Raw genomic sequence first — 144,179 nt, forward strand, 5'->3', positions numbered from 1 at the left:
TAAATATAGATATATTATTGGAAGATTTACGTGAAATTAATATACCATCGGATATCATAGGCATTATAGATCATCTACTAAATAACAAAGAAATGTATATTCAATGCACAAGGGAGAACAGAATTATGGGTCCTTATTTCAATAGTAAAGGAATATTGCAAGGGTCTAAACTAAGCACGTTTCTTTTCAACCTATATGTAAAAAATGTAATAAAATGTAAAGTTAAAGGGGTCGAAATAGGTCAATATGCAGATGATAAGTATATAATTTGTACCGGATCAGATATAGGCGATATTTATGAAAAGATCACTAAAACTCTGGATAACATTGATTCTTTCCTCTCATCAAGAAATTTAATAATCTCAGTTGAAAAAACGTACGCGATGTTGTTTGCACGGAAAAAAACACCAAATATACTTCCATGTTTAACAATTGGTAATCAAAATATTATGTGGAAAAATCAAGTAAAATATTTGGGGGTTATCCTCGATTCAAAATTGGAATGGTCATTGCAAATTGAGCAGGCAAATTGTAAAGCGAAAAGGGGAATTGATATAGTAAAGTGCTTGTGTAAGACTTGGTGGGGTGCCCAACCACAAAGTTTACTAAATTTATACAAAGCGATATCCAGAGTACATTTGGATTACTGCTCTATGATATACGGTGGATCTAAAACAACTATCAACAAAATGAACTCGATACATTATCAAGGAATTAGAACAGCAATGGGATACATGAGATCAACCCCAATTAACATTATTTTAGCGGAAAGCGGAGAAACAACACTTGAAAAAAGAAGAGAATTATTAGCCTCAAAATATATTTTAAAAAATTTACAAGTTAAAAATAATATTATAATAGATCAAATTAATAAATTAAATTCACATCAACATTTCTGGAATAAAAAATACAAACCAGCATATTTAACAGCCCTTCAAAACGTTAGAGAATTTAAAAACAACATTTACAAAGCAGAACAAATTCCGTTTTATTCCTTGGATTATATACAACATTCGGCCCAATGTGATATAGATATTCCAGATTTTGGAAAAAAAGAACCTGATACAAAGATTAATTTTAAAAATTATTGCGAGAATAAATTTGAAAATTTTCAGAGTTTTTATACTGATGCCTCATTAAAAAATATTAACGGTAACATAAGTGTAGGAATAGGAATATACTCACCGTCTCTACCTTTAGAATATAGCAGAAAACTACCTTCATACTGGTCAATTTATTCAGCGGAATTATTAGCAATTGGAAAAGCGTTAGAAATAATTCAAAATCAAAATATTACCAAAGCAGTCATTTTCTCGGATTCATTAAGTGCATTATTAACTTTAAAAAATTGGAAGTTAGACTCATCAATAGATACCATCACAGCAACGGTTAAGCAGATATGGGCAGATTTAAGTAATGATAACAAGATCATAAAGGGAGTTTGGTTACCGAGTCATTCAGAAATAATAGGAAACGATAAAGCAGATCATCTTGCAAATAAAGGTAGATACGGTGAATTATTAAACTACAAGGGAGGTCCACAATTTATGTACAATAATATCAAGGATAAAATAAGGGAAAATTGGATCAGAACACTACAAAAGTGGGGTAGAAATAAGGGAAGAATATACACTCACATGCGTAATCGGGATAAAAAATGTACAATTGATAAGCCATATAAACTATTAAAAAATAATTTGATAAGAAAACACATTACAACTATGATGAGATTACGATCAGGACATTGTTTGACACCAGAACATTTATATAAGATCAAAATCAATTCCTCACCCAATTGTGAATGCGGTAAAGTTGGATCGTTGGTGCATGTATTTTTTGAATGTAACCTGAATGTACACAATATTAATACACTATACACAAAACTCGAAAAGTTTGAGATTCAAAGGCCCATTAATATTTATGAAGTAATCTTTACAGATAGCATTGATATAGTTCAAATATTGAATGAATTTTTGGAATGTTCAGATATTAAAATATAAGCAATATTTGTAAAATAGGTAAAATAGAAATTTAAAATGGATTCAACAGATTAATGAAAGATATAAAAGAATCTTGTTTATACAGTAGATACCTACTAACATTGGATGTTTGATTCCTCATATGAAAATAACCCAACCTTATCCTTTATTCTCTCTGGATTTTTGAGGGTGGGAAAGTCAGAGAAAATAAGAAATCAATCAAACACAGAGTAAGCTACCAATCTGGGTACATGCTAAATGCGAACCCATTAAATCACCAATAAGTGATTTGAGAAGAAGAAGAAGAAGAAGCCCATCAGAAAAAAAAATTCAATTTTTATGCGGGTAACTTTGAATGTTGCATTGGAAACAGGAATTCTAAAAAGCTTTTATTAAGTTTTGAGTTCCTTAGCTTAATTTTACATTTTGCGAATAATCCGCTCCGAGAAATCATTTGCATTTTGTAATGATTTATTTTATATCCAGCCGTAAACACGATAGCTCTAGAACGGAAAACCTGGAAATTTGAAATTTTAAGGATAGGTGCAGTTCTCAAATTCTGTTGTTAGTTGAGAAATTTCCTCAGTTTAATCCTATGGAAATCTCCAGAAATTATGGAAGTTACTTACTATTAATTAGTATGACTACATTTGACAGCAGCTTTTCATAATTCTCTGAACAAATCATAAAGTGAAGAGTCTAAACAATAATTCATTTTTATTGACTCTAGGAAGAAAAGTAAGGAAACAAAAAGTGTATATTGAATTTTTCTCCTTAGTTAATTTTATATTTGGAAAAATCTTCATATGAAAACCAAATGTTTGATGTCAGCTGTGATTTTTTTAATGAACCGACAGAATAGTTATTTATAATACAAGTGCAGAAGGTATTGATATTCTTCCACGAGTTCAAAATATAATTTAGTAATTTTTGCATTGAAAAATGTTGTTTGGCAGAACTGATTTCTTTAAGGCAAATTGATGAATTGACAGATAAAGCCGTAGCGGAAAGTTCGGAGTGCCAACATAGAATAATAAAATATAACCATGAAAACTGTGCGTTTCTGATATATTCTCGCACGATTTTGTTCTACAAGATGTGGAAGAATGAACGGAATAACCACAGAATTAGAGAAAAACATTTTCGTTTTCAGTTCAGTCAACAAGAAATCTGAAAAAAAAATCGAATATCGTACATATTTGGTTGCGCTAGTAGTTGATTCGAAAACCGAAAAATCTCCAAAACGGCTCATTTGCGCTCATTGCATTTTTTACTTATTTTGAGGTCTATAATCAGCTCCCAAAATATTGACACTTTGTTTTTAACACCCGGTATATGTTTATTATTCTGAGCACTGATCTAATCACATATTTGAAAGATTATAAGTTTTTCAATATAATTCTGTGGTGATATCTGTCATTCGGGAATGGCGTCCAAAGTTGGTTGTGTTATTGTCAAAACAAAAACAGTAAATTGATGTAATAAACATTAAGTGACAAGAATGTGTAAAATGCCCTATTAATTCGCATTGTCGGTTGACTACTCAAAATGGCAACAGCTTTAGAGTCGCCTATGGGTGATAATGCCTGGATCGATTTTTGCGAACGACATGCTAGTGCAGCGGCCCAGGATTTCTCAAAAAGCTGTTCTCATTTTATAACACATAACTTGAGTGAACATAACAGGAATCTATTGACCCATAAAGACTTTTTACGCAAATTCATCGAGAGTTTCAGTGAACAATTCGAAGTAGATTATAACAGGAGGAAATTGCAGAATAGTAAGTCTATGAATGGTAGTTTGAAACACGACGAAAACTCGGAAAATGAAGAAGGTTCCCCAAAAATGCAACATAAACCATTTTTTAGAAGGTAGTTATGTGAATACCCCTAATTGTCTCAATATTTTTCAATCATTGCAAATATTTTATTGTTATAGACTTAGTTTCAAAATGTTACGAAGGGGATTCCATAAGCAACATTCAGATGAGATGGATCTTACCCACAATAAAACTAAACTTGCCAAAATAGTTGTAGAATGTAGAAAAGAAGGAATTGTTAATTATTCTACCCCAGAGAGCTTGGATCAAACAGGTAGCCCACAGAGATGGGAAAAATGTCGTTTAGCTCTAGTTAAAGCGGTTGGGGGATACATGCTAGAATTTTACTGTCCACCAAAAAGTTCAAAGGTATATTATGCAGTCTAAGAAGTTTTTCCATAAGATAAAAATTCTTCTTGTAGCCAAGAAGTGGTGTTTTTTGCGCTCTTATTGTTGAAGTAAGAGAAACTACAGCACTGGAAATGCCAGACCATGAGAACACTTTTGTCTTAAAGGCTGTCAACAATTTGGAATTTGTTATAGAGGCTCAGGATACAGATGATATGAGGTTAAGCTTTGTCAGTCCTTATTATTTTCTTGGAATCTACCAATTCTTTTTTGCAGGTCATGGTTGGCTACCATCAAATACTGTATGAGGGCCACGTCTGGAACTGATGGTTTAAGTGGAGATGGTATGACTAGGGATTACCAAGGTCATGCTCCCGAACTACCTCCAAGACATATCTTGGGTAGAGGAGGTGATAGGCTTTCATCCAGCAGCAACTTTGAAATATGCACCAATGATGTAGCTCAAAGTAAGGATTTTGAAGTCACTTATTGCTTTTAGTTATTAAAAAATTCAATGAATTCGTAGCAATGATGGAGACTGATATTGGTCAAACATTGAAGAAGGAATATTGGTTTCATGGTACTTTAGGCAGGTCTGAAGCCACACAACTTGTACTGCATGGAGGCACACAAAGTCATGGTTTGTTTTTAGTTAGGCAAAGTGAGACCAGGACTGGGGAGTTTGTCCTCACCTTCAATTTCCAGGTTAATATGAAACTAATAACAATTTACATTATTATTGTTACTACAAGAGTTGGTTATAAACTGATTGAGACATCCACAAAACATTTATTGTGGTGATCCTCATGATCACCTTATTTTTTTGTTATGATTTATTGTTTTGGCAATTGGCCATTGGCTACAACTTTAAATAAAAATTCATTATTATTATTGAGCTGAGCCTATAAACCTTATAGCCAATAATGAAATATTTTAAACTAATTAAGAGAAATGCACTCATAAAAAGACTGATGTGAAGTCAGGAGCTTTTGAGCACTAGTTCATTAATGCGCCAATTGCACCCTTGGAAACCACAGTGCTTGTGATTAATTCTAAATATTAGAGGTGATTCATGAATCACATCTCATATATATTTACCAATATAAATTTATATGGTCTCCAAGAGTGAAATTGGAGAGTAAATAAACTGAGCTGAAAAGCTTCTGACATCATGTCAGGTCTAACATATCCTGGAAATTTCAAGTTTTTTTAGCTCTTTTTGTTTGTGTTTGGAGAACATGTGCTCAAAAACAATTGTCAATAAAGATTTCGTGAAACTTAATTTAAATTTCTCTTCATCATTTTTGACATTTCCTGTTTGTAATATAACAGCCATGTTATATTCTAAATCAAAACTTTTATAATTCAGGGGCGTGCCAAACATTTGAGAATGACCATCAACGATCAGGGTCAGTGCAGGGTTCAACATTTCTGGTTCCAGTCCATCTATGAGATGTTGGAGCATTTCCGCAACCAGCCCATACCTCTAGAAAGTGGAGGCAACTCAGATGTAACACTGACAGATTACGTGATCAACCAAAATGCCATGGGACCTCTACAATCTTCAATGGAACGTAGGAATCAAATGGCGCATCAAACAGCTGCTAATGGAGAAAGAAGGGCTCCTCCAATACCTGAAGTTAGACAAGTGAGATGAAATAGATATTATTGTTGTTAAAATCTTCATGGTTTTTGATGTCTCTGCCACGTTTACCACCCCTGTGTGTGTAATATTTCTGAATCTTCAGTGGTCATATGGGAATTTATGTTGCATGTTAGTTGAGTAGTGGTACCAGGGAAATTACAAAATAAACTGTTCTGTATCTTCGAAAACTCAATTGGAACACATGCTGTTCCTTTCAGTAATTGAAGATTAGATGTATTGTCCAGTAAATGTCATATGTCAAATTATGTGTGCTATTTAAGGAATTGTGCAATCTATGTTGCGGAGGTTGGCTGTGCTAAAAGAGCTTGCAATACTTCTCATGCTTTATAGTTCTGCTGGTACCACAAACGTAAGAAATGAAATCAAATGCCTTTTTTCAGTAATATTATTAAGTCATTCTGTGTTCATGTCAAAGCTCTTACTACCTCGAATTCTTATCTTTATTCAAGATTTATTTAAATTCTGAAGATCTCCTGAATTATACTATTGTTTAATTTAAAATTAATGTTTTCTTTTTTGTTGTTCTTCAGATACTTGTAGATATGTTACCTCTCAATCTTAATTTATTCAATAATCTTGTAAATATTTGGTGTGGCTCCAAACTCACATGAAAGCTGATGCTATTGCTGCCCTAGAAAATTTTTTTCACTTGTCAAGTGTTTTAAGAATTTTCTGTGAGTTTGACCTTCTTTTCGAAATGACAAATTAGATAAGTATATTTTTGGTTATGTATGCATTTCTTGAGATTCAAATAAGTTATTGTACATATTTTGATTTAATGGTATCTAATAATTTTTCCAATAACATAATTTTTTCAAGTTATTGTAGACATAGAGAACCTTCTGAAACATCCTATATATAATTTAACAATTGTATTTTGTTATATATTCTTGTTGATTTTATTTTATTTATTCTTGTAGATTCTCCACATACCTCCTTATTTACTTCCTATTTGAAAACATCCATTATTTTTAAGTACAAACATGTAAATATAACTTCTTGATTGCTAACTTTTCTTTCAATTCATTAATTTCCTTCTTTAGTGATGAGAATGACGAAAATATGAAAAAGGCATTTTTTTTGGCAGAGAGCTTTGCTGCTTTCAGAATTGCCTGCTTCCGCTTAGAGAGATGAGACCAGATAAACTGAAGCAACAGAATTTGGAATACAATTCAGTAATTAAAATCTCTTTAATTAGAGTAATGATAGAATTAAAATGTTGGAGTTATACCTTGTTCTCCACAGAGGCCAAATTAAAATGAATGGCATGGTTCAAACATATTATCTTCCACTATTATAAAGCTTTTTGTAAAAATGCTGTAAATTTCACCATAAGAACATTTATTATTATTTCCCAGTAAACATTTGAAATTTCTATAATATATTAAAATGTAGGACTTCGGATTCTTGCATATAATTTTGAACATGCTAGAATTTTCAATAGATAACACATGATTTTGACATCAAATATTTTGCATTAACTCTTGTAGTTTCCAAGAAAAACTATGGATGGGTTTTAATATTAGTTACTATCCAAATATAACTAAAATTTCAATATAATTTCTGATCATCCCAAAATTTTATCAATGGAAATAGTAAAGCATGGCATGCATGATGTACATCAGAAACTTCATTTCTATTAATTATACGTAAACTAGAATCCAAAATTTTTAGGTACAAACCGGAAATGGAAGTGTGCGAACTCAAGAACCGGATGGTAGCAACGAAACCCCTGGAAGAGCTATAGACAACCAATACAGTTTTGTTTAAGAACTTGCTAATTAGAAACATTGAAAAAATAATGTGTACGTAAACAGGCACGTAATAAGTGAAAAAGAGTCATAATTCTAATTTTGAAAATTTTTTTATGTGGTCAAGTTAATTATCTCGAATCTTCTATTTTAAATTGGAATTGAATTAATGACCCTTTAATTCACCAATTTTATGTTTTGAGTTCCTAAATTGATTAAAAAAAGTACATATACTGTAACTATTGAAAAGATTATACTGTCAATAATTATATGATATTTAAGGAGTTATTTATGAAATGGTGTCTGGATAATCAAGAAGAAAAATATTGTTATGAACCGATTACAATTTATGTGAATCCATAATAAAACATCGAAGTATTTGTAGCTCTTTTATGTTTATGCTATCTACATTAGGATATGTTGTCCTCGGATAGTAAGTCTCCATTGAGCGCCGCATTTCTAGGACTTTATCTAACCAATCGCGTATAGCTGGGTGGGGTTAAGCGATAACTAGAATTGCCATTGGTGAGATGAAGTCGTCTAAACGCGACGATCGACGGATACTGTCCGAGGAAACCGTATCTTTAGGCATGCCTCGTTCTCGAACGAATATATACCTCCCTGGATTGGCTGTTTGGTGAGTCTTTCTCTCGCCAAGTTACGAGGTGCGTCCTCTCCTAGGGGTTTGGTGTCTCGTTCCGAGATCGTTAGTGGACTCATCAGTTGACCTATCCAGCGATTCCTGCCTAGGACACACCATCGTGGAGAGGTGACCCTGTTGCGTTGCAACGACCCCTTTAAATCTGTGAGCAGAGAAATAAAAGAAATATAAAATTAATTATCCGAAACAGGTTTCGAAGAAATAATTATTGGTAAGAATAGAAAACTGGGCTCTGAAATTGAATCTTCTCGGATGATTCCAAGGGCGTAGAAATGGGGGGTACTGGGAGTAATTACACCGCCCAAGATTTCCAAAATATAAAATTTCAGAATTCTCTCAAAGGCGAAGAACGAAAATTTTTCCATAAAATGAACCGATACTCTTTTAATTTTCTTTTGAAATCGACACAAAAGCAAAAAATCGGACCCTTTTACGATTTATTTGTGAAGACATCAGTTTTTAATTGACTATATCTACAGGGTGTTTCTAAATTGGAGGTACAAATGAAAATGACAGATTTCTCGGATCATTTCAAGAAAAAAGTCCTATAACAAAGTCCCTGTTATATGTGAATTTTATTAAATGCAAATCTACAGGGTGAATCTTTTTTGGAAGGGTGCCCGCTTCATTCCTCCAGAATTATTTTTTTGTGAACCACTGGTAGTTTAGAAAAATAAAAAAAAAATCTGGTTCAATACTACACTTTTTGGTTTGTTTTAATTTTTTCGTATCTGCAATCATTTCGAGAAAGTAGTCATTCTCAGAAAAATCTAAATTATTATAACGATTCAGTTTGCCAGCTGTAATAAATAAATTAATTATAAGTTTTAGTACTTATTTACCAACTCTGTAGCGAAGATTAATAAAGATTCGATAAACTGGCTGAGCATCACAAAAAAGTAGGACTACAAGAAACACTCAGTATCTCGAAAACAAAGCGTTTGCGAGCTAATGTTATGGGTCCTTTTATTTTTAAAATTATCCAAGTAATCTCTCATTTTCCTTCGTAACTCCAATTCAGGAACACCCAGTATGAGATAAGAACAATCGAATTGGTAATTAAAAAAATTATTTTGAATAATTTCGTTCAAACTTCGTTATCAAACCTGTTTTTCTCACATTACATATATGAGCAAACGTAGTCGTTAGCAACAATTTTTTCGATTACCCCCCAAGAAAAAAAGATCTACGCCCTTGCATCTATCCGTTTTGTCGGCGTCCCCTTTGTTTTGTCATCTGTGATTTTTCATTCGTCAGCGCTATAGCTACTGTTATCCGTTGTTTTTTGTATCATTATTCTCACAAAATTTTAATATTGCGCGCAGTTGTCAAAGGACCGAACTGAGTTATTCGCATCAAAAAATTGTCTGTGCTGTATTTTACAATTTAATGTGTTTCATTCAAATTGCAATTTATTTGTAAGAACATCAGTTATTTCAATTGACTATACAGAGTGTTCCTAAATTTGAGGTACAAATGAAAATGACAGATTCCTCGGTTCATTTTAAGAAATAAAGTCCTATATCATGGGTCCGGAAACGATTTGTTTTCGAGATACAATTGTTAAAGTTCAAGTTTTTTTTCTCATAGCACCTTAGTTGCTCTATGAGAAAAAATCGTAGGAAAAAATCTTGAATGTAACACTTTTGCGCGACAAATATTGCTTAGCCATAAGGTAATAATTTTAGACATATGAAAAATTTAGAAAACTTAATTGGTAACAATTTTTCTATTAGGCTGCTGCCTGGTCTTTTGGCATAGATGTTCAAACTTAGAGTTAACATTGCGTGATATGCTAATTTTGAATGCAAATCTACAGGGATTTTCTGGAAGAGTGCCCGCTTCTTTCCACCAGAACTTTTTTTTGGTGAACCACTGGTAGCTTAGAAAAATGTAAAAAGAAATTGTGGTCCAGTTCTACACTGTATGGTTTCTTGTCGGTTCTTGTCGAACAATTCTTCAGTAATTCTCAGGAAAATTCAAATTATTATAAGATCCAGTGAGCTGAGACCACTAAATAATTAATTATGAGTTTTGGTACTTATTTACCCAATCTGTAGAGAAGATCAATACAGATTCGATAAACTGTTATATGTATCACAAAAAAGTAGGACTACAAGAAACAACCTGTATCTCGAAAACAAAGCATTTGCGGGCCCTTGTATAGGACATTCTATTCAATTATTCAAGGAATTTTCATTTCTCTTCGTACCTCCAGTTTAGGAACATTCGAATAAAAAAAAATGCTATTATTTCAAGTAATTTTTGGTTTAACCTTCGTTATCAAACCTTTTTTTCTCATATTACATATATGAGTAAAGTGTAAAGTAAACGTATCTATTTATCAGTGGTGGAAGCCATATAATAGATAAAAGAAGTAAATTTATCTATGGTTAATATTCTGTTTTGCCAAATCCTAAAAATCACAGACTACTAAAAATAATTTGACATTGACAGAGGTTAGGTCTTTCAATACAGTTTTTTTGTGTCGATTTCACAAGTTTTGCGAAGTTAACCCTGAAGTGAGTGAAATATTTGATGTTCCTAGGAATATCCGTATAATTTGATGTTAATCATAATGTTCAATGAAGAATTTAAACCAAATGGCTGAATCTTCATTCTTTAATTTCCCCACGCTAAAAGTAAGTATACAACTTTCTTGAATTCTCCATTTTGTTGATCTATATTCCACTAATATAATTAATTTGTGTGAAACATATAATATTTATGAAGTATATCAAAATTGTTCGACTTTTGAACTCGTATAAATAAGAGGCCATTCCATTTTCGTTTTCCAACCTAACTCTAATGCGCAATATTTTGTAAGTGAAGTTCTCATTTATTTATAATTTCATATTCACATATGGGAGTGACTTTGTTGAAAATGCCATCAATATTTATTCTATAGAAACTATTTTTGTAAAGTCAAAAATATGTAAATAAATATTAATTGACGTCTCTGTTGTTTTAATGCCTAATGCCTGTATCTCTAAAAGATCTATTTTTTAGGATAGTGAACAGATTTCTCTACCAGAAGACGATAGTTGTTTAGACAATGAAGATGAATATGATGCTCTCAATGATGAAACCTTTGGAGATATTGAATGTGACTCTACTGTCGATGACTGGGAACAACAACACGAAAAATTCGCGCAATTCGCAAAGCATTCAAGTAAAGAAGACGAAATAGGTGCGTACATTGTTTGCTACTAATGATTATCTTACTACTGAAAATACTAGTTACCAAATAGTTCTTGAATATTGAATCTCACCTGTGCTTAAGACAAAGATGAGTAGTTTTGTTCATTAATTGAGGTTTTTTTGGAATATTTCTTTTGATTTTTGAAATTCATGGTTATAAGTTGACTAGACTCTTATGTTCTCATCAAATGGAAACAAACCTCAATGATAACATAATAGAAGCTTATTACCCTATAAGGCTTTTGAAAATGAGGTACACCTGATAAATTCTCTTACAGATACCCTTTATTACATTTTGCCTGTTATAAATCTATTTTGATGGATGTTTTCATGTCTACTTCTGGTCTAAATTTCGCACAGATATCTCACACTATTAAACTATACTTTTTGATATTTGTTTCATTGCTGATTTTTGAACTGGTAACCCTTGAAGCAATTTTTGAGGTTATGATTATGGTTTGTTCAAGAATATTTGAGAGGTTAATATTACATTTTCTGTATTCATACAGCTATAAACATAAATGGAATTAATAAAAAGCATTGCTTATAACTGTTGTACATTGTCCTTTTCAATTTGAGTTATATTATGTACAACAAATGAATACTTGTTGATATACCTGACATTTCGGGATATCTCAATAAAGTTTTTATTTTTGTGCCGCTACCTTGTCAAAGATAAGTATTTTTTTAACATAACATTTTTTTGTTTTCAGTTGACAGTTTAAAGGATCTAGTTTTGAGTTCCTCCCCCCTAAACCTGACTGGGAATTCTGTCTGGGCTTATACACCTACTCCAAGAAATGGAGAGTCTCCAACTATCCAAAACCTTCTACCCACAGCGCTCCAACGGTCTAAGGTGGAACGCCGGACAGGCATTGACGAAGTTGATACCCCCAAGACTATTCAGGTCACGTCTCCATTTCAGCATAACATACCCAAGTCTACACCCAAGATATGTACTGTGGAGGAGCTGGAGAAGAGCCTCATCAAGACGACCAATGTCCCTCCCCCCACTCTGCCTGTTCCCGTGAAACCTCCGCCACCCCCGGGTTACCGTTTTGTCACTCCGCCAGGCATTTTCTTACCACGAGGGTATCCAATTCAAGGATACCCTCCCCAATACCCGGTGGGCCCCAATAGGTTCCCTCCAGGTTTTCCTCCTGCTAACATGGGGACGCCTATGAGACACGTTATATATCCTCCTAGATTCAGACCTATGCCACCGCACTCATTTCTAAAGGGCAACAACATCCTTCAAAGACCGCCTCCGGGACTGCCTTATCCAAATCATGTAAGTACTTCTTAGAACTTGTTTTTACTGTGGGAAAAATAGGTCTTGGTAATGTTTACACTTTCTTGTGAGGAAGTTATAGCTGAATTAATTTCTAAAGAAATTTTTCTGAAATTTTAGAGAACATAAGTTGATCTAAATGTTGGGCGGTTGTTATGTTTTTTGGGACGACGATTTTGTGAATAATGCCAAATGTGTAGATTAGTTTATGGTTTTTTGATATAAGCCTTCTTATGATCTCTTGTTCTACAAATAGAGCGCTCTATCATTCCGTTTAGGATGTCTGTAATTCTAAATCTGAGCTCAAATTAATTTCTTTCAAGTCGTAAACTGGATAACTCTGGAACAAAAAGTCCTGAAAACTTTAGATATTCAGGGTGGGTTTGGATCTCACATGGACCAGTTAAGTTTGTCAATGGGAACATTTCCTTATTCGTAATTTTGTTTTCCTCATGAGATGAAATTTTGCACTTAGATGTTCAATAAGAGTTTCAAGCTTTCTGGAAAATATTATGTTGGCCCTATAATTATAACCCCAAAAAATTCAAGAATATCAACAACAAAAAATCCAATATTTATGTGACGACAAAATTGAATGAGATTTCAAGTTGATCATCAGAACCATAGAAAACTCCAGAAGAATATTGGAAAAGATATACCCAATATTTCCATCACAAAAGATCTTATCAAGTTCAGATTTAGGGTGTATGTATAGAACAGCAATTTCTAGCTTTATGAAAAATATTGATTCTGCAGGCTGAAGGACCTTAGGTCTATGGCCATTTGTTTGTTTATGAACAATAAAGTACTGTTACTACAACTACTACTTGATTCTGTAAAAACAAATCGGACATATTTAAATTTAGTTTGTGTATGTCAAATAAGTATTAGAATTGGGGGCTCATTGTCTTCCTTGTGAAATAACTAAGAACTAACAATGACATCATAATAAATCACATCTCATGTAATCCTATAAACAGTTCTGTGGTCTCCAAGGGTTCCATACATGCATCAATGAATGATTGCTTTTTAATTTTTAGGACGACTTCTACGTCGGTAGTAGACTATTTTATGACAATCATTTGACCATTTTCAATGGTTATGAACTAATTGGAGATCTTTGTGGACTCGGCACTAAACTTGAAAACTGTTATAACAAACATTCATTAAAATTCGTGATTAAGAGTGCTGTGGAGAAATTATAGTATTACAGTGGACTCTCGTTAACTCGAACCTCGTTAACTTGAAATCCTCGATAACTCGAATTATTTTTAATCCCCTTGGAAAACCTGTCTAAGCCGAAAAAATTTCCTTGCATAACTGGAAACGATTTTACGGAAATATTTCACCATTTTTACCTCTATAAGTCGAAAACACAAAAATTACCTCTATAATTCGAAGTCGGTAGTTAATTCCAAACACCGCATTATGAGATTTTATAGAGTTTTGCTTTGTTTTTTGTTTAGTTATGTGAAGGCTGTAGGAAATACATTTTTTGTTCAATGTTTTTTATCCCGACTCCCCTAAGCTCCTAAGAGGCCTCTCAGAAGATTGGAATTTTTACGAAAAACTCATTTATAGTTTTCACTATCAATTTCTGAAACAAGCTTAAAAAATTTGAATGAAATGCTCCTGCGCATAATAAGTCAGGTTGAAAAAAATTTTGCCAAAAAAGAAACAAACAATAACACTTTATACTCACTCTTTTGACGTTTTGGAGTCTCAATCAGACTCCTTCATCAGATAAACTCTTAAAATATTCAGAATTTGATCTATTTCATTGTGAAATTTTTTATTGTCATTTCATTTTTCAGTAAATTCATTAAATATGAATGAATATCACTATTCTTCACCTCTATAATTCGAATAACTATTTGGTTTACCTCTGTAAGTCGAATTTAATCAAGGATGACCTGTATAACTCGAATTACACTTATGTTGAACATAACGTAACTCGACGAAAAATCTTGGTCCCGTGGTTGAAGTGGTTACCGCGATCCTCTAAATACCGGAGTTTATTTTAGAGTATTGTTAGGCAATAAATTCATTGGTCCCGAAGGAATTTCTGGAAACTTGGATAACCCTCCTATAATTGAAATATTCTGGCTCCCTCCAAGTGACTTTAGATTTACTATACCAGAACGCTCTTGTTCACGAAAAATTTTAATTAACATTCACTACAATAACTTCAGTTACAATAACTAAGTTGTCATCATTAGAAACTGCAGGTGGATTAATGGTTTACATTTTATATTGATTGCTATTTCCAATAATAGACCTTTGAAATTGTTCGAGGGAAAAGAAATTCAAATGATTAAAAAAGAAAAAACCCTCCTGAAATTTTCAATGTTTACGTTTTGGAATGTGTATAATCCAACAATCGAATGAAAAAAATTCGTCCGAGCTTTTCTTGGTAACTAAAAATCTATGCTCATTAAACTTGCTGCTAAAATCGGTAGTTAAACCTCATTGATCCTCTTGTCTTGAGAACATGATCCATTGATTTTGAAGGGAAAAAGTTAACAAATTTTCAAAAATTGTTATCTACGCAACTTAACCCAATTCAGTCATAAAATTGAAAACACTTATTGTTAGGGTGATTCCATTAATGTAATATTTCCCAACTCAAAGTTTTAGCTCTTATCATTTCTGTGTTATGCATTCTTGAAATTTCGACTTGAATTTCTGAACAGATTACTACGGCACGGATATTCGCTGAAATATTTTCGTCGATATTTTCATATTTTTTCTTCACAGGTTGAGAATTTTGAGAAAGAGAGAATAATAAGCAGTAGTGCAGAATTTGCGGTGTTTTTTTTTATTTAAAGAAGAGTGCACCATGTCCACCATAAATGCAAATAGCTTCTTAATTATTTGAATCGTTTTTATTCATGTCTTCATAAAACTTTTAAATTAAAAAATTACCCTCATCAGCATCCGTGATTTAAAAAAAAATCATTTGATAATCAGTTTTGACATTGAACATATTTTATGTTTACTGTTGTTATTTTAGTGAGTCTAGCTTAGATAATTTGAAAAAAGCGAAACATAAGGTCATATGTTGTCACTTGTTGACATATCTTTATTGACCACAAAAAAAAATGAAATGAAGAAGATCTCTTCTGTGGTTTTGTGTTTGTTAAATCGGCATCGTCTTCATTTGACAGAAAAACATTCGTAAAAATGTGCGAAGTTGATATCATGAGAACGGAATTTTTTTCTTTGAAAATTCAAAAACGACTCTCCTTTCAGCTGAATCATCAGGGCCCGTCGCATTTGCATAGGGGCGGCATGCCCTTAATGCCGGCTCACGTGCAGAATGTGCACCCAATGCACCAATACCAACAGCAGCAACAACACAATCAACAGCAGTATCACTACCAACAGCGCCAGGAAGGCTCTCGTGATAAGAACGTAGTCATAGACGAGTACGAGGGGTTGATGACTCCCAGGGAGAAGCAGTGGCTTTTGAATATTCAAATGTTGCAATTGAATACAGGCACACCTTATTTTGACGATTACTATTACACAGTAAGTATTTAAAAATTTGTAATAAAAAATTATATGATTACCAGGATTGTTTTCGGTAGTAACTCTATAAACATAAAAGTTACAAGTGAGCTAGATTAGTCAACTATAAATTTGCTGTTTTAAGTACCAATAGTAATTATGCGATTGATTTACACTTTCCTCTATCAGATATACAAGGAACGGAAGGCCAGAAGCAACAAAGAGAACCAGCAGCAGTTATTGAGACTTCAGACCGGGCGGCAACGTAGGAACAGTGATCGACAGGAGAGTCCCCTGACTCCCAAGGTTTACACCCCCCTGCAATTTGAGAACTCCCTTGGTAAGCTGCAGTGTGGATCGGTCATGGCCCCAAGAAAGATCATAGACATGGATGTGGTGAACTGCGACAAGGACTCAGAAAACACCTCCATGTCTTCCAGGGACAGCAAGAAAACCAAGCAATTGCTCCTGGAATTGGAGGCCCTCTATACAATGTTCCTTAAAGCAGAAGACCTAACCAATGCCATGGCCATCAATAATCTGAAGACATTAAAAGATATTAAGCTGAAGCAGCGTATCAGAGAACTGGAGAATGCCACAACTGTTGAGCAGAAACATGAGATCCTTGAGCTGGTGAAAAAGGAGAATGAAGATGTGGTGGAGAATCCCCTCGATTACATGCAGAAAATTGTGAATACCCTATTGCAAGAGGAAAAGTTCACAAGTTTTATGAATATCAGGAAGGGAAAGGTAGGAATTATTATCTGTTATAAACTGTCTCTCAAAGAGAGCTTATTTAACACTTTTCATCTGTCATATTAAAGTTCAAGTCAGTTAGGTTATGTTTCTGTCAGATCGATTTGAATAAAGTATTGTCAATTGGAAATAAGCTCTACCCTTACTAAATTGATAGACTGCTATGTCACCTAGTGGTGAACTAAAAAAGTTTGAATTTGAAGGATCTTATGCTTGTTCCACTTTTCTACTACATATTTAGTTAGAAAATATTTTCGCCCATTCCATCTGCAGCGTTCAGCTGAAAGTTTATAATTATGTCTCCATAGGTTCGTGTTGCTATTCATATGAAAAATTCCTATGTTCCATTTGTTCAAAATTGATCCTAATATGAGAAAAATAAAACTAATCATTCATTTCAGATATTGTTACTGAGACTTCTTCCTGCTATTCATTCAGAACACTTCTTCCCCCAGATCGTAGAGATTTGGGGAAAATTGTTGTTGAGTATACCCATAATTGGTAGAAGAGATACAGCAGGGGACAAAATTTTACCCAAGTTATATCCCCTATTCAAAAGGTGAGTTATTATTTTCAATTCATTTAATTTCAAATAAAGATTTTCATTCAAATAATAATGAACTTCATACTTGATTCACAAATATACGATTGTATTATTTTCCAATAGGTATACCCAGACAGTGAAAATGGCAAATATTCTGGACAATATTCAAGGGCTGACAGAGGTAACCAGATTGGAAAATAGCCGTAGCACTCCGTTAGGTCACCAGTCTAAAGCACCTCTCTATTTTGTTTTGATGAATCAGGTAATTGAGATTTTTAGCCAACTTTGGCTTCTTGCAGTAGCTATTTTAGGATCACTGGAAGACTGATTCATTTATTGATTTTTAATACAAGCCTTTTTTGAAAGCTCATTTCCCAAACATCAGTGAATCATTTTCCATGTTGTCTGTAATTTTCTAGTTTTGAATCGGGGATGGTCTTGAATGATAAGGTTTGGCTCATTGATGGCAAATCGGTCCATAAATGAAATTCTGTATGTCCGTTGAATAAAAAAAAAGGGGGAAATCCTAAAAACTTGAAATTTGTGGATACCCTAAGGATATTGATGGACAAAATAGGATATGGCTCTTTGAAATTTGTATTTCCTTATATTCATATTCATCTAGATAAATTAATCGACAAAAATGAAATTTTTGTATTATGTAAAGTCAAAAATTCTTCAATAATAATAATTCTTATTAATATTCATCATTTCAGTTTGGCTTATCGGCAATGACAGCCTTTTTGGTGAGGAGTGAATTCCTGATGTCAACTAATGAAGTGATCGAAACTCAACAAACGGCTCTGTTTAACTTCATTATTACTGTGACTGACCTGCTTAGCCAAATATCGAAAATTCCTTTCCCTCTAGAGGGAATGTCACAACTAACGTTGAACAAGCTTTGTCAGCGCATACCTAACCTCAATGCAGACAGAACCATGATACTAAGGAAACACTTTGTTGAGGAGAAGGATTGAGTTCTTCATTCAGATGAACATTGAATTACAATGTGTGAAAATCACTGGATAATGTTGAGCTCATTTTTTTTTTGTGAATCCATAAGTAAGGGACAAAGATGCCTTGGTTATATATTAACTCCTTTTGAGGTTAACCAGACAAAATTAATGGGGCATTTTTTTAAGCATTTTTCTTATAGTTGTTTTTTTTTTGTGGGTTCAGCTGTTTCTTAATGTCTCGAACTTATTGGGTAATTTATAATAATTTATTCATGAAATTAAGGATCATTGTTGAGGACTAATTGTTTATTGATTCAGCAAGACAATTGTTATAATTTTTAGATATTACCGTATTTGTATATTTTTATTATTGATTCATCTTTCAGATTCGATTTCTTGTTAGTGATGATATATTTTTTATCTTGTCTTCAGATTAATTGTGAATTATGGAATTTTAAGCATTTGTATCATTTTTAACTACAATTTAAATGCAAAATATTTGTTTTAAAATTGCATTGATGAATGTAATTGTGGAAGAGATGTAAATTGATAAAAAGTTATATTTGATAATTATGAGGTTAGAGATCCACCCATTTTTTAATTTTATTTGAAGATATCGAAATATGTTCGACAGATATCTTTGTTATTAAGACCTTACTTCCTATTTAGACGCTTACTTTGATTAGGTCAATGTCAAACTAATATATTTTAATCAATGTTTGACTACCATTGCAAATAAATTTCATCCTTATCAAAATCAGTTTTTTATTATTAATCATCATATACTTTGAAATTTATATTAGTAGAACGAAGGAGCTTGGCACTAGTCAGGCTTTCTTATTTTGAAATTTGTTTTAATGAAATGACAGTTCAAGTTTTTTTCCAACTTTAAAAAATCTCATAAAGAGGAGGAGAAAACAACTTATTTCTATTCTATTTGAAAGACTATTGCAACATTTCTTGATTGTTGGTATGGTTGAAATACCAGTAAAATTTGAGATTGAGAAATACTTCTTCATCAATTTTAAATAAGTTAAGGTAAGTCTATCCTGCATTTATTTTAATCTCCAAAGATATAGTAATGATTGGGTAGAAAGAAAACAAAGTCGCTTATTTGTGTACTTTTCAATGTAAACCATCAAAAACTGAACAGATACTTACATAAGATGGTATCATAAAATATTTAAAAAATAAAAACATCTACGTAATACATAAAAATCACAATAACTTGCACTACGTATCTACAAGTGAACTGAATGAAATCACATAAATCTGTTAGGGACTTGACTTAGTCTCACTAAGAAGTCCAACCCAAAATCTGTCTGATGTGTAATGTCATCCTTTCTGTGCCCCCCTTGTGATGCGTTATTTGTTTTCTTTGGAGGCAAATGATCCGATATATTTTTGGTGATGTTCTAGTTATCATCTTCTCCAAGAAGCCTGTTGATTTCGTCCAGTCTCTCCTTTTCATTGGAATGCAACTTTTGGTCCTTGGAAATTTCCAGGAGATTCATCTTTTCTTTCTTGAGGTCTAGCCTGTCATCTGCATTTAAAGTGTTGAAGGTCCAAGCACCAGTCCCATCAAATTGTAAAATGTGGCTATGGAATTTCCTGGAATAAAAAACGTGTAAATGAAAAGTAAAGAAACTTTAACTTTTTTTTTTTGATGAAGTTTATATTTACCATAATGTGGGCCTATGGGTTATAGTCAGAAGTGTAATGCCCATATCGATGGATTGCTGATAAATGTTACTCTCCACATCAATGGAGACAGCTGAAGTGCATTCATCCAAAAGGGCATATTTAGGCTGGTGGTAAAATAGCCTTGCTATTGCCATCCTCTGTTTTTCTCCACCAGACAAAATATCTGTCCAATCTTTGATCTCATGGAAAGTATCTCTGTCTACTATATGTTCAAGGTGAACCATCTGCATTATACGTCTAAGATCATCTTCAGTCACTTGCTTGTTGATCATATCAGCATAAGTATCAGGATATATTATTTGATCCCTGAGATTTCCTGGAACAAGAAACCAGTTATAAAATGGTATTTAGAGATATTCAAGTCTTCTCACTCACCTATTACCATATAGGGTCTCTGGGGTATGTAGAACATAGAATCTTTGGGTGTATGTAACTCTCCACCATAAATAGGCCACAGTCCGCTTAATATCCTAAACAGACTTGATTTGCCACAACCATTTGGTCCGGTGATAAGTAGATGCTGACCAGGTTTTAGCTGGAAGCTGAGACTTGGACAAACAACGTCGCAGTTTGGTGTTACAATGGGAACATTTCCAAGGATTATCTCATCTTTGGATTGAATCCATTTACCTAGAAAATCAAGAATATCAATAAACAATATTCGACTAATTAGAATATATCAAGTAAATTATATAGGTGGTGTAGAAAAAAGCTAATACTATTTGGGATGTTCACCAGTGCAGTAGATGTTTATTTTTGATAGCGAATATGTATCCCAAAAAGTTATGAGTTGTCTGATAACAGAGCCATTGAGTTGGTTTAAGAGACGACGTGTCGACAACTTGTTTCAATTCAGTACATATCCAGCGTTTGAGCGAGGAACCGAGAAATTCAATCGTGCGTTCAGTTTAGAATACCGGCCTGCTCAACTCGAATTTTAAATTTATTAATAATATTTCTTAACTGAAAGTTTGCATTTTTGAATACAATAAATAATAATTCATACATTAAAATATATTGCTCATATACTCTTACACTAAGCACTCAGGTAAGGACACCTATGTGCGCAATATTACTATGAACATAGGTATATTCGTATCAAAGAAAAAATGAGATAGGCTTATATGGCATTACAAAATAAAAACGAAGGCATAATCCACAGCAGTGAGCAGGGCTGCCGCCAGATATTTTAGCGCCCGGTAAAATAAGATTTAGCCGCCTTGCTTTTCCTAATTTATATGAATTTCCTTTAAAGGGGCCTTCTCAGGCATTATTTCAATTTCATATGAAATCGTATTTTTTAACTTAAAATCTTCTTGTCAAATTTATCAAACGACGTTTTGTCGATTTCATCAAAAAAGTTCTGCATTGTTTAAAAGTACGACGCTCTATTTGTAAATCTTTGGTAAAAAAAGAAGTAGTTCTTAAAGGTGCAAAAAGTCTTCTTTTATTAAATGACTTTGCGCCCCTACAATTTGGCGCATCGGCAAAATGTCCGGTATTATGCTGCTCCTGGCGGCGGCCCTGGCAGTGAGTAACAAACCAATCAATCAACCCCCTCAAACAACCGATGGATTTGAACACTATAAAGCTCTACTTAGGTCTTTCCTTCTCCCTCTTTCATTTTCCTTGAACAATTTCAGTTTCTTTATTAAAAATAATGATTTAGAAATTCGTCCACTTCCAGTTTATATAAAGGGGACAAGCAATCAGTGGCATAGAGAAAATTATTTCAGTAATTCCTTATCCTTCATACAAACAGTAAGTAAAATATTTTTCAACGGGCAGAGATATTTAAAGGGAGAGGTATTTTAAAGAACCTTACGACTCAGCAACAACAAGCACATCACAGAACCTTCCGAGAAACCAATACCAAGATAATGAAGGAGAAACCCAGAGATTTAGAGAAAACACAACAAATAGTGACTAAACTGAAAAGCTCTAGGCATTGCCGGTATGGAGGTGATACGTTACGCTAAAAACTACAGATATTTCTCAATAAAATATTTTACACAAAAAGTATACCATCCGAATGGCACAAAGCAATTTGATAAAAAAGGGAAAAAACGATTCTCAAGACTATCGAGGTAACAGCTTGACGAGTGCAACAAAAAAACTCTTCAATAAAATTTTAGTAGAAGAAGTGATCTCATCTGGGATTTTTGACGAGCAGCAGGGATTCAGGGAAAACAGATAGATGCTAAATTTGTAATCCCCAGCATTTTATAGGGTACGATTGAAAGATGGAACAACTCCACTGAAGTAGAGAAAGATTCACTCCAACATAATAAAAGTAATCGCAAATCTGAACACCGATAATTGCACATATAGGGTGTCTCATTTAAAAGTCTCCACCCTCAATAACTCAACAACGAATCAGAATTTGTGAAAACACTTAGACAGGTCGTTTTTTGATGACAGGGGGACACAAGCTGGGATACAAAGTTTGTTATTTCTACTAGTTACCCCCTGGAGAGGGTTGCAACCCCATCAGGAATTTGAATAAGGAAAGTGGGTATGTGGGAACGGAAAATAAATTGAGCAATAGAAAACCTGTTACAGCCGGTATCAGACAAGGATCATCAGCTCGATCTTGTTCGGTAACATATCAAAATGAGTGGAGAATACTGAATGGGAAACAAAGAATTAAAGAAATAACAATTGTTTGTTACGCTGAAAAAGCAGTGATCATCTCAGAAGACCAAGACAACTTACAAAGTTTTATGTATAAGTTTCAAAAAATTGCATAGGCTTTTGAAATGCAAATATTCTTTAAGACAATATCTTTTACAGTAGGTACCAGAGAACAAAGAAGATATATTTTTAGAGTTTAGAACAAATATCTAGGAATAGGAGTGAACATAACAAGTAATAGGAATCTAAAGAACGACGTAAAAGCTCAAACAACAAAGACAGGATCCTTGATACTTTGGCGGAATAAATATATGATTACCAGGACTAAAGTCAGAATAATATATGAGACCTGGATAAGAACAGATACGCGATACAGACCACAGCAGAGAATACCATAACTAAATAGCTTTTAAGAACTACTGGAATGCGAATCTTAAGATCAATAGCAGGACATACATTATTTGATCACAAAGAGAAATGAGGAAATAAGGGAGATTATGTAATATCCAGGAAGTGGTACGATGGGCAAGAAATCGGAAAATATTGCAAAAGAGAAAAACCAAAAACATCCCAACCGACAGGACAACCACCTACCAGATGGTATGAAAGCTGGTTTTCATCATTCCTGCTGCATCTAGGAAATAATTGAGGTAAACACAGAACTAACTCCTAACGTACGATGAAGAAGAAGTAAATCAAACCAAAACTGGAAAATATTGAATCGAAGCTTATAGCGGATGATAAAAAAAATTCTTATACCAACCTTTGGCGATTGGTTGATTTCCTTTGAATTCGATCTGGAATCCTCCAACCTCCTTCCTTTTTTCTACCACAGTTTTCTGGTAGATGCCTTGACTGGCCTCCTCCAGTACCTGGAACATGTTGGCTACTCTGGCTGTATGCCCAGCCAGTTCTACAACGTCTTTGTAGCTTGACATCAGCCTCTCGACGGCGTTAGAACCGGTGATCAGTAGGTTCTTCGCTGTGGTGAAGTAGTGGGTACGTTCCGAAATATTGTCTCTGCCGGAGGCGTCATCGTCGATCTTGCCAGTTTTGATGGCGCCCAAGAGGATTGGAAGGGACACTACGAACATTCCTGGAAAAAGAAGAATTCGAAAATAATTTTTTTACCAGAAATTCGTTATTTTTATGCAAAAATCAAGAATTTTGATGTCAGATTTCTGGTGGTTTTCGACTTATTATGTAGCAGTTTTTTCTGTTGGTTTTGTGCTGTGCCTCATATAAGAGACACTGAAGTGAATCAGGTGCTTTTGGGCGTTCATTCATGCGCTAAATTGCACTCTTAGAAACTACCTCAGAGTAAAAAACATAGAAAGAGGAAGCGTATTTTACCAGTAAGTAAATTTTGTCCCCAACATGAACTATCAAATTTGACATAAAGTGTGCGGAAATGAAAACATATCACTGACACGATATTTTGCTCAATTCGCGAGTTTCTCCACAAAGAACGCACTTCTTATGTCCCATAATGAATCAACGTTTCATATTAACTCAAAATATATCGAAATAAATACCTAAATATATGAGAAATTCAGAAAACAAACTTCAAGCTCGCCAAACGACGTGAAACAACCGATGACAGTAGGAGAGTAAAAATTGCCAAATCTTGGATTTCAGCAGGTAGATACAGAAAATAATGAATATTCTGCTTATTAAGAATTCGACAATTAGGAAAAATATCGGATTCCGAATATTCAAATTTGCTTATTTAATCGGAAATCACTCAAATGACTATATTTCATTCAATATAAATACATTCATAACGATATAGTAAAATTGTGGATTTGAAAATATATCACAATCCGACAACGTAATCTAAACACGTTGGGGACATGTAAAAAATGCTTATACTCCCTTTATCTATGTTTATTACTCTATGGAAACTACACATAACTGTAAATATATTGTACGTTTATGTGGTCACCACTTTTGAAAGTTTCTAAATTCACGTCATTGCCTTCCTCATTTTTTTTTCAATATTTTGCTTGAATTTTCTTTGGTTCTGACGCCGCTATTAACACTAAATTTTACACGAAGCTTGGTTTTGATATTCTGTATCAGCACGCAACATTTCAATCAGATTGGGGCTATGGTCACTGAAATATAAGATTTTTGTTATTCTACATCCAATTTTCGTTTCGATCGAACATGTAGATTTGAAGTTAACAGGAATACAAAATTTCAAAAGGAACCCAGAGTCAGATTTTCCCGTCTGTCCAGAATAGTATGAAATTAATTTTGCTTAATGAAGAAATTTTGAAATCGGCAACCCATATTTTTCATCCCAAAAATGATCACAATGCAACTTCTCTACCTTTGATAGACTTGGAAGTAAAATGGAACAAACCAAATGTCGCAATTCTAGCAATCACGTAGCTCCGTCCAGCAAAAACGTAGCTCCGCCCAGCAAATACGTAGCTCCGCCCAGAAATTGCGTAGCAACGCGATTGCTTGAATTACGATTGGTTTGATGAAGTCGTCGAAACGCGGCGATCGACAGAGACTCGAGGAAACCGTAGCATTAGCGATCCCGTGAAATTTTGCTTTGCGGTGGTTCTTTGCTAGTCCGGGAGATGTCGTCCAAGGCTGCGCAATTCTTGCACCGCTTCCCCAACCGTTCTGAGGCAAAGCCATCAATCTCCACTATGGAAGTGATAAGTGCACATGGCAGTGCCGCTGACTTGTCATAATGATGATTCCATCAGTGGTCTCAGGATGCAGTCTTTTGAGAGAGGGTGCCTTAAAAATTGGATGAGAATACTCCGCCAAAGCATAAACCATTCCAAACCATTAGGAGGATTGGTACTTAATCAGCGCATTCAGACATCAAACGTATCCTATGGATTCAAACCACGCGTTTTTTTCGCAAATAACAAATGAGATTTTTATTTGTATTTAACGAAGTTTCGGCAACGCTGTTCTCATCTTCAGAAACTGAAGGTTACTAAATCAACTATCCCATTACTAGGTAACTACATTCTTAAAATCATGAAAATAGGAATGCGAATCAGCTCCTACAATTCAAACTATTGTAAGTTACCTATACGTTGTACTTAACTACCTGTTACAATTTTGGAATATTAGAGATCTGTCTTTACTTTTTTAATTAGCACTGTCTTTTTTATGATTTTCAGAGTTTTGTTAAGATATAATTACCAACAGTATATTTATCGATATTGTTGTTCCTTAGGTCATCTATATGCTTTTTGTGAGAGGACCAACTGTCCAACACAAATAAGTGCATACAGATAACAGAGAGATAAGTGTGAATATAACCTTGATCAAGAGTGAAAGTTTGAAATTGAATTCACTCATGCCTTCTAGATTTTTCTGGAATGCTTGGATTGCATTCATTCGCAGCTCTTTTCAAACTGATACCTGATCATTATTAATTAAAATTTTTTGTCATATCGAAACTATTCAAGCTACGCCACTGAGCCGTATTCAATGTAGCAACATTTCCATCAGCAATTTAATCAATAATCATTTCAACGATTCCACTTGCGCATTTAGATAACAGGAACCAACAGAACGTTTAACATTTAATATCGTCGAACCGCTTCAATAGCGTGCTTTGATCCTATCAAAGGAATGGAGTCAATGAGCATTATGATTTACGCTCTGTCAAGGGATACCTCGAGGATCATTTTTAGGTCGCCTTGTTTCTTCGATCGTGAAAGTAGTTCATGGTTTTTTTCGCGAGTTCGTTAGAATGCAAGTGCTGTGCAACAATGTGCAGCAGCACTATCAATCATCTCAGATAGCAATCTCGAATTCTTAAAATACGCTAATTGACAAAGAAAGGTAAACACTCGTATATTTTAAAAATAATTGAAAGTAATGGCCCTAGGTGCAAGATAATTCAGTTATCGAGTCAGATGTTAGATTTGAATTGTAACTCATGTAAAGCTTGTGGTCAAGTCTTTTTTGAATTTATAGGAATGCTTAAATTGCGGAGAATTCAGAAGATATCAAGCTTAGTAATTTTTAATTTCGAAAGGGCATTCGTGACCAGCATAATGCAGTGGACTATCTATATCAATTAGTCACAAAGGCATCCACATGGTACAATATAGATGAATCTTCAAGCAACAATGAGAGCTTTGGAATCAAACAATCAGAGCTCTCTGTTGACCTGGAAGCAACTGACTAGAGGCAATACAGTGACTCTCCTTTGGGTGTCAGGGCACTGTGGCCTTGATGGTCTTCTCTCTTGATATAATGTTATATTATTGTATGTTGTGGATAAATAAAGATTATTATTATTATGGTAATGAAGGGGCTCATTAACTCACGAAGAGCTAATCACTGGCAAATCCTATTGGATCTAAACCCTTCTGTGGTATTGGAGAAGATCACATAGGGCAGAAACCCTTCAATGGGAGTTGCAAAATGAAAAACTTTTCTGGAGAAGAACACCAGGACTCAAGTTAACGAAAATTTTCGTAGAATTTTCGTAGGTAAAGTACCTAGTTGTTGTGGACTGAGCTTCGGTGTATTTCAGAATTGATGACGGGATACTCTCGGTACGAATACCAACACCCCAGCTATAAATAATAATAGTAACTTTGAAAAGGGTCGACTTATGTTGTGTTGAATCAAAATTGCTCAGTATCAATTTTAAACACTCCAAAATAATCAAATGTTCTGGAGTAGGAAAATAATTGCTGGCACGAAGTCGCGGAGGGATAGCACCTCTTATCAAACAATCTACAAATTAATTTAAATGAGATATGATTATTTCAAACATAATTCAATATATCCAGAAATGGAAACAGGTGCTCTTTAATAATGAGTACCACTTCTGTATTTTGGGATACTTGATGGTATGACAAGGAGTTATCCATAAAGGTACCCTCCCAAATGCGCTTTTGAGGTAATGCCTAAACGCATGTTACCGGTGAAGCATGAATACCGTAACATGACTCTGATGCATGTTAAATTTGCAATATCCTCTACAAACTTTAGTGGACTTTAGAGGATGAGGAGTATTCGCATGAAATTTGGTACAAAAATCCTTAAATTTTGAAGATAAAGTTTTCTCAGTATTTTTGATACCTACTCTATTTTCGGTTATGTTGTGGTCAATGTCTTCCGAGGTATCTCACTCCATTCTACCACAACTCCATAAGAATATGGAGTTGTGGTAGTACCTCGGAAGACATTGACCACAGCATAACCGAAAATAGAGTAGGTATCAAAAATACTGAGAAAACTTTATCTTCAAAATTTAAGGATTCAACTCCATAAGAATATGGAGTTGTGGTAGAATGGAGTGAGATACCTCGGAAGACATTGACCACAACATAACCGAAAATAGAGTAGGTATCAAAAATACTGAGAAAACTTCATCTTCAAAATTCAAGGATTTTTGTACCAAATTTCATGCGACTACTCCTCATCCTCTCCTAGGATCTACACATCAAAACTCTGAATAATTTTGAGTGGGCTGGAGGACCGTCTCTAGCTAAACTGCCTCGAATGCGCCCTCGCGCAACACTAGTTAATTTGATATAAAAAATAAAGAATATTATAAAATAATGGAATGTGGTATGAAATAATAAAACTTCTTATATTTCTTAAGAAGGATCAGTTGGAAGTGATGAAATGGAATCGTTTTCTTATAATTTTCATTCCATTCTGAGGAATCAACATTCTGATTAGATAATTGAAATGAAAATAATCCAGAACCCCAAGTGGCAATAAAATTCGGCAAAGTAAAGCGAACGCCGACAAGCCTGATGGGTGCATATGTTTTTTTAGGGGCAATAACTCGTAAACAGCACTGTGGGGGGATCACGCCACATCTGGATATTTATGAGTATAATGTATACTTTTGATGGTTTTTGATTAATTTAATTTGTGGGTATTCCTTTTTTTCCATTATTTCAAAGATTTATTTGAGGGAATAATGATCCAGTATTGAACCAGCTTTTCCTATGTTGTCTACTGATGGCCAATTTCTTATCATTTATTGAATGAAAGGCGCAGTACCTATATGTGCACTAAAAACTATTGAAATTGAATAAACATATAATATGTACTTGTCTTTCATCTACTAGATGAAAGAAATTATTATAATTGGATATTGACGATATCAGTGACCTTAGCTATTGATATTGTAATTGGATTATTCCATAACTTCATTATAAAGAAGATTGCATCTTGTTCATTGCGATTTTTTAGATCACACGATAAAGATGCTATCAATTCGATTCAAACATCAAGTCAAAACGTATTGCGAATGACCGGTGTGAATTTGGCAGACCGTTTCCAGCAGACTGTTTGACGGAAACACCCGAAGCCGGTGACCAGTGGCGTGCGGCAAAAAAACGATTTATTATGGAACTATTCTCTAGATCGGATAGATATTTAGAAAGTGGATTCCGTATAGGATTCAGAGTATCCGTTGGAGGAAATATTGATTTTTTATAGATCTCGGGATATTTTAGCAACGTTTTTATTCAAATTATCATCAGTCTAACTTGAAAAATTCATATCTACGGAAGTACGCGTCGGAGCATAACCATATTTGGGATGTAGATTACTATTATCGATGTGAATGAACTGTGTAAAAATGATTGACTTCCCTAGGGATCCAGGGGTAGTTTTTCCAACCCTTATATTTCGAAAATTCGTAACTTCGGAAATACGCGTCGGAGCATAACCATATTTGTAATGTATATTACTATTGGCGATATAATTAAACTGTGAAAAGATGATTGACTTCCCTTGGGATCCAGGGGTAGTTTTTCCAACCCTTATATTTCGAAAATTCGTAACTTCGGAAATACGCGTCGGAGCATAACCATATTTGGAATGTACATTACTATTGGCGATATAATTAAACTGTGAAAAGATGATTGACTTCCCTTGGGATCCAGGGGTAGTTTTTCCAACCCTTAAACTTCGAAAATTCGTATATCCGAAAGTACGCGTCGGAGCATAAATATATTTGAAATGTAGGTTACTTTTAACGATGTGAATAAACTGTGGAAAGATGATTGACTTCCCTTGGGATCCAGGGGTAGTTTTTCCAACCCTTATATTTCGAAAATTCGTAACTTCGGAAATACGCGTCGGAGCATAACCATATTTGGAATGTACATTACTATTGGCGATATAATTAAACTGTGAAAAGATGATTGACTTCCCTTGGGATCCAGGGGTAGTTTTTCCAACCCTTAAACTTCGAAAATTCGTATCTCCGAAAGTACGCGTCGGAGCATAACTATATTTGGAATGTAGGTTACTATTAACGATGTGAATAAACTGTGAAAAGATGATTGACTTCCCTAGGGATCCAGGGGTAGTTTTTCCAACCCTTAAACTTCGAAAATTCGTATCTCCGAAAGTACGCGTCGGAGCATAACTATATTTGGAATGTAGGTTACTATTAACGATGTGAATAAACTGTGAAAAGATGATTGACTTCCCTAGGGATCCAGGGGTAGTTTTTCCAACCCTTAAACTTCGAAAATTCGTATCTCCGAAAGTACGCGTCGGAGCATAACTATATTTGGAATGTAGTTTACTTTTAACGATGTGAATAAACTGTGGAAAGATGATTGACTTCCCTTGGGATCCAGGGGTAGTTTTTCCAACCCTTATATTTCGAAAATTCGTAACTTCGGAAATACGCGTCGGAGCATAACCATATTTGGAATGTACATTACTATTGGCGATATAATTAAACTGTGAAAAGATGATTGACTTCCCTTGGGATCCAGGGGTAGTTTTTCCAACCCTTATATTTCGAAAATTCGTTACTTCGGAAATACGCGTCGGAGCACAACAATATTTGGAATGTAGATTACTTTTAACGATGTGAATAAACTGTGAAAAGATGATTGACTTCCCTAGGGATCCAGGGGTAGTTTTTTCAACCCTTATATTTCGAAAATTCGTAACTTCGGAGAAACGCGTCGGAGCACAACCATATTTGGAATATAGATTACTATTAACGATGTGAATAAACTGTGAAAAAATTATTGACTTCCCTTGGGATCCAGGGGTAATTTTTTTGGACCCTTATATTTCGAAAATTCGTAACTTCGGAAATACGCGTCGGAGCACAACCATATTTGGAATGTAGATTACTATTAACGATGTGAATAAACTGTGAAAAAATTATTGACTTCCCTAGGGATCCAGGGGTAGTTTTTTCAACCCTTATATTTCGAAAATTCGTAACTTCGGAAATACGCGTCGGAGCACAACAATATTTGGAATGTAGATTACTATTAACGATGTGTTGTTTGCAAGTATGAGGGAAAAATGTAAGGTTGAAACTGATAGATGTTATAGAAAATATGTTGAGTCGGTTGAACTGGAAGTTTCCTCTAACCCCGAATATTTCTGGAAATTTATAAATGACAAAAAGACACAGAAAGGATTTCCCAAATCCATGTATTTACGTGATGAAACTGCTAACGATGATGCGGGTATTACCGAGCTTTTTAGGAAATACTTTTCTGAAATATATAGAGGATCAAAACCTGATGAATCCCGAGTAATTCATTACGAGGACACCGTCGATATTCATAATTGTCATTTCTCTGAGACTGAGGTTCTGAATGTTCTCGGCAATCTACCAGATAAGAGCGATACTGGTCCCGATCGGATTTCCGCACTGTTTCTAAAGAAGTGCAGACACGTTTTATTAGGACCTTTGGTTTTCTTATTTAACTTATCTGTAAGTTCAGGTAAATATCCAAGTAAATGGAAATCGAGTTATGTTACTCCGGTATTCAAATCAGGCAATATTAGTGACGTGGGAAATTACAGACCAGTAACGAAAAGTTCCTATATTCCAAAAATTTTGGATACATTAATAACTAATAAAATTACACCCTTACTTAAAAATGTTTTTATCGAGGAGCAACACGGATTTATTGCCGGAAGATCTGTAACAACAAATCTGTTATATTTCACAGACTTGATCCTATCAGCGTTTAGCGAGAGATCACAGGTCGATGCAGTCTATACAGACTTTGCTAAGGCTTTTGATAGGTTGCCTCACTGGCTACTTATTATTAAGCTCAAAGCATTAGGCTTTCGACCACCCTTACTCGAGTGGATTTCAGATCGTTTGATTGGGTTGACACAGTTCATAAAGATTTCTGATACTCTGTCCGGGGGTATTGAAGTTAGTTCAGGAGTCCCACAAGGATCACCCTTGTCTCCAATTTTATTTTTGTGCTTTATCAATGACATAAAAAGTGTCATAAGATTATGTCACTTTCTACTGTTCGCAGATGACATGAAACTCTTTCGTCTTATAAGATCCCTGAATGATTGCTTGTTACTTCAGAGAGATATAGAAGACGTTATTAAATGGTGTGTACATAATCAGTTGGAGATTAATGTGAATAAATGTCATATTATGCGATTTTTTCGGACTAATTCGACGATCTTATTCGATTATTCAGGAGACTCATGTCTATTGAAATCGGTCAACACGGTGAGGGATCTTGGAGTGTTGCTGGATGCTGGTTTGAGTTTCACAGAGCACATAAATCATATTACATCGAGAGCTTTTAGAATGCTTGGCTTCATCAAAAGACATATGCAGGACTTTAGTGTCTCCTCCATAAAAACAATTTATATAGCTTATGTGAGGAGCATCTTAGAATATTCATGTATAGTATGGTCACCTCATTATGCGATACATATACAGGCCGTTGAGAGGGTACAGAACAAATTTTTGAAGTGGATAGGATACAAATGGGGATTAACCTCTGATGCTATCCGTTATGATGAGATTCGAGAAAAATTATCCCTTATATCTCTTGAAGCCAGAAGACATAATTTTGATATTATGCTTGTATACAAAATTTTGCATAATTTCATCGACAGCCCTTTCCTTCTTCAAAGGATAAATTTAAACGTTCCTCAAAGGAATTTCAGGACCTGGGAACAATTCAATATAAAATTTAGTAGAACCAATTACGGAATGAACAATCCTCTCGATAGAGCATTGAGGGCTGCTGATTCGGTGGAGGTTGATCTTTTCAATATATCATTATTTCAACTGAAGAATTATTTCAGATCACTTAATAATTTTCATTAATTTTGTTTTTTCACTTGATTGTGAGTTTTTTTTTCATGGTTCATTTGTTAATATGTAAAATGGCTTGTCCGTATATAAATAAATAAATAAATAAATAAACTGTGAAAAGATGATTGACTTCCCTAGGGATCCAGGGGTAGTTTTTTCAACCCTTATATTTCGAAAATTCGTAACTTCGGAGAAACGCGTCGGAGCACAACCATATTTGGAATGTAGATTACTATTAACGATGTGAATAAACTGTGAAAAAATTATTGACTTCCCTAGGGATCCAGGGGTAGTTTTTCCAACCCTTAAATTTCGAAAATTCGTATCTCCGAAAGTACGCGTCGGAGCATAACTATATTTGGAATGTAGATTACTATTTGCGATGTGAATGAACTTTGAAAAAATGATTGACTTCCCTAGGGATCCAGGGGTAGTTTTTCCAACCCTTATATTTCGAAAATTCGTAACTTCGGAGAAACGCGTCGGAGCACAACCATATTTGGAATGTAGATTACTATTAACGATATAATTAAACTGTGAAAAGATGATTGACTTCCCTTGGGATCCAGGGGTAGTTTTTCCAACCCTTAAATTTCGAAAATTCGTATCTCCGAAAGTACGCGTCGGAGCACAACCATATTTGGAATGTAGATTACTATTAACGATGTGAATAAACTGTGAAAAAATGATTGACTTCCCTAGGGATCCAGGGGTAGTTTTTTCAACCCTTATATTTCGAAAATTCGTAACTTCGGAGAAACGCGTCAGAGCACAACCATATTTGGAATGTAGATTACTATTAACGATATAATTAAACTGTGAAAAGATGATTGACTTCCCTTGGGATCCAGGGGTAGTTTTTCCAACCCTTATATTTCGAAAATTCGTAACTTCGGAGAAACGCGTCGGAGCACAACCATATTTGGAATGTAGATTACTATTAACGATGTGAATAAACTGTGAAAAAATTATTGACTTCCCTAGGGATCCAGGGGTAGTTTTTCCAACCCTTAAATTTCGAAAATTCGTATCTCCGAAAGTACGCGTCGGAGCACAACCATATTTGGAATGTAGATTACTATTAACGATGTGAATAAACTGTGAAAAGATGATTGACTTCCCTAGGGATCCAGGGGTAGTTTTTTCAACCCTTATATTTCGAAAATTCGTAACTTCGGAGAAACGCGTCGGAGCACAACCATATTTGGAATGTAGATTACTATTAACGATATAATTAAACTGTGAAAAGATGATTGACTTCCCTTGGGATCCAGGGGTAGTTTTTCCAACCCTTAAATTTCGAAAATTCGTATCTCCGAAAGTACGCGTCGGAGCATAACTATATTTGGAATGTAGATTACTATTTGCGATGTGAATGAACTTTGAAAAAATGATTGACTTCCCTAGGGATCCAGGGGTAGTTTTTCCAACCCTTATATTTCGAAAATTCGTAACTTCGGAAATACGCGTCGGAGCATAACCATATTTGGAATGTACATTACTATTGGCGATATAATTAAACTGTGAAAAAATGATTTACTTCCCTAGGGATCCAGGGGTAGTTTTTCCAACCCTTATATTTCGAAAATTCGTAACTTCGGAAATACGCGTCGGAGCATGACTATATTTGGAATGTAGTTTACTATTAACGATGTGAATAAACTGTGAAAAGATGATTGACTACATTCCAAATATAGTTATGCTCCGACGCGTATTTCCGAAGTTACGAATTTTCGAAATATAAGGGTTGGAAAAACTACCCCTGGATCCCTAGGGAAGTAAATCATTTTTTCACAGTTTGCTTACATCGTCAATAGTAATCTACATTCCAAATATGGTTGTGCTCCGACGCGTACTTCTGTAGATATGAATTTTTCAAGTTAGTCTGATGATATTTTGAATAAAAACGTTGCTAAAATATCCCGAGATCTATAGAAAATCAATATTTCCTCCAACGGATACTCTGAATACTATACGGAACCCACTTCCTGAATTTCTATCCGATCTAGTGAATAGTTCCATAATAAATCGTCTTTTTGCCGCACGCCACTGGTCACCGCCTTCGGGTGTTTCCGTCAAACAGTCTGCTGGAAACGGTCTGCCAAATTCACACCGGTTTGCGAATGCATATGATTAATCCATACAATTGCTTATTCATTGGTGATGCGTTCGGAATTCAACCTCTCTAATAACGCATTTGACTCCAAAACTTTTTAAATAAACGAAGAGGCAACAGGGGATTAGGATCTCTAGAAATACTGGTCGGACCACTTATTCTTGAAAAAGTTTAAGATAAAACTGGAGAGTTTTGAAGGGGCCAGCATTCTCGGATTTCAAGGAGATTGCCGGTACCTACTTCACTTCATTTCCGCATTGTTTCCTTCAAATTCCACTGTCATGGAAATATAAACATTTTATCATACTGCGCCTCCAATGGAAATAAATGCAAGTTTTTTTCTTGTCGTTTCCATGGAAATTTACCCATTTTATTAAATAGCGCCACCTACCGAGAAGCTGGAATTATCTTGAACACAATCTTATCAGTGGATATATTTTTGAACACGTTAGCAGTGGCCATAGAGTAATAAACATAGATAGAGGGAGTATACATGTCTCCAACATGGTTAGATTACGTTGTCGGATTGTGATATATTTTCAAATCCAAATTTTACTATAACGTTATGAATATACAGGGTGGCCATTTGAAAACGAAACAGACGAGATTACAGACGAAATAAAGTTTTTCGATAGAAATGCTCGGACAGGTCGATTTCTGTTTCGAGGGGGACAACTTAAGATGTAGGTTACGGACGCATAGCGCTTCAACCCTTGCTGCTACAACCCCCACCTCCAATTTTTGAATAGGGAAGATGGGGTGAGTGATACCTCAATTTAAAGGTATTTCTATACTGATTTCAGCACAGTAATTGTTTTTTCATTTTATGCATTAGTTCTCGAAATATTCATGCGTTAGTTAGTTAGGAAGGAAGCCACAGTCATGGTTGTTTTGAAGCTCAAAATGTCGATTTTTCACAAAACACTACAAGTGCCATGAAAACACCACTTCATTTTCAAATACTTAGTTAAGAATATTTCGAGAACTAATGCATAAAATGAAAAAACAATTACTGTGCTGAAATCAGTATAAAAATACCTTTCAAATTAGGTATCACTCACCCCATCTTCCCTATTCAAAATTTGGGGGTGAGGGTTGTAGTAGCAAGGGTTGAAGCGCTATGCGTCCGTAACCTACATCTTAAGTTGTCCCCCTCGAAACAGAAATCGACCTGTCCGAGCATTTCTATCGAAAAACTTTATTTCGCCTGTAATCTCGTCTGTTTCGTTTTCAAATGGCCACCCTGTATATTATATTGAATGAAATATATTTATTTGAGTGATTCCTGATTAAATATGCAAATTTGAATATTTGGAATCCGATATTTTTCCTAATTGTCGAATTTAAAATAAGCAGAATATTTATTATTTTCTGTATCTACCTAATGAAATCCAAGGTTTGCCAACTTTTGCTCTCCTAGTGACATCGGTTGTTTCACGTCGTTTGGCACGCTTGAAGTTTGTTTCCTGAATTTCTGATATATTAAGGCATTGTTTAAGGAGAAGATAGTTAGTTACTTCGGTTCAAATATCATTGGAGGAAATTGGGCAATATCGTTAGAGGGCGCCACTCCGGAAGAGGCCCAACATGATGGGTTGCCTATGTGCAATGTTGAAAATTCAGACGAGTATTAATTTTTGGGTATGGTGAACAACAGATGTCTCTAGTGCGTTTCTTGTTCAATCTTTATTCATCTTTCTGTCGTCGAGCAGGCATCGGAAGAAATTCTCTTGGCCGCAATACATTTTTATTACCCTTGCCGCATGCCGGCTAGCTGCATGAAAAAGGGTAGAGCCTCAGAGTAAGAAGTAAACTGTTTACTTCTTACTCTGAGGGTAGAGCTATTGTTCGAATCGTATTTTTGGTCATAATATTGTTTTAAAAGCTTCGTCGCCCTACCTTCAGACTGAAATAAAAAAAAATTTGGCACGGGAAAAAAATTAGACATTCTATCTCTGTTGACAGGTAACAAAATATAACTTTCTCGAAATTACTTTTTTCCCGGGCAAAAAGGGAGTGTAAAGATTATACATATATCCGGGAAAAAAGTATAGTCACTTTTTTGCCGGATAAATTTCGTGAAAAGTTTTAATAATATTGTTAATTTAACTAATAAAGAATGTTATGCGTTATTTAATGAGCACACACGAAACTATTGTATTTTGTCCACCCTGTACCACTTTTAATGATCTTTTGAAATTGAGAGTAGACGCTAGTGATAAATATAAATACAGAAATAGAAAGAAACGGAATACTGATGTCGCCTACGACAATCATGGACGCCTGGTCGTTTTTCAATAATTTTCATTTTGCCCCCCCTGAGAAAAATTTCTGCGGGCGCCCATGCCTCAGTTACGTCTAAAACCCCTAAATGATACTAGATGGTCAAGTAGAATCGATGCTAAAGTTTCATTTTATTCAAATATGTGATAGCCTTTTAGAAATAACAGAAAATGATACTTTCAACATAAAAACTAGACATAAAGCAAGTTCTCTTTTATTAAATATTCATTCTTTTAAATTTATTTGAAGTATCATAATTTCTTATGACGTTTCATTCCAGATTAATATTGTAAGCAACATGATGCAAAGTGTAGCGATTGACATTAAAGTGTGCCAAAACCATTTGAAGAATTTAGTTGATCATTTCAAAAATTGTAGGGATGATAATGTTCTCGAGGAAAAACTTGCGGGAGCTGGAAAACTAGCGGCTGTTCTTGAGATAGCTCAAGATTTTTCTCCATTATATACTGTAAGACGAAAGTATAAACCAAAATTGTTCGATTATGAACAGACGGAAGATCCAAAAATCGCTTTTAAAATAAATTTCTTTTAGAAAATAATGGATCAAACACTTGGTTCCTTAAATAGTAGATAACGTTAACGTTTTTTGTTTTATTTGTGATATTCTTAAATTAAATGACAAATATCTATTGAAATGCTGTCATGCTCTTCAACAAAAGCTAACTGATGACATGAAAAAAAGAGACTGAAATGAAAGAAAATGATTTATTCAACGAGATAAGAGCCCTAGGATTGTTTTCATTATCTGAAGCGAAAATCCTCTTGAAAATCTACAATATATTTTTGAAAATAATCTAACTTCTTCTCTACCGAATCTTAGTATTGCCTCAAGAATCCTTCTCACTTTACCTGCGTCCTGTGTCTGTTGCTTCTGGTGAGAGATCATTCACTGAATTAAAAATTTTTAAAAACTATTTGAAGTCTACCATGTCTCAAGAAAGATTTTCTGGATTAGCAATCTTAGATATAGAGCAAGAGATACTCGATAAAATTGATTGATTGATAATATAAAAGAATTTGCAGCAGCCAAATCTAGAAAAACATCCATTCAATTTCTGGATTGATCCTAATTAAATGTTTATGCCTTTATGAATAATTTATAGAAGAATACAGCTTAAGTTTTGAAACACATTTGAAATGTATTATGTTACAAATAACACCATAAAGTTCTTAAGACAATGAAGGTTGCTGATAGATTTTCAACCATTCTATACTAAATTCTCAACAAAACTTAAAAAAAAAAATTTCCGATTATACAGTAGTACTTTTCTCCACCTCCCCCTTCGAGGGGCGCCAAAATATGTTCCGCACGCGGGCGTTGATGTCCCTTGCGGGGGCCCTGAGCAATATTATTCAATGCTTAACGCCGATCTGAGAGGGGAAACTTATATGGAATTTTATAATTTTATTTTTCATGAAAAATCTCTTTGCAAACCAAAATTCGATATAATTTGAATCAAATATTCAGCTGAAAAAGTCTTATATGTATATTCATAAATTAAACATTCACGTCCTATCACAGAACAAATGAGATTCTCACAAAAAAGAGAATAGTTTTTTTAAATCAAATTTTCTTTTTCTTTTGGCAGTATTCCAATATTTTAGTTACCTATTTGAGGTAGATAACCTTGACATGAAACTATTCACTGATAACAAATTTACATAATTAATTAATTAAATTTAAAATTCTCTTTTCGAAAAACTAAAAAATAGTCTTATACTTATTTTTCTCCAATCACAGTATTTCTTTTCAAACGCAAATCAGATCATACATTCCCTTCACGATTTTCATTTCAGATAATCCGGGACAGAGATATCGTGATCACCGCAAAATTGTTTTTTTTTGCGGAGCTCTAGGAGATCGGCGATAGCAACATTCGCGAAGATTATTTTGACAAATAAAAAATATGTTAATATATTATAAGGTTATTATAATATGTACACCAATTTTCAAATTAATAAATTGAATAGTCTGCGCGAAAAAAAATCTTGAAAATCCGTCTTTTTGAAGCCTTCTAACTGTATGTAAGAATGAGCGAAATCCGATAACAAAAACAAACCCCGTTACGACCAAAGCAATAAAATCCCAAGCTCAAAACCTGGGTCATAAACATCGAAGTGTTTCTACTTTACTTGGCTCCGATTATTTACTCTTCACGTCAAGTTTTGTACCCAATGTAGAAACCTCTTTACCGACAAATGATTATAGAAATAGCCGCCTAGAGGGCGCATTAGGATGGACCCCAAAAATTCTGAGTTTGCCACATAATTCTAATAGGTACCGCCACATACGCACATCCAATGCCCTTTGCAGGGCGAGTAACCAACTATCTTCTCCTTAAACAATGATTAAGGTATTTATCTCAATATATTTCGAGTTAATATGAAACGTTGATTCACTATGGGACATAAGAAGTGTTTTTTTTCATGGAAAAACCTGCGAATTAAGTGAAATATCGTATTACTGATATGTTTTCATTTCCGCGCCCCTTATGTCAAATTTGATCGTTCATGTTGGGGACAAAATTCGCTCACTGAAAATGATGTAATATATTTATTACTCTGAGGCAGTGACTAACATATCTAGCTATTCAACGCTGATGTCTCGGCTCTGTTTACCTTGAGTATTTGTCTCGTTGAAAACGTTTCGAGTGTTTGCAAACACTCGTCCTCAAGCCTGTATACAACTCTTTTGCTGCCGAAAACACTCAACGTGCATGCAAAAATCACTAACCTGAAAAGTTCGAGAAAGCATGAAACAGATCGAAAAACAAATATCACATGGTTGAAGAGCGTAACGCATAGCGTGCCGTGAAAAAACATTGTTTTAGTACGTGCGTTTAGCCCAGTTTCGGGTTCCGCTCTGATACGGTTGGAAAAACGTGTATTGTAAGGATTAAGGTGCTTGAGAAGATCGATATTTCCGTTATGCAAAACGGACGTTGATTTACTTGAAAACCTTACTGGCACAGCCAGACCATTACCTGGTTGATTTTTTTCATTCCGATGGAGAATTATTATAAGGTGTGTGAATGAGTCTTTCCCGTTTTTTTTCAAATTTTGAGCCTTTATTGTGAAAAAATGGTTACAAATGAATTATTGAAAGTATTGGCCATCGCTAGCTACAACTTTTCCCCATCTTTCTGGCAACATACGAATTCCGTTGCGAAAAAATTCGACCGGTTTGGCCTCTATCCAGTCATCCACCCATTTTTTGGCTTCCTCGTAGGAATGGAAGTGCTGGTCAGCCAGGCCATGCGTCATCGATCTGAAGAGATGGTAATCAGACGGAGCAATGTCTGGACTATACGGCGGGTGGGGTAGGACTTCCCATTTGAGCGTTTCTATGTATGTTTTCACCGGCTGTGCAACATGTGGGCGAGCATTGTCATGTTGCAAAATAACTTTGTCGTGCCTGTCGGAGTATTGTGGCCGTTTTTCTCGCAGTGCGCGGCTCAAACGCATCAATTGTCGTCGATAGACCTCGCCTGTGATCCTTTCATTCGGTTTCAGAAGCTCATAGTAAACCACACCTAGCTGGTCCCACCATATACAGAGCATGAGCTTGGCGCCATGAATATTTGGCTTGGCCGTCGATGATGATGCATGGCCGGGTAGTCCCCATGATTTTCTTCGCTTCTGATTATCGTAACGGATCCACTTTTCATCGCCAGTCACGATACGATGCAGAAAACCCTTTCTTTTATGTCGCTGAAGCAGCTGTTCGCAAGTGAAAAAACGCCGTTCGACGTCTCTCAGCTTCAGTTCGTACGGCACCCAATTTCCTTGCTTTTGGATCATTCCCATGGCTTTCAAACGCTTGGAAATGGTTGTTCGGTCAACTCCCAATGCTTCAGCAAGTTCTTCTTGCGTTTGACACGAATCTTCATCAAGCAAAGTTGCCAATTCTTGATCTTCAAAGATTTGCGGCCGCCCGGAACGCTCCTTGTCTTCCACGTCGAAATCGCCACTTTTGAAGCGTCGAAACCATCCGCGAACACTTGAATCATCGACAAAACCTTCTCCATAAGCTTCCTGAAGCAACCGATGCGCCCCGGCAGCAGATTTCTTCAAATTGAACCAATAAAGTGAAACTTCCCGCAAATGACGTCGACTCGGCTCAAATTTCGACATTTTCACGATTTCAAAAATTTATGATGCGAAAAAATTTCAACTAATGTGTTAGTGTGGAATTGTTGACAGATGAATAAGCTTTGATTATGACATATGTAACCATTAAATACTCGCACAGTATTGGTGGCGCCATCTCTTACAAAAAACGGGAAAGACTTATTCACACACCTGATATATTTATTTTTTTATAAATATTTTACGTTATTCATGCCATACTAGTTTGTTATTTTGATTTCATTGCTTAAGTACCAATATCATTATTGTATAGATTGCGACTTTGGGCATAACTAAATACTTAATTGCCTTGGGGCTTATGTAAACAGAGGCATTATTAATAAAATTATAATAAATAAGGAACACTATCAAAATTTTCTATTAGAATTAATATGAAATTGGCAATTCTAAAAACATTCCGTGAATGTCAGATTGCCTGGTTATCAACTTTCTGTAAAGATAAACCAAAATCGAAAGGTATCCAAGAATTCTTAAAACCTCATTGTTTGAAGATATAGGTACTGTCCTAGTTATTTATATTACAAGTGCAGAAGGCATGGATATTCTTCCACAAGTTCAAAATTCAAAAACCAATCATTAATTGGCGAGTTTCCTAATGAACGAGTGGTAAAAAGAGAAAAAGAGTATCATAGATTATTTTCCCCAATTCACTGAATTTTGATTGAAATTAATGAAGTATTCCCATAAATTTAGTTTAGTGATTTTTGACTTAAAATGTGGATTGGCAGAACTGTTTTTTGTATAAAACAAAATTGACAGATAATAAATAAATTCGTGGCAGGACAGTTCTGAGTACTAATATATAATAATAGAGTATAATTATGAAATCTTTGCGAATCTGAGATATTCTCGCATGATTTTCTTCTACAAGATGTGGCAGAATGAACGAATTGGCCACATAATTGGAAAAAGCCTTTTTTTTTGGAAAATCTCGTAGGCATAAAGACATGTGATCTACTATCAGCTTCGAACTGTTCTTGTCGTCTTCTTTAACAATTGTGAAAACGCGTTTTTATAGTTTTTTTTTTGCTCCTGGTACTTTATCAAAAGAACTGTCTTTTATCATCTTCGGGAGTAACTAGGATATTAACAATTTTTTACAAGTTCAGAATATTGATGCAACTTTGTACATTGTGCCTCGTGAATAAATTCCAAAACATCTTCTCCAACGGAAACTTTGAACTTCTTTTTAAAGTCTTTTTAACCATCAGATATGTGGACCAAAAAGAACTCGGAGAAAATGTTTCAGAGAGATCAGTAAAGTAACCAAGCAGTACAGTTCATCAATACATTCTACACAGTTTCCTGTCATCCACTGCACAAGATTTTGATACCCTTTGTTATCAGTTTCGTGACCTTTTGGGCAATAAATTTTCCACTGTTTTTTGCTTTTTCGAAAATTTTACAATTTTCTTCCAATTCCTCAATGTTTACATTTGAAGTTTGACCGTTTTTCCATAGCAACGATAGTGCATCTCATAGTTTATCAATATACGTTGACATGGGCGCCCGCAGGGGGAGGGCATGCCCCCCCCCTGAGATTTTGATTTCCTCATTTTTCAGCACAACACCCTCAATATGACTTTATCAATCCAAAGAGCAAAGAAAAAAGGAAAGTAATGGATTCACAACAATTTTCCGGTTTTCAATGACAATCAAGGACGCCTTATCGTTTTTCAATAATTTTCATTTTGCCCCCCCTGAGAAAAATTTCTGCGGGCGCCCATGTACGTTGACTATGACTAAATTAAATTGAATTTTCAAATTTGTGGATGTAGTAATTAACTGGTATGACATAAATGTTTGTATGCAACACGGGTATTAAGAGATGTAATATAAATTACTATTATGGCCTACGTTACTTACATCATCGTTCATCAATATAAATTACTCTTAGCAACGTTCGAAGTGTTACACCAAGAAGAAATAATTTCTTCGACTTGATTTTTTGACAAGAGACTTGTATAGATATTTTTAGTTATAATTTTAGCAAAATTTATTTTTACTGGTTTTTATATAGGTACCCTTTGGATAGTTGTTAAATGCACGCTTAAAACTCAGTCAGTTCTTTAACATAAATTTATTAAATATATTTATGGTATTGTTGCAGTTTGTACTATTATTAAACATAGTAATAGTAATAGTAATCTTTATTCATGCTTCACAATTGAAAAACAATGTTTGCACTCGCTATCTTTAACATCATTTTCTTTCTCGATAGCCGCTCTAATTTTAGCCAATTAATTACTTGAATAGTCAAGGAGATCGATGCGTGATAAAACGAGAACAGTAAAGAATAATCTAAAGCATTGTAGTCATATAGAAGTAATTCTGTAGCGGAATCTTGAAATTTTTGTTCTACCTTCAATCTATGTCCTCGCACAGGATTTTATTTGATATCTTCTCATTCTGAAGGCAAATCATTAGTTTCACTGATAAATTTATAAAAAGGAAGGATCGTTCAACCATTTTAACAACATACTTAATATATTCGAATTATCACTTAGCGTTCTTATTCTAATGTCCAGAAGTGAAAGAAAAGTAACAAGTACAGAAGATGCGAAAAAGTATTAATTTGCATATACATATCGACTAACGGGAATTAATCGTACTAACAACATGAAAACTGATATGAAAACAGGCTTGGAAAATAACATGGCATCAGATAATGAGCTCACGAGAAAATTTTTTGAATAAAGGAAACGCTACCACACGCAACTATCATTAAACGGCAATTTGTAATGCACAGTTATCAATGTAAGTAGGCCCCTAGAAATTTCTCATATTTTTCCCTTTCAAATTTATATTCCGGATATCACAATTCAAACCGTAAACTCTATAAGAAGATAATTTTCCATCGAGCCAATAATTTTTCGAATGATATCGAATCCGGTCAACAGAGGTAAAATACGTTCCCCCACCCTCAATGTACAGACAATGTTTCAGCGCATTTGAAAGATCTTCGTCGGGGTCATCCTCTCTATCTTTGTTGATTGCCATCCAATGCACGAATACTGGATAAAAACAAATAATAAGGTTACTGCAATCATATCCTTGATCGTCACCCCGTTTTTAACTCCAAGATCATTTCGAAATAACCTACTATTTCAGACACTTGATTATAGCATAGGTACCTACAGGGGTTGATTAAAAATTTGTTTGTTATAGTACCTGTGAAATATATTCTTTTCTCTATTTCAGTATCGTAATGAGTACATTACAATTCTAAAAACAGTGCTGTAATGAACTCATTACCGCATTGTTTTCAGTTAAATTTATCGTTTTATGGTTGTCTACACAGACTTTCAATCCTGTCAAAATTCAACACACATCAATTGTCAATATGATATAATTTGGATTGAGTGAAATGATTTGCGACATTATTCGCAATTTCCCTGAATGCTGTTGGTGATAAATCGACTTCGGCAGAAAAAATTTACGAATTTTATGCGTAATTATAAATTATTTCAAAATTCAAAACGTACGATTCTAATTAATATTCCGTAATCTGTCAATTTTCGTAACAGTCACACCAACTGCCAAAATACAATACAAATGTCACTAGGAAGTATAATATGAATTTTTCATTGAATTTCGACAATAGGTATTTCACAAAACTTGATTGAAATAGAGAAAATATTGTCTAATACTCGTTGCAGAAGGCAATTCCAATACTCGTGCGTTCCACGAATTCCAACACGAATTTCGCATTCGTGTAGGAGCCCTTTCTGCAACTTGTTTTAGAATATACTATTACGATCCTAATAGGATTGCTAGCAAGGTAAATATAAAGAATATAAGGAGGCATGCTGGGACAGAATCATCAGATTCTGAGGTCTAGAATCTAGAATTCACAGATTGGACATTTTTAAAGAATGACCGTGTCTTCAAATGGTCAAAGGGAGTCCTTACAAATTTCTTGCTGCACACAATCAAAATCTTAAAATTTTCAAGACCATCAAATAACACAAAAAGTTGTGAATCTCTTCAAAATTGGCTATTTTTCACTTTTGAGCAGGTGCCATGCTCTGATAGAGCTGAAATCGGAACTGAATAAATATTTTGTGATCTATTAATTCAAAACAAATGAGATTCTAAGGTGGAAAGTACTGTTACTCTTTATCAAAAATAAATTAACTTAATTTTTTCAAACGAATATCTTTCGATAGTTACAAAAATATTTTCCGCATTTATATGTAATTCCTTATAGATTAAGTTTTGAAAATGTCAGATTCAGTAGCTTCGGAAGTAAGCTGATCGAAATGCTAAACTCCAAATAATTCTTCTGAATATTTCTGAACAGTTCTACAATATAAACCCCGATATTCTCAAAACAATTTCTTTTAGAAATATGTAACATCTCGATTCTAGATATACATATAAACATATACGTAAGATTAAATGATCAAATTGTTTTGAGAATGTCGGGGTTTATATTGTAGAACTGTTCAGAAATATTCAGAAGAATTATTTAAAGTTTAGCATTTCGCCCAGCCAATAATAGAAGGAATAGCACACAAATATTGATCAGAACTAAAGTCACCCTATTCGCCTTAATATAATAGGGAAAAAATACATAACAAGCGAAAATTAGAGAATCACATGCTACATGTTCTAAGATTTATAAATTCATAATGCTTTTGCCATCATTATTCAAAAAAAAATTGTCCGAAATTCTGGTACAGCAAACGCCATTGAATCACAAAGAGAATTTTTATTCAAAATTTAGTCACGGAGCACGAAACTTTCACAATCGCAAAAATATTATGCGTTCGGGGAGTTATAAACATTTGGCAGAAAACCTTAAAAAACGAGGAATTAGTCATAATATCTGCTTTTACAAGCTTTTGCTCAAAAGAAAAATATTGCTTCCATTTTACCAGACGATAAGTCAGAAAATTGGATCATGAATTTCATTAACGTCACAACAGTAGAATGGAGAATATTGAGTTTTTGTGTATTTCATCTTAGCGCATAACCAAAACGCATTTCATATTATGAAGAGACTAAATTCATATGAAATCATTAATTAATCGGATCACCTGATCCGAGTATCCATGACAAATTTCATCAAGTTCAGGATCAGTAACCAGTAGTTATTTATCATCTACTACCCAACCAGAACGCAAACACCAAATCTCATGAAAATCGAATAAAAATTGTAGAAATCAGAACAGTTACAAAGATTTACGATACACACCGGCAGACAGAAATTAAACGAAATTTGTTCAGATTGGCCAAACATGCATTTCGCTATCGGAGACCAAAATAAATAATTACACCTCTATCGTTGGTCGATTAGGAAACAAAATATGTAAGTGAAAACATTAAAAGACTCTTACCTGTACCAGACCAGACGTACTTCATGAGGAACTGCTCCAGCATGACGAACCAAAGCTTGACACCAAACATGTGTTCCATGTGCTGCACCAATATCCTATAAGCGCTCCTCAGATGACTCTGCTCCACCTTATGTCCTCCGTAAAACGCTATCTCTTCAGCGTTAGACACAATTCTTCCGTGAACGTGCCTAAGATAACCCTTTTTCTCAGCCTCCTGAGCCACCAACTGCCCGAACTTTGGCGAAACTACCCTGAGTATCAGGGCTGACAAGAACACAACTCCGCAAATGATCACAGGTCCCGTTATCAAGTTGGCATTCCTGGATTTAACAAGGTTGGCCAACGCGATGGCCATCAGTAATATGTCGAACATAGGCTTAGTTATTTGGCCGTAAAGATGAGAAACGGTAGACGCCACTGTTTCGATGTCGTCTGTCAAACGTTGGGAGCAATTGTCCAAGCGGCCATCCAACACTGTGACTCTATAGTAGCTTTGGTTTTTGAAGTAGAGGTCGTAGGAATGTTCCACCAGTCGCGTGCGAAACCTTAAGGCTATCTTGGACTCCAGATACCTGATCATGCTGTTGATGAAGGTCGCCGGTACAGCAACCGCAAACCACTTGGCCAGTTGAATCATGAAGTTCTTCGGCTCTTTTCTTACCGTGTACTTGACGATGGCGCCTTCCAGATTGGCCACATAGATGCTCAGAAACGTCCTGAGGAAAAGGAACAATGTGTGACCAGATAAAAGTGCGACCTCAGGCGTCAGTACACCCGGTATCATTATCCTCAGCAATCTGAAGAATTGCAGGATGAACTTGAGGTTCAGCCCAGGTATAGCGTTAAGCAGCTTGCTCCTCTTGGAGATAACTTGTTGCGTCTTGGGGTCGCCGTTTTGTTGGATAATGCTGGTCTTGACTAGGTTGTTGTTGATGTTGATCTGCTCTTTATCGGGCTTGTGGAAGTATCTGTCGACTAAGGGGTAAGCTACTTTGTAACCGTAGGTGAACATCACTGCAGCTATCACTGCCCCCGATATGGCTGTCCTGTTCACCTTCAAGGCGGTCTCGCCCCTTTCCAAGAACTTTGATACAACTGCCGGCATTTTGTTCGGTTTTTAGGCTTTGGTATATTTCGTGTAGAATGTCACTCTTTCGGTGTTGGATCACTACTTTGTTTTTTTCCGTATTTTGTACGTCATAATTTAGTTTTCCTCTGAGAAGTTGATCTGAAACAGAAAACCTTATAAGTAAATGGTTCATACAAGTATGAAATAATTTTGTATGATTCTGGTGACGCGATTATCAAAAAATTTTGCATAAAGAGGGAGCACCATCACGTGACTGCTTAGTTCAAAACGAAATTAGAGATATTTCCTTTTACAAATCACCAAATTTTTATGGGGTTTCCATATTATTTCTACGAGCTTCAATCTACATTGTATTTGAATATTTTTAATTTGCGAATTGAAAAAAAAATAATTTTCTTAATTTTTCGTTTTTCGCAAAAGAATTGATGAAATAATATCCCTATGAAGCACTGATTCATTTGGAAAATATTCATCAAAAAATACTACGAAAAATAACCACAACAGAGGCAAAACTTTAATTTTGTCAAAATTTAAAAAAAAACCCTAAAGTACAATGTAAGTTGGAACTATTGTAATACTCCTAACATCGCACATCCCCTCTTAAGGTTGAAACAGTTATTTTATATATTCACGCAAAATATGCACTCGATCGGATATGCGGGGTTCAAAAAAATTGTTTACTCGAGCTATTTCATTAACATTCAATCAAAATACCCATTTTTTTGGAACGATAATTTATTATTTTGTCTACATCATATTATATCACAATTTATTCGGAAGAAGCTAATAATTAATATAATTTTACAGGATTTCAACCAGGGGTAATCTGTTCTGAATTCAAAGTCAAATTACCGAGGAAGGACTTGTCAGTAAAAAATATTATATTGAATATCATCGCACAATCATTCACATTTTATGTCAGGTAGGATTATGCAATTAAAAATATAATTATCATCGTACATTTACCCTGTTCCAATGTCAAATCTTTATGATATGTAGATATTTAGTATTTGAGAAATCAATTATTGACAGATTTTGGTTCATTATTTCCAATTATGAATCTATGGAATTGTTCGATGAAAAGAACGGTGTTAAATTCAGAGACCTTGGTGTCCACCAAATATTTCAATTATCTCAAGTTCACTGATTATCAAAGATAGGCACTTGGTACCTAGATTTGCCGTGTGATACTGAAACTTTTGATGATTTTTATAGTTTGATGGAAAATTTATATATCATGTTATATATTTTTGAAAAGAGAAAAAAAAGCGATTTCATTTGTTCATTTTGATGATTTACATAAAAAAAACACAAGTTTATATTGAAACTTCAAAGCTAATTGCAATAAAGAACAAATGATTACAGTAATGGATTTTACTGAAAAAAGTACCTCTAGAATGTTTTTGTTTCATGTAGAACCAGTCATAAAATAGTTATGAGAACTTTTTATTTCACGCCATTTTCCAATTTTCTCTTTTAGCTTGAAAACAGTGAATTCATGAAGTTGCGGTTTTCACCGAATTCATTCTCTCAAAAATCGAGCTTGAAATTGTGCAATTAATTTTTTTTTAGTTCAATTGATTTCTGATATCCTCTCACTACACAATAAATTTGAGACACTCGATACTCCAGTCGATTCCGGAATAGTTATTTATAATACAAGTGCAGGAGGCATTGATATTCTTCCACGAGTTTTTGAATGAACGAGTGATAGAATGAGCCTTCTGTACGAGTATTATACATTATTTTCTCTAATTCATTGCATTTTTATTGAAATTAATGAAATATTTCCATAAATATCATTTAGAGACCTTTGCATTGAAAATTGTTGGTTGGCAGAACTGATTTCTTCAAGGCAAATTGATGAATTGACAGATAAAGCCGTGGCGGAAAGTTCGGAGTACCAACATATAATAATAAAATATAACCATGAAAACTGTGCGTTTCTGATATATTCTCGCACGATTTTGTTCTACAAGATGTGGAAGAATGAACGGAATAACCACAGAATTAGAGAAAATGCGTTTATGTTAGTTGATTGAATTATTCGTTGACTGCTTGAGTGCATAATTTCGAGAGGGACTGTCTTTGAAGCCGGTAAAATGAATAATAATAAAAATATGAATTTGGATGAATAATACATATTTTGCATGTAATTACCATTTTCCGGTACTGTTTCAATATGGAAGCACATCCTGAAAGGTTCATTATTGGAGATAATTAACTGAAATCTATTACTTAATTATTACCACAAAAATTTCTTCAAGAGTAACACCCATAAAATCAAAATGATCTTAGTAGGTAATGTATGTCGGAAACAATAAGGATAGTTGTTTGAGTTTAATGTTTGCGGAATCGTAAAATGTATATGTTGTGTAAGAGACTAAATAAGTCATTTATAGCTAATCGTTTTCATTTGTACTTTTATTACATGGTTTTCATAGGTTTGCGAATATGTAACCTCAGGAACGTATTATTCAAGACCACACAAAGCGGAACAACTTTCGTTATTTGATTGTTACTGTTTGTATTTTGCGATTATTAGAATCTATGAATCGAATGAAAATTCTCTATAATTCCAGACTTAATGGATTCATAAAATGTTTACACAATACCAACTTAGATGATCACTGTTGTTGTGAATATTTTTCAATCGCAAAATGCACTTTAGCCTTTCCTCATCAATTTTTTTCGTATATGTCCGTCTGTCACTTTCGACATTTCCTAAAAATGGAACGATACATGCTTCAACAATATTGAAGTTTTTGAAATTCATTACAAAAAAGGTGAAAATTTAGCAGTCACAGCTCGTCAAACTAAATCACTTTTGGGTCGTCGTGAAGCATTTTCTTGGCCAACAATGGTGAAACTGGTGGAAAAATTAATAAGTTAATGATGTGAGGAATTGAAACCGTGTGCGTCGCTCAAGAGCAACTGAAAATATTGCAACTGTAGACCGTAGTGTTGACGAAAACTCAGGTTTGTCAATTCTACTTTACCGAGCTAATGAGTGATTTTGTATGGCCGGAATTTGAAGATATTGATGTTGACGATGTTTATTTTCAAAAAGACTGCGCTACGTGCCACACAAGCAAAGATATTGGGATTCAATGCCTTTAGACTTTTTAGATTAGGCCTTTTAGATATAAGGTCTATGACAATACTCCACTTTTGATTCAAGAACTTGAAGATAGAATTCGTGAAGTTATCGAGGATATACTTACAGCCACAAATATGCGAATTGGTTATGGAATATTGAATGAAAAGGTTAAAGTGCTGCAACCGTAGCCGTGGCGGCAGTTCAACTGTTATCGTTTTCCATTATTAAAGGCATAACTTCCCCTATACAATGAAATAAACAACCATTGATTTCTCTTAAAATATATAACTTTTTTCAACAAAATGGAGCCTATTATGGGATAAGCATTCATATTGGGATCGGATAGAAGTGGTCCAGATTTTAGTTCAATAACTTTGGAGTTAGATAAAACAACTTTTTTCATGAAAAAAGTTCATATGAACATATAATACTAACAAGCTTCGTTTTCGTGAATAAGGGTGTTGAATTTTGAAAAAAAAAAGTTTTTTACTTATAACTCTAATGTTATTACATTCATTGTTTTAATTTTAAGGTTTGATGTCTAAATAATATAATGTTACGAATTCACCTGCCAAAATTATTCAGTGGCGTGGATATAGGGGTGTGATGATCCTTTTTCCATCGAAAATCTACTCCACTGTCTTTTTTCATTTCTTTTTTTATTTCATTTCGGAAATCTTGGATAAAAATATTCGTGAATATTTTTTTTGTTTGAATGTCTGATAAATATTCTCTCTAAAATGTTCGATTAATTTTTTTTTCAATTTATAAATTTATATTTTATATGTATATTTATGTTTGCTTTCCACTCGATTATCTCGAAAACGATACATTCAATGAAAAAAAAAATAATAATTTTTCGAAAAAAAGACAGTGGAGTTGGTTTTCAACTAGAAAAGGATCATGACACCTATATCTACGCCACTGGATAATCTTGTCAGATGGCATTGCCTAATTCGTAACATTCCATTATTTATACCTTATACCGAAAAATTAAAACAATTAATGTAATAATATTTTAAGGCTTTTTTCATAAAAAAAGTTGTTCTATCTAACGCCAAAATTATTGAACTAAAATCTGCACCACCCTGTAAAATGTGAAACTTGCTCGAATGTGAAATACCTTGGATCTTGGTTCTCAATTCTATTATTGCAATTTTGGATATTCAGGTTCGAACTGGAGTAATGAAGATTTTTAATTAACGTTGTAGAAATAAAGTATTTCATTATTATGTTTATTACTCCTATGAGTTGGAATATTGAAGGTACCATAGAAATTCTGCTCTTTTGAAATATCACTTGTGTTGCGGAAATCAGAAATATTTGGGAGATAATAGCGTTACAAGACTGAAAGAAGAAAAAATAATGTACAGGGTGTGCAAATAAGCGAGGTAAGCGGCTATATCTCAGGAACCACTCATCGTAGAGACTTGCGGTAAAGAATTTTACCACTAAAGTAAACAAAAGAAAACACTGGAAATTGTTTTGAAGTTCATACCTCCACCGCTAGGGGGCGTGATAGCTATCGTCGAGAAGAAAAATGCATTTTACTCGAAAAATTTTCATATTAAGTTGGAAAAAATAACATCACTGTAAACCTTGGAAAATTCTCCATCTTTTCGAATTGTCACTTTCGATTTTGTGACATCAAATAAGGGTGGGGGAAAGATAGAAATCTGACTGATTGAAATGTCTGTAACTTCAGTTTGGCTCAACATTTTTGAGCAAATTAGATCTTATTTGAGAAACAACATCTTGTTGATTAAGGAAAAAATATACTCATGATGAATTTGATTCAGATGCTTCCGATAGGGAGCGCTAAGTCAGAAGTTCGTTGTTTTGTTCATTTTTCTCTGAAATTTCAAATGTAATGATAGGATTTTCTTAACAGAAACAAAAATTTCATTGAATTCGCATGAAAAAACCCGAAGGTCGCAAAGCGATAATTTCAGGCGTTCTGAAGTTATGGCCGAAAGAAGATATTCTTCAACTGATGCACTGCGAAAAACCAAATTGAGTCTTCAAGTTCTAACAGAAACAGAAATCCCATCAAATTTGTATGAAAAAACCAAAAGGTCGCAAAGCGATAGCTTCAGGCGTTCTGGAGTTATGGCCGAAAGAAGACACAATTTAGTTTTTCAGTGCATCACTTGAAGAATATCTTTTTTCGTTCATAACTCCAGAACCCCTGAAGCTATCGCTTTGCGATCTTTTGGTTTTTTCATACAAATTTGATGGGATTTCTGTTTCTGTCAGAACTCAAAACACAATTTGATTTTTCGCAGTGCATCAGCTGAAGAATATCTTCTTTCGGCCATAACTTCAGAACGCATGAAATTATCGCTTTGCGACCCCAAGGTGTTTTCATGCAAATTTGATGGAATTTCTGTTTCTGTTAGGAAAATCATATCATTACATTTGAAATTTCGGAGTGAAATGAACAAAACAATGAACTTCTGACTTAACGTCCCCTATCGAAAGCAGCAGAAACAAATTTATCATGGCTATATTTTGTCCTCAATCAACAAGATATTATCTTTCAGACGAGATCTAATTTGCTCAAAAATGTTGAGCCAAACTGAAGTTACAGGCGTTTCAATCAGTCAGATTTCTCCCTTTCACCTACCCTTATTTGATGTCGTAAAATCGAAAGTGACAATTCGAACAGATAGAGAATTTTCCAAGGATTACAGTGATGATATTTTTTCTTCAACTTCATATGAAACATTTTCGAGTAAAATTCATTTTTCTACTCAATGGTAGCTATTACGCCCCCTAGCGGTAGAGGTATGAACTTCAAAACAATTTCCAGTGTGTTCTCTTGTACACTTTAGTGGTAAAATTTTTTACTGCAAGTATCTACGATGAGTGGATCCTGAGATATAGCCGCTTACCTCGCTTATTTGCCCACCCTGTACAGTTGAGTACGAGGAGACGATAAACTATTGTGTCAAACCATTACGAATTTATTTTGACCTCGGATTCTCTATGGGAGAGTCCAACCCAATTATTTAAGACCACTCTACGTTCAAAATTCCTAAATTGAGGACAACAAGCGTGAACAAAATCGTGCAAATAATGATATCCTTTTCGGGGAAAATAATTATCTCTATGTTTTTCGTTGTTCTATGAATAATTATTGTCTTATGTTCTATGAAATACATTAGAACATTGAAATAACTTGGAATTGTTTTCTTTGTTAATTAAGATTGTATGCAATAATCTCAATTTACAAAAACAACGAAATTCGATTTATTTCAATGCTCACTGAATTATTAGTACCGCTTGGAAGTACATCTGCATTGGCGTGGATTTTTTTCGATAATTCTTGAATACCACAACATATTCGTTGTTGAACAGTAGATTCAGATACCCATCTTTAGTGGAACTAAATAAATTAGTTTCATCAACATGGATACACAAATTAGAAACGACAATAGGTAAGAAATCTAAAGTTCAACTTTTTATCAGTAGATTTTTGTTGTTCTCACTGGAACAATAAACACAAGGATAAAAGATACGATCTCATACGTTCTTGGAAGATTCATTGTTATCTAAAATATATACAAAGTCCATATCATGTCAGTTTGGTGATTACATATTAATTGAGCAGTGAGGTAAATGCAATTAGGTCTCGAATGTTCTAGTATTATACACAGGGTGATTCTATAACAATTGGACAACGGAAGGAATATAACTGAACTTTTCGTTCGTTGGTCAAGATATTCAAAGTGTAGATGGACAAATTAATTCGTAAAGTGAATAAATATAATGAATAGTGTTTATACACTATTCATTTCGAATAATTGAAGGACTCGGTGTGAAAACCGGTCAAGTCCACTTTTTCAAATCGATAAAAAATGGTGTAAAGGAAAATACATTGAATTTAACTTCTGGAATAATATTATTCAAATAGAAAGGTCAGTGACTGATATTCATTGAATATAAAATGTTCGCTACAATCAGCGTTTCTCAAAAAGAGATAATGGAGCAATGGCGGATTCACCAGCAGACTGAAGTCTAGGCGGCAGATTGAGCTTATTAATTATTTATTTCGACCCAATTCATGAATTTTCGAAACTTTATCCTATGAGAATAATTTCAGTAAATCCTGTAAAGGATACTTCAAAAGCTTTATATTATGTTACAATCATTTACAAACAAGGCCGTACCCGGCGGGGGGTCCGATGGGGTCCAGACACCCAATTTTTTCAGAAATATAGGATTCTAATTTCATCGAAAATACTATCAACTTTTCGAAATTGGATCTTCTATTTCATTGTATATTCTAAGGTTCATTTCAATAATTCATACGATCATTTGGTATAGATTTCCTAAGCTATCTTAAGTAGTTCTCGAGTTATTTGCCATTTCCCTAAAAAAATAACTGACGAAGTTATAAAAAAAATTGTTTATTTCTCGAGCGCAATGTATGACATCGGATCTTTTTTGTGGAGTAATAGTAAGAGTTTTGTGGAGTGAGAGTAAGACCAGGTAATTTCTTATGTTGAATCAGTCAAAAATCTCGGGGAGGAAACGTTTCAAATAAAGGGTTTATATGAGGGGGAAGTTCACTTATGTTAAACCTATTTCATTTAACTCCCCCATGTGGGGGTACGGAAGTCCACTCTGTAATTTTGAATATGAACCAATGACTTTTATTGAAGATTCGTATTTTGCGGCAAAAAATACAAAAGTTATGGGATGAACAATTTTTCACGAATCGTCATAGTTGGCTCGGTAATCGAGATTGAATTTTCCGTCTGAAACATCTTAATGTATCTGTTCTATTAATCATTCATATAAAATTTTAGTCGTAAATTGTTCAACTATTCGTTGAAACAAACGAAAACTTTCTGAACATAAACATAGACGGCTTGACGGAGATTTCTACTTCCAAATGTTCTTCTTTCAATTGATACACCCTTTTTAATCAAATATTTTGAAACAAAACAAATAATTTCGCTTCTGCAAATGATCAGTGAGAGTAGATACATGTACTGAAAACAAACAGTTCAGCAGAAAATGTCAGAAAAAAATGATCAATTATTATTTAAATTATAATTTTCGTGCTTATTATCGGCGTTAAAACCATAGGAAATCCGAGCAAAATAGCGAAAAAACGCCGGAGCAAGTGCCCACTTTTTAGGACATATTTTACTCTCATAGGTCTGCTATCTCAAACAATTTTTTTTTCTCTCCGCAATCACTTTTTTTTCACAAATTTCTATATTTTTCGAACTTTGGACCGAACAAGGTCCCAAACGATTCGGTTCGATTCATAAAGTATTCCAGATTAAAATCAATTCTGTCCGGCAACCGTGCATACAATATTTCTCGAACAGAAACTTTCAGAGTTGGTTTAAAGTCCGAAATTCTATGCAAGTTCTATGGGCAAAATTCAACTAGAGTTCCGTAAATATAGAAGAAGTGCTCATAAGTGGTACCGCAAACACACCATAAATTGCTTACCTGCGGGTATTTATACCAACAGAAACTTGTTTGATGTAAACTGCGATATCAAATGCGACAACCCTTAGATTGTCCATAGATGAAAACTGGTTTGGTCTGTGGGCCAGTGTTCCCAACCACTAAAAAGAACAAATGCGCTTAGCAACACATATTCGTTTATAAACCTGTGGAGTTGAAAGCTGAGGTTTCTATTCGACATTCTACTTGGTTTTTCTCTCGGTTTTTCTAGAAAAACCGAGATTTTTTCTGAATCTAGATTCAGAAAGAATCAATTGAATTGTCAAGTTATTTCTACTATTTACTATTTTTTCAACCTCTAGATATAAGTGAATACAATCGTAAGCTAATGCTTCGTGAAGTATCGACAACATATTTAATTGTCACTTTATTTTAACTCATCCTCTTTCATGCTAAAACATATTTTTTCAACCTCTAGAAAAAATTTAAATACCAACGTAAGTTAGGAATACACAAATACCGAAATTACCTAAAAACAACGTTCCTAATGCATCAAATGCAATGCGGCAGGTGAGGTTATTAAGGAGGCACAGAAAAAATATGAGAAGTACTTATTTCGCACAAAATTATAGAGAAAACATCGGACACCCTACTACACTGAACGTGGTAGAAGAAACACATCTTTCTGCTAGAAAAGTATAGAGTATATGTAGAAGCTCTTTACTTCATTTAATATCAGAATGTTGGTCAAAAACTACCTGGATAAGAAGAATGTAAGGTCATCAATCTAAAAAAAAAACTTGCTGAGAACTGAGTGGATCGAAATCATGGACTGTTTTTTGAAATAGTAACAGAGGGCAAATAAACACCATAAGCTACAATGTGTCGAGAATGAATTTATTTCTGGTGGGCAAATAGGTCCCAAAACAACGGGGATATTTGATTCCCATCCACTTTTAATTTTTTTAGATTAATGAGTGAAGGTGTACACATTAATCAAGTTTTACTTCTTTCGTGAAACCGGACCCCTAAAAGCTTCTAGAAGTAACCACTTTTTAGAAATATTCCTAAATTGGAGGTACAAATGAGAATTAGAGATTCCTAGGATATTTTAAAGAATAAAAAGAAGATAAAAATTTCTCGTAGTCCCCCTTTTTTGTGATAATTATACGAGTTTTCGAAACTTTATGAATCATTACTACATATCAAGAAAATGAGCACCAAAACTAATAATTCATTCATTCATTACAGTTCACTGATTGGATTTTTATGATAACTTGAATTTTCCCGAGGATTTCGTGAGAATTGTTTGGAATTTGTTTCTTGAAAGACACCAAAAAGTTTAGTATCAGATTATAGTTTCTTGCATTAGCATTTCGATTCGTAATAACAACGCGACTGTCAATTTTTTGTTTGTTTTCGCCATCGAGAAGACCACTAAAAATGCTACCAGTTTGCCATTTAACCGACATCGTAGCATCAATAATAACGAAGTTGGAAATGGTGCCGAATTAATTTGGAACACCCTGTATATCAAAATACGGGGCAATTATGACGTTTTTACGATAATGAAACAAAAAGTTGCTTCTCCATATTTTGAATCGAATACCATACATATCTTAGAATAAAGAATATTCTATATTCTACATATGGAGTAGAAAGTTCATAAAAAAAGATAAAAACAATACTCAATATTGTTAATTGATAACTAATAACAGAACATTCAAGGTAGAAACATAAATCAATTCAATTTCCAACTAGACATTTCAAAAAGGAGAACTATAAATTACCTAGCAAAAAAGTTAACAAATGCAACCAATCCAGGTCATTTATTAATTCATCTAATTACTCGATGTGGTGGATCCAATTAAGAGACCACTAATTTAATAATGAACATTTCTTTTCACTTTTCACATTTTCTAGTACGTGTTGTCACCTTGATTCTAATTCATTTCCTTGAGATAATTTCGACAAGAGTCTTATCTGCCGCTTTAAACTCCAGGAAGCGGAAGCAAACGAACACATTCAGTTAGTTCAATTTGCTGTCTCATTCGACGTAACAGATCCACGACTTTCAGATTTCAGAGGATGATGATGATGAAGTCCTACTGTGAATGCGGTTGGGTTCATTTCAATAAAAAATGTTAAACAGCGGCTCTCCTTTTTATGAAGCAAGATATTCAACAGATTTAGGTTCCATTCAGTGGCCAAAAGTGAATTCGAGAGTGAATTCGTTACCATATAATTAAAAATTGTAGCTTTGGAAGTTAACAAGGATAATAATAAATTACTTAATATTTGCAAAAAGTTTGTGAAAATTTTGAAGTAATTATGGTTTATTTCCTCTTTCACGAATAAAACAATAATATGACATGGCATGACGAACAATTATATAAAGTCAAATTATAGATTTACACTAGTACAGGATGTGCATAGTCATAACACCCGAGATAGAGGTACCATCAGAAGTGAACTCAGGTTTACAAGGAAAGCCCAGGACTCCCCAATTTACCGAGCAATAGAAGCATTTAACCAAATACCACCAGAAATAAAGTATATAAGAACTAAAAAAAACTTTAATATTAAGCTTAAGTTGTACCTGAAAGATTCATTTTGTTTAGTTTAACTTTGTTGTTGTTTTGAATATTATACAGTATTATTTTTTTTGTATATTGTTAAATAGGCCTTGTCACCAGTACTTGTACTGTATTAGAGGTCAAGAATAAAGAAGTAAATAAATAAAATAAAATAAATAAATAAATATACAGGATGTCCGGGAAAATGTGTGAAATCTCTCGGATTCAGATAAAACATAAAAAATAAGATGACAAGTTTCCATCATTGTTTTTCCTAGCGGCCATCCCTACGGAGATACTGCCTCCTGAATGACTTCACTGGAATTCAATTCTACTGGAATAAATTTCAAACAATCTAATATAATTTGAAGAATATTTGATATGATGATGATGAACAGTAGCAAGGACCTGTAAGAATAATGTCCTTAAATTTAAATTAGCTATTTTAATTTACCAAGGGCGGACTAAGTGGTTAATGTGCCTTTCTGTTCAAAAACTGCATAGTTAAGAATCTTTGTAATTTTGTCGGATCCAATAGCATAAACCAGAACTTTTTTGTTCCTTGAATAACTTTCGTATCACACTTTGTTGCCGACAAAAAAAAATTAGAATTTATGATTCTTTTCAATAGAAATCTAAAAATTAATTCCTTTGTTATTTTGTTTTACGTAAACGGTTCATTTTATCGACGATAAATAGGAGTAAGTACCTTTTTTTTAGCTTGATGTTTAAGCTATCCAAATTTGTTTTTTTTTTCTACTCCTTATCATACAGGGTGTTGAAAATATAAGCATTAAAAAGTACAACCCAGTCCGCCCCTGGTAAACTAAAAAACCTAATTTAAATTTAAGGGCAGTATTTTAAGAGGTCCATACTACTGTTCATCATATCAAATTTTCTTTAAATTTTATTAAATAGTTTGAAATTTATTCCATGAAATGACTTTCCAGTGACGTCATTTAGAAGGCCGTATCTCCGAGGGCCGCTAGGAAAAAAAAATGATAATAATAGGTAATAATAAGTCTTTATTTCCAACAGGTTATGGTACCCAATTACAGGAAATACAAAAACAATAATCAATATAAAATGAATAACAATTTATAAAGAAAAAATATTCTATACCATGAACGTAATCCAATAAAACAATGAAAATTGATAGATAAACAACCCATATACACCCCAACAGATAGTTTTCAGGCCCCGCGGAAAAGAGATTTCCCACATTTTTCCGGACACCATGGATAAAGAATACTGACTTCACGTCAAAGTTTTCCTTGTTTCAAAATTTCATTAAAATAATTATTATGGATACTTTTCTCTCTTCTACATGTCACATTTTATTTCAATTTGATTCTTTGAAAGATGAATTTCCTCTTAGATGTATTTCTTATTGGGATTCGTATTTTTTTTTAATTCGCAATTCTCGTGCTCTTTTATCGTCTTTATTTTCTTCTTTAATCGATTGTTAAATATTTCCTCAATAGTGTCAATTTTCAATTCTTCTTTGATTTGTTTGTTGCTCATATACCATCATGGGAAAAATAAATATTGGAATTTAAAATTTGAAGCTTTTCATTTCCACCACATCATATAACAACATCCAACGCAGATTTCATGGATTGAACATCAAATATATTACGTTGATTCGGTAAACAACGATAGCTTTATTTTGATATGGTCACAGCCGTCTTCAAGTTGAAGAAGGCTATGATATTGTGAAGTAGCATCCAACGACCAAGGAATAGAAATAAGAGCACAGAGTTCATATTTGTTATTTGTATATTGTACAGGCTATCCTACTACAGTCATAACAAATATATAATTATTTTTTAAAATTGAATTTAAACAGTTTCAGCAGGTAAAAATCATGAATGAAATTCATAATAATTAAGTATGATTTTGCGCATTTGATGTAATTACCCAAATTGAGGAGAATTCCCCATTTTCCACGAAGCTTAAAATTGTTGAATCTAGAGCGAAAACACTAATATGTGTCATGGCGTAGGTTTATGAAGCAAAGGTTGAGTAAACCTTCCCTCAATCTTTCATTGTGTATTTTGTGTAAATGTTGGAAGAAGAAAATCAACAAAATATAAGTACTGGATGCTGGTCATTTATCACTAAACCACGAGTAAACTACGAACAACAATTAAATAAGATAAAATCAATCAAAACGCCAGTAAGTAATATTAACAACAAAACTTCAAAGCTCCACAAGATGTATTACTTCTTAGGCAAGTTGTCATGCCACGTACACATATCTATGGGTTACATTTAAAATTGACGTCATTCGTTCTCGTTGGATTTCAGATAACATGTTAAAGCATTTCATACTTAATTTGATTGAAAATCTTATTAATCTGGATTAAAATAAAACGGACTAATTTTTTAGAATTCTTTTAACATATGTACAGGGTGGGCAAATTTCGATGTTTTAGCACTACAACTTTTGAACCAGAGGAGATAGACAAAATCTGATACCCACTTCTCGATCTCTTTTTCTGAGAAACTAACAAGGGTAGTATTCATTTTTGGCCACCTTCTTTTGTTTTCGAGTTATAAGCGAAAATTGGAAAAATGGCGATATCGAAAAACATTTATATCTCCGCTAATACTGATGATAGAGCTCTGAAATTAAAACATTATAGAGGCACTTTTTTACGTAGAATCCAGTGGCGTGCTCGTATTTTCAAAAGGGTTTTTAATTACGAAGCTATGACCCAAAGTTATGTTTTTTTAAATGGGAACACTAGATTTTTGTGCCATTTTCTGAAAGCTTAATTTTTCCTGATTTCAAAAATATATAACATCGTATGATTCGTATCAAAATGAATAACAGAAAATGGTCAAAAACCTTTTTTTCCTTAAGAGTCTCAATATTTCTATGGTTTCAACTGTTGATGAGCCTTCCTATAACAAGAGCAGTGTCCTTTCGTCAATCTGATTATTTCTATGCTTTTCACTTATTTCTACAAAATTCGAATCTATATTTATTTTATACAAATAGTTTCGAAAAGTTTCGAAAAGATAAACGAACTTGGAAAAAGGTTCCTAGGTAGCTCGAACACAGTTTCAAATATTCATCTATTGAAATATCGAGAAGAGGTGTCGACTGTGCATTGTGCAATTGTTGTCATTATTAGGTAAAATATTATTTCTTGTTTGTCCCTTCGTAATTAAAATGTTGAGTTCAATCAGATATGCATTGTTTCATATGCTGTTTAAAATGGATTGGTACTTGTGCGTATTGATTCTGGAGACCTATGTAAATAATCTCCTGATACATGCATCTCATTACAACTCTTTCAATTGAAAAATTCGATCTTGTGGTTTCTCCGTTATTTCCAAATCAATTTTTGGATAAAAAATTTATAAAACATATCTAGATTCGAATTTTGTAGAAATAAGTGAAAAGCATAGAAATAATCAGATTGACGGAAGGACACTGCTCTTGTTATAGAAAGCTCAATTTTTCTGTGTTCATCAACAGTTGAAACCATAGAAATATTGAGACTCTTAGGTGAAAAGAGGTTTTTGGCCATTTTCTATTATTTATATTGATCCGAATCATACGATGTTATATATTTTTGAAATCAGGAAAAATTAAGCTTTCAGAAAATGGCACAAAAATCTAGTGTTCCTATTTAAAAAAACATAACTTTGGGTCATAGCTTCGTAATTAAAAACCCTTTGGAAAATACGAGCACGCCACTGGATTCTACATAAAAAAGTGCCTGTATAATGTTTTAATTTCAGAGCTCTATCATGAGTATTAGCGGAGATATAACTGTTTTTCGATTTCGCCATTTTTCCAATTTTCGCTTATAACTCGAAAACAAAAGAAGGTGGCCAAAAACGAAAACTACCCTTTTTAGTTTCTCAAAAAAAGAGATCGAGAAGTGGGTATCAGATTTTGTCTATCTCCTCTGGTTTAAAAGTTGTAGTGCTAAAACATCGAAATTTGCCCACCCTGTACAGTGTTGGCAACGATACCTCTTGGTATTGTAGATAGATATCTAATCGAGGAATAGAGGTGAAATCCCATAATATAAACAAATGATCTGTAATCAGTATCTCATAAATGATAAAATTACTGACAAAAAAGTTTTCGAATTTTTTAAATATCTTGAACAGAAACCTAGATATAGCGAAATATTTGAAACAGTAATTTTTGAGAAACGCCCTGTATCTCGAGAATAAATCAAGATTCCTATGGTCTGTTTCTGATATCTTATTATTTCGAAGAGATCGGGGATCCTTGAAGATTTTTTCTCGGAGTCTCGAAGTTCTCGAGATGCTTTCAGTGAGCATTGAATTTGGCCTTTGGGACACCTTGTACTCTACCCTTCTTTCAAAAATCAGAATATACAGTTCAAGTACCAACTAAAGTACTTATAAGTAACCCTACAACCTATTCGTATTATATTAAATTTGTAAGACATTTATAGATTACGTAATTATTTTCAGTTATGAAATCGGAAAGAATATGACAATGTTCGAAGTTTTACGTTAACGTATTTACGGTTATACCGTAAAGACGATAAAAAAGCGAAGAAAATTGAAGGAATTAATTTTTTTTCAACGAACGAGTCGAGATATTTATGGTTGAAATAATTGAACCTAAAAACGTTCTTCCATGTCTCCCTGTCTTCGATTAACAGCCACTCCTCACCTTGAAGGTCTCAATTTGTTTAACAGCTGAAAAATTATACATATAGCGTCATTCACTGTTGATTCGATCATTTTTCTATGAATCTCCTTGACACAAAATCAAGTGTAACTATTTTCGTCGCGATTGGAATCTATGTTCGCATGTAATTTGAATCTAAATCACCCTGCTCGTCAATAAAATATGTAAATTTTGACGAAATCTTCCTTAAGTAGTAAAAACAACTGGTTCCCACAACCAAAGTTGAATCTATTTCCGAATTTTTTAGTGACTCTATAAGCCTTTCTCATGTATAAAATTGTTTTGGTGAGAAAAATAACGCTGATTGATGTGAATTATTTCCGTCCTCTATATTCAAATCAAATCAAAGTTTCAATAGTTTCTGATGAGAAATAAATTAATTCACAGATGAAAAGGCTTTTCATCCTTGAACGATGAGACTTTTATGCCATTTCAGTTTTTTTTTTTTAATTAAGTTTTTTCTGAACTATAGGAATATATCAAATGATTTTGTAGATAATTATTATTATGATGCTGGATTATTTATACTGAAGTCTGAATTCAATTCTCAAATAATCCAATCTTGGAAGATATGAAAATTTTTCGATTTCATGATTATATGAGGTCAAATTTTTGTAGGGATTCACGGCTTGGCTTGATTTTTAAAGCTACTATTAGTAGTTTTTTAAATCTCAAGTCCAGTCAAGTATTTATCCAAGTACTTGAATCATATCAAGCTACTTGATTTTTAGCAGTTTTATTGTTTAGGGTCACATAAATAAAAAATGATGGAATGAAGGGGAACCTTGCAAAAACACTTTTATTTATTAAACTCATTGTATAAAAGAACCGAAAATATATACTCTTTTGAAATAGAAACATGAATTAAATCAAAATAAATCATAACCAAATGAAGAATAATAAAAAAATAACGTGTCTCAATTATGAGAAACCTCCAGGCTTTGTTTGATTCCATAATTCTCCATCCAGGATCTAAGACACATGAGGAATCTTATAGATTTGTCACCTAACCTATTGCGGGTTTTTGTAACTGTAAGAGCAGCTCTGGAAAATTGTCTTTCAACAGCAGCTTGAGATGCTGGCGTTGATAAAGAAGCCTTGATCATTTTGACCAAGTTTGAAAAGATATTTCTGAAACTACTAAAATCTACCAAGACTGTCGGCACTCGAGGAATCCCCTTATTTAGTCTAAGCGCGCATGAGATTGCAGAAATATATGCCGTCCAAAGCGTGCATATCAAGCTCAAGTAATATCGAATAGCTTGATATCAAGTCAACCAATGAATATCTAAAATCAAGTCAAGTCAAGCTCAAGTAAGTAATTTTTCACGAGCTTGATTTTCAAGTTAAATAGTTGGTAAAAATATCAAGCTACTTGGCTTGATGAATCCCTAAGTTTTAGGAAAATTGATACAGGGATCGGTTATGCATTAATTCTCCCAGCTCCAGAATCCGATCTATTGATTTTAAAAGCTAAGAATCATGTGATCTTAATGTTTTGGTATGGGGCACTATGATTCCTCGCCCTTCGCTCCTAAAATGTAAACACTCCACAGGACTTTATTTTTGGTTTTGTAGCACTATTATCTACTAAGAAGTTCAAATTTACACATACATACAACATGCAGACCCACAGACATACCGACACGAAACGAAGGTTTTTCAGAATGGTCTGAAATGCATTTTGGAGCGTAAATGCTTCATGCTTTCTCTACCCTTGGTAGACTCAGAATCTTTACATATCCAGAATTATATGACATAGATAAATCCAAAACAGAGCAACTGAAGTCCAATGCTTGAATGTCGTTCATACATCACGAGGTCAAATATTCGGTTTATTTGAGGTAAAATAAAACGAAATAAAAAAAAACCATATTTAAACAACCAAATTTGCAACAAATTTTGCGAACAATATCTAAGGAAATCTCCGAAATATTTTCACAGTTCAGAATGAAATGTTCTAGAATTTACCGAATTTGCCAAGGGCAAAAATTCGGTGCAAAATATGGTGACATTTTACGATTTTAATTATATATAATTTTATGTTAGTTTTCAAGACGTAAATATCAGTTTTTGACTTGTTGCCTTGGAAATTATTATACGGAATTCTTGAATTGAAATTGAATTGATATGTTATAGCTGCAGTAAGAGATTTTTTGCACGATAAAATGAAATAACGAACGTTTATTGAAATACGTGGTCAAGAGTGCTGTGGAAAAATTAGTGTGCATTTTCTGTGATTACAAGTAGCGCTCAGCTTGTACCATATCAGTAACATTTCTTTACATATTTAGAATCTGGGAACTACTTATGGTACAAGCTAAGCGCTACTTGTAATCACAGAAAATCATTTCTAATTTCTCGACAGCACTCTAGACCACGAATTTAAATGAACCATAGAGTAATAAACATATATAGAGGAAGTAAACGCTATTTTAACATGTCGCCAACATGGTTAGACTACGTTGTCGGATTGTGATATGTTTTCAAATTCACAATTTTACTATATCATTAAGGATGTATAGGTATCATTTTGAATCAAATATATTGATTCGAGTGAAGCATAATATTTATTATTTTCTATATCTACCTACTGAAATCCAAGGTTTGGCAACTTTTGCTCTCCTAGTGTCATCGTTTGTTTCTAGTCGTTTGGCGCACTTGAAATTTGTTTTCTGAATTTCTGATATATTTAGGTATTTATTCCAATATATTTTGAGTTAATATGAAACGTTGATTTACTATGGAACATAAAAAGGGGGTTTTTAGTGGAGAAACTCGCGAATTGATGGAAATATCTTATCACAGATATGTTTTCATTTCCACGCGCTTCATGTCAAATTTGATAGTTCATGTTGGGGACAAAATTTGTTTACTGAAAATGACATATGCCTCCTCTATCTATGTTTATTACTCTGATAAATGATCGCTTGTTATTTCCATAAATATCGTTGAGTAATTTTTATATTGAAAAATGTGGGTGGGCAGAACAATTTTCTTTATCACAAATTTGACAGCTAATAGATAAATCCGTGCCAGGAGAGTTCCGAGTACCAACATACAATATATAAAATATAACCATGAAATCTGCGACATTCTTTTCGCACGATTTTCTTCTAGAAGATGTGGCAGAATGAAAGGATGAGCTAAAGAATTAGAGAAAGTAATATACAATACTAAATATCAATGTTTTCTGCTGTTGTATTATGAATATCTATTTTATAGAAAAGGTATTGAAAAGTTAAAAAAGCGTTGAAGTACCTATCACTCTTATTGATGGTGACGAATAAAGTAGAATTTTTAAGGAAAAATGTGTTTTTACAGGCTGGCCCCGGAACTTATTGAATAAAGTGTTACGCCATAGTGTCAGTTCATAATATATTCGAGATGATCAAAACCCAAAATTTAATCAATAGAATTTCTTAAAATATACCCGAAATCATAAAAAGGATGAGTATATCATAGAATGTTGCCATTTATGACTCAATCACGGTACATTAAATACATATTTCGAAATACGCAATTAAATTTTTACGTTCACGAAAACACATAAATTACTTTCGTCTAGAAATCCGAATGCGAATCTTTCCAAAACAGATGAACATCGTAGATAAACTGCCGAAATTATTATTCGACCTGAATTCGGACTTTTTACATAATCATAACATAGAGATAGGAGATAGGTACCACTTTCTTAACTCGAAAAATTAGATCGTCATAGAAGACTGTTGCTTTATAATTCTCCGATCTTGCCTGCCTTTTGAGTGGAAAGTTGTAAAATTAGCGGTTTTAATGTACTATTGCGTTGCAAATGGTTGAGAAACCCACGGCAGGGCCGGCGCGAGCAATTTTGGCGCCTGACGCAAAGAATTTTTTGGCGCCCCTGTTGAAAAAGTATCAATAACATGACCTCCTCCATTTCAGTAGTTTTATTTCTGAATTTCTTTTAAATCACAATAATTCACTAGTTTTCATTATTTTGTTAAGGATTAATTCTAAAAATTTAAGTAAAATGAAACAAAAATGTGGAAGAATCATTGAAATATCTCTAGAAATGAAAAAGTTATGGGACTTTTAAGTTGCGCTTGGAAGAATAATTTCATAGTACGTGTAAGTGGCGTGACGTCACACACTAGACGACTGGTATTCGCAGAGTGCTTACGAATTCATTGGTGTACAATCACTTGTGCCGTTCGTGTCGTGTTTTGTTCGTTACACGATGGCTGAAATAACTTACTATATACATACATATAAATTACTTTTTTCTCTTTTTACTCCTCACATAAATATGTTTTGCCATTGATAGACTTCAACAACCAGTACTCAACTACAAACTGTTTATGAAACGTTTTTTAAATAAATCATCGTTATAAGTTGAACCATGATGAAGCAAACTCAAAAGTAGATACTTACTTGAAAAGTTTAACTCCTTTTATTTCAGCACTGACATAAGATGGATTTGAAGAAAAAAACTCCATCACTGCGAGTATATCTATTTTAGGCAAATTGTCACTTTGTCCTTTCACGAAGCCTTCTTCCATTATGGTGACATAAAAACCAAACTCGAGTTGAAACTACACTGAACAACTACAAGCTAAGTATTTAAACGTAATTTATGGTGTAGCGATCACAGTCAAGTGCCGTGACGTCACAGACCAAAGACGTTCCGCGCTAAAATACGTAAATTTAAATAATCTATTTCTCTGTCATTTATTGATGGATTTTCAAAACTTTTTCACTGATTTATCAGTTTTGCTCTATATTTTAATTCTATCGTGTCAAATATGGTATTATCAACATCACTAAACTAGTCCATTGTACCTTTCTCGATTCAATTATAGCAAAATCATCTATAATATTTTCAAAATCAACTTTGCTTCTAATTACTAAGACCTTTAAGAGTTAGCGGAAAATTGTATTTCTTCAAAACCCCCACCGATTAGTTGAACTTGAAAAAAATATGAAAAGCTCTTAAACAACATAGAAAAAATTTGATACTTCACCAGATTTACAAGCCGCTTCGTTAATTAATTCAGCGAATGACAACAACAAGAAACGAAGAAAGCTTCCAGGAATTCATTAGAAATAATAATAATACTGCTTTTGCAGAATAGTTAAATCGAATAAAACAAAATGTGATTTTCACATTCACAAGACACTGCGTACGATCGATGAAAGATTACCTATCACACCACAAGATACAAAGGGCGGTAGGGCATGCAAAGCTTCGAAAACTAATTGAGATCAAAAACATGTGTTCCGCTGAAAACATTTGGCATTTTACAGAAACTAGTTCTGAATGCAAAATCGTAGGAATTTTCCACAAGTTGAATGTGTAAACAAATTCCACATAATTCGAAAGCGAAAGTAGTGTTCTTTTTCGTCTTTGTGAAATACATTTCATCCCACTTTCAATTAGGGTAATAGGCAATGCTGTTTATATTGGTTTGGTTGCCATGTGTTATTTATTGCACAGGCGGCTTAGTAAAGACAGTTTGGAGATTTTTATTGCGGGGAATATTAATAAACGCAGCGGAGCCGACCAACCTCATGTTGTTTTTAAGAATCAAGATTATATTTTTTTTAGAAATATGAAAAGACGGCCACAAACTGAGCTAATTTGCCGCCCCGAATAGAGGCGCCTGAAACAGTCGCTAGCGCCGGCCCTGCCTATCGGCAGCGAGCTGGATGTCAGATTTGGACTCGCTTCGTTCAAGACGTTTGTTAATTCATCCTTGGAAGTCTTACGTTACGATAGAATCAATTAACGTAGAAATATGTCCCGAAGTAAATTCGTTACTGATTATACGAATAGATTCGGTCATGGACTTACTCAACCGAAAATTAAGGATGGAGGTATCTTGATTTATTACTTATAATAAACATGTAAGCACGTTTGTATTATGTATATCAATGAAGTAGCGATCAAAAGCTACTGACCTCCTCATCTTTCTCTCAAGTCAATATGGAATTTTGCATTGAGCTTCAAATTGCTAATATAACACTTCAATGTACTCCAACGTTCCTCTGAACTCTTCAATTTGTTTTCTGTAGTATGATTCGTATTTACTTTTTTCATTAGAGCCAAATTTCGTTCCCTGGAGCATCTTTCGACAGTTGTTGGAACAGTCGATGGAACAGAAACTGAATAACTTATCAAGCTATTGCTTGCATCAACAAAAGATGTTTCATCAATACACGAAACTCGTTTCTATTCATTTTTCAAAAAACATCAAATGTAGCGTCATTTAACTTTTATATCCCGATTCATACTTAACTCTATTTTCCAAAATTTTGACACGCATCTTTTGGAGCTTGGTACTAACAGAAAAAAAGTAATATGACACTCGCCGACATCTGAGTTATGTGTTATAACTAAACGGAAAATTTCAAGTCGATCTTATATGTTGTCACTGAAATATTAGATTTTTTGTTCGATACCCTCCTAATTTTTTTTTGGATCTGATGTCGCGAATCAACACAAAATTCTGCACAAAGCTTCAAATGTTAACTTCAAGTATATACAGAGTGTCCTTAAATTGGGGATACAAATGGAAATGAGAGATTTCTTGATTAATTTGGAGAAAAAAAGTCCAATAAACATGAGCCCGCAAACGCTTTGTTTACCAGATACATGGTGTTTCAGGTCAGGTTTTCGTTATAATTATACGAGTTTATGAAATCCTTATGAAACATTACTTTGCTACAAATCAGGTAAATGAGCACTGAAACTAATAATTATTAATTTATTCATCACAGTTTACTAACTGGATTTCTATGATGATTTAATTTTCCTGAGGATTTCGAGTGAATTGTTTGAAATTTTTCCTCGAAATCAGTTGGAGATACGATAACTATAAGAAATCAAAAAGTTTAGAACTAGATCAAAGTTTCTTTTTACATTTTTATGAATTACCAGAGGCCCAACCAAAAAAAAAAAAATTCTGGTGGAAAAAGCGGGCACTGTTCCAGAAAAAATATCACACTGTAGATTTTTAAGTTAAAATTGTATAATTAGTTATGCAAACTCTAAATTGGAATAACAATGCCAATTTAGTTGTTTATCTTGTGCAGGCTGATGCTATGAAAAAAAAAATCCTGCAAAAATCAAACTTTACCATCCAGTATCTTCATAGGACTTTTTGTCTTAAAATTTTTGTTTGTACCTCCAATTTAGGAACAACCTGTATTCACTTAATATCTCAACTAATCGGATATTTTATGACGAAAATATTGTCCAATATTTTCCTTGGATTTTTTTATTCTGATGATGCCATCAACACAAAATTTTGAATAAAGATTGGAATTGTTATTTTATATTCACTTGCGATATCAAAACTGAATGTCATTTAAACATTAGGTATGTATTTTTTTTCACCTAGATAGAATCCTTTGGTTCTGATTATCCCATCGGTAAGAAATTTTTAATGAAATGAAATTATTAATTTGTCACAGAAATATTGGTTATTTCTTTTCCAATATTCTTCTATGGTTCTGATGATATGATCAACTTGAAATTTTGCGCCTAATTTGAATTTGTTTTGTCATATGAACACCAAAATATCAATTCTATATCAAAAAAAAAAAATTGCCTCATATTTCCGTGAACACAAATCACAGAAATATGTGCTAATTTTATTCCGATAATTTGCACGAGCCATTTTACATCCAAATTAAAATTTTCCTCTAGATCCAAAATTAAATTAACATTAAAACAAAATTTCTAACGGCCATATTTAATGTACCTTCAGTCTGATTATGCCCGGATCTGAACTTATACGGAAAATTTCAATTCTATAGCTCTTATCGTACAGGAGTTATCGTGTTTGTGGCCGAAGAGACGGACAGAATCGAATCCACCTAAGAATTCCTCATCAGTGAGTCGACCTTATCGTTTGATACCATTGAGACGAAATGATAAAGATATCCGTCCAAGGACGACTGCTCAAAAAGTTCAAGTACAAATGTTGATTTCTGATTATACGTTCAAAAAATGTTTTCTCTATATAGACAGTATCGTAATGAGTTCATTCAGTATGTACTAAAAACTGTAATGAACCCATTGCAGCATTGTTTTCAGTTATATTTTTGGTTTTTTGCTTATCAACTCTGACTTCCGAACATTTTCAACATATTTCAATTGTCAATATAATTTGGATATAATGAAATGATTTGCAACATTATTCGCATTTCCCTTTAATTGTGAATTCAATGCGTAATTATAAATTATTTCAAAATTCGAACGTACGATTCAAATTAAAATTCCGTAATCTGTCAATTTTCGTCACAGTCACACCAACTGCCAATATACAATACAAAAGTCACTAGGATGTGTAATCTGAATTTTTCATTGAATTTCGACAATATTTGACAAAACTTGACTGAGATAGAGGAAATATCGTCTAATACTAGTTGCAGAAGGCTCGTTTTCGAATTTCGCATTCGTGTTGGAATAAGAGCCATTTCTGCATCTTGTTTTAGAATATATTATCAATGTTTAGATTATATTATTATTTGGTGTACATATACGTGGATAATATAAAATTGGTTTCCTTCAGAAACGATACAATACATTTAGATGAGTAAAATACATATTTCGTATTCAATTGACCAATTTCCGATGTGTTTTTTTTGACAAGTAGAAGGAAATAGTAAACAATAGTGTGAAATTTATAGAGTTCTTGGATATCGGATACTAACCTTTGCCGAAGGTCATCTGATCAGAAATAACGAACCAATACGGAGCAATTAAAAGTTCCCAGGCGAATGATTTCATTACCCAGTTTGAGAAAATCGGAAACAATACCCGAAAAAATGAATAGTTATGATAACAATCAAGGAAGTTGATAATGGCAGTATAATATGGGTAATTTCGTGTTGGCATGTAATGACTGATAGGAGTCATTGAATTAGTCTTGTTTTATTGTTTATTCATTGTTTTAATGCTGGATTATTTTCGCGATTTTATTCAAAGCACCTTTTTATTTGTCGTCACCGAGACAATAGGCCATTTGAATTGGAAAATGGAAAGAACAGGTGAATAAAATCCTCAAAGCAGGTGCAACGGTCCGCATAAAGTTGAAATCGTAAAGACTTAGACCAAAAATCTTCAAGAATCCCCGATTGAAATATGTAATAATATATCAGAAAGCAGATCATATTAGATACACAACTTTGCTTCCGCCGTTTTGCAATAAATGGCTGTAGCGGTGAGTGGTAGTCGAAATAAATAGATCATAGATGTCATACAATAAGTTTAGGTATTTGTAAACATAACGCCATTGAATTATTAGTCGACTTGTGTCTACATCATAAAGTTATTCTCGATTAAACAAGTCTTACAAGCTTACGAGACAAATTCTCGTTATTTGCGGAAGGTTTCAATTTTCTGCTTCAATATGAATAAATCTGCAGCTGAGGCTCATAGAATGCTCTTAAATATCTATGGTAAGTCCGCTATTAGGGGAAGAACGTGCCTAGAGTAGTTTCAACGCTTCAAAAACGGTGATTTTGATTCCACCTTGAGCGGTGGAAGAGAGAAGGTTTTCGAAGATGCAGAATTGGAGGCATTACTTGATCAAACTCGTGTCAAAGGCAACAAGAATTGACAGAATCATTGGGAGTGACACAACAAGCCATTTCAAAACGCCTGAAAGTCATGGGAATAATTCAGAAACAAGGAAATTGGGTGCCGTACGAGTTGAAGCCGAGATATGTTGAACGGTCTTTTTTTCTTGTGAACAGCTGCTTGCAAAGCAAAAACGGAAGGGATTTCTGCTCAGCGTAGTGTATTATGAGTTGTTAAAACTGACTGAAACAAACACAGGCAATCATTACCGAACGCAATTAATGCTTTTGAGCCGATCATTTGAAGACATACGACAGCAATACAACGAGATTCATGATAAAGTGATTTAAAATACTTATTTGAAACAATAACCTAAACTTTCCGTTACCAAAAAACTGAAGGAGTTGAGTTTTGAATGTAGATATAAAATATCAACTTAAAGCTTAGTGCAAAATTCCAAGCTGATCATCAAAATCATAGAAAATTCGAGAAAAATATTGGAAAATAAATAGCCGATATTACCGAGACAACAGATCAGATCAAAATGATATTTTGCTTGTTTATTAAGAATAACAATATCAAGCTTTGTGAACAATTTCGTGTTGATAGCGTTATCAGAGCCATATAGGTAATTCGACAACAGAGCATCGCACGCATGCATGAATAAGCGCTCAAAAGTTCCTGACTTCACGTCACGTGCTTTTCAGGTGGAGACCATTCTCATGTTTGAAAAAGATTGAAAGAGATAAAACCACCAATGAATGAATATCGCTAATGATTCATCGATTTTATACATAGAATCATTAGATAATTATATATTTGTATTTTGATGACCTTGTATATCATTATTTGCGAAATATAGCGTACAACACAACAAAAAAAAAACTTGAGTGGAGTATTAATGTATTATATTGGTAGGGTTTTTTGTTATTCATATCTAATCTTCTATTCTGACCGTGAATAAATGGGTCTTGGGTTTGAGATTTATTTAATGATTGTTCTTATTATTCTTGTTTATTACAATTGATACAGATAAGTATTACAATTTTGCGAAAAATTGAAAATATTGAGATTTTTTTATTGGTTAATAATAAGAACAATTACGCCGCCGTTACAGATCATGTTTTTTCGATCAGAAATATTGGCTACTCCTATAAAGAAAAAAGTTTCAATTCTGGATTATACAGAGATATTCAATATCCAAACATTAACTACAAACAATGGCTGAAAACTTTCTCATTTCACACACGGTATTTTTATATCTTGTTAAACAGAAATTTATTAGCAAACTATATTTCATAGGTTTTCCTACAACTTAACCTCATAGTTTTTCAGGGGATACCATTTTCAATAAGATTATTATTTGTCATTATTTGTGATTGTTTGAATATTAAATATGATCATTTTGTAAAATCCAGAGTTAATTTTTTTTCTGTATCGAAGTAGTCAATATGTCTACTTGAAAAACCCTTGTCTGTATCGGCGGCGTTACTGGTTTGTTCAAAAATTACCAATTTAAAAAACTCCATATTTTTAATTTTTCCATTTTCTCGTTAATGTTGCTACTAAGGTATAGGTAAAGTAATCTGAATAAACTTATCATTGAGCCTGCCATTCTATTTTTGAATTCAAATGCAGGGTGTTACATTGAAAAAAAAATAACTTTGGTCGGTATATTTTTTTGGGAACATTTTAGAATGAAAAATTTTAAATTGTGTTTCTCACTACCCTATAAACATCGCAAAAAAAAATATTCAAATGTAACGGGTTTTTTTCGAGGTATATAACTTTAAGTTGGCATTACTGTTCAAGATGGCGACCGATTTAACAGCTGTCAAGTGATTTATTCTCAGTTTGGTTTGGCAATTCATCATGAATAGACTCGCGCCTGAACAACGCTTGCAAATAGTGCAATTTCATTTCGAAAATAATGGTTCTATGCGGAATACGTATCGCGCACTACGTCCATTTTATTTTGTTTAGCGATGAAGCGCACTTCAGGTTGAATGGCTACGTCATCAAACAAAACTGCCGCATTTGGAGTGAAGCTAATCCTCAAGTGTATGTCGAAACACCGGTATATCCAGAAAAACTGACTGTTTGGTGCGCTTTATGGGCTGGTGGAATCATTGGTCCGTACTTCTTCAAAAACGATGATGACCAGAACGTTACAGTCAATGGTGATCGGTATAGAGCCATGATTACTAACTTTTTCATTCCTGAATTGAACAACCATGATGTCCTGGAGCTGTGGTTCCAACAAGACGCAACATGTCACATAGCTCGTGCCACAATCAATTTATTGAAAGACACGTTTGGTGACCGCCTAATTTCACGTTTTGGACCTGTGAATTGGCCTACAAGATCTTGTGATTTAACACCGCTAGACTACTTTCTGTAGGGCTATGTAAAGTCATTGGTCTATGCGGATACGCCACAAACCGTTGACCATTTGGAAGACAACATTCGCCGTGTTATTGCCGATATACGGTCACAAATGTTGGAAAAAGTCATCGAAAATTGGACGTCCAGATTGGACTACATCCGAGCCAGGCGTGGCGGTCATATGCCAGAAATCATATTTAAAATGTAATGCCACAAGATTATCTTGCGGATAAATAAAATTCATGTCAATCGAATAATCCATCGTTGTTTTATTGCAATTTAAACTTCTATAGCTCTAAAAAAAGCACCCTTTACTTTACATGTTTAATTTCTCGATTTCTGATCGCTTATTTACCTGTAGATATTACACGAATTACTGATGTATTTCGGAATAAATATGGGTGTTACATTTCAATGCCACTAATTACATAACCTAGATGGCATAGTTTTTATTGAAAAAAGTGAGTTTCTGCTCATTATTTATTCGAATTACCATGTCGAGCGCGCTGTATAGGTATATACTTACTATTGTAATCGACGATTGAAAAAACCCTCTCTAACGCATTCCCGATCGAAAAATCCATGTAATCTCTGACGTCCTGACATATCGCTTCGATTATTTCACAATAGGTCGAGTCGATCAACACAATCTCGAAGTTTCGAGAACCACAGATAAATCGGCATTGAACCGTGCACTTTGAGCACAGAACGCGACCAGCGATATTTCGGAAAAAAATTGCGGAAATAGGCGCGCTTTTATTTCTCGTGCCACACGTACTGGTCGAAGTTCAGGGAAAATCACGTCTTTAGTAGGCGACAAACTTCTCCAACTGTCGATTGTGAATTAATTTGAACGGATTGGCAATTCAAGTCATATTTAACTGAGGAAGTGGCTTGTGTTCGCTTCAAATGGGTGTGGTATTTCTGTTCGGAAGTTTTTGAACTTACCACTTTTGAAAACTAAACATTTTTGAGAGACAGAATAACAGATTGTTATCAGATCATTTTGTCACAATTCGGAATTTGAGCCGTGAATAGTCCTTCGGCCGATTTACATCAGGCGAATGCTCACATTCTAACCCCATTCTATCAAAGTTTTCTACCCTCAGGTGCAAAAAACAACCCACCAAATTGATATTCAGTAAAATTTTAAGTCTCTTAGTTTTCTTATTTTTTGCTCAATTTTCAATTTTTTTTCAGTGAACTATACCTGAAATTATTAATTTCAATTTGCATATTCAATCTTTCGTAAAGTGCTGGTTTATTAGTCACTAAACAGGGTTAATCAGAAGTTTGTTGTTAAACCCCATAGAGTAATAAACATAGATACAGGGAGTATACGCAATTTTCACATGTCCCCAACATGGTTAGATTAAGTTATCGGATTGTGATATATATATATTTTCAAATCCACAATTTTACTATATCATTATTTGAGTGATCCCCGATTGAATAAGCAAATTTGAATATTTGGAATCCGATATTTTTCTAATTGTCGAATTTATAATGAGCATAATATTCATAATTTTTTGTATCTACCTGCTGAAATCCAATTTTTGGCAACTTTTGCTCTTCTAGTTTCATCGGTTGTTTCAAGTCGTTTGGCGCGCTTGAAGTTTGTTTTCTGATTTTCTGATATATTTAGGTATTTATTTCAATATATTCAGAGTTAATTTGAAACATTGATTCACTATGGGACATCAGAAGTGCGTTCTTTGTGGAGAAACTCGCGAGTTGAGTGAAATATCGTATCACTGATATGTTTTTATTTCCGCGCGCTTCATGTCAAATTTGATTGTAAAAATGGCGACAAAATTTTCTTACTGAAAATAACATACGCTCCCTCTATCTATGTTTATTACTCTGAGTTAAGTCCTAATTTGAGAATATCCTGTGGAATAATTTCGTGGTCAAGATCCATTTCTTTTCAACAGTAGAAGACTGCCTCAGCTGCTTGCTACGCTCGGCTAGGAATTCAGTCAAGGCAGTCAATCTACTTTGCTGCCGAGTTGAACATATAATTTTTTTTTCTGATTGTTCATAATGATATATGTAAGATATAGTATTTGCAAATGATTACAATTCCCACAATCTTCTTATTTTTCCTGTAGTGATAAATTAAAACTGAATTTGATACGAATCGCAATTGTTGGAATGATTAGTTGCTATGGAAATGTACCTATATGTCCATGATAAGATGTCTAAAAACATGGTGAATGCACTCGTCAAATTTTGAATGCAATGACATTCGACCAAATTGAAAATATTAGTTTTAGTTCGTGGCGGCGCCGCAATGTCATACTTGTCATTTCGATCTTTTTCCGTTGTTTTTGATTGGATACATTAATTAAAACCCGATACTGACCAATCAAAAGCGACGTGTAACCGAGTATGATCGTGCAAAGTCGTGAAACAAAACACGAAACGTTTACTGGAATGAATTCAAATATTTGTAGTAAAGGGAGTTCATTGGTATTTCAATTACAAGAATTACTTCCATAGATCATAACTATAATGAAAGATATACATATAGGTACATAATGGCACAAAACTCGTAAATAATAAATAACAAGAATCTTAATTTGTTGATAGCGCTACCTACAGTTGACATAACGAAGCTTAACTAATATTCTCAAAATTGGCAAAACAAAAGCTAATCAGTTCATACACCTGGTTTTTAGACATCTTAGTCCATAATAATTATAGTTTGACAACTTATGAAATGTTTTATTTCCATTAAAAATGATAATTTCACTGTCAAGGCAGGAAAAGTAATGATTTGCTGATTGATATGTGGCTGCAAAATAAATATTTGCTGTCAATCGAATAAATTAGAAAAAAAAATTAGAATTAGAAAAACAGAATGTTCTTTTGAATATTAGCTCTACTGCAGATGCGAATTGATATGTTTTGATTTTTCACTTGAATTCAATAAATTTCCATGAATAAATTGTAAACTGATTATCATTGAACAACATGTTGTTGCCTTCTCTATTGATGGCCTCAAAAACTGAGCCTTCGCACTGACATTAAGGCATAATGATCAAGGTCATATCATTTTTAATTTCTTCAAATTGAATGAAGAGTGTATTCGTCCCTTAAAAATGAACCACATACATACATGCACTTTTAGCCATGAATTAAGAAACAAAAGAGTAAGAAGAAATGGTTCTTGATGAAACTTGGTAATTTGAAAAAAAAATTACCACGTCATTATAACATAAGATGTTTCAAAATTCTGTTTAACAACAAACTACTGATTAATCCTTTATAGTGACTAATAAGCCAGCACTCAACAAAATATTGAATATGCAAGTTGAAATGAATCATTAATCATTATCACCAACCATAACATTGACGTGAATGAGTATTTGTTTGGCTGATTTAAACATCCATCTATATTTTATGCAAGAATTCTAATTCTTAGTTCTCGTTTTTACTCGGCTTATTTTGGTGTAAACGTTGAAAACGAGCTGTCGTTCACACTAAAAGATAATCAAATAATGTTCTTGTAACAGCTTCTGCTCTTTGTTCGTTTGGTTCAAACTCACCTTTACGATAAGATTTGTTCGTTCGTTTAACTTTCGAACGGAAGGATCTAGAAACACAAGATTTGCATGTTGTCTCATTGAAAATACCACAGATTAGGCCAAATATTCACCCGAAGGCCCGAAATAAATATATTTCTCGAAAAATTCTGAATACATGAATACATAATATATAATATAACAAAATGAATGTTTAGGTACTTTTAATAAAAAAAAAATACTACTAGTTCCTAAAAGCAATGAAATAGATTGGTTACTATCTGAAAATATGTTTAGGCCAAAACTATTTTCTGCACTAGTTTGACGCATGTTTACATCAAAATTCTTCACCATTCAATGGGTGGGCTTAAAGGTTATTTTCATTGAATGAGATCGAACTCAGAAATGTTTTTGAGGTTGAAAGGGTTAATATATTCCTTAACTTATACTCAATAATGTCGACTAAAGAGAATGCTCTTTCTACACAGTGGCATTGAAAAAATGGAGGGATTGAAGAAATAAAGCAAGATTAGATTCTTATTCAAACCGTGGCTCTTCTTGAGCGTTTTCATCTAGGTATTTATTTTGAACAACCTCAATCCAATTGATACGATCCCACTCACTTTCAAGTAAAAAGTTTGGGTAAGGCAAGAATTGAGAGAAAAGAGGGAGAAAGAAGAAAGATGTCCGATTTTAGAATCTGATCGATGAGATTTTTTATGTTAGCTTTAGTTTATTGGCTTAGAGCACATCTAAAGTTATGTTCCATATTGATTTCTGGATTTTATTTTCAATTTAACTCGAAAAAGCACTCTAACATCTTAATGTGGTGGCGAAGGACATTTTCAAAGCTCTATTGTTAGATATAACAAGGTATTCGGCACTAGCATTTCGTCAAAATGTGCTGAGATCATAATTTTGAAATTCTACTGTGAAAGGAGTATTCTCGCGAAGTTTGAGAAATTCTACTTTGGCCGCCAGAACATCTTCAATGATGCTCTCAGTGGTAATTTTTATTTTTTAGCTTCAGCTTGGTTTATCACTCAATCAGGTATTACCGATATGAGGTTCATCGTTACCCCAACAGAATAGCTGTGGGTAGTTCTGCTAACTTGTACAAGCCCTAAATTTCTGAGAGGTATCACAGAGACCAAGGAGAGTCGGGATAGAAAAACATAGAAAAACCTTAATTCTTCGCTCGTCATCCGTACTCACATACACCCTATATACAGGTATATAGGCTGCAATTTACGCATAAATGGACGAGCGCTCAAGAGCTAATGGGAACCATGGCTAGCTCTAGATATTTGTTCAAATTTCTTCCTAATGCAATATATCTATTCTCGTGCTTCTACTACTTTTAGAAGTTAAGATTGCTTCAACAGAATAGCCAGCACCTCGGCCAGCACGTAGCCCAGACCTCAGTCCCATAGAACAGATTTGCGACATGCTTAGAAGATTATTGAGGAATCATCCGAATCAAAGATGCAACTAAAAAGTATGACAAATCTTCTCATTAAATTTTAGAAAATTTGGACTAAAATGACATTCGGTGTCTATAATTTGGACTTCGGAGTGTAGACCGTCGTTAACTAGAGGTCATCCGAAATATTGTCTTGAAAATAAAATATGTTTGATTTCTTCATCTTGAAATGCAGAATTTTCTTTTCATCTCATAAATACCCATGTTGGGGAAAAACGAAGAGATGTACTTGTTTTCACTACACTTCATTTATGATCTTTTTGGAAATGTCTGGGACTTCATAAAAATTAAAATTGAAAATAATTATGTGGTGAGTTAATTTCTTATAATTTATGTATGGAATAATTTTGCATCGAATATGTAATTTTCTGAAGAAGACCAGATTTGTGCAGAGAAAAATCATGGATTGTACCGCGAATAAGCTACTTTATTGTCCTGATAAGGCTCCGTCTGATTTTTTCCTGTTTCCAAACACTTCAAGGCAATCGTTTTCAATAGAGCAGTTAAAAGTGATTCAGTGTTCAGCACTAAAATCGATTCATGTAAAAAAAAAGTTTTGATTATTGGATAATTCTTTGTCGTAAACGTATAAGGTATTTCGGAAGAGACCTAATTTGAAGACAATACAATAAATTCGGTATATTATTCATTTTTTTGAATTTGAAATATATCATATAACAATTTTTGTATTGAAGTCATTGCATGCGAAATGTGAATTCTCGAAATCACATGGTCATTCACAATATTTCCTATGACTTGTACCTCTACAACTCATGAATAATAATCTGGTTATGTTGGGAACTGACTTTTCGATATCATATTACATTATTTAACTCTATTATAATTGGGTTATTCAATTTAAAATCAACAGGGCTGTCTGCTATCTGTTCGTACAAATTTATTGATCAATTTATAGATAGGAAATTTATTAGGTAGTGTGATATTTTCATATGGCCCGTCCAATTTTGTTGGAAATGAAGGTTTTAAAAAAACTTAATATGTACTTAACAAACCAATTACAGAAATTAATCGAGTCAAGATCGATTTTCCTTGAATACACTGTTGATTTAACAACTCGATGACAACAATCTTCGCAATTCGCACTGTTCTAAATTAATCCAAGCCTCAGACAGGAATAACACAACAGATCACAGAACGTGATCCGCTGAAACACAAACATTGGGCCCTTAACCTCAAACCGCAACCCCCTGCGTCTATGATTCAGTCGGAAAAGGCGTGAAAATCAGCGAGGAGTCACGCAGACACGGGATCGTAATACTACGGAACAACAATGAGTCATCCAACCAATTCTGAGAACTCACCATTATTTGGTCAGCGTAACTTTAAATCCCAATGATCCCAGCAGCCGATGACAGTCACAGCAATCGCGAAAATGCCGACACAAACAGACCACTCTGATCGACCAACAACACGCGTCTGGGAAATTTATACGAGAACGCGGTTTGCGGTTCCGACTAGCGTCGTCTCCTTATCACGACGGCGTCGCTGCTTGTTGCTCCGCAACGCAAAAGGCGAAAGTGACAGAAGACAGATGTAGCGATCGTTTTTTGTTCCGGCGGAGGAAGACTGGCCGGTTCTATGGGAGTGGGAGGGATGTTGTCCTGTCAGGTCCAGGATGGAGGCTTTGTTGCAGCAACGTGCTCGCGACTGCGGAAGTACATAGGCGTGCGGAAAGGGGGCATTGAAGGAGACCAAGCGTGGAGATTATATCAGCTGGGCTAGGACTATTGGCATCACGGGCGGATTTATTCGGGGGGTAATAGGGGGATTAAACCCCCAAAATTTTTGGCCTACGATTTCAAAGTTTCTGCTCGCAATAGTTATTTTCCTAACAAGTTTGGAAAGTGATACCTTTCCCCAAGAGACTGCAGTTTCAAGCTGTCGAGTGCGGAAAAGGCACTTTCCATATGAGTTAGGGACAATATTTTTCCTACTAGCGTAAATAGAACACTTTCACGGAGAGTTTTCTTCGTGATACCGACTGACGTTATAATGAATTATATTTTTGTGCGCTCATCCGCATAGAAACGTTTGAATTTTATGATTGGCGCATAGACATGCCAAAATTTCAGGATAGATGCGACTTTTTCAGATTTGCGTGCGGAAAAATATCTTGCTATTCACTTACCGCATGCATATGCGTGCGGTAAATTACTACTTTCCAAACATCAATGCGAGTGGAAAGTAATACTTTCGAAACGCTAGTAGGAAAAAATGCGTTTCATACCATCCTCAACAACTTTGGTTTTGTGTATGTCTATTGTCTTCGTGTCAGCGCATCCTTGTATAGCCTCAACTTTTATAATTCTAATTTGACTTTGGTATTTGGTAGGGACTTCTGTTTCGACCATTGATAGCCCTATACGAATTCCAGCTTTTCCAGATAAAGGATTCGGATTGAATATACGTAAAAGTGAATTGTTATATTCAGATCTCGCGTTTTACTGATCCGATTTTGGTTAAGAGAAAACTAAAATATTGCATTGAGTCCTAAATACAAAGGCGTACAAGTTTGCTTCCTCCGTTTTTTTTCGAAGTTCGAGGCTTTATTGTAGAGAACTGTATTGTCCCATCTTTTGAAGCGATCCACGAATCGATCCAATTTTTGACTCCTTCATAATATCGGAAGTGCTGGTCAGCCAGTCTGTGTGCCATTGATCGAAAGAAGTGAAAGTCCGAAGGAGCAACATCTTGACCACTTTCGCAACATGGAGTCAAGCATTGTCATGCTGTAAAATAACTTCATCATGTCTCTCGTTGTATTGCGGCCGTTTGTCTTTCAATGCTCGCCTTAAATGCATTGATTTTGTTCGATAACGATCGTCTTTGTTTTTTTCAGTCGGTTTCAACAACTCATAATACACTACACTGAGCTGGTCCCACCAAATACTGAGCATGGCCTTGGAACCGTGAATATTCGGTTTGGCCATCGACGTGGAAGCATGTCCGGGTTATCCCAGGATGATTATATGAACCCATTTTTCGCCTCCAGTCACAATGCAATGCAGAAATCCCTTCCGTCTTTACCTTGCAAACAGCTCTTCACAAGCAAACAAATGCCGTTCAACATATTTCCGCTTCAACTCGTACGACACCCAATTTCCTTGTTTCTGAATCATTCCCATGACTTTAGGGCGTTTTGAAAAGGCTTGTTGTGACACTCTCTTGATCCTGCTAATTCTTGTTGCGTTTGACACGAGTCTTGATCAAGCAATGCCTCCAATTTTGCATCTTCGAAAACCTTCTTTCTTTCACAGCTATGCTGGTCTTCGACGTCAAAATCAACGTTCTTGAGGCGTTGAAACTATTCTCGGCACGTTCTTTCACTAATAGCGGCCTCACCATAGGTATTTGGGAGCATTAGATGTGCCTCACCTGCAGATTTCTTCATATTAAAGTAGAAAATTAAAACCTCCCGCAAATGACGAGAATTTGGTCGGTAAGGTGACAGGATTAATCGAGAATAACTTCATGATGCAGACACAAATCGGCTTATATTTCGCTGGCGTTGTATTTACATATACCTGAGCTTATTGTATGACATCTACGATATATTTCTTTCAACTACCACTTTCCGCTTCAGCCACCTATTGCAAAATGGCGGAATCAAAGTTGTACACCATTAGATCCATAGAAATTTAAACTGTTTCGGATCTACCGTGCGCCTTTCTCATGCGCTAACGTGGAATTCCCGAGACCTCAATATTTTTGATTTTGAAAATCGGTATGAGTATAGATATGTGAGTAATCGGTATGACTAAATGGTTTTATTGGAATTTCTGCTCTTACGAATGTAGGGTGCAGGTTGCCCTATTTTTTTGCATTATTTTGCTTTCTCGATTAGTTCTTCACATTACAGTACATTCAACCATTTTTCAGACAATACTATGCTCGAAATATTTTGATATTTCAATCCTTTAAATTCAAACATAATGAATGATTTCGCAATAAGAGGTTTAATTTTGAATAAACCGCTATTTGGGCAGCTGTCACTTTTGAAGCATCTGTTGGCATTTGATAAGTAAAAATTACACGATAATTAAAAATGAAGATACACACTATAACATCGCATTGAAATCGTTAAAATTTATTACAAAAATGGTGAAAGTTTGGAGTTACAGTTCGAAAAACTAAAGCACTTTTGAATCGCCGCGAAGCACCTTCCTGGCCGTCGATAGATAAACTGGTTGAATAATTTAAGCTGTTGGGACAAATAAAGACAGTAAAGTTAGAAGTGATGTGAAGAATCTAAACAGTGTTCGTCCCTCAAAAACAACTGAGAATATTGCTGCTGTAGCCCTTAGCCCTGTTGACGAAAACCCAGGTTTGCCGATTCTTCATTGATCTTGGGAATTAGGTATTCCACCGTATTTTGCGTAAAGATTTGTTTTCAACAAGATGGCACTATGTGCCAAACAAGCAACGAATCGATCGCAATTTTGTGAGAAAAGTTTTCTGGTCGTTTTATTTCATGAAAAGGTGATCACAATTGGCCACCGATATCTTGTGATTTAACACCTTCAGACTTTTTTTCTTTGAGACCACGTTAAGAATGAGGTTCTTCTTTTTCAACCACAACAGTGGCTACTAATTATTTTCTAATATTCATTTTAAATTGCTGATGGAAAGGTTGGCCGATTGACCTTTCTCATCGATAAAATGTCAATCCAAGTGAATAATTGAATTTAAAAAAAAAACAAAAGTGTAAATCAAATCATGACAAGAATCGTAAAAAAAAATTCAAATGAACCTCCATTTTTTCCTCAATTCCAAGTGAATAAATATTGACGAAGTTAATCTTTACAAACCCATTCCTCATTATACCAATAGTGATTTGAGTTATAATTTATGATATCGGAAAAAAGCTTGGAGCTATAATTAAGAATACGAAATATTCAAATTATTTTTTTTTTGTTTCACTTCTAGGAGTCTGATCATGGGATAATTTTCTATTCCGAAGAACACTTCCTGTATTTTTTTATAGGATAGGCTAAACGATGAAGAGAAGTAGGTGGCAAAGTTTAGATTTTGCCATCTTAATTTTTTTTTGCTATCCCCATTATATTAGTTTATAGGTATCTCGATTCCAAATTTTTGATCTATTGATTTAGGTTTATTATTAATATTCTAATAATACCAACTAGAATTGTTCGAGAAAAAAATTCAAGCAATTCAGATCAAGAAAAACTTATCTATTGAGTTAGCTATTCTCACAAGAAAATAAAATACAAGACCAACTAAAATCACCCACATTTTTCATAAAAATATAATAGTGTTTCTTTCCTTAATTCTTCGAAGAAGGAATTGGCCTAATTGTTGCAATAATCTGCCTTTTGCTCTCGAAATCATAATATTTGAATTCTCTATTTCTCATGTATTTCTGAGATGCATTCACACAAATTAAAATAATTTATCTGACACTGATCCCGATACACCGGCACTACATTTGAAGAAGCCATAATATGTATAATCGCAGCTTACTGGCGCTCTGTAGAATATTGAATATCAAGTTCAGTTAAAGCTACAAAATAATTTATGATGTTCATATGAGAAACTAGAAACAACTGATGATTGAAATTTAATACAAAATGCCAAATTTAGGTGAATTCTAGACACGTGTAATCTAAACAGAAATTCATATGAAAACTCGTAGGAAGGAACTGGAAAAGTTCTTTTCGAATTTGTTATGGAAGTTGTGCACGCCACTGGTGACTATAGACTTATGTTTCCAATGATACGTCTATGGGCATAAAATATGACCAGCTTTCCTTTTTAGCCCTCTTCTAAAACTAACAAATTTATATGAATTATTTAATTCAAAATATCTAGAGCTATCACTTTTTTGTATTGAATTGGTTAAATCATTATTATCATAACCCGACTTTGGGTTATCATAGTAAAAGAGAAAACTTCCCTCGCAATCGGTTTTCTCACTTCCACTCAATCCCGGATATGTCAGAATGTCAGAACGATAGAGCTGTCCGGTCCTCGTAACCCCTCTGATCCTCGTCTATGCGAATCCCGTCGATCCTTTGGCCTGTCCGTCGCCTCCTAAAATTTTTCTCACCTTCCTCGCTGTATTTTCTGGAATTTATTACATATTTACGCACCAATACTAATTTCCTTGAATTTTTCTTTAGGTTTTATAGTAATGTTTCAGTTGAAGGAATCAAGTCCCTATGTTTTGAAAATTTTCGACCGCCACTTGACGAAGGTTGTTATTTGTTATTGCTGCATAACAGGCCAATTGGAAAGGCCCCGGTCTACCACAGTAAAACACATTTTTTTGGGAAAATTCGATTTTTTTATTCAACATAGTTGCCTTCGAGGGTGATACAGCGATTAAACCGATATTCCAACTTTTCGATACCATTTTTGAAGTACGATTTGTCATTCGCTTCAAAATAGGCCTCAGTTTCGGTGATTACTTCTTTATTGGCGCTAAATTTCTTTCCAGCGAGCATTCTTTTGAGGTATGAGAACAGGAAAAAGTCGCTGGGGGCCAGATCTGGCGAATACGGTGGACGCAGAAGCAATTTGAAGCCCAATTAATCCAATTTTGCCATTGTTTTCATTGATTTGTAACAAGGCGCATTGTCTTGATTGAACAGCACCTTTTTTTTCTTCAAATGGGGCCGTTTTTTAACGATTTCATCCTTTAAACGATCCAATATCGCTATATAATAATCGCTGTTGATGGTCTGGCCCTTCCTTTTGGAGGTAATCAATGAGTATTATACCTTGCGCATCCCAGAATACTTCTGCCATAACCTTGCCAGCTGACTGTTGTGTTTTTCCTCGCTTTGGATTCGGTTCATCGTGTGCAGTCCACTCAGCTGAGTGTCGATTGAACTCTGGAGTGAAATAATGGATGTTTCATCCATTGTCACATATCGACGCAAAAAATCAGGTATATTGCACTTAAACAGCTTCAAACACTGCTCAAAATCATTAACACGTTGTTGCTGTTTACCGATTGTGAGTTCGCGCGGCACCGATTTTGCACACATCTTTCGCATGTACAAATATTCGTGAATGATATGATGTACACGTTCAGATGATATCTTCACAATGTCTGGTATTTCGATCAACTTCACTTTACGGTCATTCAAAATTATTTTGTGAAATTTTTTGATATTTTCATCTGTGACAGCCTCTTTTGGGCGCCCACTGTGTTCGCCGTCTTCGGTGATCATTTCACTACGTTTAAACTTAGCATACCAATCAATGATTTTTCTGGTGCAGACCCCGGAAACTCTTCATCAAGCCAAGATTTTGCTTCAACTGTATTTTTTCCCTTCAAAAAGCAATATTTTATCATCACACGATTTTTTTTCCATTTTTTCAAATAACAAAAGTAGCTACACTCATACTTTGAATAATAGGACAACTAATCGAGGATGACTAATAATAATATTATCAGCTTTGAAAGTATTATTGTCACATTGCTGTTGTTTAATTTTAACTCTTCGTTTTCTTTTAACATAAAGGAAGGAGAAATGAATTAATTGAAGGTAGAAAAAAGATGATTTGAAAATAATACATACCTATGTCATTATTCAAGCGTTTATCTGTAATAAAACAATGAATCCTGCTTAGAAAATATTCTTATCGAATAATAAACATAATCAATGATTTTCATTTTCCGTGAATCCATTGTATATTGGAATGAGAGTGTATATCATCAAATTTTCACAAATTGTGATGAAATATTTAGTTTTATGCCAATATCCTTATCAATAACCGTTTTGTTTTCATATCGGTTAACGGTTTACACATTATGATATCGACGGGGGTCCCACCTATTATTATTCTCATTTCACATTAATACAGCCATAAAACAAATAAAATGACCAATCTTATCGAGAAAAATTTCAAAGAGATAGATGCTCATAAACTTTTCATTGTCCAACGAAAAGCGAAAAAAGTTTTAGTGTCATAAGTCTGTTGTTAAGGATTTTCAGCCATCAGATTCAACGACCTGAAGATGTTTATATTCTTTGTTAGCGTGTTCTTTCCCATTTTTCCTAGTAACATTAGAATTCCAGCTTTCGCCATTGTGCCCTGAATGTATGGATATTAGAGACAGATGAATTGTGGTAGAGAAAGACATTTCGAGAAATCGATTGGATACAGTTTCCTCATTGGAAACAGAATATTTAGCAAGCGCAAATAATTTCAACAAACGTGTAAATAAATGCTAATTGCAATAAATTAATGTGATAATAAGTTGGAAACTTTATTATTGGACATTCAGATTTTCAAGTTGTGATTGTGGTGACGATCACCCAACGAAGTAGATATCACAAAAGAGAAGATTCCCTCATTTTATTTGGTTTCTCCAGAACAACTCGAGAATTTGATTCTGATTCTTGCTCTGTTCTCGTTTAATGCCTGCGTTTATATATTATGGTATTTTTGTATGTTACTTCTTTGATAGGTCTCAAACCTTAAATTTCTGATATTCTACATATTATATTCCTTAGACTTAGACTTACTTAAAAGAAAGAAGGCAAAGAGTAAAAATAGGAAAGGTTGTCAGTGAAGAAAAAATTCGTACATATGGAGTTCCGCAAGGAACTAAAGTGGTATGGGGTGAAATGGCGGAATTTAATACAAAAGTGGATAATAAAAATCATTTACATACTATCAAGAGTATGCTCCGTAAGACAGCTCCATGGACGTGTTTAAATTACCAACACAATCTAGGTATACCTCCAAAGAATTATATGGAAATAAAAGGAAATCATCTTCAATTACCGAAAATAAAAAAGAAACAGTTGCACAAAGATCATTAATATATCTCGCACCACTCCTTTATAATCAACTCCCAGTAGATATCAAAGAAACAAGAAATAACAGAACGTTCAATAAAAGAGTTAAAACCTGGATCGAGAGCAAATCTAAGTCCTTTTGGGATACATTCACGAGCAGAAATAAGTTTGTTTAGCTGAGTGTTCGTCTGTCCATGGAATTATTGTTAATTTGAATTACAACCCACCCACAAGTGTCATACTTTTGTGGGAGATATATGTTTGTCCATTCATTAATTAAGGTAAAATTAATATGTATTATTTTTTTGTATTTCGGAATGAATAAACATTATTATGGAATGAATGAATGGAATGAATTATCGGAATGAATAAACATTATTATTGTTTCGAAGCAGTTTAAGAAATTGATAATTTAATATTAACTGAAAAAATAATTGTACATTATTTAATCTTCGTAAATTTCTCTCTTGTAGCCCTGAAGAAGTGGAAATGTGTCCGCGAAACGTTGGCATTAGTTGGATTTAGTTTTGTATAACCCACTTTCCTAAAATCCTGTGAAAGTCAAGTACAATTATTATTTTATATTCTCTCATTTTTGGCCGTAATGACAACTTGCTTCTCATAAACCATGATCCTCTGACACTCTAAATCTTTACTGTTTGATTGATTCTGTTTATTTCATGGACTTATTTTTATTTTGTAAATTATAACCTTTGTTGTTGTGAATATAATTTTTGTTGTAGTAGTAGAGGCTTTGATAGGTAGAAGGTATTAAAATTGAATAAAATTGGGATCCAATTACGTATAAAAGCTGAAATGAGATTTGAATAACTACCGAAAGATGTTTTACCTAATGACAGACACTTTGCATATTGGAAACCTCCAGACATCTCCATTTTAAGGGTTAATACATGTAAACTACTACTCTGTAAATTGCTAATCATGACTACGTTTCTAAGATCGTGTACGCCAGGATGCAGACGCCAGGAGCATACCTAAAGAAGAGCCTCAATCTACTCTTCTATGAATCAAAACTGAACTACCTTGAAGATCTATCAGATTCCTAAAGGAGCTAAAAAATGGAGATACGTGCCTGTTTCTGATCACGTACAGATCCTCGATTCCATCAGGTGTTCCGCTGAAAAAAGTTGGAAATAATGGGTTTAACTGTTCGTGAGGTTAGTAATCTCATAGATCGTCGGTTTCTCAATTCTGGAATATAATAAATTATGATATCTTGGAATTCAACATCACCACCTGGCCTCAGGGGCAGATATATGGAAAATAATCGTAATAATAATCATTATAGCATCTCCGGAAAACAATCTAGATTCACAACGGTTAAAACAACAAAATCTTACAACTTGCCATATGAGTTTTATTCTAGCAATCATTAAACTGAAATAAAAAATCCAAACTGAAAGGTGAACCAATCAGCTGATGTTCAAAGCAGAATAATATAATAAATATTGACCTTCACCGACTGCCTCAAGATCGAAAAAATGAAGTAAGTTAATCGTATCATCTTTTGAATTTTGATAAAAGGCTGATTATATTACAACAAACAAACGAACCTATTAATGGTACTTAAGTAAAATACGTGACTTGATTATCAAACATGTAATTTGCGATTGAAGAAGAAATATCTCTATCAACTACTTTTATCGCTGGATATCTTTCCTTTCTTCTTTTGGCAGTTGTCTCCAGAACCGGTTCAGATATGATACTTGCAAACACACATAATTGTGTCCCTGAAATCGATCGACTAAAAATCTGGTTGTTAATTACGTTATGCTTTTGGTTTTAACGTTGAAATCATCTACAAACTATCAACTATGGTATCCGTTATAAGTCATAACGCTCAATAATTTAGTCGTAAAAAAAATTAATCAAAGAATTCATCAATCTGCGGTTATATCAAAGGGCTCAGTATCATCCGACTATCGTCGACACAATCATTATTTACATACAGACTATAAATGCCAAATTGATGAACAATTGCGTAAAAAATTAATGAGATCCTGAAGTAAGAGCTCCGAATTACTCGAATTGAGTTGGCGGTATCCCTGATAGCAATTTCTTCAATTTTATTTCAAGACCCTAAAGTAAATAAATAATATCATATAATGTAGGTATATCTAATTGTCGCAAAGAATATTTTTGTCGGCATTTTGGATTCCATATTAGTCACTTCGTTAACATTTTCACTCACAAAGATAGATCAGTAGATTAAGTTTATTGTTTATTTTTTTAATTAGTTTGAAGTGGATGACATGAATTTTTTATATTATATTCTCTATCATATTCCGTGTTTAATTTTTGATGTTGTTGCATGATCTCAAAAATGTAGAATCGTATAAAATCGTGAAAAATTTAGGTATAAAATTGAAATAGAGTAGTATGTTTTCGGTATAACTGGAAGTTAGAGATCTGAAAATACTTTAGGGAGAAAGATCATTATCTCAAACCCCAACATGCAAATTTTCAGCACAAAATTATGATTAGTTTTTCAAGAATGTCTAATAGGCCATCGCGGTGAATCACCCTGTATAGGTTTTTACATATCAATCAAAATATTTTGAAGAAAAATTTTCAGAATCTCTCAACAGATGTGTGTTGGACACATATTTGTGGAAATACGTGAAACGTAATTACTTCAAGTTAATAATCAGTAAAAGCACCATTTTCTGATCCACCCACTATATTTTATTCAATTATCTGCCGAGTGAACTTTCAACGTGAACGATTGAGTTGGTAATCTTCTATTCTGGAATTTGAGGCATATAGATATACGCAGAGTTTGATAAGGAATAAATATTCCTACTTAATAGATATGTCAGTTTAATTCAGGAGATACACATCATCAATCGTAATTGATATTGATAACACACAAATTATCAGAAAATGAATAAAATTCCACCGGTCAATTTTTTGGCAATCACTGAAAAATTGATATCTTTGGACTCACCCTGTATATATTTTGTGCGAGGAATCATTTCTCTTTTAAGTGGAATTTAATTAGCTGTATGAACAATCGATGTATTCTCGATTAGGTTTATACATATATTCGAAAAAGTTTATTCTCAATGACGATTTGAAATTTTAGAAGTGTTATTTTTAGCACCCCATATAATCTGAACGGTTGAATTCAAAACGTTGACATTTATTCAGCATCACGAGTTCTACAACTATTAAAATTGGAGTAAATTCACCGAAAGCCAAATTCGTGGTCCTTCAAATTTTGTGGCAAATTATGCACTCTATTATTAGAACTCTTTATTGCATAAAAGGTTGTACAACAGTTTGTTAACAAAGTGCAAGAGGCTAGCATATCGCAAAGCGATGTCTTCCTGCCAACCTTTACAGAATAGTCTACAACTTAATATTGTAACAATTTTTCAGTTTTTCAAGTTCTATATACATAAAAGAATTCTTAACACAATCGATGCAAACAATGGAAGAATCTTTTACTCAATGTAGCAACTTGCGTATCCCAAGAGAGTGCTTCATCCATAATCAGACCCAGATTTCTGACACTTGAAGAATAGGGAATCTTCACACCGTTGAGGATGATCAGATGTTCGCGCACAACCGAATTCAAGCTTCTTTTAGTCCCTATGACAATTGATTAGATTTTACTGGGATTAATAATGACACCAATGCATGAAACGGTAATAAGATATTCTAGTAAGATCATTATTTAATACTCGTAGTTGAACACTTCGAGAGAAGTATTCAATGGTAGTATCTATATGTGTATAGATTTGTAGATCATCTGCAAAGAGGTGAAACTTACACTGTATATTATCTGTCAATGAGGATATATAAAGTGTAAATTAAAGTGACCCTAGAACACTACCCTGCGGAACACCCGACCTTGCCCCCACCCAGAGCAAAGACCATTCAGACTTACTGAGATTTCGCGCCCTCTAAGGTAAGAGTCTATGAAGCTTATGGAGTGATTACTCCATAGACAAATAAATAAATAAATTCATTTCTCTATGGTTTACTCTTATGTGCATTCATTTAAATTCGTGGTCAAGAGTGCTATGGAGAAATTAGAGTTGATTTCCTGCGATCACTAGTAGCGCTTAGCTTGTACCATATAATAGTTCCCAGATTCGAAGTATGTAAACAAATGTTAGTGATATGGTACAAGCTGAGTGCTTCTTGTAATCACAGAAAATCCACTCTGATTTCCCCCCAGCACTCTTGACTACGAATTTAAATGAACGCTCTGTATCTTCTATCTAATTTGAATCCAGCACGAAAATTCTTATACAGGGTGGCCACTTTTTCAATGGGATTGTATTGGTAACTTTTAAACCATAAGAGTTAGAAGGTCGGTCAAATGGACAAAAAGTTGCATGCATAGAAGCATTATCAAGCAGTTCAAACAAATCGAGATTATCAGAGCCGGTTTTCGAGATATCATAAGAAGAGTAAATTATGTCATTTTGATTTTTCTTTTTTTCCCACTTCATTTCAAATATTATAGAAAAATGTTACAGGAATTTTTTATTCGACAGTAAATTATTCTCAATTTGACGTAATCAGATTTCGTATCCAACGTTTCGTACTCTCTGGGCCACCCTCAACCCCATTTTTTTCAATACGGACCTGCATATTTTATGACATTTTTCGAAATAACTTTTAACGCTGAATTCAACGATATATCATACAATGTCATTCAAAGTTGATTTTCAGGAGATTTTGACCCTCATCCAAAATTAATGGTGTGTATGTAAGAAAAAACAAGTCTATTAACGATATCAATGTTCTGACCCAAATTCAATCGAACCCAGAAAAAAAATCGAGAACTGAGGCCAGTGAATGGAATTTTTCAAAAACTGCTCTTAATAAAATAGTCAAGAGACGCGGATACAATGATTTTAAATTTGAATACCAAGCTTTGCAAAAATTATATCGTAATGCTCTCAAAATAAATTTCGATTCTGTAATTTGTTTCAACGGAACAAATGACAAATACAACAATAGTGATACCTCGCGAGAAAATTGAGAATGTTTTGGAAGGTATTCAAGGAGACCAAACAAGCAAATGTATAAGAAGTATGGGTTCCAGAACCGTAAAGTGCATTTTACAAAATGGTGGACATTTCGAACACTTACTTCATTAATTTTCATTTACTTTCGAATAATCATTTGATTTTTCTTTCATTAAATGATACTTTCGTTCAATTATTATGAATTGAAATATTTAAATGATTATTATAAAAGAAGAACCAAGAAACCAGTATACTGGTTTCTTGCTTTGATTCTAATATGTTCCATTTAGTTCAAGATGGGTAAGTTGATTTTCTTATCGAAATTTATTGCATATTGCATGTTGTTAATTAAACTAAATGAAGGTAATACAGATCCGACCCGAAGAAAATTGGATGAAAAAAATTTGGTCAAAATCTCCTGAAAATCAACTTTGAATGACATTGTATGATATATCGTTGAATTCAGCGTTAAAAGTTATTTCGAAAAATGTCATAAAATATGCAGGTCCGTATTGAAAAAAATGAGGTTGAGGGTGGCCCAGAGAGAACGAAACGTTGGATACGAAATCTGATTACGTCAAATTGAGGATAATTTACTGTCAAATAAAAAATTCCTGTGACATTTTTTGATGATATTTGAAATGAAGTGGGAAAAAAAGAAAAATCAAAATGACATAATTTACTTTTCTTATGATATCTCGAAAACCGGCTCTGATAATCTCGATTTGTTTGAAATGCTTGATAATGCTTCTATGCATGCAACTTTTTGTCCATTTGACCGACCTTCTAACTCTTATGGTTTAAAAGTTACCAATACAATCCCATTGAAAAAGTGGCCACCCTGTATAGATGTAATGGCGTTTGCTCGACCTTTCATTATGTATTTTTTGTCTATACTGTACGAAGAAATTCAAAAAATTATCCAACCAAACATCAGCAATAATAACAACCAATAGAACATAGAATAAAATTTTTTACACGTGAAATCATTTGATTCGCTCTGATTGGTGTTTCAGATAACATGGATGCTTACTATATTTAGCACTTTTATTATTGTCAATTATATGCAATTATTGAGTTTATTTGAGTCTTTTTTTACAAAACTTTCAGCATATATTTTTCTCAAAGACCATTACTTCTTGGATTCTTTGATACCGTCATCTAGCGTATTGTCCATGGTCGAAATTGTTGGACACTTTATATACAGACGTAATCGAATCATATCGGATTATGTTATTGAAACAATTAAAATTCATGGCCATTTAGATGCTGTTCTAGGTATCATAATTTAACGTCGTTAATCTAAACGACTTGTAGCATTAATAATCGATAAGTCAAATTTTTTCCTCTTCCTTTGCGTAACCAGCGATCTTTGGTTCGTGGGTACCGTATGGGGTGATTGCTCAAGGTCGACGTAATACTTTTTTCACGCACATCGTACACCATTACAGATCGACGATGACGATTTTAAAAAGGACGAAATTGGATATAATTATTGTTATGGATGAAGATTAAAATAATGGACTTTTTTCCTATCTCGATATGAGTTCATCCCATTTCTTTTTATGTTACATATTCACACACGTCACATAAAAATTATTATCCTTTAATATCCCAGATTAATCAATTAGCATTCGAAATTGGCCAATGAACAATACAGGGTGATCCAGTTTGAGAGGCGGAAAATCCAGGAGATGATAGAAAATCGAACGCTAATATGAATTTGTTATTGAACTATAACCAGAAATGCTTCGTTTACAAAGGACCTGCAGGTTATTCAAGTTAGAATAGAAAAAAAAAGAAATTTATTATTTTTTTCCAAACGGCTGAAGATATTCGTATGAAAATTTCTAGGCTTCCATTTCCAACATGGTAGCAAATTTGCGATGGAAATTTTTTTTGTTGCGTCCATACTAGCATTTGACTGAATATTTTCGAGGAAAAAATTGTTACGCTTGAACATAAATATCAATTTCAAATTCCTCATTCAATTTGTAAGAAAGAAGCTCTTTATCATTTTTCCCCAATTGAGCACATAGAAGAAGAAGATGCATTTTCGGCTTCTTGTAATTGATGATTGGATAGCAGCTGATGCTTCAAGGGCGTAGATATGAGGGGATATGGGGGAAATATAAAATTTCAGAATTTTCGCCAAGATGAAGAATAAAAATTTTCCCGTAAAAAAAATATCTGCGTCCTTGTGCTTCTTTCGGATTTTGCCACATGTAATCGAATGGTTGCTGAATTCTTAAAATCAGTGTAATCTTTATTTTTTTTTATTTGAAAACTGAAACTATAGTGATCTGTCAAAATCAACTTGGCAAAAATCTCCTGTTTTGCCTGAAAGTTTTACAGGTATAAACACTCCAGGGTTTCAGGCATTTTAGTTTATTATTACACCATTGTTGAGTTATTCGATATTTCAAGCCACCTTCAATTATTTAGTTAAAGTATTACAATATGCCTCTTAGGTATAAGACGCAGAATTATATTTGAATTTTCAATCTTTACGCAAGAAAGATTGATAAGAAATTAAATAGTGCTTTTTTCTTACTAATTGAAGGAGGAATTCGAAATCGATATGTATTTTCTTGAAAAGCAGTGAAGTAACATTTTGTTCCTAAAAATTGTCAAGTCACGTGCTAGTATGGACGCCACTGGTAAGACAAATATAGTTTCCATCACAAAACTAGCTGCCATGTTCGGCAAAAATTAATAGGTATATTTCATTTTTTCTAGTTACATTTCAACACCCTGTACTTTTCAAAAGAAGCATTTCTTGAATATATGTAGTTCATCAAGAAGATTCATATTGTTTTTAGATTCGCCATCATCTCCTGAATTTTCCGCCTCTCAAACAGAACCACCCTCTATATATATCCTATACAATCATTGAATAATGCTTATTTTTTTCAATTTGGTATCTACTTTTTCACCAAGTTTCACCAATTTCCGATCTCCAGGAAAATGTTTCTATTACTATTGGCCAGTTTCGATGACCACCCATTGCCAACTTAAGAGTGTTATTCATCCTGAAGTTTCCTCTACACCTACAATCAATAGTAGTTAATTAACAGCGACTTCTGAAACAAAAATGATAATGCAAACTGAAATATAAGAAATATCTGAAGCGACTCGAACAAATGCAATTTTTTTACTTTCTTCTCTGCTATCGAACGTTCGACCCGAGAAAGCAATAGCACTTTCGATTTTAGAGCCTTCGGCGTCCTCATTGGGATCACCATTGAGTATTATGTATCCGCGCCTGTAACATGTTACATTGATGGTAGGTTATTATTGCATAGCACTTAGGAGTGCTACTTTTTACCTCGACTAGGTTGACGACCTCAAGGTAATATAGAAATTTCGCTTGCAACTAGAAGAAAGAATCCACAAGTTGAGAATAAGGTCTAGAGCACAATTTGGATTCGCAATAAACTTATTGACGTAGACTTCTGATTGCAAAAACTGTGAAAAATAAGTGGATAACCTACACTATAACGTGTAAGTGTGAAATAGAACCTTTAGTTGAATCGTCTTCAAATTGATCGATTTATTTCGAATTCCAAATCACATATCTGTTCATAATAACTACGAAACTGTTAGAATTAAGACAGCATCTAAAGTATCCTATCAAATTTCGCCGTATCTTCACAATATTTCAAAAATTAGTAGGTACATATTTGATAGTTTTTTAAAATTGATTTTTTTCAGGTTTCAAAAGTCACTAATCGGATTCTCATGCCAGGAGGATCTGAGCTTATTATTCACGGCGAATGATATTAAAAATGTTGGATTTTTTCATTCGATCCTTGATTCCTTTGGAAAAAGATTTTCCTAAATACATATTAATAGATTTCGAGCAATTATAAATACCCCTGTTTTCCACATTAGAAGTACGTCTTCCCACAATAAGGAATACTTTTTTATTTTCTGTGAATTAACTGTTTCTTCCACCGCGTGGCTTTCCGCGTATCATTTAAACTTTGTTTTCTATTCTTGGCGCTCCTGCGATGACCAAACTTTGTAGGGTGTAGGTACGAAGTTGTACATTCTTTCTCTTTTCGAAGCAAATAAGTAGAGTTGATCATTTTTTTTTCACAAAATTATAGTGTACCCCTTTTTCAATGATTTTTGTTAGATTTTTTCACGAATATTTCAAAAATATATCAGTGCTTTGTACATTGTACCTACATATCATAATTAAAAGTCCTTTCAGAAATCGAAAAAATACCGATTTTTTTTTATTTGTTAATTGAAAATATTGACTTTCCACAATGTACATAGATTATTTTTCATAGAAAAAATGTGAAACCCCTATAAAAATCGGTGGTTGTAAGAGGAAAAAATCTATAATATTGTTTTAAACTGAGTAATAACGTGGTGGTATTCACTTATTGTTACCACGATAAGTTTTTGGTCCAATAATTTTTCTCCTAGGAAGAACCTACAAGTACCTACAAGAAATTAGGAGAAGGAAAAAACGAAAGAGAAACACTCTGGCAGAATCTTCCTGGGTTGGATCATCCTAAAAGTTTATGCGATACCTTGATACTGCGGGTGAATCTTTGACTTGTACATATATTTTAACCCAAGATTCCTGGGGTCAAAAGAAACACTTTTTTCCTTTACCATTTTTTCCGATTCGGCCCGGTTAAAAAGAAACAGGCTGTTGAAAATCGTTGAAAAAACGTGATTTTCGGCTATATCTCGTGAATGGTTCTATCGAAGAAAATGATTTTGGGAATATAGCTTTTTTTTGATGTGATACATTTTCTCCGAACACAAGAATCCATAAACATTTTTTAGTTTCTTTATTATGAACATTACATCTCATAAAAATCCCAGGATAAAAATACCAGAAATAACAGATTTGAAGTTATCATATCTCATTTAAATTAATTTGAAGATTAATTGATAAGAGTAGTTTTTCCTCCACGATTTCGTGCCAACAAACAAAAGATGATGTATAAGACTTGGCAAGAATATGTTACACTACCTCACTGAATGCCTTAAAGGCATTGCCGCCTCAAGAAGCACCTCATGAGAATGAGTCTAGCAGAAAACAACGAATTCAGATTCTGCAGTGAAAAGGACGAAACTCAATTTATTACCTGGTGCTGAAGTGCCTCACCATCAGTAGCCAACGCAAAAACTGTTTGGACAAGAAACTTGGAGAAATGAGGAAGCCATCTCAGATACTAAAGTTCATTAGAACTCTGGAACTGGAGGGCGAGATATAGACTACGATGACTAATAGCGAGCAATGAAACCCTCCTTAAATCTAAGGGAGAAATTTTAGGTTATCTAAGCCTGTCACACTAAGGACAGGACTTAGGGCCTGTTTCTCCACTTGCTGATCAAATTCCAGATGAAAATCCACCAGATATGTGTGGATGGATTTATATTTGGGATTTGATCAGCAAGTGGTGAAACAGGCCCTAAGTCCTGTCTTCAGTATGATAGGCTTAACCTAAAATTTAACCCTTAGGATAAAAAAAAAGCTCCTCAGCCAAGTTGGAGCTTTTTCGAACAACGGATGAAAAAAAAATGTATAACCAACTTCAGCCTTTACACCTTTACATTTATAAAAAAGAACAATATATTCATTATTTTGAATTCCAGAGCAGAGCACCTTATAATATGTCAAGACCGTAGCCAGGGGATAAAAGGAGAAGATTATTAAAAAAGAAAAATAGCAAAAAACAATAACATTTTCACTTTGTAATCTATTATATATGTATATTTGTTAGTTGTCAGAACGATTAAGAAAGTTTTGGGATGAGCCCGGCCCCCGGACCCCCTAGCTACGTGCCTGAATTTATGTTAAACAAGTTGTAATTTTATTAATGATGAACCATTTACATTTTACAGTATGACACCAAATTCAAATTAGTACAATGCCACAGATTCACCTTGTCAAAAATAAGGTTTCCGTGTAGCATACCACATATATTTCTTATCGGTTAATTCAAGATCAATGTAGCACTAATATTTTTTGGTTGAGTGGTACTTCATTTGATGGTAAGTACCCAATTATATATTATAATTGAATCCCCTGGTTTCAAAACCCGACAAATCCGTTTAGGTTGGGAAATCACAAAAAAAAACTTTTTTCGGCAACCGTCCGGGAAGTGCTCACTTCCCGGGCGCTTTTTCTCTGAGGAAGTAGCATTTCCCGGCCTAGTCCGGAAAGTACGTACTTCCCGGACTAGGCCGGAAAAGAATCATAGAATTCATAGCAACCGAGATAACGGCTGACAGTTCATATGAAATTAGTTGTCAAAAATTTGCATGTTTTTTTATCGCAATCGCAATAAAATATGGAAAGCTGCAGCGATAGTGTTATTTTACATGGTTGCCGAAAAAATATTGTACGCAACACGCCCGAAAATGGTTTTTTTGGACTCACAGACTTCCAGGACTCGCTTACGCTCGTCCTGGAATTTTGTCTATTCGTCCAAAAAAACCCTATTTTCCGGACTTGTTACGTAAATTACTATTTGTATCGTTTAATTTCGAGAAAAACATTACATTTATGTGAACATGAGAAATCAAAGTTAGAAAACAGCCATGTTTTAAAAAAATCAGGTAATATTGCCATAAATTAGATAAATAAAATGGAATTGTCGGGTTTTGTTATTGAATTTTGGATTTGTCTGGATCTGAAACTTAATTGCATGGGCTGTGGTTAGAAATTTACCGTTAGAGATCATTATGATGGTCTCAATAATATTCAAATATGTGTTTTATCACATTTTATTCCTTTCCTTTTGATAACAAAGAAATTTGATTAAATCAGACTATCAATCTGGTATTCCTTTGACTCGCTTCCTTGGATTTGTCGGGTTTTGAAAAAAAACTCATACTTTGAAGGCGATTTTCTCAGAAATTTACGGAGTTTTGGATTATAATAGAGTGGTGGGTTGTGCTAAAGGAAAAAACGAATCCAGTTCTGTAACTAACTCATTTTTCACAAAAAATGGAGTTGTCGGGTTTTGAAACCAGAGGATTCAAGTACCTATACCGTGCGTCCGTTGAGTCTCTTTCTCCATATTTAAAAAAAAAGCAGAATTTTAAGGGGGCCAGAGGGCCAACTTGTGTCGGTGATGGGCCAAAATAATAGAGAACAGAGGAACAAAATGGTCAGCGGAAATAATCCTTCCAGAAGTACATAGGTGTACAACTTTGCTTCCGCCGTTTTTTTCCAATATTCGAGGCTTAATTGTTAAAACTTGGTTACACATTTATGATTCAAATTATTGTCCATCGCTGACAACTAATTTCTCACATCTTTCGGGCAACGTACGAAGCCCGCGTTGAAAAAACTGGTCATCTTTTGAAGCGATCCACGAATCGATCCAATTTTTTACTTCTTCATAAGAACGGAAGTGTTGGTCAGCTAGGACGTGTGCCATTGATCGAAACAAGTGATAGTCCGAGGGAGCAATACCTGGCGAATATTAAAACCTCCAGCAAATGACGAGAATTCGGCTCGTAAGCTGTCATGTTTAATCAATAATAACTCTATGATGCAGACAGAAATCGACTAATATTTCGAAGGCGTTATGTTTACAAATACCTAAGTTTATCGTATGACATCTACGATCTATTTATTTTGACTACCACTTACCGTTACAGCTATCTATTGCAAAACGGCAGAAGCAAAGTTGTACACCTATATTATCCGATTCTCCTCTGAGGTTGACTCGAAGAGGCCTTTCTAATGCTATAGATAACCATATTGACCTTATATCAGATATGGGGGAAGTTTGTAACTCTAAAGCTAGGTTGACATGGGTACTCTCCCGAGGTCAGCACCTTGCCGTGATGGGAGGACTGGTAACAGCCTGATGTAAAGTAGACAGTGAAACTAAGGCCCGGTGCACACATCCGACTTTTGTAGTTACGACACCGTTGCTGTGTCGTACTTGCGGCCTGTGGTTCAAAGAATCAAATGAGAGCATGCACACTACCCGCCGTGCCGTTGCCACATCGTAACTGCCATCATACGGGCTGTGGTACAAAGAATCAAATGGGAGCATGCACACTAGCGTACGACACCGCAACGATGTCGCAACTGCAAATGTCGGATGTGTGCACCGGGGCTTAGACTGACTAGAAAATGTGGCGTGGCTAATCCCAGCCTGCTACATTCCTCATACCTCAACAATGCCATCTTCCCCTAAACACCACATTCTTACCAATACCACGCTCACTCCTAAAAACATCCTCAAATCTCTACCCCTCCAAGTTACAGGTTCTAGCAGAACAAGTGATACGAGGAAAGAAGGACTGGCGTCCCCCAAGAAGAAGGCAGAGGTGCAGAACCGACCAGACAGAGGCCATAAAGGTAGGTGGAAATTATTGACAGGTATAGCAGAACGAGACACAAGAGGCCGAGAAGGAATCAAAAAGATGCCAATATTTGGCTGTGAGTATGTGGTAGAAGAGGGGCTTCTTATGTTTCCGCGGGCGCCAGTTTAGGATCTAGAGTGTAATTCTTGGTACACTATTCAAGGAGTAACTATGAATTTGTGGCATCGAATTCGAAACGAGGAAAACAAAAAAGTACGTTAGCGCGCTGCTCAACACCAAGGTCAAACCCCTTTAAAAAAACTCCCCTCCTATAACTTCCCGCTACGGAGGTGAATCCTTTGCTGTGAGGACTTAGGTTTGCGTTTGTCGTGCTAGTTCGCAAGACCCTTGGGTCGAGACCAGGGTCAAGAGGCGTCACCTTTGACTGTGAAAAAGTTCTAGGGAAGGAGACTTGCTGACCAAATCCCTGGGGGGAACTACGTCAGGCTTAAGTTCCCAGAGCTTTAGGGGAAATCACGGAAGGAGGGAGCTCATACACCTAAGAGCCTACCTATCTATGGAGCCTACATGCTCTAATGAGTGTACGTGTCTTTCAGCATCAATCTGGTTATTTATGATTATGATGCGGCACCTTTTTGACGGGAATTAACTTTGTCGGTATTCCTGCCTGTTGTTTATGACCGAATTAAATCTCATTCCGTACTTTGAATTTCTAAACATGTAATTTTTGTTGATCAATCGCGAAACGTTTGTGGTGCTATGTTCATAAGACTTTTTTCTCTTCCAATATTTTCACAAAATTCCTCGGATTCCCCAGGAAATCGCTAAAATAAAAAGAATATATCAGCTCAGTATTTTCGTTTCTATCGATGAAAAAATGAGCAAAAATTATGTGTGAAGTTGAGCCAGCACTTTTAGATTTCAAAAAAGTATCTTGTTGTGCTGAATACGCTCTATTAGTGTGATGTCACACACCGCCATTTTTGGTTCTCTTGTCAGTTTCCGGAATCCAAACAAATAAATTGTCATTCAAATTAGTACGGTGTCTTCGAAGGAATTGGCTTATTTTCATAAATAAGAGTATTTGAGGAACGATTTCGGTATTAATCGATAGACAGAAGGAACGGGGTTAATACCAGTAAGTTTGAATCCTGTGTCATTCCCCGGATTTTGTAAAAAGCCGTGTTTATTAGTTGAACTTCAAGTTCGAACTTATTGGCATTAATCTCGTTCCTTCTGTCTACCAATTAATAGCAAAATCGTTCCTTATTCGATCTTATTTATCAAAATAAGCCAATTTCTTCAATGACAACGTACTAATTTGAATGACAATTTGTTTGTTTGGATTCCGAACACTGACAGGAGAATTAAAATGGCGGTGTGTGACGTCATCACTAATAGAGCGTATTGATCTAGGTTTGTGCAGTTTTGTGGCATTGAATTGTTTTCAATTTCATATGATTCTCGAAATATTTCAAAAATTGAAAAAATGGGTTAGCACAGCACTTTTCGGAAAAACTTTTGAAAAAATTGTGCTACACATGTACTGAATTGTGCCGTTTTCGGAAAGTCTATCTACTTTCCTGAAAAATCTACAGTGACTTTATATACTAGTTTATAAAAAATCAAGTATTTGGCGCAATCTAAGATGTCTAAAAACATGGTGAATGCACTCGTCAATTTTTGAATGGAATGACATTCGACCAAATTGAAAAGATTAGTTTTAGTTCGTGGCGGCGCCGCAATGTCATACTTGTCATTTCCGTTGATTTTGATTGGATACATTAATTAAAACCCGATACTGACCAATCAAAAGCGATGTGTAACCGAGTATGATCGTGCAAAGTCGTGAAACAAAACACGAAACGTTTACTGGAATGAATTCAAATATTTGAAATAGAGAGAGTTTATTGGTATTTCAATTACAAGAATTGCTTCCATAGATCATAACTATAATGAAAGATATACATATTTAGGTCCATAATGGCACAAAACTCATAAATAATAAATAACAAGAATATTAATTTGTTGATAGCGCCACCTACAGTTGACATAACGAAGCTTATCTAATATTCTCAAAACTGGCAAAACAAAAGCTAATCAACTGATTAGCTTTTGTTTTGCATCTTAGCGCAATCTAACCGTTCCGTCATTCAGAATAATTTCTTATTAGTGTCATCTAGCATCCTAGTTAAATAAAAAGTAGAGAATTCGAGAAAAAAGTGATATCGATAAAATCAAAATTAAAAAAACCTCACAATGTTGATCAATATTTGTGGATAATCATAATTGTTCAAATATATTATATAATAACAATAACATAATATCATGTGCTTTGTCGTAAATAGCGAAGAAAAAGAATCTTTATTGATGGTGCCGTCATAAATTAACCTAAAATTCTGATAAGAATCGAAATGTTACCGGTAAATCTGTAAAATAATATACATGAAATAAAAATTTTGATCCATCTAACACAACGATTGAATTGATTGGAAAATAGAAGATAGTTGAAAATTATGTTTATTTTCGAAAAAATTGACACAGTTCCATTCTGGAAGAAGATCTACCAAACAGCTAGTGGTTATAGTCCATCTGTTACCAACGATATAGTAGAAGAAATCCTTAAAGTTTCTAATGACGAACTAAAAGGAGCCTACTCCATCTACAAAAATTACACAGAAGAAGATTTTCAAAAATGGGAGAAAAATATAACAGAAAAAGACGCAGATCTTTTAGTTTTCATCAAACGTTTGTGCAAAAGCCTAAATCTGCTTCCCATGGTAGCACTACCTATTTTTTTCAATTATTTAATGTTCGAGTATTATGGAAAAATTGAAGATATTAAGAACCTTATTCTATATGAACACAGTGTTCTCAGTTTACTTGAAAATATTTGGCACTTCTACACTTCTGAAAGAATGTACTATGTTAAAACCCTGAAGCACATATTTGAGAGTGCTTTAAATCAAAGAAGTCCTTTCAAGAAAGAGTATGTTAATTTTATAAGTACATTGAACATAGTGGAATTTAGAAAAACACTCATTACCCAACTAAAGTCACTTATAAACGAAATTACTGAAGAAAGTCTAGATAACAGTTTTGACAAGAGAATTTACGTTAATAGGAACAATCGAGAACAACTTGAATTCATACTTTTGATCATCATGACCATGGAATATAAAGAAATTTCAGCAGATGAATTTTCGGATTTATGCAACTGTTTTTTTCTGCATAATTTCACTAGACAGCCTGTTTATTTCGACTCAACATTATATGGTGACCCCTCAGATTTCAACGATGTGAAAACTGCAGAAATAGGTAGTTTCATTATCGGCGTTCACCAATTGTCTGAAAAGATCAATGGATTGTCTAAGGACATAGAAGTTTCCCTGAAGAATATACAGAACCAAGGAAACCACAAGATTGTGCTATTGTCTTGGGTTTTTGGCAAGTTGAAAGTATTAACAGATGATGACATAGAGGGAGCAGGCGTGTATGAAAATCTGTTGAGGATACTGATTGAAGGCCAGACTTTCAGGTCAATATATGATTTTCTACAGACAAAGCTCATGAAATCGGAGGTGAGATCAGCTAAACTGATCCAAGCTGGAGTGTTTAAGCTTCTGGATGAACTGTTAGTTGCCATGGAAAATAAGGAAACTTTGGTGAGAAATGAAGATCTTGTTTTATCCCTTTGCTGTCTTATGGAGGACCCTGATATAGCTTCCGAATGTACTATTGTGAAAGGAGGTTTAGACACTGTGCTAATGACACAATTTATGGAATTTCCCATGAGCTATTCAAACTTAACTAGAGTGTGTAAAGTGATGGTGAAACATAAGAATTTATCAGATGTTGTGTTAGCCAAACTGAAAGTTTTACACTTGGACCAAAATGGACAGTTTAATGATGAAAAACCTCAGAATTATTTCAGTTATCTATGCATGATGGTTAAGGAGACAGGAATAAAAGGTGCAGAGTTAAACAAAGAGTTATTTGAAGATATTCTTATGGGCTATGAGCTCATCCATGAGATTATCAAGCATTACAAGGGTAACATAGACCAATGCGGATTTATGGAATGTCTTTCTCTTCTAGACAAACTGGTAGACATTTATGGATCACAGCCAACTCATACCCAATTCTTAAAGATTTACTTTAAGATACAGACCGCTATGGTGCTGTATCAAGGTTGTAAGGTACAATCCCGTTTCCAAGGTTTACGAACAAATAAACAGTTTCTACCTAGATTATTGACGCAAGAACGTATACCAGAGGCTCTGATGCAGCGTCATATCTTAGACTCAATGCTCCTACTCGTTTTACGCAAGGAAGAGTATGAAGAGGACCACTCCACCACAAAGACTTATCTCCAATTAATACTGCACTGTGTTAGGGAAAATTTGGACTTCGATTCAGTTCAGACCCCTGGTATAGTATACATGACCACTTTCGTTTTCCCGTTTCACAAGAACTGGCAGTATAAGGATCCCGATGAACAGATGGAGATCTCTATTTTGTGTCTAAGGATTATCTTAGAGGTTTTGAACCGAAAGAACCTGCAAGAAGAGGATGTCATGAAAAAGTTTGTATTTTATTCTTTACTCAAATGCCCTCCTATGATGACTGTATTTTTACAATATCTAGTACAGGAAAAATTCCATTTGCAAAGGGTTATGATGAATGAGATCGATTGGATGAACGGCAAAACTCTTGATAATATTACTCTTTCCAAACTCCACTTGAGTATTTTTTTAAGGTTGTTGAGCGAATGTAATTTGAAGCCTAGTGACCCTGTTTTGAGACCTAATATTCAAACAGTCACCAAATGTGCTGCCTCTTTCATTACTAATGCATTTAGTTCATCGTTAGCAAATTTGGCATGTCGTTTGCTAGAAAAATTGAGTAGAGACCCAGACATTCCAATTTTGGCTGTGCTTGAGATGGACTACACCCAAATTCAATGTTTGTTTCTTGAGAAACTCAGAGATCCTCTAGAAGATGATATATTCAAGATAACAGCCTTGGATTTCATTAACACTTCTTTATTAACACAGAATGGTTTAACAGCTGCCTTTTTTAACGCTACTGATAACTTAGACAAGGATAAATCTAAAAGTGTAACAAGTGATTCTGTTTGTGATTTTATGATAGACTACTTGCAGAACATCCAGAAAAGTCCAGATTATCTGACAAATCCTGTGCAGAAGAACATTTTGAGGGTGTTTTCCACATTGTGGTCTACCGGAAGAGAAAACTTGGTTAAAGATATTTATGGATTGAAGTCTTTCTGGCCATTGCTAACAGACCCCCTCTTTCATCCAAGAATTAAAGACCCAGAAGTTTACACCCATATAATGACCATAGCTACCATACACATTATGGAATTTCAAAAAAATGTTGATAAAAACCTGAAACAGGTGTTTACTGACTTTTTCAAGAATGAAAAATTGATAAAAGAATGGATAAATTACATCAAATCTGTTATGAACTCGTTCATTGATGAGGATCAATATGAAGAAGCAACCAAGTTCATTCTTGCATGGAAGAAACTGGTTATTTCGATTAAAACTTACATACCTGAAGTTATTACTTTAGACTCTGTTAAATGCAGCCTCATTCAATCCTGTTTGAAAGGGATTATTTGGAATTTTTCTGTTATCTTCAACAACGACATACTCACAGATTTCTCAGATCTATTCCTCATACTAATCTTCACATGGCCTGATAGTTACAATTCAGAAATTGAGACTGTGGATCTGCTAACTACAGTGTTGCACACTTATGTATCAAACTGCAAGTTTCCCTCTTGTCATAATCGGGAAGTTTTTCTCACAATTGCCCATAAAGCCATCAGGGATTGCCGTGAACTGTTGCAGAGCAATCCCAACTTACTAAATAATCTTTTAAAATCAATTGGACTTATGCTCGACTCTGAATACAATCACTTATGTTCAAATCATGAAGATTTAACTTCCAAAATTAGATCCATCATGTGCTGGGTCCTTGTTGCCCGGGTGGGTGATTCAGTTTTGTCTCTAAAGAGTGTTAAACCATTTTCCGCTTTCTTCAAATATCATCAGTATCTTACCAAAATGTTGGATTCCATAAGGTTACTGCTGAACGATATACACACCTTGCCAATGGTTAAAATGTTATTGAAAACACTTATACATTATGCAGAATCTGATATAGCTATGGATTTTCTTACAGAAAACTATGCAGTAATTTACGATATTATAGAAAATGGAAAATCCATATTTCCCAACTCTAGCAAAGAGGAGTTGCCAGTTAATTTAAAAGAACTCTGGATACTTTACACAATGGTCATAAAATTGAACCACATCTTGTTAAATAAATTTGGAGAAAAGATGACCGAGTCCAATTTCACATTTTTAAGTGTTTATGACAAAGTAATAGCCCAAATGATTTGTTTGCCAGAATATACGGTGGATAACAGAGCTCTGGACCTTTCTTGTGAGACCCTGCTTTTTGTCGATAAAATGTTAGATTGGGCAGAAGTTTGGTCTATAAAATGTATCGGCTCATTCACCTTGACAGTTATGGCGATCAAAAGGGTCCTAAACACATGTATCTCATCGGTTCTCCGCCCAGAAAATATACATTTTTACAAGATTAACAAGCTTGGGAAATTGAACTTTATGTATGAATCAGCAAATAGTTTAATTGCTAGGGTAGTGAACAGGTTTCTGGAACTATCTTGCCTTGCCTTACGCTGTCTGATCAAATGTAATCCATCAATGGATCAGCTCTTCTCAGTAGAGAAGCCCAAGTGTGCTTCCTACTTATTGGTCGAATATGACTTTACAATACCAAAATTCGATATTCCAATAACAGAGGACTTAACATATGGTAGATTGCTTTGCATGATATATTTCTTGTGCAAAACATTAAATCAAGAATTTTCAAAAACATCTACAGTGGATTCACCAAGTATACGGTCTAAAGAGATTTTTAACACTGAAATTACAAAAGAGAAAAGCTTGGGTGAAATTTTTGGAAAATTCACATTGTTTGAGGAAGATTACATTGGTTTTATAGAATATCCTCGTAGTTCCAATCATATCCTCCAACCAATCAAACTGAGTGCTTTTTTGCACTATGGAGAGCAAGTAAATTCTGAACCATGGAGTAAGGAAGTTTCCAAAGAGAAGGTACAAATAACACTGGAGTATTTGATGTCCTTTCTTGCTGTTCAAGTATTCTACCACATTTATACCTTGCAAAAACCTCAACTTCATTATTTTAAACGTGAATTATATTCTGAACTACAATTTTTCAATGAGTACGCTAAGAAGTTAGCAACAGAAGAATACAATAAATTATTGCCTAAAAGAAAATCAGAACCACAAAATATAGATATTATAAATAGGTTACTTATAGATTTAATGAAGCATAATAATAAAGATATAGGAATAATTAGCGATAAATTCTTCTTGTTAGGTATATCTAAATGGTTTATGAATATTTGTCAGTTATCTTAAAGATATTTTTATTTTTTATCATTAAAATAGGTTTGTACACTTGTTATAATTTGAATATTTTTTTTTTAACAAAGCTGAATATTGAAATCAACAAGGTTAAGTTGAATCTTTTTAATAAAAAATCAATTAATTTTACTAAATTATTCAACAATTCCCTTTTCCCTCATTATTTTATTTATGAGAAGAGATATACTATTATAATATCTCAATTCAATTATACAATATTTAACATTTACTAAGTCATTTTCTCTAAAATATTCACTTATTTTTCGTTCTAATAATTCAAGAGTTTTTTTATTAGAAATATTTAATGCTTTCAATTCGTCAGCATTAGATGCATTTGTGACCTAAAAAAAATTAATCTTATTTTTCAAGTTTTTCCCTAAATCATACTGTACCTGTTCATTCAATTCCATTATATTCATCAGAAATTTAGGATCGTCAATTTTTTCATCTTCCCTAATTTTTTCCCCCTTCAAATTCAATAAATGTATAGCTCTCTTCAGAGGAGATTGTACTATATCATAGGCTTTATTTACTAGAGATGAGAAATTTTCTGAAATGTTTTTTTCTTCAGCACTCCTACAAAGTCAAAAATTGCTCTTAGTAACACCAGTTTCATGCTCCAATGATTTTCTCACTTATTGCTAAATTTATCAGGATGCAGAACACTCTGCAAATGCCTGTATTTGTCTCTTAATATTTTCAAATCAACATCATAAATTTCATCCTGTTGCAATAATTTGAAATAGTTATGTTTGTCCTCTGGACTTTGTATAATTCTACATTGCGGGCAGAATAAATCATAAATATTTTGCTTTTCTATACCGCATTTCCAACATTTAATGCGTTTCGTATGTTGCAATCTTTGACTTGTTTTTTGACCACATCCAGGAATTATGTCCGCGAATTTATGATTATTTAAGTTTGTTGATATTTGTATAAAGTTAAAGAGTTTTCTATTAATGAATGATTTCATCATAGTAAGAAATTTCAAATTTTTAAATAATTCATATATCAGGAAAATTCGAAGGTTCTAGCTCACTTAACCTAAAGTGTTATGTCAACTCTTTTACCATAGATCTCCATTACAAAAATAATTATATTTCGACAGAGACAAATTGTCTTGTCTCTGCTTTTTTGCTGTCCAGTCAGTGTTGCCGAACTCAATATCGGTATAAATGACTGCGCAAAATCGGTGTATTTGGGGTAGAAATCGGTATAAGGAAGATTTTTCCAAGAATATAATTTTTTTAAATGAAACATAAACGAAAGGACATTCATTTATCTAATAATACATTTTTTTCTAACCAAAAATAACATAAAGTAAAAATATAAATAAAATTTCTTGACTAAAATCAAAATTGTTAGGTCCTGCTGTTCTTATCAATCTTTTTGAGTGCAATAAACCGAAAGTTGTTTCAGTTGAGAGTCTGTTGCATTGACTCGTCTTCATGTGATTTATGGCAGAAAAAATTCTTTCCACGTTTACTGATGAATGAGGTAACGTAAAAATATCGAAAAATTTAGTTGTCGGCAAATGTTGTCGGTACCATTGAGTTAATCCTATAGAGTGATAAACATACTCGCAAACATATATAAGCCAGAAATTCCAGAGTTACAAGTTTCTAGGAATTTCGAAAACTCCGTTGGTCTGTAACTTTCCGGTAATGAAGGCTCACGACCCTTGTGAATCTTGAGCTTAATTCATCTAAATCGAGCAAGATATGTTCATCTTATCTCTTCTCTATGCATCTTATTATAAAAATTAATTAAATTTTTGGTAAAAGATTCAATTTCGGCATGATATCTATGAAATTGAAAAGACGGTATATATTTATCACCTTTCGGTATATCGGGAGAGTAGTTGTCAAAGCGGTATAAATACCGATAAATCGGTGTGTTCGGCAACACTGTTTCCAGTGCAGAAAAAATCATCTAACTCAAGGTCAGAGATTCAAAAATAGTAAGAAAAAAATATTATATACATATTTTCTCTATTTGGGTTAAAAGAACTGAGAAAATAAAAAATCTTTATCCATAATAGAATATAAAACCATAGACTAATTAATAAACTTATTATAGAAATAATTTTCTATGTGGAAATATATTTGTGTTCTGTGGTTCAAACCAAAAACAGACCATAGAAAAAAGTTTCATTGATCATTGATTATTTCTCTATGATACTGACCTATTTCTGGGACGTTCCAGTTTCAATACAATCGATATAAAATTTTCTTATTTCCAATAGTATAAAAAATCACAATATGGCAAAACAAGGTACTCTAACATCTTTTTTCAAAGGATTGTATTACGATGAGTTCAAATGGTAAGAAGTAACCTCGTTTTTTTTTCTTCATAACCATTAACCTCAATAATTACAGGTCTGTTGTTAAGAGCATCGGTATATTTGCTCTTGGTGTGAGAATAGCCCAAGAGTGTGTTGGCATGGAACTTGTACCTGCACAAAGTTAAACATATAATATTTTTCTGTGTTATATTATTAAATTATAGTAAATTAATGTATTCAACTTGTTTTATTTGGTTTGCATTAATATGCTCTGGGAGAGCATTGTTAGTGAACAGCCCCAATATAATCCTTTTCTTAACGGATGACCAGGATGCACTTTTGAATAGTATGGTAGGTGTAATGAAAACCAAATAAACCAACAACGTTCATTGTTCATATTTTAGAAGGCACTAAGGAAAACACAGGAATTAATAGTCAAAAATGGAATTACTTTTGAAAATGCGGTAAATAATATTGATATCTGTATTCTTTCCCTACGATCTCAATAATTTTAGTATGTGAATTCACCAATTTGTTGTCCTAGTAGAAGCTCCATACTTACAGGGAAATATGCTCATAACATTAAAGTCTATAATAATTCGTTGAATGGTAATTGTTCAAGTGCAGAGTGGCAGAAAAATTATGAAAAATACAGTATAGCTTCTTATTTGAAGAGTGCAAAGAATTATACAACTTTTTATGCTGGAAAATATTTGAATCAGGTTTGTAATAACATTCCTTCTGAAATACATTTTATCAATTTTTTTTAAGTATGGTAGTATTAATAGTGGAGGACTTGCACACATTCCACCAGGATATGATTGGTGGATTGGTCTGAAAGGAAATTCTAAATATTACAATTATACGCTTTCAATTAATGGAACTGGAAGGTTTTATGTAGAAGAATATTTAACAGATAAAATGGTGAGATATTAGTTGGCCAATATAATTTTTACCCAATGATTAACACTTGTAGAAAAATTTTGCTGTAGATTTCATGCGATTGAATAATGACAAACCATTCTTCATGACATTGGCTACACCTGCTTGTCATGCTCCATTCACTCCAGCTAAAAGACATTCTCAAAATTTTCCAAATGAAAAGGCAGTGAGAAATCCATCATTCAACTATTCCTCAGAGAATGTAAGGAATGTAATAAATAGTACTATAGTTTTTTCAAACAGTTTCTTTACTTCTAGAAACATTGGATTGTAACAATGCCTCCAAAATACTTGCCTACTAATATTTCACGACTAGACCTCATACAAAAAAAGAGGTTGCAAACTTTATTAGCTGTCGATGAAATGGTTGAATGTTTAGTGGAAGAGTTGAAGAATTTAAACATCTATTCCACTACATATATTATATTCACCTCTGATAACGGATACCATATAGGTAGAATGCTATTATTCACTGTGTGATTCTCATACAAACCTAATTAACTTCATATGATACCAACAGGCCAATTTGGTCAACCCTGGGACAAGAGGCAACCCTACCAAACAGACATAAAAGTACCTCTTTTTTTAAGTGGACCTGGTATCCCAAAAAATAGAATTTCGCAAAATCTGGTTTCTGCTATTGACATAGCTCCAACAATTTTGGATCTTGCTGAAGTTCCCATTCCAAAAGATATGGATGGAATATCTTTTAAGAATATCATGCTTCAGAACATTTATCCCAGGAGTTATATACTTGTTGAGTACTGGGGTGAGGGAGGTTTGAAAGTAAATCACAATTGTCCTTGGACAGATGAAAATTTGATGGTAAAAACGGGAAATTTGAATTACATTTTGGAATTTCTTTTTTATGTATTCTAGGAATGCAGCCCAGAAAGCTGGTGTAAGTGCCAGGACTCCAAAAATAACACTTATTCATGTGTGCTGCATCTTTCCAAGGCCACTCATTTCAAAATATGCAGTTTCACTGATGATCATGTATGTTCCTTCAATTTCTTGATATCAATATTTTGCAATAACATTTTTTTGTAGGATTTCTTGGAAGCTTATGACTTATTAAATGATCCATATGAACTGCATAATATTGTAAAAGAGATAGAGTTTGACAAACTTATATTTTACAGAAATGTTTTACATAAAATGATAACTTGTAAGGGAGAAACATGTTGATTTTTCAATTTTGGTTTATTATTTTCAACAATACCTTAATCATTCGAGGAAGAAATATTAACCCACCTTGAGTTTTTCAGTTTACGTTTTGGAGTATGCACATTCCAAAAAAATAAAATAATACATCCGCCGACCAGACCGTTTACCATCAAGGGCGTAAACAAAGGGGGGATAGACTTTCAAAATATAAAATTCCAGAAGCCTAGAAAAACTTTCCCATAAAAATGAACCAATAATAATTTTACTTTTCTTTGAAATCGATACAAGAGTAAAAAATCGGAACCTTTAATGATTTAGGAGTTTATTATCGCTTTCGAGATGAACACTTTATTGCACTACGGGCACGTCTATGTCCGAGATTTATTATTTTCCTTTATAAACTCGTTTTGCCGCCCCTTATTTTGCCATCTGTGATTTTTGGATTCGTTATTGGTATTCAATTACCATATGTTTTCGGTTTTTTTTGCAACATTCTCGTTACACAATTACAATACTGCAGTTGTCAAAAAACTGAACTGAGTTATTGATATCGAAAAATTGTTTGCTTTTTTGTACAATTTAATGTTTTCATTCAAATTGCAATCAGTTTTGAATTGACTATATAAGGTAAGAACGAAAAAATGCAAACGTAGTCGTCAAACTCTTTGGATATGTTTATCCAAAACATAAAGAAAGCCAAAGTTTCTTCTGAGCCAGAAGTTAGCAATACTGCACAAATAAAATAAACCTTACTTAAATTCTGCAATTACCAATAGAGAGTTTGAGACAAAAGGCAGTGGCGGAATTACAGATTTTTTGTAATACATTTTAAAATTAATTTATTATATTTACAGTTATTTGACAGTTAGTACAAATATTGAACATTATTAGAACTATGAGAAAAATTTTGGACAACATGAATTCCTACCGCTTGCCTACAAACATTCAAGTACATCTGATTAATTACAAATTACCTTTGGTAATTTGGTCTTTGAATTAGAGGTATGGTAATTGAAAGCTTAGATCCTAGGTCTTCTATATAATATTATGTAGATTTGTACTAACTCATCCATTCTACAGGCCCCAAAAATACCCAAATATTAAAGCCACCTCAAAAAAATAAATAAATATCTAATCTGAATGGATTAATTCTGGATAAATTTTTCAAGTTCTTCCTTGGTTAAAATCTTAGATTTCTTTGCCCTATAATCTTAAGCTTGCGTTTCAATAAAAAACTTAGTTTTGATATCGTAACTGAAAACTAAATTTTTCATTGATCTATCAATTATAAACGATCTATGAGATTAATATCACGGCTATCAGACAATTTTTCAATTCTGGAAAAAATACCCCCTCTAGCGGGACTCGAACCCGCAACCTCCGAATTAACAATCGTTAATATAAATCTCATTTAAAAAAAGTTCGAAACGTTTGAAAAAACTAACATATTTAATTCGGAGGAGAAGCGACTTTTCAAGGCTCGCCTTCAATTACCCGCCATGAAAAGTGACACTTCTCTCCTTAATTATGAAATAATATATACTATTAGTATACTCACAGTTCAAAAACAGTGCAATAAATCTCCTTTCTTAATTATCTGTTAGTATTACAATTAAATTATAAAGCGAATTACAATATATTTTTGCGAGACTTTAAATTCGCAAAATCATTTAATTATATCATCGTACCAAAATCCTATTCATTAGAGTATATTTTACGGAGCGTTTAGTAATTGTTCATGTAGATATCTTGAAATATTGATTATTTGGCTCTGTAGTATAGGACTAAATTTGTTTTTTCAGTTAAATATTTTTGCACGAGCCGTTTGGATTTATAATGAATATCCCTTCTTAGGTACGCCACTGTATCAATAGGGAAATTAAACTCGGTATTGATTTTGTGATAGAAAGGTTTGCAAATATGAAGAGATTTTTTGGAATTGTTATTGCAAAAACACAAACTATATTACGAGTAAATTATTATATTTCCCTTTCATAACAAAACTGTATTTTGAGTATAAGTTTGTAGGCAGTAATATTTATGTATTTTCTGTTTATCATGACCACAAATTTATTAAATGTTTTCTTACGGAAAAAAGCTGGTTGCTGGTTTTAAAATGTTCCTTCTTGTGTATAAATTTTATAAGTATTTATTTTCAATAAAATAATTGATGTGTACCTAATCAAATTTTTTTCGTGATGATGAATATTCTTTGAGAATAAAATGAATTTTTTTCTGGTTTAAATGGTTTGTTTACTTCTGTACTCAACTAAATTGTCTGAAGCTAATACTCGAAGAAAAGTATTTATAAAAGTTTACATTCTGTGTACCATTATGAATTGACCTTGAATCCATTTTTATGACTTGATTTTCATGGAAGTAGACTAAGCTCCTGCAAATTGAAAAATTACATAATTCAAGTAACTAAGTGATTTAACGCATAAATGCCGTACCTAAGGATTGAGACTAATATCCCCTCTGAGGATATTTCGAAAGATTTACCTTCTAAATTATGTAATATCATTGCTTCATCACTGGGGAAACCCTTAAGTGTATGTATACAAATTTCCGCACAAGCAAAATACCGCTGAATGCTTTTTTATTTTAGTATTGTGTGGCAACGATTGTAGGGGGTGTCAATATGTCCTGGGGTGGATCTAAAGAACCAGCGGCGCAGGCCACTCTGATGAGCATAGGTGCCTTGGGAAGGGATGAAAACAAAAAAATCTCTAAGGCAATCTTTGAGGCTGTGGGAAAAGAGTTGAATCTACCCAATGATAGGTCAGTTATAATGTAAACACCTTCATGAAAAATTTCAATAATTTTCTTTTGCAGGATGTATATCACATTTAATAATGTTAAGAGTGAGGATGTTGGTTACAATGGTACCACCTTCCATGATATTTTTGGAAGCTAAATATTATATCACTTACTTTTTATGATATAAATTTTGAATTGCAAATAAAATATGAGGACCTCTTTCCCTGAAGTGAATATGTTTGAAGGGCCAAATTTGTGAAATAATCTTTCCTTAATAATTTATATACTTTTTTGTCTGTAACAAATACTTCGCAAAAAGCAGTTACATCTGGGTGACAAAATAATAAGATGTTATAAAAAAACATTTATTACTGAATCATGATATATACAAAATATAATATATAAATGTAAAGCAGCACATCAATTTTATCACTTATGAATTCTCAATCAATTGAGAATTCTTTAAGTGACATAATTAGTGGCAATAACAAATTTATGTCTTGTTACTAGTACCGAAGTCATTTTCAGTCATGTAACAATAGTACTGATAAAACCAAAGTTGATAAACACAAGAATTGAACAATGAATTAGTTTCGAATATATTCTTGATAGGAAATGAATTTTCTTTGTTCAATAACATATTGATAATTTTATGATATATTCCAGATGATCCGAATGAAAATTAACATAATAAATAAAATTTTGAGGAATTTAAAATGATCACCACTCATCACATAAAATACCTATTACAAGTGTGATATTTCAAACATGAAAAATTCCACAATTTAAATACAACTCAAAGTTATTCAACTGTAATTTATAAAATATTGAAAAATAATATACCTAAAGATTAGTTTGATTTCATCATTACAAAATTAATACAAATGAGATGTTGGGCACAAATCCCCTAGTGAGATATGTCAATTTAACATATAACCTTTTTTTCATCTTGTTAAAGCCAGTCCATACATGACGACGTGTCAACCTTCCTGGGGAAAAAGGATTTTTGTACCAAAAAAATTTTTATTCAACAAATATTTTTGAAATTAAATTTCACAACTCTATGTAAATTTAAATTAGCGAATTACAACTGGTTGTTCAACATAAAAACAAATGTAAAACCATAAATCCAACAAAAAAATTTAAATAATGTAAAGAAAACAAATCATCAATAACTTGTTAGGAGAGATGTTTGGACATTAATAATCCAAAACATTATTTTGGCCATTTAACAATGCCCAAATATTTTCATAAAAATATATAATTGAGGGCACACTAGTTTTGTTGGCTTTCAGGTGATCACAACACCTCTCCTATAGATTATATGCAATATAAACAAATTTACTCACATTTATTTTCTTAAAATCTAATTTGCACTTATATACTACAGATTATTCTGGCTTGGAATCATCAGTTGGACCAGAGTGCCATGTCAAACGTTCTTCATAAAATTTAATCACTACTTGGGGACACTTTACATTTGCCTGTTTTGCTGGCACTAAATCAGCTTCATCCGTACCCACCCATTTCATTAAAAACATTAGTTGACCTGAAACAAACAAAGAAGGTTTCTTAATTATCTCTCATATGCTTCCAATAAACTGAATTTAAACTGTTGAGTAGAAATATACCTGAACTATCAGTGGCGCCAATAATTTTTTCAGGTTGTAAACCTCTCTCAAAACCATGCTTTTTTTCATCACTTTTTTTTTTTGGGATTTTAGCTTCTGTAGGTGTTGGTGTACTGGAACTTTTTCTTTTCTTTTCCCTTTCTTTATTCTTCAAACCTCGACCGGCTTCGAAAGCTTGAATTAATTCAGGACAATCCAGATTTTCTTCTGGTTCCCAAGTGTTGTCCTTATCGTCATACCCTATCCATTTTAGAAAATATTCTTTTATACCTTTAGAATTGATCCTACTATCAAGAATTTTTTCAACAATGAATTCTTCGCCTTCCTTTTCTTCTGTTACTACAGGTGCTGGGCTGTTCGCCTTACTTCTGCTCATTGTTGTCTGAAAAATATAAAAAATGAAATGTGCCGAACATACAAAAATTTCAGCAATATTACCCAATAAAAAATTAGACGATACTTTGACAATTAATACTCTTTTATCGTTATCTTAGATACGTTCAGAGCGTTTCGAATTTAACCCAGACAATTTTCAAATCGAATCTCCAAAAAGCAATAACAATGGCGTTGGATATAAGCATCCATAGAATCTTATTAGACGCGGTTCACAGATATAAATTCCCGGTATTTTTGTAAGTATGATGCATAGAACTAATCTGTTTATCTGCTGTTGAAAATATTTTTCTTTCAATAGAAATTAAACATCTCTGTTTCATTTAGTTCTATCGGTAACATAATTCCATAAAAAACACCCTGTAACTTTGTGAATATTCACTTTATAGAACACAAACTGCAGGTTCATACAAATTTGAATCCATGCATACATTTGTGCTACAAAACTACCCACTACCCACTTTCCCTATTCAAATTCCTGATGAGGTTGTAACCCTCTCCAGGGGGTTGCTAGTAGAAACAAGCTATGTATCCCAGATCATGTCCCCCTGTCATCAAAAATCGACCACTAATTCTGATTCGTAGTTCAGTTATTGAGGGTGGACACTTTTAAATGAGACACTCTGTATAATCTATTGCACCGTAGTATGTATGTCATCTGAAAATCTGTACATAAGATCGAATTCAAATTTTGGGGATATGTTTACAACCAATAGCAGAAAATAGTGGCGTTCTCCATACCAATTGCTCCTCAAGGGGACGAAGGTATATTTAAGAAAAACGATCCAGGTGATATTAGGAGTTCTAGATCAATCCCTCTGCTAAATGTCTTTTCAAAGGTGATCGAGGTATTGTTTATGATCGCTTAACAAGTTATCTGTCTAAATTCAATATCTTGAAGAGTAGGCACATGGTTTTTCGATCCGGCCGTTCTACACAGACTGCCACTCGTTGGTTATACACGGTGATTCACCGGGATGGCCTATTAGACGTTTTTGGAAAACTAATCATAATTTTATTCTGAAAATTTGCATATAAGGTTTGAGACAATGATCTTTCTCCCTAAAGAATTTTCAGATCTCTATAACTTCCGGTTATACCAGAAACAGACTACTACTTCCTTATTTCAAATGGCACGCCCAGTATATTATTGCATCATTAGATATCTTTTTTGACGACAAATTCAGCAATATGCCATACCTTAAATAAAAACTTCACGGTTCATGGGATTTTTATGAAAAAAATGGTGGAGATGAGAACTCACATTTTTTTTAATTTTTCGAAAACATTTTTTTTCCGATTCTGCAAATACGTATTGGTATAATACGGGGTGTTCATAAGAAGATTATGAACTTGAACAACTCAATTTCATAAAAACTCAAGATTTTTAAATTAGAACCTATATTTTTTATTATTTCAGTTGATTCTAAGTACAAAAATAGTGAGGGTTACTTAAGCTTTCCTTATGCTATGATAGTACTAAGGAATACCTTAATGATGTAGAATTAATTTAGATGTATTAGAGATTATAATTTCTTACTTTTGTTGACGTGTCTTATAAATCAATGTATGTCAAAAGAATCAATAAATTTTTTGTTATTATAAGGAATGTGGTCGGTCCAATCTAGAGGGTTAAAAATCCCTCCCAAAAAACAAATCGATGGATTTAAATATGGTTGCTACTCACTACTTCCTTCCCATTTAAGATTTATACATCATGAAACTCAATTTTGAATTAATAATAATGAAACTCAAGTCTTTTCTATTCTATTATTTTATTACGCACATTACCAATATATTCAAAATAAATATTAAGGTACTAAAATCAATAGTAATCTATATATAAATATACTTTTATATTGATAACGTCTAAGGGATTCTTTTTGGATTTTGTCACATTAAAAATTCAAATCATAAATCTTAGTATTAATGGATTTTCCAAATTTGAGTTTCATATCAAGAAACTCATTGTATCCATCTACAATGAGTTCTCCTTACTTGTCTCACTCTCGAAGGGTTCACTCACAAAGGACTAAGAAACATTGAACAAGTGGAGGTACGTTAATGATCTCAACAGTATTGAACAATACTAGAAAATTTAGAGAACTAGGTATTGTATAATAAATTGTATTCAAAGCAGAAACATAGATATGGTGTTTATTTTCATTTTTGAATATATTAGGTTTTTGAAAAAATTGGACATTAAAATAAAGTGTTGTAGAAGTGAGCTAACATATTAAAGGTGTGACAAGAAAATTTTACCCTCAATATTTTCAATCTGTTATCAATCGTACATAAAACAATACTTTCCTCAAAGCATTTTCGAAAATTCATCAAAATGTTTGGAAATGTGTCCACAATAATAAATTCCAAGAATGGTAAATTATTTTGTTTTAATTTCCCTTTAGTCCCTTTGTATCTATTGGCTTAGAACATCTATCTATTCTGAAAACACGTTTTCCTATGAAAAATAATAAACAATAGATATAATTCCTTTTACTTTGTCAAAAGACAAAACAAGAGCTTTTTACATTTGTCTGAAAACTGAATCATTCTATAAAATTGCATATAAACTTCAAACAATAAATTGTGTAAAAATTATTTACATTTAAAATAATTATTGGTGAACTAAATAATTCGATATTTATTTTACACTCATGAAGCAGTTATCCTTTGATTGAATATTATTGAATTCTTGGGATGTTTGAATATTCCGAATAGTTCTCATGATCAATTGTTAGATTATGAAATTCGTTAATTAAGTTCTCCACATTTCAATATCAGAGGAAAACCACCAGTTCAAGAATAAAGGTTAAAAATTATTTAGATTTAGCTTCCTCTGATGTGTTTGAATGCCAGGTAAGCCTCTCTTCATAGAACTTAATTACCACTTGGGGGCATCTCACATTGGCTAGTTCAGATGGAACTAAGTCAGCTTCATCAACACCTGCCCACTTCATCAGAAACATGAGTTGGCCTATAACACAAAAACAGTTAAATAATCAGTAGTAAAAAATAGATTTCAGAAACAAAAAGCTTAAAGGAAATTACCTGAGCTATCCGTAGCTCCTATAATTTTTTCTGGTTCTAATCCCCTTTCGAATCCATGAGATTTTTTGTCATCAGTTTTTCTTTTCTGAGACTTTGAAGCATCATTACTTGGCTGACTCCTTTTTTTCTTATTTCTTTCAGATTCAAAGGTTTGTATAAGTTCCTGCTGTATATTCTTAGCTGGTTCCCAAGTATTATCAGAATCACTATATCCAATCCATTTTATCAAATATTCCTTATCACCATTAGAACTTGTTCGAACATCTACAATTTTTTCAACCTCATACTCGCCTTCAACTTCATCTTTTTTAGTGGACTTGCTCATGATGAATCACACTACTTTGGTTATTATTAAGAACTTAAAGAATTATTCGTTGGAATTAAATTTAATTCACCAAAATAAAGAATATTTCTACAAAGTTTTTCATAAAATACAAACATTCACCGAATTGGTAATGTTTAAAATACACTATCATGAAAAACTACCGCATAACAAAATTATTGTAAAGCTTCTACCAAACTACAAAACAAACAGAGAGCTGAGCATAGAAGTGAAAAATCTCTTTTTCAAAGAAGAATCGTTGCTTTATTATAAATTATAAGCGAATTGAAGAATATTGAATTAATTATTTGTCAATTTAAAAATGAAACATTGATTATTTTATATAAAACTCAGATGAAAATTATAGTTTATGTAAAAATGAATAACTTATAAAATTATTTTCATTACATTATGTCATGAATTTATTTTCTGTGGTATTTTGAAACCACAAAATTAAAATTGATTCATTTTTCAAATCAAGTCCTTTTAAAAGGTTTGTTCAAAAATTCATGGAGGAAAAATTATTTTAATTTATAAAGAAAATTATATATTTTTTTGGTGGGCTAGTAGTCTCATTCAGAGTTCAGTTTCTGAGAATTATCATATCGAAAAGTAGCAAAGTTAAATCCTTGTATTGATTAATGTTGTTAGTCGTTCACGCACAATCGATTGTTTTCCACCCGAAACAGATTGAAGAAAGAAAAACAGATTGAAAGTGTTCACACGAAACTTTGTTAGCTATATCAACGTAAAATTTTCGGTGCTACAATAAAATGAAGTTCCAATACAAAGAAGAACATCCTTTTGAGAAGAGGAAAGCCGAAGGCGAAAAGATTAGAAGAAAATACCCAGACAGGGTTCCTGTAAGTTTAAATACGCAATATCTTTACATCCTTGACAAAGAACCGCAATTTTAGCTCTTTGTTCAGTTAGAAAGGCTGTATTTGATAATGATGCTCATTTCGTGTTGTTTTGCAATAGAATACTTTTGCGGAAAGAATTTGTTTTTATTTATAAATGTCATCTGTTCCATTATTATCCAAGGTCACTGCTTCTGTGATTTAATGAAATCGTTCATAATACCCTCGGTGAATCAGCATTTATTTTATTATTTTCATTTCGAATTTCAACTTGTGAACTATTCAATTATGTTATCGAATATTGCAATACTCAATGATTTCAGCTAGTTAATAAGAATTAATTCTGAATATTGATATTATTTCAGCCATTGTTATCTTTAGAAATTACTTTGTGATTAATTTTTATTTATTATGGTTTATATTTCACTATTTAAATTGAATTAGGATATTCTACAACTTATAGTTCTTTCTTTACTAGGTGATTGTGGAAAAAGCCCCTAAAGCCAGAATAGGTGATCTCGATAAAAAGAAGTACTTGGTACCATCCGATCTTACTGTTGGTCAATTCTATTTCTTAATCAGAAAAAGAATTCACCTGAGGGCGGAAGATGCTTTATTTTTCTTTGTAAATAATGTAATCCCACCAACTTCAGCTACTATGGGCTCCCTCTATCAGGCAAGTTGCGTATTACATATTTTCTTTGTTTTCATTTGATTTTTTAAATAATATTCAATATATGTTGTCTGACTTATCTGGACAAAGTTGAATTTATTTATTTTCATCATTAATTTATCATTTTCAGGAACATCATGAGGAGGATTTCTTCTTATACATCGCCTATTCAGATGAGAATGTCTACGGATCAGACTACTAAAAATATTATCACAGCTAAATGTAATATTCTATTGATAAACACAATAACAATATAGTTAACTTGAGGCAAATCAATAGTATTTTAATATAATTTTTGAACTTGAGGTATGAGGTGTACAAATGGTATTGTCGACTTTTCTTATTTTTGAGGGACTTGAAAATGATCGATGATTTTGTGTATATTTTATGTATAATCTTATAGTTTGATCTGATATTGTTTAGTGTTTAGCTAGATTTACATTTTGAAATCTTTCGGTAATTCAATGCACATATTTGTTCCCACTAGCATTTATAATGAATGTCCAAAATAAAATACGGAGATGCTTCTATGTACTTTGGAATTGATTTCACCATGCATTGAGAGCAAATGGATAGTTTTATGGTTAATTTTAGGTATTCATTCCCATTTCAAATCATCTACATTCATCGTGAAAAGAATACTTAGTTGATAGGTAAATCATGAATATTGTGATCTTTTCTTAAAATTAAATAAAAATATAGAAAAACTGGAGGGTTGTTTTTCATTAATGCTTTATTTGTATAGTAATTTGAAAATTTCATTCTTGAATGCGAGTGTAAAAAATGGTTACTTTCAAGATAAGTTAGATTCATCACCCAAGCAATCAAAGTTTAACAACTGTTGTCATTGTTGTTGAATTATTAAGCCAGTTGAAACTATAAGTTGCTATATTCCTTATAGTGTGGTTGTCAAGGTAGATTTTTTTAATTGAACTTTTTTTTTTATTTTGCAGTGAAGTCTACTGTAATACAAGGTAAATAATGTTTTCACTAAATTTGAAATTGACAAGTCCTAGTGGCATCTTGGCACTTTCAAACTGAGAGATGTACAAGATAGAATTTTTAGAATCTTTGTTCAGATAAAACAACTGAAATTATAAGTTACTGGTCATCTGACACTCACTATTTTACTTTGTTTTCCAATTAAAAATATTTTATTCAAGTCTAATCTATCGCCAAAAATCTTTATAAAGTTGCTCAACTAGACATACATAAAGGACAAAAAATACAATAACAATTAACATTTTACCACAAAAACTATTTCAATTGACCACTAGCTCAGTAAAAGCTTCTCAACACCTTGTGCCTGAACTGCATTTTAGGACCTTTGTTTATAGAAATCATGAAATAACTTGACAAACTGCCTCTTTGAACATTGTGCTTGTTAACACCCTGTTTATATCAATTTCACACTACTCTAAGTACTATGGCACTTCATGGATTTTCTCATTTGTAACATCATGAATACATTTATTATTATTATTAAATTATTATATCAAGGTTGACAAATAACAAACTTAATTCATGAACAATATCTATTGAAGATAAAATTACATATTTAAAGAACCATATTTGTGTCATCTTCTTTTTCTTCTACAATTTCCTTCTCTTTAGAATCACTCTGTGGTAGGTAGAGTTTGAAATCTACCTTGAATATTTCAGATGAGGGAGGACTCTTAATCAGAGTCCTTAAGATGAAGTCACCTGCTCTTTTAGGTTTCATGGTCATAACATCCTTGATCAAGGAGCTGAAATTTTCTTCTAAATGTTTAGCCTCCATGTCTAAAGTTCCAATTGTTGCTTCAATGATTCCAAAATCTCTTTCATATTCGTCTTTCACCGCCTTATAATTAATGCCATGCATAAACCTTTTAACGACTTCACTTAAGTTGAGGTCTATGGTTCCCAGTTTGTAATTTGGATATTTTTTCTTCATCAAACCTCTAAGAGCACTCAATTCATGTAGGATATCTGGATGCGATATGACAAACTCAAAATCATTCAATAAAACTTTACCATTCTGTATATTTTTAATCAAGTCTACTCCTCCTGCCAAGAGCGCCCCTGCTTCTTTTGCAGCTTCCTGCGCATCAATATCTTTTGCGAATGCTACAATAGGTCTTTCTTCATTTTGAGGGAAATAATGATTAATACCACATATTCTATTGAAATCTTCAATGAATCTGGTCTTTTTCTCGCCCTGCATATACAGTTCAATAATAGCTTGCACAGGGGCATTTGGTTTGTTGTACATTTCTGGGTGATGTGTCTCACGATGACAATAAATGGCTTCCTCAAAGGGATAAACCTTCCATTTATAATATTTCGTGCAGTAAATTTCATCTGTGGGTGTTCGCATCCAAGAATCGTCGAATTTTTTAGAGGGTCTTCCTTTCAATAACTTCTCCCGGTTTCTTTGGTTGTGAGGTATAAAACCGACTTTTTCGACAACTACTTTAACTTTTTTTTTGTTCTTCCTTTCTCGCGTACCCCTCCTAGCAGCATAGTTTCGACTAGATGTGCACAGAATTGGCTTTTCCCATAATTTTATAAGGGGCGACAGAGAAAATCTTTGGGTTAAAGATATCATTTTCTAATAAGAATATCCACTTGTTATTTTATTCATTTGAGGTTACTTCCTTTTCTATGTCTAGTACATATATATTTAGTATTCTGTGGTACGTACTTACATTTACATAGAAATAAAATAATATGTATATTATATATGTCTAGGGTTCAGTACATTTCTCAAAATTTTGAAAGTAATAAGTAATTTTTAATACACAATAGTATTTTCATTGTCATATTAGTGTAGTATGCAAAGATGTTTCACTAGAGTGTGGTGAAACATCTTTGGTAGTGTAGTATGCATACTTCCTCAGCTTGCATTAAGGAATCAATTCTTTGATTCTATGTTTCTTCCACATAATCAAGGTCATCAACTTCAACCTAGTTTCTTAAAGAACCGAATTTTTTTACGGAAATCGAAAGAACGTCATGGTTGATGAGAGTACAAGGAAAACCTTGGGTAGTATTCCTCTACTGAAAACTAAGGCTGGTCCTAGAGACAAGGAATTATGGATAGAACGATTGAAAGAAGAATATCAATCTCTCATCAAGGTAAATCCAATTTAAAACTTTCCTGAAATCAATTCCATATGTGCTCTAATTCTAGTATGTACAAAACAATAAAGAAGCTGATAATGATTGGTTCCGATTAGAATCGAATAAAGAAGGAACAAGGTGGTTTGGAAAATGTTGGTATTTTCACGATCAACTCAAATATGAGTTTGATGTTGAATTTGACGTAAGTTTCAGTATACCTAGATGTAAATATCTTTGATTTTAATGGGATTTTAGATTCCCGTTATGTATCCTACAACTGCTCCAGAAATAGTTTTACCAGAGTTGGATGGGAAAACTGTCAAAATGTATAGGGGAGGGAAAATTTGTCTGAGTGACCATTTCAAACCTCTATGGGCTAGAAACGTACCAAAATTTGGTATTGGACATGCTATGGCTTTAGGTGTATGTATTGTTAATTATTCTACCATATAGAAATATCCTTTTAGTTCACGGAAATATTTTAAAACATGAATATTACAGTTGGGACCATGGCTTGCAGTTGAGATACCTGATCTTATATCCAAAGGTCTTGTTACCTACAAAGAGAAGACTTCATAATGATTTGATTCCTTTTTCTTCCATTTGAGTCACATTTTATATTGCGGATATTTAATTTTTTGTATGTATATATAAACTTTATGAAAGTAAGGGTGCTTTGTTGTGTTTAATTAAAGTAGAATAATTTTCATTTTGGAGTAGGGTACATTCAAACTGGCAGGCATAATTTTTATTATAGCAGCTAGCTATAATAAGGTATACACTTCATTGTTTTTCTAAGGTTGAAGAAGGAGGAAAAATATAATAGTAAATATTGTTAATAACACATATTTGTATTTTTTATAATATCTTATACTTTTTGTATAAGAAATATTTTGATTTGAATGTTGCCATTGATGATTATGATCAATGTTCTTTAATGAGTCAAAGGCTAGAAGTAAAAATTAGACTATCAATTAATTTATTGAAATAAATAGACTGATTCTTGAATAATTATTTTGCTAAAAAAAGAAATATATTTATCGACCATATATTCTCCGCTCAACATTGGTTATTTGAATTTGTGTAGAGGTCTTGTCTAAAATGCGAATGTTTTAAACATACAACAAGTACTTACTCTATGGTTTTAAAAAATCTCACTAACCTAATTCCTTAGTTTCATGATGAGTTCATAGATGGCAGAAGATCTGTCGTGTATTTGACATAGACTAAGATGTCTACAACCAGACATCTTAACATAGACCTATAATAACATTATAGGTCTATGGTATTTGAAGAACTTGTTTGGACAGAATAATATTATTGTTAGGCTGAAGGACTCAGGTCGATGGCCACAAATACATCTATTATTATTATTGTTATTATATGTCTATGGTTTGGCCCCGCGTGAAATATTATCATTAGATGAAAACTTTTTTTCTTTTCATTCGATTTCAATGAAACAAAGCCTCTAAGAGCTCAATCAACTTGTGACAACAGAAATAAAACTATAGTTGAAACGAAATCGTCAAATTAAATTTTTCGTTGGAAGTAATAGACATTATCGTCTAGTTTTTAGACATGAAAAAAGTTATATAGGTATGTATGCACTCGCGTACAAAAAATTTTTTTCAGTAAATTGTTGATTGTAATTTGTTAAATGCTAGCTTATTAGTCACTAAACAGGATTAATCGGAAGTTCGTTGTTGAACCCTAATGTTGAAACATACTGTGGAATAATATCGTGGTCAATTTTTTTCTGATTACCAATTCTCATAAAGAATCATTCCTCTTCAATATTTTGTTTTTTGATTCATGCTCATTTTTGAGGGACAAATGAACAGTTTACTCAATTTAAAGAAAATAAATTTTTATACGATATGGGTTTGTTCATTGTGCCATAATGCCTGTGCGGCAGCTCAGTTTATGAGTCTATCAAGTCAGTTCAAATTTTATTTTTTGCAAACATATTGAATTTAGTTAAAAAATCAAAACAAATCAATACAACTGTAACGTAAATAACCTAAAGAAAGTATATCGTTGATGGGGTGGGGTTTGAACTCCTTACAGCCCCGCTCCCTCTTTGGCTACGCCCGTGATATGAGCACATACTTTATCTCTTTTACTCAAGAAGCTTGTAGGTATCTAAAAATACAGGGTGATTCACCGGGATGGCCTATTAGACGTTTGTGGAAAACTAATCATTATTTCGAAAATTTGCATATTTGGGTTTGAGACAATGATCTTTCTCCCTGAAATATTTTCAGATCTCTACAATTTCCGGTTATACCGGAAACAGACTTCTACTTCCTTATATCAAATAGCACACCAAGTATATTATTGCATAATGAGATAGATTTTTTGATGACAATTTCGGCAATACCTTGGGTAAAAACTAAGATGTCTAATAACATGGTGAATGCACTCGTCAATTTTTGAATGGAATGACATTCGACCAAATAATTAAATTAAATTAAAATATTAGTTTTATTTCGTGGCGGTGCCTTTCATTTCGATCTTTTTTCCTTTGATTTTGACGGGATACATCATTTAAAACCCGATCCTAGCCAATCAGAAGCTTAAACTAATATTCTCAACATTGGCAAAATAAAAGCTAATCAGTCCATACACCAGGTCTTTAGACATCTTAGTAAAAACTCAGATGCATAGAATACCTGTTGTATTTACTGATTCGATTTTGTTTCAGACTTTTTGAGAGACCCACCTGTTGCTTTGGTGTTCTGCTTCACCAGAGTTCTGTAAGGGGGCGCTCTTCAAAAATTTTCGAATTCCCGCTATCTGTCAGGTGCCGTTTAAAAAGGAAATACTGATTTTAGACACTGCAAACATTCACAATAAATTACAATTCAGTTCATATCGAATTTTTACTCAAATGAATGGAATATAATGGCAGACCATAGAATATAAGATATTAGTTCACGACAAGAGCGTAGAAATGGGGGGATACTGGGGGTAATTACACGGTGTTCCTAAATTGGAGATACAAATGAAAATGACAGATTTCCGGATCATTTAAAGAAAAAAGTTCTATAATATGAGTCCCCAAACATTTTGTTTTGAGATACATGTGTCAAAGTTTAAGTTTTTTTTCTCGTATAACCATCCCTTCACAAGATATTTAATTTGAATGGGCCATAGATATTCCAGTTTGAAGTTTTCACCATGCTAATTTTGAATGCAAATCTACAGGGTGATCTTTTTTCTGGAAGGATGCCTGCTTCCTTCCTCTGGTCCAGTACTACACTTTTTGGTTTGTTACAGTTTTGTCGTATCTGCTATCGATTTCGGGAAAAAATCTCTAGTAATCCTCAGGAAAATCCAAATTATTATAAAGATGCAGCTAGTAAGCTCTAATGAATGCATTAATTATAAGTTTTGGTATGTATTTATTTACCCAATCTGTAGCGAAGATTAATAAATATTTGATAAACTGATATAAGCATCACAAAAAGTACGACACACTAGAAACAACCTGTATATTGAAAGCAAAGCGTTTGTGTGCTCATATTCATGAAACTTTTTTTTCTCAAAATTATCCAAGTAATTTCTCATTTTCCTTCGTAACTCTAATTTGAGAACACCCAGTATAAGGTGAGAACAACCGAATTAGTAATAAAAAAAATATTTCGAGTAATTTGGTTCAAACTTCATTATCAAACTTCTTTTTTTAACATTACAGATATGAGTAAAAGTTGTCGTCAAAAATTTTTTTTTCGATTATCCCCCTCCAAGAAAAAAAAGATCTACGCCCTTGGTTCACAAGAGTCGAGAATTGAGAGAAATGTCAAATGTAAACGATGTATGCGCCATCTGAAAAAACGCGATCCTTCGAAATCAAGTAGGTATAAATCTGAAAAATTTCCCGTTTTGTCTGAAAGTTTTACAGGTATAAGTAGACACACCAGGTTATCTATGCATCTCAGTAAAAACTTAACGGTTCATAAGTTAATGGGATTCTTATGAAAAAAATGATGTCGATAAGGACTCACATTTTCTTGAACATTTCGACAGAAAGAGCTTTTTTCGACAAAAGTTTTTGCTTTTTCGATTCTGCAAATACGTAGTATTATAAGACTGTTTGCGGTTTGGACCAAAAATGTACAGACTGTTTATAAGAAGATCATGAATTTGGACACCTCAAATTCATCGAAACCCAAGATTTTCAAATTAGAACCCAATTTTTTTATTATTTCAGTCGATTCTACGTACACAAATAGTGGGGGTTACTTGAGCAAACCATATACCTAAAAGGAATACTTCAAGAGTTATTGAGGAAGAACTATGAAAGAGGAAAAACCGCAATTGATAACGGTGTGGAATAGTCTGTAACTTCCAGAAAATATAGAAAGAAACTAAAATTGGATGTTTCCATAACTAAATTTGACATTTTAAGAATTTTAATGAATTATTCGTAATTGAAAATTGTATGGTTTATGGATTTCTCAACAATCCCAACGAAAAATTAATTAGGTACCTACCTATAATTCATGAAATGTAAAATTCAGTTATCCAAACATCGAATTTTAGTTTCTTTCTGTGTAATGAGATTTTATTAACAAATGCTTTATTGTTTGAAGTTGATAATTTTGCTGTTTTGCTCTATCTTAAAAGAATATACAAAGAATATACCCAAAATCTCAATTCCGTCGGTTTTGTGGTCAATTATAAGGTAATTTTCTTCCGATATTCTTCTGTGATATTCTATGGATCTGATTGAGCGAACATGAAATTTCGGACGATATCTTAAATTGTCATTCTACATTCAAACGCAAATTTTTATTACGATCGAACCTGCGTTAATCAGGCAATATTTGTATTTTCACGTTTCCTCATTTTTTTTTTCTATGAAGCAATATTATTCACGTTCTGTAAACGGAATTGAACAAAATTAGCTAGGTACCTACTACAGTTAATCATTTTGGATCTCGTTATATTGTTTTATGAATCACGATTTGGGTATCTATCTTTATGTTCACGATAATTGGAACCCTTACCTACTTTGAAAGAAGTCATTTTAGTACCTATATCGGAGAAAGTAGTGTAGATTTTTGGCAATTCTAAGCCTTCGTATCTCCAATACTAAACATTTGAAATTATTTTTAACACTTTCATATTTTGACTTTTTCATTTTATACTTTTGGCATACTCTTCTAATTTTTACCACTTGTTAAAACCCCTTTCAACTTCATCCCTAAATACGCTCCTGACGTTGGCCTGTTACATACGCCTCATCCTTGTTTCTATAGTTCTTCAATTGACTTCAGAGTGACGAAATACCTACTTAATAAATACCTATCTTATACTTCTTTGAGCCGTCTTTGGAATGTTAGTTATTGCTCTGATAAACTATTATGAAACCTTCGTGCCATATCCAGAAGTGGCATCCATATTACATATGAAGATAATTAATGCGTTTTTAGATTTTTGCCAACAGTTATTAGTTCTTGATACAGGTATTTTAATTTTTTAGGTAACTGAATGCATTACGAGATTGATTGCTTTATTTGGAGCTTTATAGTCGCAAAAGCGGATTATCTACCTACATAGGTGTTCCTAAATGCACGCGACAAAATTCAGGAGATGAATGCTCGTATGACTTTAAGATGGGTCATTCCTATAACAAAATTTCCTCAGCCCACCCCTTTCCGAGATGTTATCCTTAAAAGGTGGTGACTAAAACTCAGTTTTTATTTTTGGCAATCCATGACACGTGGACTACGTTCGTGAATTTTGGCTGGATGTGGTTATTTCCAGCATTTATTATGAATCCTTCCACATTTTACAACTTTACTGTTTTCCATACAATGTATTTAACAAATACATGTGGTTAGTCCTTTGCGAGTTACAAAAATTACAGAATTTCAAGAGTCTAGCTTTATTGAAATTTGAGAAAATAATAAAAACTGAATTTTAGTTTTTAGGGATATTTCGGAAAGTGTTGGGCTGAGGCAATTTTGTCAAAGGAAAGACCCACTTCAAATTCATACGGGCATTCACCTCTTGAATTTTGTCGCATGAATTTAGGAACACCTTGTATGTGCTTCGCAGAACTTCACCAATTTTGAGAATGTTTTGAAATTTGCTCAATCGCATGCGTTATAATTTCATAACAATATCTATCTATCAGTATTTTGTGGTGCCTTCTAGTCATCCTACCGTACCGTAAACACGATTTATCTCGAAGGAAAATATTTTAAATTTTCATGTTTGGGGTCTAAAAGGGCCAACTCCGGCCAGCGGTTTTGGATTTGAAGCAATCTGAAATTTTGTTTCACGAATAACTCAAAAAACCTATGCCATCAAATTGTTATTCATTAGTTTATTATGAAATAACTAGAGAATAGCATACGTGTGGATGGTAAAATAGGAGATAAAAATATTTTCTGTTGTCAGAAATTCTTCACAAATTTGAGAGAAACTTTGATACAACAAATAGGACATCAGAAAAATTATACAGGGTGTTTCAATGGTAAACAGAAAAACTTGAACAGTGAATAGAGGAGACCGAGGTGGATCTGACTGCTTTGGTTATCGAGATAGATACATGGTGATTCATGTATTTGGCTCATTTTTTTCCGAGGTCATAATGGTATTTTTTTTTTATATTTCTCATTTAAAGCTTGAATGAATGACTTAATGACCACAAGGAAAATCCAGATTGGGATTAACAACAAATTATGAAACGATTGTATCGTTGAAACAACACCCTGTATATCGAAATTTTCAAAATCCGTTTTTAAATTTGAAAAGAGCATAAATGCAAAATGCTGGCGCATAAGATGTTTCACGATGACCCAAGGGTTTCAGTTTTGTGTAATGTGACTCGACTGCATTTAATAATTCAAAAGTATTATTGAAGCGTGTATTGTTAAATTTTTAGTAATGGAGTTTTTATTTGTAAAATGTCGAAAGATGGCAGCTTCAAAATTAACAGCTGCCTAAAGCGCGGGCTATTCGAAAAGAAACCTGTTATTGATTAACATTTTTCATAATCAATTTTTGAAATAGGAAGAGATAAATTTATTATCAAGCTTTGCTTTGAATTATAATAATTTATGATATTTTCACCTCATTAGATCAATATTTGAACAAAATCAGAATTCCTTATTTCAGGTAAAGTGTATGAAAGACATGGTTCATTCTTTGTTGGATACCCCCCGTATTCGGTCGAATTCTAGATTTTTCGTCAGAGAGGAACTGTGTGGTAACCTAGTTTCGGTAGTAATTTTTTTATTATCTAACGCAATACTTCTAACGACACAGACAGGATGCGACCTGAGTAGATATAGAGTTTTGTTTTAAATGGTTAATTTTCCACAGAAAGTAAAAGTGAAAGAGCTCATTGTTCTTCAACAGTACTCTGTCGTTCATTTGACACGACCACTCATGTCTTTCTATGGTCCTAAAAGACGTTAGTATTCTTCAATATTCTTGATCAATTAAACTGAAAGCAATACGTGAATTTTTTCTCCACGAATATTAGTAGGATGCAGATAATGGAATGTTTTTCATTGAGGAAGAAAATTAATGCTTTTTATATACAGGGTGATACACCGCGATGAGCTATTTGGATTTTATGGAAAACAAATCATAATTTTGTGTTGAAAATTTGCATTTTGGGGTTTGAGAGAATGATCTTTCTCCCTAAAATATTTTCAGCTCTCTACTCCTTCCGGTTATACCGGAAACAGACTACTGCTCCCTCATTTCAAATGGCACACCCAGTATATTATTGCATCATTAGATAGCTTTTTCGATTTGCTTTTTTGGGAGAAGCCTTTTTCATTTTAGATTCTGCAGATATGTAATATTATAAGACTGTTTGTAGTTTGGATCAAAATTGTACATGGTGTTCATAAGAAGATCAACTCAAATTCATTAAAACTTAAGATTTTCAAATTACAACCTACATTTTTAATTATCGATTCTAAATACAAAAATAGTGGGGGTTACTTATGCAATCCCTATACCTAAAATGAAAACTTTAAATGAGGAAAAACCGCAATTTCTTACAGTGTAGTCTGTGACTTCCGGAAAACACAGAAAGAAACTAAAATTCGATGTTCCGATAACTACATTTTACATTTCATGAATTATAACAAATTTTTTGTTGGGGTGGTTGAGAAATCCATAAACCAATACAATTTTCAATTACGAATAGTTCATTACAATTCTTGAAATGTCAAATTTAGTCATCGTCCAAATTCTTGATTTTTTGATAAACACCCTGTATATTTTTCGTCCAAATTGCGAACTGGTTTATAATACTATGTATTTGCTGAATCGAAAATGATAAATGTTTTTTTTGAAAAAATTTTTGCAGAAATATTCAAAAAATGTGTCTCCGTCGCCATCATTTTTTTCACAAGAATCCCATTAATTCATAAATCGTTGAGTTTTTACCCAAGGTATGGCATATTGCTGTAATTGTCATCAAAAAAGCTATCTAATGATGCAATAATATACGGGGTATGCCATTTGAAATAATAACTTATTTATTACTTGTACAGTGCATCCCATTTTGGGTGAGACTGCCAGGTTTCTCGCTTGTTATTTAAGATAGAGCCTTGCGGTTTTCACGTTCCTGTCCTACTTTTTCGTGAAACTCAAGTTGGTCTAATCAGATTTTGCATAACTGTTTCCGTTCAAGAGATACAGGGTGATTTTGGAAATTGATACTTTTCGAACCCCTCCTTTATCTCCGAAATTATAAGGAATAATGCTGAGCTGAAAACTACGTTTGAATCAGAATTCTGCGTAGAATCCAGTGGCGTACTCAATATTTTTTTTCGGGTTATGGTTTTGAAGATTCAACACAAACTTATATTTTTTTTAATGGAACACCATGTGTATCATTACTTCGTTGAATTCGTTATTTTTTTCCCTTCAAAATGATATATGACACTATGTAGGTAGGATGTTCAGAAATGTTAAAACAACACTAAAACATCAAATAATTATGATTTTTTGTTAATGGGCAATGGATTTCCCATAGAAAAGAAGAATCAATAATGATAACAATAATTTATAACGATGACAGCTAGATCAGATTGGTTTTTTCCCTCCAATGCCTACTTGATAAAACAATGCTCCCAAATGCATAGTAGCCATAATAACAACAAGGATGTTTGTGTCATCAATGACCTACTACTTTTAAAAATCGAAAGTAATAATCCTCTTATCGAAACATAGAAAATTCATGGCCCATTCACAAAAAATCATCATTATTTGACGTTTTAGTGTTTTTTTGACATTTCTGAACATCCTACCTACATAGTATCATATATCATTTTGAAGGGAAAAAAATAACAAATTCAACGAAGTAATGATATATAGGGTGTTCCATTTGAAAAAATATAAGTTTGTGTTGAATCTTCAAAACCATACCCCGAAAAAAAAAATTGAGTACGCCACTGGATTCTACGCAGAATTCTGATTCAGACGTAGTTTTCAGCTCAGCATTATTCCTAATAATTTCGGAGATAAAGGAGGGGTCCGAAAAGTATCAATTTCCAAAATCACCCTGTATCTTCTGAACGAAAACAGTTATGCAAAATCTGATTAGACCAACTTGAGTTTCACGAAAAAGTAGGACAGGAACGTGAAAACCGCAAGGCTCTATCTTAAATAACAAGCGAGAAACCTGGCTGTCTCACCCAAAATGGGATGCACTGTACATGTTAATGGGGCTTCCTCCTGAAACTGCAACCTTCAGTAAGCCTAGTTTTACCACCAGTGGATGTGCAGAGAATGGTGAAGGAAGTGGTAGTCTGTTTCTGGTATAACCGGAAGGTGCAGAGATCTGAAAATATTTTGGGAGAATGATAATTGTCTCAAACCCCAACATGCAAATTTTCAGCACAAAATAATGATAAGTTTTCCCTAAAAATCTAATATGCCATCGCGGTGAATCATATTTTATTTGTCGAATATTAACTTCAGGGATAAAATCATTGTTTAAAATTTGCAAGATTTTTGAACACTAGTTCCCTGAGAAGATCATTATATATTTTGTCTGGATGTCTCTAAATTTCGAAATTTGAACTGGGATTGGCCTCAAATATCAAAATTCGAACCATTGATGACAAATCCGTACTAAAATGTAATTCTGTCCGTCCATCCTTATTGAATAGCTGTAACCCGTGTAGTTTTTGCGTTATGCATTTTTGAATTCCTCCGCTTCATTTTCATTATATTTTTATTAGTAATAAGTATAAGATTTCTTCAATATTTGTTACTATATTTTGCGAGGAAAAAATTAAATAATAAACCATAATGTTAATTTAGAGTATTCTTCTTTCAGATACTTTTGAATTTATAAATGTTAAATGAAGTGTAATTCAGGAAGTAGGTACCCAAGTTTCTCTGCAATGTATGCTAAATTGTGATGGCTCGTCCTTTAGATGGTGAAACACGAGGTGAAACATCCAGTATAACATTTCGTTCGATAACATCTCGACCAGTATGGACAAACGAATAAAATCGGCATTGATCTTATTACAGACAACAACCTGGTAATTGCCATATCGTGGTCAATCATCTGCCAATTTCTCTTCGACATAATCTATCATTAACTCAGCTTGTATTTTCGACAATTTCCCAGAGTCGTCATTTAAAACAGAGGGCGCGGTTTTTGCATAATTCTTCTAATTGGGCCAGAATTTTGTTTACAATAATTGTAATTTTTGGTGGAGAAATTGTTCAGTTAGACAACAGAATATTGGTCGAATTAGAACCGTTCACATTTAGTAAACATCAATTAAAGATTTTAAGATGAATCAAATCACAGAAATTATCAACATAAATATTTGGAAACATTCATTTTGATAAACTGAAATGGAAACCACTTGAGAAAACCGGATCAGATATAATCTTAATTCTCTGAAGGAGTTCGAAATAACTGCATACCTTCAGCTGAAAAAGTCTCATCAATATTTGTCGCTCATATGATCTGCTCAGATGTTTTCAAATTTTTTCCAAATCGAATTGCACCTCATTTCAATCTTACTAAAATCATTAAAAAAATTGGAAGGTATCTTAGCCGATCATATGAGTGAATATGCAGAAATTTCGAACTCCTTGAGAGAATTCAGACTGATGAAAACTTTGATTCGGCTTATCTTTATTGATGAGTTGAGTAATCTTATCTCTTTGAGATTGTATAGGTACATGAAAAATACATTGCCAGTCCCAGTACGAAACATGAAATGCGAATCATTTTTTACAATATTTATTTTAGGTACAACATGTCTAGAAAAAAATGAAGACTACTCACTAGGCTATTTGACTGGTAAAAAAAATGCAGGGCATACCTTTTGAAAGAATAGACTTATTGACATTTTTTAAAAATTGGAGTGTCCTTCGGACTAACTGCAGAGTAATCCGTAAATTTGCAGAAGACTTACCTTTCGGGAATCCAATGAATAATAAATCAAATGATTTTCGAATATATCTAATGATTTTCAAGATCTATGCGCTGAGTACTTTCCTTTTCCGTTGAAATTTGAATCATTCTCCTCGCCCAAAATTTACGAGAGTTATCGACTAATCGAGCACTATTGACTCACCCTGTATATCCAGAAATTTTCAATAATTACATAGGCCAAAAAAATGAGAAAAAAATATACCGGAAACCCAACAAATGTTTTTAATCTGCTGTGGTTATAAAAAAGAGCACGTTTACATCATACGTTCATATAAAGCTTTTTTGTCGAAATGGCTTCAAGAATATCCCCCTCTAATATAAGCATATCATTAGGTAAGGAACATCTTGTATACGAATATAATTTAAGTGAAATTAGTGAGATACGAAAATCACACAATAAGGGTAATAGCAATCTTTTTTTGGTTTTAATTGATGTTTTTGAATTCCTTTATCGATTTTAATATAATATTGATTTGATTTGAAGTAATACAAATAATTGATTTATTAAGTCATAAGAAACACTCGAAAAATTTTCCGAGGATTGTTAACAGGAATGAAAACAGAAGTAGTCAATTTCACAACAATACTCTCCAATCAAATAAGTAAGCCGATATCGTCATATATATGCTATTAATTATTCATTTTATAACCTAGGGAATCCAATAATAGTACAAATATCAATTTAATAGAGAGGTATGGTGATTTCACAATATCTAATTTCAATGTGAAACCAAAAAACTTATTGCACATCTCTAATATTGCAATTTACTAGAAATTGAAAGGTCCAGGTAAGAGCGAATCAAGGAATGGAATGGACCAAGACGCCAGTGGCGTAGGTATATAATGGCAATGCAGGGAGTGAATCAAAAAAATATGAATCTTTCAATATTTCACATATTATCACATTTCGTGATAATTTTTATCATTTGATGAGTTATATATCCTGGAGAAAACTAATAATTGATGAGTAATCTAATAAGTAGATACATGAAATTAATAATATCGAAAAAGCGTTAGAAAATTCTCAATATATCATTCATATATATCAACGATCAAAATGAAGCATATCTTTAATAATTTTTGAACCGTGGGAGTTTACCTCCACCCTACCTACGCCAGTGGATGACGAACAACTTCTGCTGACCATATAATAGGATGAAATCTATCGATCCGTCAGCTAGAGAGATAGATTCTACTCTTGTGAAAGTACCAGAGTACCATACAACGCGTGACCTCTAGCCTTTGGCCATCGGCTTTGTGATCTACGGTACCAACTAGGTACCCATTTGCGAAGAAGAAAAGATGGTCTTTCATTGCTTATTGGGTAACTGGTGAACTAGAATCAACGATATGAGATTGTTACAGTAATAAATCTCCTTGCAATTTTGTAATTGCAGATATCCTAATAATACAAAGGGATTGGAGGAAGCAGAAGAACCAAACGCAAGTTAATAACTATTTATATGAAATCTGGATTCCAATAAATATATACTAGATATGAATGTCAATTAATACTAGGTATAAACATACAACAGATTTTGGCCTTTTGAATAAATGTAAAACTCTGCAGTGTGTATTGGTTTGACACTTATGCATTCTTTAAATTCCGAAAATGATCAATCTTCAGGACATATAGGTCGGTACATAGGCGTACAAATTTGCTTCTGTCTTCTTTTTCCGAAATTCCAGGCTTTATTGTAAAAACTATTTATGAATTAATGATTAAGAGTAGGTATTTTCCATCTCTCATCTTTCGGGCAGCGTACGAATCCCGTGTTGAAAAAACTTGTCATAAGACCGGAGGTGCTGGTCAGCCAGGCCGTGTGCCATTGATCGAAATAAGGGACAAACCGAGGAAGCAACGTCTGGAGAATACGGCGGGTGGGGTAGAACTTCCCATTTCAACGTTTCCAAGTATTTTGACCACTTTCGCAACATGGGGTCGATCATTGTCATGCTGTAAAATCACTATATCATGTCTCTCGTTGTATTGCGGCCGTTTGTCTTTCAATACTCCGCTCAAACGCATTAATTGCGATCGATAACGATCAGTTTTGATTGTTTCAGTCGGTTTTAACAACTCATAATACACTATGCCGAGCTGGCCCCACCAAATACTTAGCATGACCTTGGAACTGTGAATATTCGGTTTGGCCGTGGACGTGGAAGCATGGCTATATATCCCTATGATTTTCTGCGCTTCGGATTATCGTAATGAACCCATTTTTCGTCTCCAGTCACAATGCAATGCAGGAATCTCTTTCGTCTTTGGTTTGCAAGCAGCTGTTCACAAGCAAACAAACGCCGTTCAACCTCTCTCGACTCTCTCGTCCAACTCCCCCAAAACAAAATCCTGGCTGTACCATTGGTTTCGTGTATTGATAAAACACTGTTTTATGATAGGAAAAAAAACTGTATAAGCAAAGTAATAGCTTGATAAATGTTATTCAGATTTTGCTGAAGTTTAAAAGGAGAGAAAAAGTGACTCCGATGTAGGAGTGCTTGCCAAATTTTATTTCGAAAGCAACGAAGAATCTTCCTACGGAAAAGGTATTGAAAAGTTAGAAGAACGTTAGAGTTCATTCTCACTCTTCAAAGTAACTATGTTGAGGAAAAAATTTTCAAAAATAATGAGTTTACTTGTTAGGCCCGGGACTTGATTGAAGTATTTTTCTTCTTCTTATTATTATTATTCTTCTCTATTTCAATTATATCTACACATCCGAAGAAAACATAAGGTCAACATGGTTGACCTTTGTTTTCCTGATAATGTCGAAATTGCATTGAAATGTAGATTAACAATTCCAAGATATTGATCGGGCAGAAGAAAAATTCAAGCAGGTTATTGAAAAAATCGAAGGATACAAAACCCAAAAACTCCTAATGCCATTTCAGTATTTTTCTCAAATTTTTAAATTTGTTTATTTGACATATATACAAGACCGGTTCTGCAGCCCTTAGTCCAATTAGAACCAAATACCGATCAAAATTTATAACGAGAAAGTGAAAACTGCAAAGAGGCAGTTCCGTTATTTCTGACCTTGGCCAACTGAGTGCATCTTGTTATTGCTGTGTTCTACAGTCTTCTTCGCGAAATCGGTGAAAGGTTCACCTCGTATAGATGTTTTGACCTTGATTTTTTAACGGAATTGTAGAAAACACTGATAGGTAAGGGTTTAAGCGGTATAAAAAATGTACCCAAATATCGTACAAATGAGATGGTCAATGGATATAAAATCGAGTTGGACAATACTTGATGTACTTGTGCGTATTGATTCTGGAGACCTATGTAAATAATCTCCTGATACATGTAACTTAATACAACTCTTTCGATTGAAAAATTCGATTTTGTGGTTTCTCCGTTATTTCCAAATCAATTTTTAGATAAAAAATTTATAAAACATATCTTCATTCGAATTTTGTAGAAATAAGTGAAAAGCATAGAAATAATCAGATTGACGGAAGGAAACTGCTCTTGTTACAGAAAGCTCAATTTTTCTGTGTTCATCAACAGTTGAAACCATAGAAATATTGAGACTCTTAGGTGAAAAGAGGTTTTAGGCCATTTTCTATTATTTATATTGATCCGAATCATACGATGTAATATATTTTTGAAATCAGGAAAAATCAAGCTTTCAGAAAATGATACAAAAATCTAGTGTTCCTATTTGAAAAAACATAACTTTGGGTCATAGCTGCGTAAATAAAAACCCTTTCGAAAATACGAGCACGCCACTGGATTCTACTTAAAAAGTGCCTGTATAATGTTTTAATTTCAGAGCTCTATCATAAGTATTAGCGGAGATATAAATGTTTTTCGATATCGCCATTTTTACAATTTTCGCTTATAACTCGAAAACAAAAGAAGGTAGCCAAAAATGAATACTACTCTTGTTAGTTTCTCAGAAAAAGACACCGAGAATGGGGTATCAGATTTTGTCTATCTCATCTGGTTTAAAAGTTGTAGTGCTAAAACATCGAAATTTGCCCACCCTGTACAGGCAGCTTCGTAAAGGCGGTTTGAAAATTTTCATTGCAGATAATGTTGACAACCATATGCTGCTAGCAAACTGAGCTGAATTGCCACCTCCCAAGTAGAAGAGCCTGAAACGGTCGCTTCACTGTTTCACCCCTAACGCCGGCCCTGCTAACAAGAAAAAAAATGGTTTGGCCAGGACAGTGCAAGTGCGCCAAGACCGGGGCTTATTGAGTGACCTGTTACAATTAGTTCAAGAACTGCAACACTAAAAATATTTAGAAATTATAAAGCTTCAATTAGCTCCCAAAAATGACAATGACAAGTTACAGAACATCTTTCATATTTAATGTACGATATTCAACTGTTTCGCATATTTACGATGAGAAATGACGAAGAATTAATACAGTAAATATGATGCAGAAATATTGCCATGAATGGGAAGTTGCGAAAGAAGCTATTAAAGTGGGTAGAACCACTTGCTCCTTTCAATGGAGCAACAAAGAAGTAAAATATTCCCATAGGAAAAGTTCTCAACCGAACAGATTCGTCTTTATTGGATTGCGATTCCATTAGATGTTTTCTCTTCGGAATGGAATTGTACAAAGATCGCAACTAGAATTTCATATTTGAAGATATGTAATGGAAAGGACAAGAAAATCTTCTAAAATGTGATCATTTTTCTAATGTCTGAAGGAATCAATAAATGTTATCATTATTATACAAGATGTCATACATGCTGTATGACAAACGTTGACACATGATCGTTGTGCTTATTCTGAATTTTTTTTTGTCAACGTTTGTGGTGGGATTTTCAACAATGGTTCGACACCAGTAGCTATACCTAAACGATCTCTTAAATGCAGGTTCGTATAATATTTTTCTCGGCAACCGTCCGGGAAGTGTTCACTTCCCGGACGCTTTTTCTCTGAGAAAGTAGCTTTTCCCGGCCTAGTCCGGAAAGAACGTACTTCCCGGACTAGGCCGGAAAAGAATCATAGAATCCATAGCAACCGAGATAACGGCTGACAGTTCATATGAAATTAGTTGTCAAAAATTTGCATGTTTTTTTATCGCAATCGCAATAAAATATGGAAAGCAGCAGCGATAGTGTTATTTTACATGGTTGCCGAAAAAATATTGTACGCAACACGCCCGAAAATGTTTTTTTTGGACTCATAGACTTCCAGTAATAGTAATTTACGTAACAAGTCCGGAAAATAGGGTTTTTTTGGACGAATAGACAAGACGAATAGACTCGCTTACGCTCGTCCTGGAAG

General features: G+C 33.6%; 11 protein-coding genes across 12 annotated transcripts; 7 read left to right on the forward strand and 4 right to left on the reverse strand.

Moving 5' to 3' along the window:
- The first annotated feature begins 3,383 nt into the window (after nt 1–3,383).
- On the forward strand, nt 3,384–7,943 carry LOC123675791 (SH2B adapter protein 2). Of its 2 annotated transcripts, none has more exons than XM_045611311.1 (7): nt 3,384–3,850; nt 3,918–4,167; nt 4,221–4,366; nt 4,423–4,613; nt 4,673–4,851; nt 5,516–5,794; nt 7,471–7,943. In XM_045611311.1, exons 1-7 carry the CDS (start codon nt 3,528–3,530, stop codon nt 7,531–7,533), a joined length of 1,431 nt encoding a protein of 476 aa, XP_045467267.1. In that variant the 5' UTR covers nt 3,384–3,527; the 3' UTR covers nt 7,534–7,943. The 2 variants fall into 2 exon arrangements, with proteins under 2 accessions (XP_045467267.1, XP_045467266.1); XM_045611310.1 differs by having other exon boundaries at nt 3,385–3,850; nt 7,487–7,943.
- Nucleotides 7,944–10,661: 2,718 nt separating this feature from the next.
- On the forward strand, nt 10,662–19,239 carry LOC123676879 (protein PAT1 homolog 1). Its single transcript, XM_045613140.1, has 8 exons — nt 10,662–10,866; nt 11,234–11,414; nt 12,139–12,716; nt 15,969–16,247; nt 16,416–16,976; nt 17,384–17,541; nt 17,650–17,788; nt 18,243–19,239. The coding sequence occupies exons 1-8, from the start codon at nt 10,810–10,812 to the stop codon at nt 18,501–18,503; spliced, it is 2,214 nt and encodes a 737-aa protein (XP_045469096.1). The 5' UTR covers nt 10,662–10,809; the 3' UTR covers nt 18,504–19,239.
- A 352-nt stretch (nt 19,240–19,591) lies between these two features.
- Nucleotides 19,592–82,217, reverse strand: LOC123676878 (ATP-binding cassette sub-family D member). Its single transcript, XM_045613139.1, has 6 exons — nt 81,984–82,217; nt 46,813–48,040; nt 23,584–23,916; nt 20,562–20,816; nt 20,166–20,502; nt 19,592–20,093 (listed from the first exon to the last, which is right to left on the reverse strand). The coding sequence occupies exons 2-6, from the start codon at nt 47,915–47,917 to the stop codon at nt 19,898–19,900; spliced, it is 2,226 nt and encodes a 741-aa protein (XP_045469095.1). The 5' UTR covers nt 47,918–48,040; nt 81,984–82,217; the 3' UTR covers nt 19,592–19,897.
- Nucleotides 82,218–104,983: 22,766 nt separating this feature from the next.
- Nucleotides 104,984–110,421, forward strand: LOC123674773. Its single transcript, XM_045609848.1, has one exon. It carries the CDS (start codon nt 105,298–105,300, stop codon nt 110,284–110,286), a length of 4,989 nt encoding a protein of 1,662 aa, XP_045465804.1. The 5' UTR covers nt 104,984–105,297; the 3' UTR covers nt 110,287–110,421.
- LOC123674775 (iron-sulfur cluster co-chaperone protein HscB) lies at nt 110,278–111,387 on the reverse strand. The gene is made up of 3 exons (XM_045609850.1): nt 110,928–111,387; nt 110,685–110,868; nt 110,278–110,633 (listed from the first exon to the last, which is right to left on the reverse strand). Exons 1-3 carry the CDS (start codon nt 111,266–111,268, stop codon nt 110,427–110,429), a joined length of 732 nt encoding a protein of 243 aa, XP_045465806.1. The 5' UTR covers nt 111,269–111,387; the 3' UTR covers nt 110,278–110,426.
- Nucleotides 111,388–112,436: 1,049 nt separating this feature from the next.
- LOC123676733 (N-acetylglucosamine-6-sulfatase-like) lies at nt 112,437–114,714 on the forward strand. The gene is made up of 10 exons (XM_045612898.1): nt 112,437–112,615; nt 112,671–112,927; nt 112,981–113,040; nt 113,092–113,298; nt 113,348–113,500; nt 113,553–113,720; nt 113,777–113,972; nt 114,039–114,343; nt 114,398–114,514; nt 114,569–114,714. The coding sequence occupies exons 2-10, from the start codon at nt 112,808–112,810 to the stop codon at nt 114,704–114,706; spliced, it is 1,464 nt and encodes a 487-aa protein (XP_045468854.1). The 5' UTR covers nt 112,437–112,615; nt 112,671–112,807; the 3' UTR covers nt 114,707–114,714.
- A 2,307-nt stretch (nt 114,715–117,021) lies between these two features.
- On the forward strand, nt 117,022–117,674 carry LOC123676736 (macrophage migration inhibitory factor homolog). The gene is made up of 3 exons (XM_045612901.1): nt 117,022–117,237; nt 117,294–117,466; nt 117,521–117,674. Exons 1-3 carry the CDS (start codon nt 117,130–117,132, stop codon nt 117,600–117,602), a joined length of 363 nt encoding a protein of 120 aa, XP_045468857.1. The 5' UTR covers nt 117,022–117,129; the 3' UTR covers nt 117,603–117,674.
- Nucleotides 117,675–117,794: 120 nt separating this feature from the next.
- On the reverse strand, nt 117,795–123,053 carry LOC123674589 (chromobox protein homolog 3-like). Its single transcript, XM_045609511.1, has 4 exons — nt 122,521–123,053; nt 122,292–122,446; nt 119,077–119,458; nt 117,795–118,994 (listed from the first exon to the last, which is right to left on the reverse strand). Exons 1-4 carry the CDS (start codon nt 122,843–122,845, stop codon nt 118,837–118,839), a joined length of 1,020 nt encoding a protein of 339 aa, XP_045465467.1. The 5' UTR covers nt 122,846–123,053; the 3' UTR covers nt 117,795–118,836.
- Nucleotides 123,054–123,487: 434 nt separating this feature from the next.
- Nucleotides 123,488–125,087, forward strand: LOC123676737 (gamma-aminobutyric acid receptor-associated protein). Its single transcript, XM_045612903.1, has 3 exons — nt 123,488–123,705; nt 124,181–124,378; nt 124,506–125,087. Exons 1-3 carry the CDS (start codon nt 123,616–123,618, stop codon nt 124,575–124,577), a joined length of 360 nt encoding a protein of 119 aa, XP_045468859.1. The 5' UTR covers nt 123,488–123,615; the 3' UTR covers nt 124,578–125,087.
- Nucleotides 125,088–125,896: 809 nt separating this feature from the next.
- Nucleotides 125,897–127,035, reverse strand: LOC123676734 (50S ribosomal protein L1). Its single transcript, XM_045612899.1, has one exon. It carries the CDS (start codon nt 126,963–126,965, stop codon nt 125,934–125,936), a length of 1,032 nt encoding a protein of 343 aa, XP_045468855.1. The 5' UTR covers nt 126,966–127,035; the 3' UTR covers nt 125,897–125,933.
- Nucleotides 127,036–127,289: 254 nt separating this feature from the next.
- Nucleotides 127,290–128,149, forward strand: LOC123676735 (ubiquitin-fold modifier-conjugating enzyme 1). Its single transcript, XM_045612900.1, has 4 exons — nt 127,290–127,495; nt 127,551–127,682; nt 127,736–127,903; nt 127,982–128,149. Exons 1-4 carry the CDS (start codon nt 127,373–127,375, stop codon nt 128,057–128,059), a joined length of 501 nt encoding a protein of 166 aa, XP_045468856.1. The 5' UTR covers nt 127,290–127,372; the 3' UTR covers nt 128,060–128,149.
- The last annotated feature ends 16,030 nt before the right edge of the window (nt 128,150–144,179 follow it).

This window comes from Harmonia axyridis, chromosome 3 (genome assembly GCF_914767665.1).
Source record: "Harmonia axyridis chromosome 3, icHarAxyr1.1, whole genome shotgun sequence".
Classification (NCBI taxonomy): Eukaryota; Metazoa; Arthropoda; class Insecta; order Coleoptera; family Coccinellidae; genus Harmonia; species Harmonia axyridis.

What these genes read in the sequence shown, in the direction of transcription:
- LOC123675791 (XM_045611310.1), top strand. Translation starts at nt 3,528, where the DNA reads ATGGCAACAGCTTTAGAGTCGCCTATGGGTGATAATGCCTGGATCGAT. An exon ending in CAGGATACAGATGATATGAG is followed by an intron (nt 4,367 to 4,422) that starts GTTAAGCTTTGT and finishes TCTTTTTTGCAG; the next exon opens with GTCATGGTTGGCTACCATCA. An exon ending in CAATACCTGAAGTTAGACAA is followed by an intron (nt 5,795 to 7,486) that starts GTGAGATGAAAT and finishes CAAAATTTTTAG; the next exon opens with GTACAAACCGGAAATGGAAG.
- LOC123676879 (XM_045613140.1), top strand. Translation starts at nt 10,810, where the DNA reads ATGAAGAATTTAAACCAAATGGCTGAATCTTCATTCTTTAATTTCCCC. An exon ending in TTGACGATTACTATTACACA is followed by an intron (nt 16,248 to 16,415) that starts GTAAGTATTTAA and finishes TTCCTCTATCAG; the next exon opens with ATATACAAGGAACGGAAGGC. An exon ending in ATTTTGTTTTGATGAATCAG is followed by an intron (nt 17,789 to 18,242) that starts GTAATTGAGATT and finishes TCATCATTTCAG; the next exon opens with TTTGGCTTATCGGCAATGAC.
- LOC123676878 (XM_045613139.1), bottom strand. Translation starts at nt 47,917, where the DNA reads ATGCCGGCAGTTGTATCAAAGTTCTTGGAAAGGGGCGAGACCGCCTTG. An exon ending in GTACGTCTGGTCTGGTACAG is followed by an intron (nt 23,917 to 46,812) that starts GTAAGAGTCTTT and finishes TTCTTTTTCCAG; the next exon opens with GAATGTTCGTAGTGTCCCTT. An exon ending in ACCCATAGGCCCACATTATG is followed by an intron (nt 20,094 to 20,165) that starts GTAAATATAAAC and finishes TTTTTATTCCAG; the next exon opens with GAAATTCCATAGCCACATTT.
- LOC123674773 (XM_045609848.1), top strand. Translation starts at nt 105,298, where the DNA reads ATGTTTATTTTCGAAAAAATTGACACAGTTCCATTCTGGAAGAAGATC.
- LOC123674775 (XM_045609850.1), bottom strand. Translation starts at nt 111,268, where the DNA reads ATGATGAAATCATTCATTAATAGAAAACTCTTTAACTTTATACAAATA. An exon ending in CCTGATAAATTTAGCAATAA is followed by an intron (nt 110,869 to 110,927) that starts GTGAGAAAATCA and finishes TTGACTTTGTAG; the next exon opens with GAGTGCTGAAGAAAAAAACA. An exon ending in TAATGGAATTGAATGAACAG is followed by an intron (nt 110,634 to 110,684) that starts GTACAGTATGAT and finishes AATTTTTTTTAG; the next exon opens with GTCACAAATGCATCTAATGC.
- LOC123676733 (XM_045612898.1), top strand. Translation starts at nt 112,808, where the DNA reads ATGTATTCAACTTGTTTTATTTGGTTTGCATTAATATGCTCTGGGAGA. An exon ending in CTGGAAAATATTTGAATCAG is followed by an intron (nt 113,299 to 113,347) that starts GTTTGTAATAAC and finishes ATTTTTTTTAAG; the next exon opens with TATGGTAGTATTAATAGTGG. An exon ending in TCAACTATTCCTCAGAGAAT is followed by an intron (nt 113,721 to 113,776) that starts GTAAGGAATGTA and finishes CTTTACTTCTAG; the next exon opens with AAACATTGGATTGTAACAAT.
- LOC123676736 (XM_045612901.1), top strand. Translation starts at nt 117,130, where the DNA reads ATGCCGTACCTAAGGATTGAGACTAATATCCCCTCTGAGGATATTTCG. An exon ending in CACTGGGGAAACCCTTAAGT is followed by an intron (nt 117,238 to 117,293) that starts GTATGTATACAA and finishes TTTTTATTTTAG; the next exon opens with TATTGTGTGGCAACGATTGT. An exon ending in TTGAATCTACCCAATGATAG is followed by an intron (nt 117,467 to 117,520) that starts GTCAGTTATAAT and finishes TTTCTTTTGCAG; the next exon opens with GATGTATATCACATTTAATA.
- LOC123674589 (XM_045609511.1), bottom strand. Translation starts at nt 122,845, where the DNA reads ATGAGCAAGTCCACTAAAAAAGATGAAGTTGAAGGCGAGTATGAGGTT. An exon ending in AGGAGCTACGGATAGCTCAG is followed by an intron (nt 122,447 to 122,520) that starts GTAATTTCCTTT and finishes TTTGTGTTATAG; the next exon opens with GCCAACTCATGTTTCTGATG. An exon ending in CAGAGGAAGCTAAATCTAAA is followed by an intron (nt 119,459 to 122,291) that starts TAATTTTTAACC and finishes TATATTTTTCAG; the next exon opens with ACAACAATGAGCAGAAGTAA.
- LOC123676737 (XM_045612903.1), top strand. Translation starts at nt 123,616, where the DNA reads ATGAAGTTCCAATACAAAGAAGAACATCCTTTTGAGAAGAGGAAAGCC. An exon ending in AATACCCAGACAGGGTTCCT is followed by an intron (nt 123,706 to 124,180) that starts GTAAGTTTAAAT and finishes TTTCTTTACTAG; the next exon opens with GTGATTGTGGAAAAAGCCCC. An exon ending in CTATGGGCTCCCTCTATCAG is followed by an intron (nt 124,379 to 124,505) that starts GCAAGTTGCGTA and finishes TATCATTTTCAG; the next exon opens with GAACATCATGAGGAGGATTT.
- LOC123676734 (XM_045612899.1), bottom strand. Translation starts at nt 126,965, where the DNA reads ATGATATCTTTAACCCAAAGATTTTCTCTGTCGCCCCTTATAAAATTA.
- LOC123676735 (XM_045612900.1), top strand. Translation starts at nt 127,373, where the DNA reads ATGGTTGATGAGAGTACAAGGAAAACCTTGGGTAGTATTCCTCTACTG. An exon ending in AATATCAATCTCTCATCAAG is followed by an intron (nt 127,496 to 127,550) that starts GTAAATCCAATT and finishes CTCTAATTCTAG; the next exon opens with TATGTACAAAACAATAAAGA. An exon ending in AGTTTGATGTTGAATTTGAC is followed by an intron (nt 127,683 to 127,735) that starts GTAAGTTTCAGT and finishes ATGGGATTTTAG; the next exon opens with ATTCCCGTTATGTATCCTAC.